Source organism: Oryx dammah, unplaced genomic scaffold (genome assembly GCF_014754425.2).
Source record: "Oryx dammah isolate SB20612 unplaced genomic scaffold, SCBI_Odam_1.1 HiC_scaffold_12, whole genome shotgun sequence".
In the NCBI taxonomy this organism is placed as follows: Eukaryota; Metazoa; Chordata; class Mammalia; order Artiodactyla; family Bovidae; genus Oryx; species Oryx dammah.
Window position 1 is genome coordinate 37,370,872 of NW_024070196.1, and position 144,179 is coordinate 37,515,050.

Consider the following 144,179-nt stretch of genomic DNA (forward strand, 5'->3'; position numbering starts at 1 on the left):
AGCATGATTTCCAAGTGTCCTAAGGTAATGGAAGCCCACTAATCCCCATCTTTTCATGCATCATACAAAAATTAAAAACATATATGTATATAAATACACAGATATTTTAAATTAAAGTACTCTTTTCAACAGGTTTAGATTTATAGAAAAAAATGAGCAAATACAGAGCTCCTATATGCCCTTTCCCACCCACCCCATTCCCGTTTTTAACATCCTTCACCAATAGTTCACAGTATGATTCACTCTTTGTATTGAACAGTCTACAGTTTTTGACATATGTACAATGACATGTAGCTACCATTACAGTGTCATATGGCTAGTTTTATTGCCCTAAAAATCTATATTTCATCTGTTCATCACTCCTTTTCCCTGAAGTCCTAGCAATTCTGATTGTTTTACTTTTTCCAAGTTTTCCCTTTTCCAGAATGTCATATGGGAATTATCTGGTACATAGCTTTTTCAGATTGGCTTCTTTGATTTAACAATAGGCATTTAAGGTCCCCTCATGTACTTTCAAATGATAGCTTGTTTTTTATCACTGAGTAATACTTTATTATATGAATATACTACAATGTTTTTATTCATTCACCTATTGAAGAACATCTGGGTTGTCTCTATGTTTTGACAACTATGATCAAAGCTATTCTAAAAATTTGCATGGAGATTTGATGTGAACACAAATTTTCAATTCATGTGGAAAAATTCCAAAAATTATGACTGCTAGAATATCTGATAAAAGTGTATTTTCTATTTCTCACCAGTGAAAAGGTGTAGAAAAATGAATAACCCTGCAACACTGGATAACTCTAGTGCCGCAATTAAACTTTCTAAGTAACTATCACAAAAAGGAACCAGAAGAAATGATCCATTCTTGGTTTGGTGTAAAATTAACTTGAAATATTTTATCCAAGAAAATGAAATAAATGTATCATTGACTACTGGTGTCATACCTAAAGGACTCAAAAGTCATGGTATTTGATTATCAGCAAGAATAACTAATAGGATTCCCTGGTGGCTCAGATGGTAAAGAATCCACCTGCAATGCATGATTCCTGGATTAGGAAGATCCCTTGAAGGAGGACATGGAAACCCACTCCAGGATTCTTACCTGGAGAATCCCCATGGACAGAGGAGCCTGGTGGGCTACAACCCATTGGGTAAAAAACAGTTGGACACAAATGATCAAGTAAGTCCAAGAATAACTAATGGATCAGCATACTTAAAATAGACAAATTGTTAATAATAATAATAGAAGCAATAATAATAAAAATAATGTAAAATAAATAATAACAATGTAAAATACCTTGAATCACCTTTGAAGGATATTAAGGAATTTATTTTTGTTGAATATTTGTAAAAAAAAAAAAAGAAAACATTTAAGAATTTTCTTGCTTTCTCTTTTCAAAATGTAATATTTTTAACCAAATAATAATCAAAAGAGTTTCTATCTAGATGTATCCAAACTAATGAATAACAAAAATGATAGAATATAAGTATTTCCAAATGAATAAAGAAAAAAGAATCCATGGGATAATCATAAATAATGGCTAATACCACACCAACGAATAGACATTATTCAATAATATCAATAATTGTATAGATAAAAGAAATCTAATCTTATCCATCAAGTCTCCAGATAAAACTAGCAATCTTTTATAAATGATAGGAGACCAAGATAAAGCCTGTTGTTCAGTCACTCAGTCATGTCCGACTCTCTTTGACGCCATGGACTGCAGCACCCCAGGCTTCCATGTCCTTCACCATCTTCCAGAACTTGTCCAAACTCATATCTATTTAGTCGGTGATGCCATTCGACCATTGCAACCTTTCTTATCTCCTACTGCTAGTTCCTTTAGTCTTTCCCAGCATCAGGGACTTTTCAAATGAGTTAGGTGGCCAAATATTGAAGCTTCAGTTTCAGCATCGGCCCTTCCAATGAATATTTAGGACTGATTTCCCTTAGGACTGACTGGTTTGATCTCTTTGTTGAACTCTCAAGAGTCTTCTCCAACACCATAGTGCAAATGCATCAATTCTTTGACTCTCATCCTTCTTTAAGGTCCAGCTCTCACCTCTGTACATGACTGTCGGAAAAACCATAGCTTTGATTAGATGGACTTCTATTGGCAAAGTTATGTCTCTGCTTTTTAATATGCTGCCTAGGTTGGCCATAGCTTTTCTTCCAAGGAGCAAGCATCTTTTAATTTCAAGGCTGAAGTCACCAATTGCAGTGATTTTGGAACGCAAGATAATAAAGTCTCTTACTGTTTCCATTGTTTTCCCATCTATTTGCCATGAAGTAATGAGACTGGATGTCATGATCTTTGCTTTTTCAATGTTGAGTTTAAGCCACCTTTTTCAGTCTCCTTTTTCACTTTCATCATGAGGCTCTTCAGCTCCTCTTCACTTTCTGCCATAAGGGTGGTGTCATCTGCATATCTGAGGTTATTGATATTTCCCCCAGCAATCTTGATTCCAGCTTGTACTTCATCCAGCCTGGTATTTTGCATGATGCTCTCTGCATATAAGTTAAATAAGCAGGGTGACAATATGCAGCCTTGATGTATTCCTTTCCCAATTAGGAACCATTGTGTTGCTCCATGTCCAGTTCTGACTGTTGCTTCTTGACCTCCATACCGATTTCTCAGGAGCCAGGTAAGGTAGTCTGGTATTCCCATCTCTTTAAGAATTTTCCACAGTTTGGTGTCATCCACACAGTCAAAGGCTTTGGCATAGTCAATAAAGCAGAAGTAGATGTTTTTCTGGAATTCTTTTGCTTTTTTGGTGATCCAACAGGTGTTGACAATTTGAGCTCTGTTTCCTCTGCCTTTTCTAAACCCACCTTGAACATCTGCAAATTCTCGCTTCATGTACTAGTGAAGTCTCACTTGGAGAATATTGATCATTACGTTGCTAGCAAGTGAGATTAGTGAATTTATGAGGTAGTTTGAATGTTCTTTGGCATTGCCTTTCTTTGGGATTGGAATGAAAACTGACCTTTTCCAGTCCTCTGGCCACTGATGAGTTTTCAAAATTTTCTGGCATATTGAGTGCAGCCCTTTTACAGCATCACCTTTTAGGATTTGAAATAGCTCAACTGGGATCCCATCATCTCCACTAGCTTTGTTCATAGTGATGCTTCCTAAAGCCCACTTGACTTCACATTCCAGGATGTCTGGCTCTAGGTGAGTGATCATACCATCATGGTTACCTGAGTCATTAAGAACTTTTTTGTATAGTTCTTCCATGCATTCTTGCCACTTAATATCTTCTGTGTCTGTTAAGTCCATACACTTTCTGTCCTTTATTGTGTCCATCTTTGCATGAAATGTTCCTTTGGTATATCTAACTTTCTTGAAGAGATTTCTACTCTTTCCTATTCTATTATTTTCCTCTATTTCTTTGCACTGGTCACTTATGGAAGCTTTTTTATATCTTCTTGCTGTTCTTTGGAACTCCACATTCAGATGGGTATGTCTTTCCTTTTCTCCTTTACTTTTCATTTCTCTTCTTATCTCAGCTATTTGTAAGGCCTCCTCAGACAACCATTCTGCCTTTTTTCATTTCCTTTTCTTTCTTTTTTTTTTTTTTTCTGTTATGGTGGTGGTTTATTTGCTAAGTCATGTCCAGCTCTTGCAACCCCATGGACTGTGGCCTGCCAGTCCCCTCTGTCCATGGCATTCTCCCAGCAAGAATACTGGAGTGGGTTGCCATTTCCTTCTCTATTGTTGTAGGGATACACAATTTCTTTTTTATTTTTATCTGTACTGTGTCTTTGTTGTTGTGTGGAGTTTTCTATAGTTATGACAAGCAAGGGTTACTCTTCAATGCCGAGCTGGGCTTCTCATTGTGGTGACTTCTCTTGTTACAGAGCATGGGCTCTAGGGCCTGTGAGCTCAGTAGTTGTAGCACGTGGGCTCAGTAGTTGTGGCTCCTGGGCTCTAGAATGCAGGCTCAGTAGCTGTGTCACACGGGCTTTGTTGCTCTGTGACATGTAGAATCTTCCTGGCTCAGGGATCAAGCCTGTGTCTGCTGAAATGACAGGTGGATTCTTTTGAGCCACCAGGAAAGCCTTAGGGATGTACAGCTTCTTACAAGAGTTATCACTTTAGCAATTCATCTTATCTTTTTAGGGTATTATTTTAAAAGTTGTGTGAAAATTAAGTTAGTTTTGAAATTTTTGTTTTTTCAAGTGAAACAGTTGAAGATTACGTCACTTGCACAAATTGTACTTGTGATGTCTAATTTGTGGACACTGTCATTTTACTGATAATATGGGAACCAAAAGATGGAAACCTTCTGAAGAAACATCATCATGGCTTTTGTTATAGATCAAATGACTGCAGCAGTAAGTCCTAAATTTAAAAAAGTGAGTGAACAGCTACCCCTTCCAGTATTCTGGCCTGGAGAATTCAATGGACTGTAATAATTCATAGTGTCACAAAGAGTCAGACATGACTAAGTAACTTTCACTTATTTTTATTTTAATGATAACAATAACACAAATTTTAGTGGAGCACAGCATCATGGCATACATAATATTCTAACCAAATTAAAAATATATTGGTTCTTAGAACTGTTTGTGGTACACAGATATTTGAAATATATTAAAACTATGTATGACAATCAATTACAAAAATTTATGGTCAAAGATTATCAAACATTTTACATATATACACTATAAGATACCAGGATCAAAACATTTTTGCAATGAAGCCAACATTGAATAAAGATCCATTTGTATATGTATTTTGGGGCTTCTCGACAGTCAGGAATCCTCTGAGATGCCTGGGTTTGATGCCTGGGTCAGGAAGATCTCCTTGAGTAGGAAAAGGCAACAAGTTCCAGTATTCTTGCCTTGAAAATTCCATGAAGAAAGGATCCTAGTGGATTACAGTCCATGGCGTTTTAAAGAATCTGCTACGACTGAGCATGCACGCTTCTGATATATGTATCTTAAGCAGAATTTTATACATACTGTATCTTGGCTGGTATCAAATAAATTAAGAAATGTTAGAATTGTTGTTTCTTAAAATCCTCAATTTTTTAAACAAACTTATGCATCCTACAAAGTTTTTTTAAAAGCTACCATTTTTTAAAGCTACTATTTGTTGCATTACAAAAATCAATTGAAAAATATTAGAGTATTCAACAAATGGGGTGTCGAAGATGAACATTTTAGCATGTTTATTTAACAATTATTTGAAAGAAGTTATAAAACTATGAAAATTGAATTATGTTTCTTTAAATGCATGTCCTTTAAGAGGAAGAAAGTACAGAAAATAAAATAAAAATGGGGGATTTCACAGTGGTTAAAATCCTGTGCTTCCCTTGATGGATTTGATCCTGTTTGGGGAATTAACATCCTGTATGCTGCACAGCGGAGAAGGAAATGGTAACCCACTAACCCACTCCAGTGTTCTTGCCTGGAGAATCCCAGAGACGGGGAAGCCTGGTGGGCTGCTGTCTCTGGGGTCGCACAGAGTCGGACACGACTGAAGCGACTTAGCAGTAGCAACATGCTGCACAGCATACCCCCTACCCCCTGAAAGTGAAGTCGCTCAGTCGTGTCAGACTTTTTGTGACCCCGTGGACTGTAGTCCACCAGGTTCCTCCATCCATGGGATTCTCCAGGCAAGAATACTGGAGTGGGTTGCCATTTCCTTCTCCAGGGAAATCTTCCCAACCCAAGGATCGAAACCAGGTCTCCCGCATTGCAGGCAGACGCTTTAACCTCTGAGCCACCAGGGAAGATTATCTTCAAGATACATTTTTTCAATTCCATAATTGTTCCTTAAAATATCTTAAGTTGTAGAAAGAATCTACTGGTGGAACTTGTACTTTTAATTGTATTTAAATTTGTATATTACAATGGAATGGAATGAAATTCAGAAACAAGATGCCTCATCATTCCAATTCAAAGATCAACCTATTTTACATTCAGTTCAGTCGCTCAGTCCTGTCTGACTCTTTGCTATCGCATGAACCGCAGCACACCAGGCCTCCCTGTCCATCAGCAACTCCCGGAGTTTACCCAAACTCATGTCCATTGAGTTGGTGATGCTATCCAATCATCTTATCCTCTGTTGTCCCCTTCTCCTCTTGCCTTCAATCTTTCCCAGAATCAAGGTCTTTTCTAATAAGTCAGTTCTTCGCATCAGGTGGCCAAAGTATTGGAGTTTCAGCATCAGCATCAGTCCTTCCAATGAATATTCAGGATCAATGTCCTTTAGGATTGACAGGTTTGGTCTCCTAGCTGTCCAAGGGACTCTCAGGAGTCTTTTCCAAGACCACAATTCAAAAGCATCAATTCTTCAGCCCTTAGCTTTCTTTATGGTCTATCTCTTGCATCCATACATGACTACTGGGAAGACCACAGCTTTGAGTATATGGATCTTTGTTGAAAAAGTAATGTCTCTGCTTTTTAATATGTTGTTTGTCTTAGCTTTTCTTTCAAGGAGCAAGTGTCTATTAATGTCATGGACCAGATGCCATGATCTTAGTGTTTGAATGCTGAGTTTTAAGCCAGCATTTTTACTCTCCTCTTTCACCTTCATCAAGAGGCTCTTTAGTTCCATAGGCATTTTTGTGCCATAAGGGTGGTGTTACCTGCACACTACTTTCAGTAATATAGGCATATGCTATTTTACTTCAAGAAAAATTGTCTTTAAAGTATATATTCTAAATGAAGTCAATGAGTTTAATAAAACCATTTTTTTCCAATAAGTATTTTTAATTTTTTAAAAGTAAGATCACCTTGATTATAACAAAACTCTGAATTTAAAAGCTTCTCAGTTAAGTAATGCTGACTAATTTGTTTCTTCATTTTTCTTTCTGACATTAACTTCATTGTTACCAAATTCCCTAAGACTTATGAATTATATTTGTGTTTCAGTTTCAGGCTAGAAAATGAAGATTCTATGATAAGTTAGTGCTGTAAGATTATAGTTGACCCTTTGCTTGCTTTGTCATCCGGTCTAAATAATTTTTTATAAATGTGAAATATCAAGTTAGAAGTTGAAATTTGCAGTTATGCTATTACCCATTGACTTAATCTCTCAAATATTAAAATGTGCAATATTGAACATTTCACATGTACAAATAAATCCAAATTTAAAATGCAACATTTTGAAATTTAAACAAGCAAAGCAATAACAAAAATTCCTCAGACCTTATGAGATACCAAATGAGATGTTTTTACTCATGATTTTATTCTTAGGCCTAAAAAAAAAGATCTTAATCTTCTAAAGGGTAGTTTACTGGTACTTATATTATTCTAGCTCCACTGGAAACCTTTTGTCTTTAACTCTAATGGTTCTTCATTTTATTTTATGGAGATCTATTCCAGGTTCCTAAAAGTTTCTATGGTTATGTTTGTTCATTAATGCTTTTAATGTTCCTTTTTATACTGCTGCTTCAATTTTTAGTATCTTCTTCTCATCAGGTTCTCACAGCTTGGAGTTTACCTTGAGTCATAAAAATCTGAGATTGTGACCTAAACTTTAATGATGTAGAACACTGTGTGATTCTAGAGGGCTCAGTGGGACTAATGGGGGTCTGTGTACTTTTAATCAAGTGCTATAATGAACATATACTGAATTTTGTAGAATGGCTATAAGATAAATAGGCCTATTAGGAGGGAAAAAGATGATGTGCCAAATCACATAAATAACATGATCAGGGGAGAGAAAGTGCTGCAGAACTCTACTTAAGTATGAGAATCCCACTGAGTATTTGCAATATGCTCTTAGCTAATGGCCATAAATAAGCCTATATTCTATGCAGAATAATTAACTTTTATATCTTTAAGGCAGAATGTGACAGCAAAGACCTGAAAAAATTTGTGAATTAAAAAGCATGAGATAGGAGTATCTCTTCCAAGGTTAAATATAACATTGTTTTATTAAAATTTAATTTAAAATAATAGATTTTATTTTATTTAGGTAATAAAAGTATGTAATAAGTTTTCATAAATAATTTATGCAATAATAAAATATAATTTATTTATTTATATTGGCCACATGTTCAACATGTCGGATCTCGGTTCTCTGACAAGGGATCAAACCTACACCCTCTGCATTGGAAGCATGGAGTCTTAACCACCGGACTGCCAGGAAAGCCACCTTCAAATACTACATTTTGGGTGTGAAATTAAGTTCTTCCTCAATTTATCTTTTGATACTCATCATGTCAGCTTGCTTCAGAGAACTGAGGCCACTGAGGCAGAATTGCTTTAATTCAAAGAGCTGAGAGGGATAAATATGTCGATTATTATTAATTATCTGAAGCACTACATAAAGAAAGATTCTAGGATATTTCTGCATTCAGCAAGCAAGAGCATTATAGTAAAAGAGAAATAAAATAGGCTGTGGAGGGGTGATTTTGGTTGCATGATGAGCATATAGTTTCCATCTAAAACCTTGATTTCTGTAAAAGTTAAGCAGATTTCAGTGTGTATATTTATATATTCATTAAAGCCAAGCTTTTTTAAAAGTCTCTTGCCAATAGTTAGATTGCAATTTTCTTTTGCATAAAGATACATAAATATTTGATTTAATATAAATGCAATTGTATTTTTACTTTTAAACTGTTATTTTTATCTTTTAACGCCTTACTTCTTTATTGTCTCATTTGCACTTTCCTTATCTTTCACTCAACACAACATCTGTCCTCATTATTAACAACTTGATGTTTTAGAATTATATTTTTATGATCAGATACCCTGGAGAGACTTGTAAATAGGTATATAGTCTAAAGCATATAGAAGAGAAATTCTTGTTATGGCTTTCAAACATATTATTGCATACTTTTGGCCATCCTATATTTTTTCATGTTTATACAATAGAATAAGATGGAAATAAATACACACTCCTCAATCCACTAGTTATACTTTTTGCTGCTGCTGCTAAGTCACTTCAGTCATGTCCAACTCTGTGCGATCCCATAGATGGCAGCCCACCAGGCTCCGCCGTCCCTGGGATTCTCCAGGCAAGAACACTGGAGTGGGTTGCCATTTCTTTTTAATATCTACTGAATTCTACCTTCTTTGTAAATACCATAATTTTTAGTCATTTTTCTGTTGGAGTGTATATGTCTTCTTTCTATAAAGAAAGATCTTTATGAGAAATCTTTACTCAGAAATCTTTACTTTAGAAACACGTTTTAATAAATTCTGCCAAATAATATTATATTAATTTATACATATACAATATTTTTATATAGAAATTCAGATACCCATTCATACATAAATGTGCATTGTTTTAGAGTCCCTGATTTTAAAATCTTGATAGGTATGTATCTTTTCTGGAATATATATGTATTTTTATTCATATTTTAAAGGTATGCATATTGATGTTTTTAACTCTACTTGTATCTTAATTTCATTTTTAAAGTACCATAAGATGAGTTGGAGAAGGCAATGGCACCCCACTCCAGTACTCTTGCCTGGAAAATCCCATGGACGGAGGAGCCTGGTGGGCTTCAGTCCATGGGATCGCTAAGAGTCGGAGACGACTGAGTGACTTCACTTTGACTTTTCACTTTCATGCATTGGCGCAGGAAGTGGAAACACACTCCGGTATTCTTGCTTGGAGAATCCCAGGGATGGTGGAGCCTGGTGGGCTGCCATCTATGGGGTCGCACAGAGTTGGACACGACTGAAGTGACTTAGTAGTAGTAGTAAGATGAGTACCTATCTTTAGAAAGACTCAGATGGATATCAAGATATTAATAAATAATAATTAATTAATAATATATTTCACATCAATTTATCACATATTAATTATGCTCCTCTATAAGGTGTCTGTTGGTTTCTTTTTGAGTATATACTGATTTAATTGCAGTGAATCTATGTTGTTTTCCTAAAGAAATATTCTCCCATCACTGTTATACTTTAGTATCTTTGTTTTGCTACTTTACAACATTTGTTCTTTCAGATGAAATGTAAGATTAGTTAACACAGTTCAGAAAAATAACAGTAACAATTCTTAGGGAATTCTCATTTTAATTTAATGGATAGGTAGTTTTTGAGAGTTATGTTTTTATAATGTTGTCTTTCCAACTAAGGGAAAAGCATTTAAGAGGGTAATCAAATAGACATGTCTAGAACATTACCATATTTGACACCATGTCCAGTATACATTTAGTACATAGGCAAGCAAATTTTTTCACATAAAAATAAAGTTAGTCATAAAAATAAGTTACATCCCTGAATAAGAATGCAAATAATCTAAAGTTTTAGCCAGTAGAAACCAACCAAGATATCTGAATCCAGTATATAGTTAATATCAAAACCAGAAAACTTTCTGTGTGAAAACATTCCTCATTTTGATACTAAATTTATACTGTATTGAAATATTGCCAAGTTCTCTGTGTCTATTTGATCACTTTCTTAAATGTACTATACAGTTATTTTTCATTCTAATTTACTGGTGACACTTTTGGTAAAGAACCTACCTGCAATGCAGAGATGTAAAAGATGCAGGTTTGATCCCTGGGTTGGGAAGATCACCTGGAGGCAAGCACAAAAACCACTCCCAATATTGTTATGGAGAATGTCATGGACAGCAGAGCCTGGCAGGCTACAGTCCATAGGGTCACAAATAGTTGGACATGATTGAAGTGAGTTAGCACATTATTTATTATTTGATTTCAAGTCATTCTTCACAGATATAGTAAAATTTCTTATTCTACATAAAAATATATTTTATCAAGTTATCCTTAAATATCTAATTATATTTGATTTAGGTGTTTTTTTCACAGTTTATTTTCATTATATTTTCATCATTCCATCTTGTCATCATTATACATATATATTCTTCCTGTTTTCATTATTGCTTTTGACTTAAACTTCCAATTGCCTGACATTATTATTAATATTCCATTTTTACTATTTTTGCCCTATCTCCCCAATAAAATTAACACAAAAAATTAGTATTTTAGTCTTTGCTGTTACTCAGTTACTCAGTCATGTCCAACTCTTTGCAGCCCCATGGATTGCAGCATGTCAGGCTTCCCTATCTTTCACTATCTCCTGGAGTTTGCTCAAACTTATGTCCGTTGAGTCAGTGATGCCATCCAATCATCCTTTGTCTCCCCTTCTCCTCCTGCCCTAAAACTTTCCCAGCATCAGGGTCTTTAACAATGAGTTGATTATTCCCATCAGCTGACCAAAGTATTGACGCTTCAGATTCAACAACAGTCATTCCAATGAATATTCAGGATTGCTTTCCTTTAGGATGGACTGGTTTAATCTCCTTCTTCAAAGGACTGTCAAGAGTCTTTGCTAACACAACAGTTGGAATACATCAATTATTTGGCCCTCTGCCTTCTTTATGGTCCAACTCTTACACCCATAAATGACTATATATTAGAACTTGGAACATTTTTGCCTTATAATCTTTATAGTAAGAATACACTAGTGATACAAAATCCACCAGATACTTGAATAATTTAAGCATTATTGATAAAGCTTTTGTAAGTAAAGTATGTTTGTTATCATAATTTAACATGAAGCCCTATAAGATGTAGCTGCCTGTAAAAATTAACTATTTTATCTGTATATTGGTCACACCTACATAGAAATAAGCTCAGGTTAAGGTAAATGTCAAAGTTCATGCAGATGCTACACAGATGATTATTTCATTTGGGATTATCATTAGTAAATAGTGTTTGTGAGAATGGTGAATTAGGTTACTATATATAATGAAAACACAGTGGCTCTTATATACATGGAGCTGTATATGCTGCTCATTAAGGAACATGAGATGGTATTTAGTGAACCAAGAGGTTGTACCTCTTACAGTGAAACTTCAAGATTCTACTCGGTTACCTCTTTTTTCTTTTTTACTAATGAATTGAAATTATTGATATTCTTTTATAATCCCAAGCAGAATTTTCATGTTCAAAGTGTTCACACACTGACTTCCACACAAAACTTTTTTCTTTCCAGGTTGCACTCTGAAATTCTGACTGCCTATGTTACTGGCTGAGGACTATGGCCCTGTGATGTTACAGCTTCTGGATCTCCTGAGCCATACTGTGCTGTATCTATTTTCTGTATGCTGAACAATGAGAAAATGTTAAAATCTCAGTTGGTGGGACGTCACCTCCTGCTTGTAGTCATATTTGAAAAAATGGTCTCCTATTGTGTAGCCTCATTACATTTACTCTAAGCAAACACAGTCCTGATGCATTGCCATTAAAGATATACATTCCATATGCAACCACCATTTATTGGAAACAATGTTCCTGTAAGATACTCATGTATGTGTGCTAACTTGCTCAGTCATGTCTGACTCTTTTCGATCCCACAGACTGTATCCTGACAGGATCCTCTGTCCATGGGATGCTCCAGGTAAGAATACTGAAATGGGTTGCCATGTTCTCTTCCAGGGGATCTTCCTGATCCAGGGACTGAACCCGCATATCTTATGTATCCTCCGTTGGCAGATGGATATACCACTAGCGCCACCTGGGAAACCCCCCATGTAAGATATAGTACAGAAATATTTCTCCTATTTCAATGTATACATTAAAGTGAATTTATAGTTTATTATTTTCTATTTATATTCATCAATTTAAACTGATATTTTGGTATTTACATTCTAAGAAATAGAAATAAATGACTACATACTCAATATTCAATATTGTTTTATCAATAATTCAAAAAACGACATGAGTAACTAAAGAAGACTCAAATATGTTTTCATGTAAGTGTTGCTACATTTTCTTGGTTGCAATTGTCTGAAGCAATAGTGTAGTCTTAAAAGCATTCTGTATAGATCCTGTCACACTGTATCATTTAAAGCAGAATTTTATAGATTATGAAACACCTTTTCATTAAGTTTTTAAAAGAATTTTTCTAATTTGCCATCAATATATAGCTGTCAAAAAATTACTTTGCAGTAATTTTTAATTGCAATTTAAAAATTACAATTACTTTGTAATTTCAGAATTACATCATTTCTCAAAAATAATATAATTTGAAGCCAGAAACTGAATTGTATCTTTTTAAAAAGTAATGGTATTAAGTATCTTGAGTTTCCATAACAATGGCAAACAAAAAGCTATAGTTAGAATTCTGGCTTTGTGAAACTATAATGAAACCACCATGTTTTCCAAAAGATTTTTTTTTTTTTTAAGTTTGAACAAATAATTCTTATGTTCAGGAATCAGGTACTCCATTTCCACTCTTCTGTTTTCTACATATTACTTTTAAACTAGGACCCTCACAATATTCTATTCATAGTCTCTTGCCATTTGACTTCTAGCTAGCTCTGCCATTTGGCTTCTAGTTAGGGAGGTAATCTCAGAGTACTGGAAATTAGGAGGAGAGGGAAAGTATATACTTTCAAGTTACTTTTTGGAAGTATTTGTCTAGCAGCAGCAGATAACAACTGAGTCCAAGTGATTCTGGTCAGCTCTAACATCCCCAGCTAGGAGCATTTCCCCAGAACCAGGCATTAGGGTGTCCTGCTAAACCCAGCCTCATTCTGGGGATGTTTCTTGTTATAGTGGTCAATCCTAGGAACCCCATTCTTTAAAGTTCCATCCTTTTTCAGCTGACCCTACAAAATTTTTATAGCATCCCACATAGTATTAGAAAGGCAAATTCTCACCTGGAAAATTCCACGGACAGAGGAGCCTGGCAGCCTTCAGTCCATGGGATTGCAAGTGTTGGACGTGATTTAGCAACTAAAGCACCACCATTGTGAGGACACAGACACTTTAAAATAAGGACAATAAAATTTTCTGAAATTAATTATGAAAAGTAAAATGTTTCTATTATCTCATAGGTTGCTTAATGAAATTTTAAAATATACCACTTTTTTACTTCTGCAGATTATAGAAAATAAATGTTATTGCATCATCAGCAATATCATATTCATGCACATATTAAAATTTTAAAGATTGAAATTACATATTCATCTGACTCAATAGATTAGAGATCAGTAAGGTCTTATTTATATAAGTATAATTTAAGAAAAAATCCAATCTGATTAAAAGAGTATTTAAATTTTAATGTTAATAATTTGCTATTAGAGGTATAATTTTTTTAAAGAATTTATTCTTATAAATTCTTTTCTGACTCATTTTTTTAATTAAAGGATAATTGCTTTACAACATTGTGTTGTTTTCTGCCATACATCAACATGAATCAGTCATACATCAACATGAATCAGTTATAGGTATACATATGTCGCCTCCCTCTTGAACTTCCGTCCCACCTCCCACCCAATTCCACCCCTCTAGGTTGTCACAGAGCACCAGTTTACACTCCCTTAGTCATACAGCGAACTCTCACTGGCTATATATTTTACATATGACCGTGTATATGTTTCCATGCTACTCTCTCCATTTGTCCACCCACTACTGCCTCGTGTCCATAAGTCTGTTCTCTATGTCTGCATCTCCACTGCTGCCCTGAAAATAGGTTCATCAATACCATCTTTTCTAAATTCCATATATATGCATTAATAGAAGACATTTGTTTTTCTCTTTCTGACTTACTTCATTCTGTATCGTTGTTGTTGTTCGGTTGCCAAGTCGTTTCAAACTCTTTGTGATCCCATGAACTGCAGCACACAAGGCTTCTCTGTCCTTCAGTATTTCTCTGAGTTGGCTCAGATTATTGTCCATTGTGTCAGTGATGCCATCCAACCATCTCATTCTCTGTTGCCCCCTTCTCCACTTGCCTTCAAATTTTCCCATTCAGCTCTCAGAATCCAAAGTATTGTAACTTCAGCTTCGGCACTCTGTATAATAGTCTCTAAGTTCATCCACCTTGTTAGAACTGACTCAAATGTGTTCCTTATTACGGCTAAGTAATACTCTACTGTATATATATACCACTTCTTTATCCATTCATTTGTTGATGGCCATCTAGGTTGCATCCATGTCCTAGCTATTGTAAATGGAGCTGCAATGAACATTAGGGTAATGTGTCTCTGTCAGTTATGGTTTTTGCAGGGTACGTGCCCAGCAGTGGGATTGTTGTGTCATATGGTAGTTTTATTACTAGTTTTTTTTTTTTTTTTTTTTTAAGGAACCTCTGTACTCTCCTCCATAGTGGCTGTACTAATTTACATTTCCACCAACAATGCAAGTGAGTTCCCTTTCCTCCATACCCTCACCAGCATTTATTTTCTCTAGGTTTTTTGATGGTGGCCATTCTGACCAGTGTGAGGTGATATCTCATTGTAGTTTTGATTTGCATTTCTCTAAACAACAAGAGATGCAGAACATCTTTTTGTGTGTTTATTAGCCATCAGTAAATTCTTTGGAAAAATGTCTGCTTAGGTCTTCTGCCCAATTTTTGATTGGGTTGTTTGTGTTTCTGTTATTGAGCTGCATGAACTACTTGTATATTTTGGAAATTAATCTTTTGTCAGTTGTTTCATTGGCTATATTTTGTCCCCTTTCTGAGGGTTGTCTTTTCACCTTATTTACAGTTTCCTTTTCTGTGCAAAAGCTTTTTAGTTTAGTTAGGTGGAGCCTGCTGGGCTGCCGTCTACAGGGTCGCACAGAGTCGGACATGACTGAAGCGATTTAGCAGCAGCAGCAGCAGGTACCACTTGCTTATTTTTGTTGTATTTCTATCACTCTAGGAAGATCTTGCTATAATACATGTCATAGTGTATCCTGCCTATGTTTTCCTCTAATAGTTTTATAGTTTCCAGTCTTACATTTAGGTCTTTAATCCATTTTGAGTTTAATCTGGGTGTGTGGTGCTAGGAAGTATTCTGCTTTCATTCTTTTACACGTAGCTGTCCAGTTTTCCCAGTACCACTTATTGAAGAGACTATCATTTTTCCATTGTATATTCTTGCCTCCTTTGTCAAAGATAAGGTACCCATAGGTCCATGGGTTTATCTCTGGGCTTTCTATCTTGTTACCTTGGTCTATATTTCTGATTTTGGGCCAGTGCCACACTGCCTATAGCTTTGTAGTATAGTATGAAGTCAGGAAGGTTGATTCCTACAACTCCATTCTTCTCTCTAAAGATTGCTTTCTCTATTCAGGGTCTTCTGTGTTATTATACAAATTGTGAATTTTTTTTCTAGTTAAATGAAAAACACTATCATAGGTAATTTGATAGGGATTGCATTGAATCTATAGATTGCTTTTGGTAATATAATCATTTTCATAATATTGATTTTTCCAACTCAGGAACATGGAATATCTCTCCACCTATTTATGTCATCTTTGACCAAGAAAAAGAAATGCAGAAAAGCAAAATGGCTGTCTGAAGAGGCCTTAAAATTGCTTCAAAAGAAGGGAAGTGAAAAGCAAAGGAGAAAAGGAAAGATATACCCATTTGAATGCAGAGTTCCAAAGAATAGCAAGGAGAAATAAGAAAACCTTCCTCAGCAATCAATGCAAAGAAATAGAGGAAAACAATAGAATGGGAAAGACTAGAGATCTCTTCAAGAAAATTAGACATATCAAGGGAATATTTCATGCAAAGATGGGCTCAATAAAGGACAGAAATGGTAGGGACCTAACAGAAGCAGAAGATATTAAGAAGAGGCAGCAAGAATACACAGAAAAACTGTAAAAAAAAAAAATCTTAATGACCCAGATAATCACGATGGTGTGATCAATCACCTAGAGCCAGATATCCTGGAATGTGAAGTCAAGTGGGCCTTAGGAAGCATCACTATGAACCAGGCTAGTGGGGGTGATAGAATTCCAGTGGAGCTATTTCAAATCCTGAAAGATGATGCTGTGAAAGTGCTGCACTCAATATGCCAGCAAATTTGGAAAACTCAGCAGTGGTCACAGGACTGGAAAAGGTCAGTTTTCATCAAATCCTAAAGAAAGGCAATACCAAAGAATGCTCCAACTACCTCACAATTGCACTCATCTCACACGCCAGTAAAGTAATGCTTAAACTTCTCCAAGCCAGGCTTCACCAATTCATGAACCAGAGATCAAATTGCCAACATCCGCTGGATCATGGAAAAAGCAAGAGAGTTCCGGAATAACATCTATTTCTGCTTTATTGACTATGCCAAAGCCTTTGACTGTGTGGATCACAATAAACTGTGGAAAATTATGAAAGAGATGGGAATACCAGGCCACCTGACCTGGCTCTTGAGACATCTGTATGCAGTTCAGGAAGCAACAGTTAGAACTGGACATGGAACAACAGACTGGTTCCAAATAAGAAAAGGAGTACATGAAGGCTGTATATTGTTACTCTGCTTATTTAACATATATGCAGAGTACATTATGAGAAACGCTGGACTGGAGGAAGCACAAGCCGGAATCAGGATTGCTGGGAGAAATCTCAATAACCTCAGATATGCAGATGACACCACCCTTATGGCAGAAAGTGAAGAAGAACTAAAGAACCTCTTGATGAAAGTGAAAGAGAAGAGTGAAAAAGTTGGCTTAAAACTCAACATTGAGAAAACGAAGATCATGGCATCCAGCCCCATCATTTCATGTGAAATAGATGGGGAAACAGTGTCAGACTTTATTTTTTTAGGCTGCAAAATCACTGCAGATGGTGATTGTAGCCATGAAATAAAAAGATGCTTCCTCCTTGGAATGAAAGTTATGACCAACCTAGAAAGCATATTAAAAAGCACAGACATTACTTTGCCAACAAAGGTCCATCTAAACAGTTCAGTTCAGTTCAGTTCAGTTCAGTTCAGTTCAGTTCAGTCACTCAGTCGTGTCTGACTCTTTGCGACCCCATGAGTTGCAGAACGCCAGGCCTCCCTGTCCATCACCGTCACCCGGAGTTCACTCAGACTCACGTCCATCAAGTCAGTGATGCCATCCAGCCATCTCACCCTCGGTCGTCCCCTTCTCCTCCTGCTCCCAATCTCTCCCAGCATCAGAGTCTTTTCCAATGAGTCAACTCTTCACATGAGGTGGCCAAAGTACTGGAGCTTCAGCTTTAGCATCATTTCTTCCAAAGAAATCCCAGGGTTGATCTCCTTCACAATGGACTGGTTGGATCTCCTTGCAGTCCAAGGGACCCTCCAGAGTCTTCTCCAACACCACAGTTCAAAAGCATCAATTCTTCAGCGCTCAGCTTTCTTCACAGTCCAACTCTCACATACATACATGACCACAGGAAAAACCATAGCCTTGACTAGACGGACCTTAGTCAACAAAGTAATGTCTCTGTTTTTGAATATACTATCTAGATTGGTCATAACTTTTCTTCCAAGGAGTAAGCGTCTTTTAATTTCATGGCTGCAGTCACCATCTGCAGTGATTTTGGAGCCCAAAAAAATAAAGTCTGACACTGTTTCCACTGTTTCCCCATCTATTTCCCATGAAGTGATGGGACTAGATGCCATGATCTTCATTTTCTGAATGCTGAGCTTTAAGCCAACTTTTTCACTCTCCTCTTTCACTTTCATCAAGAGGCTTTTTAGTTCCTCTTCACTTTCTGCCATAAGGGTGGTGTCATCTGCATATCTGAGGTTATTGATATTTCTCCTGGCAATCTTGATTCCGGCTTGTGTTTCTTCCAGTCCAGCATTTCTCATGATGTACTCTGCATATAAGTTAAATAAGCAGGGTGACAATATACAGACTTGACGTACTCCTTTTCCTATTTGGAACCAGTCTGTTGTTCCATGTCCAGTTCTAACTGTTGCTTCCTGACCTGCATACAGATTTCTCAAGAGGCAAAGTTAGGTGGTCTGGTATTCCCATCTCTTTCATAATTTTCCACAGTTTATTGTGATCCACACAGTCAAAGGCTTTGGCATAGTCAATAAAGCAGAAATAAATGTCTTTCTGGAACTCTAGTCAAAGCTATGGTTTTTCCAATGATCATGTATGGATGTGAGAGTTGGAATATAAAGAAAGCTGAGCGCCAAATTGATGCTTTTGAACTGTGGTTTTGGAGAAGACTCTTGAGAGTCTCTTGGATGGCAAGGAGATCCAAGCAGTCCATCCTAAAGGAAATCAGTCCTGGGTGTTCTTTGGAAAGACTGATGTTGAAGCTGAAACTCCAATACTTAGGCTACCTGATGCGAAGAGCTGCCTCCTTTGCAAAGACCCTGATGCTGGGAAAGATTGAGGGCAGGAGGAGAAGGGGATGACGGAGAATGAGATGGTTGGATAGCATCACCGACTTGTTGGACATGGGTTTGGGTGGACTTCGGGAGTTCGTGGTGGACAGGGAGGCCTGGCATGCTGTGGTTCATGGGGTTGCAAAGAGTCTGACATGACTGAGTGACTGAACTGATTTCTTTTATCAATGTCTTATAGCCTTCTGTATACATGTCTTTTGTCTCCTTAGGTTATTCCTAGATATTTTATTCTTTTGTTGCAATAGTAAATGGAATTTATTCCTTAATTTCTCTTTCTGATTTTTCACTGTTAGTTTATAAGCTTGCGGTTGATTTTTGTGTATTGATTTTGTATCCTGCAACTTTACTAAATTCACTGATTAGTTCTAGTAATTTTCTCATAACATCTTTAGGGTTTTCTATGTATAGTGTCACATCATCTGCAAACAGTGAAAGTTTTACTTCTTCTTTCCCAGCCTCCTCCACCAATCTATTACTGTAAGAGATCACTTTCCATGTGTCCTTATGTAACCATGTCTGCTAAGGGCTCTGCATAGATTTTTTTTTTGAGTGAATGATTATTGATTAGTCACCATTGCAAGGTAAAAAAAATAAAATAGTGTGTAGTATGTTAATCAATATTGATTAACATAAGCCAGAAGATAATATTTCCCAATGCAGGTGTAGATGTATAAATGCCTTCCATTCCAGTAGTCACTTTTTAGTAGATCTATGAAAAGTGTTATGACAGGCAAAGTTAAAATACTATATAATAAATTAGATCTAATAAAGGAATGCACATTGTGAATGATTCAGTGTAGAGTTCAGGATTTGAGAGAAGGTAAAACAGATCAGACTCTATGGGCAGAAAATGGATCCATGGCTGGAACTGAGTGGGGAGGTGACTATGACTACAAAAAATAGAAGCAGATATTTTGGAGTTATGAGCACTTTCTATATCTTGATTTTAGTGGTTATAACTACATGCATTTCTTAAGACCCATGGAACTGTACACTGTTCTACTGGGTTAAATATCTTAACAAAAGTGACTTAGAAAAAAAATAAAAAAACAAATATTTATTGTGTTCCTTCAAATTGCAATAAGGTTTGAAATGTGCTATTTATATTTATCAAATTAAATATTTTCACACATTTTATTAATAAGATATTTCTTCAATATCCAAAAATGTTTTAAAAGTTTTTGTTGTCATTGTTGTTTATATCTTACCTAAATTTATCATGGACAGCAAATGTGGTCTTTGTTCTATGCAAATTGCATGATCAATTATTGTTAATGTTCCATTTATTTTCTTAAATATATTGTTTACTATTGTTCATTTTCAAAAGTCTTATCTCTATAAAATCAAACTATTAATTTTGTTATTAAAATTTATATATATATATATTTTCTGATTTTTTAAAAGCTAGGTTAATCAGTTTCTGAGAAAATATATTAAAATAAAGGTCTAAGATGGGAACTAGTTCATCTTCTCTTTGTAATTCTATCAAATGCACTTATACATTTTGAAGCTACTTAATCAGTTGTAGTTCTTCCCAGGTGGTGCTAGTGGTAAAGAACCAGCCTGCCAATGCAGGAGATTCAGGAGACACAGGTTCAGTCTCTGGATTGGGAAAATGCCCTGGAGGAGGGTGTGGCGTCCCACTCCAGCATTCTTGTCTGGAGAATCCCATGGACAGAGGAGCCTGGCTGACTATAGTCCGTAGGGTCACAAAGAGTTGGACATGATTAAAAGAATTTAGCATGAATGCATGCAATCACTTGTAAACAATTCTGGATTGTTTATATTTTAAGTGCATTAGTTTTTCACAAAATAATGATGTGTTAATTTGAAGAATGCTTCCCAGTCCCCTAAAAACTAAATATCCAAATCCCAGAAAATTATTAGCTTTGCCTTTTATGGAAACAAACCATAATAAAACAAAATTTTGTAGGGAAATTAAGGATATCAAGATGGGGAAATTATCCTAGATTATCTGTTGATGTCACAAGTGCAATGATATGGACACTTACAGAAGAGAGGGAATTAGGATGTAAAAAGAGTGTAGAGAGAGATTTGAGATGCTGGCCTTAAGGGCTGGAGTGATGAGGCCACAGGCTAATGGATGCTGCCCGCCACCAGCAACTACAGGAGGCAAGTGAATGATGCGCCTTTAGAGCCTCAGCGGAGCAGGGCTCTGTGGTAACCTTGATTTCTGCTCAAAATTGATTAGATTTCTGGCTTCCATAGCTGTGAGAAAATACATTCCTGTTTTAAGTCACTAATTTATGACAATTTACAGAAAAATTCTTTTTTTTTTTGGGAGGAGGGGTGGTGGGTGATGATAATTCTAGAAGGTCTTGTAGGCCATCATAGAGCTGCTCAACTTCACCTTCTTCAGCATTAGTGGTTGGAGCCTAGACTTGGATTACTGTGATATTGAATGGTTTGCCTTGGAAACAAACAAAAATCATTTTGTTATTGATGAGACTGCAACCAAGTACTGCATTTGGAGGCTTTTGTTGACTATGAGGGCTATTCCATTTCTTCTAAGGGATTCTTTCCCACAATAGTAGATAAAATGATCATCTGATTAAATTCACCCATTCTGGTCCATTTTAGCTAACTGATTACTAAAATATCAATATTTACTTTTGCCATCTCCTGTTTGACCACTTCTAATTTACCTTTATTCATGTACCTAACATTCCAGGTTCCTATGCAATACTGTTCTTTACAGCTTCAGACTTTATTTCCATCACCAGTCACATCCACAACTAGGTGCTGATTTTGCTTTGGCTCTGTCTCTTCATTGTTACTGGAGTTATTTTTCCACTGTTCTCCAGTAGCATATTGGGCACCTACTGACCTGGGAAGTTCATCTTCCACTGTCCTATCTTTTTGCCTTTGCATACTGTCCATGGGGTTCTCAGGGCAAGAATACTGAAGTAGTTTGCCATTCCCTTCTCCAGTGCACCACATTTTGTCAAAACTCTCCACCATGACCCATCAGTTGCATTGCCCTACAAGGCATGGCTTAGTTTCATGGAGTTAGACAAGGCTGTGGTCCGTGTGATTAGATTGGTTAATTTCTGTGGTTGTGGGTTCAGTCTGCCTGCCCTCTGATGCCCTCTCTCAGCGCCTACCATCTTACTTGGACCTGGGGTATCCCTTCAGGGCTGCTCCAGCAAAGTGCAGCCACTGCTCCTTACCTTGGAAGTGGGGTATCAGCAGCCGCTACTGACCTTGGATGTAGAGTATCTCCTCTCAGCCGCTGGTGGCTCCAGCGCTGCGCTGCCACCGCTCGCCACTTACCTGAGGATTTTTAACTTCTGTTTGTCTAATTACCAATGAAAATATCTCTTCTTCTGTATCATATCAGCTTCTTAGGGCTGCTTGCAGAGTTTCCGGGGTCGGTAATCTGGGAGCGGTTTGTCTGGGTAATCTGTCTCAGGGTCCCTCATGAAGTTGCATTCAGATGTGCGCTGGAGCTGGGGCCAGGTGGCTGGTGGCCAAGAGCGAGAAGCGGCACAAGCTGCTTTTGTCCCTGGCAGCTCTGGGGATCAGGGGACGTGCGCCGGGGGAGGCCGTCCTTGGGGTTCATGACAGGGGCCGGGCGTTTGGAGTCTAACCGCTGCACAAAGAGGTTGCGGGGGAAGCATTTTCACTTTCCCCGGGTTTCAGTGTAGATTGAAGAAGGAACTCGATTCCCATCAAACTGGATTCCTTTTCAGACCTTTTCTAAGACTTTATTCCGCGGAGCAAGGGTAGACCTCAGGCTAGAGCGATTTTTTTTTTTTTTTTTCCTCCTCATGGTGTTGATAGGTCTTCCTGTGCACTCACTGATCTCCTGGCAAGGAGCCGGTCGCTGTAGGGCCAGGAACTCCCTGACCCGTGGCGGGGCTTCGCAGCCTTGGGCCCCATGGGTTCGGGACGTCCAGCCCCTGGGAAAAGTTAGGGTCGAGTTAGGAAAGGGAAGAGTCGTGGATGTGTACTAAGCCTGTCATCTTCACAGACTGTCTATCCATATCCATGTCCAGCAATTCAAGGGAGAATATTCTTTTTTTTTTTTTTTTTATGTTTTAGGTTTTGTGGAATTTTATATTATTCAAAAGATACATGTTGATATTTGGATAGTATTTAATTCTACTTGGTTAATATCTTCTTTTAATTCAGTGGTGCTCCTTTGTTTTTTAATGTGAGCATCACTCAGGACAACCATGTAGAATATCCTGAAAAGTATTCTTCAGCATGACTGATGCAAGGCAGATTCAAATCCCAATGCCTAGTGCATCACTGTGGATGCTCCTCTTCTTCATGTGTTAACAGGACTATTTACAGATGTTTTTATCTTGTCCATAAGAAAACATAAGTGGCAACAAAAGTGACAAATTAGTAATAATTAGAAACAAAAAAAATTCAAAATTTCAAGTTGTATAGTATCTTTTATTAGATATTAAATCAGGTGCAGAGATTACTTGTGGTGTTGACTTTTCCCTAGTTGTCTATGTAATCAAGTCAGCTGGTCAGCATGCAGAAAAATAGAACATCATTTTGCCACTCAGGTAAATTTCTAAAATAAATTTGGCTTAGCTTAGAAATGAGCTGAAAGGGCATTGATATAACTTTAGAAAGTATTTTTTAGGTGATAATTTTGTCAACATTATTTTCTTACTGTGAAATGAAAGGATATATCTTCATATATAAAATGATGCATGTGGCTTTAGGGAGGATTTTTCAATTTTTTAATAACAGAAAATTATGAGTACATAAAGATACAAATAAATTAGTGGCTGATGGCCTTTGAAATAGACCCTGATCCCTTCTGCATCCTGCCATTCACATTCTTGTATAATCTCCTCCCTTTGACTATGAGCTGGCACTTGTGTTTTCTCTTCTAAGGAATCGATTATGTCAAAAGTGATTCAATGTCTCCTTTGAAATTTGATTACAAAAAGACTGTGACTTTCATCTTTCTTGTTCTTTCCCTCAATCTCAGTCCTTGTTTTGAGTGAGTAAGAGATATGCTAAATTAGAGGCAACAAATTAAATTGTGCTGTTTTCTGGCCCACAAAATCTGTGAGATAATAATTGAATGTTCAGAGTAATTTGTTTTGAGGCAATAGATAATTTGTAATTATCTGATGAAATATGCATTAAAATTTAACTCTATTTTGTTATTAATGTTAATATTTAGTCATTTATATATTTGTTAAATTTATATTTGATGCCCTAACTCTTGAAATACTGTGGACCTTTAAACAACCTGGGTTTGAACTGCACTGGTCAACTTAAAAAATAGATTTTTTTTCATTAAATACATACTACAATGCTATATAAACTATGGTTGAATCCATGGATGTAGAAACGCAGATATGAAGGCGGACCAAAGGCAAAGTTGCATGTAGATTGTTAACAGTGTGAGCATTGTTACTCATCACTTCAGTATTGTTCAAGGGGCAACTGCAATGTTATCTGACTGGTTTACAACTAAAATATTTATAATAACATATTATGATGGAATATATCCCAGCTTAGATTTTTGTTCAGTTCAGTTCAGTCGCTCAGTCATGTCTGACTCTTTGTGACTCCTTGGACTGCAGCACGCCAGGCTTTCCAGTACATCAACTCCCGGAGCTTGCTCAAACTCATGGCCATTGAGTCGGTGATGACATCCAACCATCTTGTCCCCTTCTCCTCCTGCCGTCAATCTTTCACAGCATCAGGGTTTTTTCCAATGAGTCAGTTCTTCACATCAGGTGGCCAAATTATAAAAGCTTCGGCTTCAGCACCAGTCCTTCCAATGAATATTCAGGACTAATTTCCTTTAGGATTGACTGGTTTGATCTCCTTGCTGTCCAAGTGATTCTCAATAGTCTTCTCTGAAACCACAGTTCAAAAGCATCAATTCTTTGGTGCTCAGCTTTCTTTATGGTCCAACTCTCACATCCATACATTACTACTGGAAAAAATATATTTTTGTAAGCAATGTTAAAACAGTTTGCTTGCAGGGGAGAATGAAATATTCCTCCCACTTTAACTTATGTTAATTTGTCTCTTGTTTAAGAATTAAAGTAAGTGTATTTGTCTACAAATTTGCTTATTTTTGTTGTGAAAATGCTATGAGAATTTCTGGGATTATACAGTTCATTCATAAATCCAAATTGCTTCCTACATAATTGGTTAGTTTCTCCTCTTATAGGACATTGAACTTAATTTTGCATTTCAGCAAGTCTGTTTTAATATCACTAAGAGGCATTATAAATTTAATTATCATAAATATAAGCATCTAAAATCAGAAGATAATGTTTTTATGGCCTACACTTTGATATTCTGTTATTTGAAGACAAGTTTCCAACAAAAGCAATTTAGCTTGATAATTGATAAGTAAGTTAAAGTTGCTCAGTTGGGTCTGACTCCTTGTGACCCCATGGACTATACAGACCATGGAATTCTCCAGGACAGAATATTGGAGTGAGTAGCCTTTCCCTTCTCCAGGGGATCTTCCCAACCCAGGGATCAAATCCAGGTCTCCCGCATTGCAGGTAGATTCTTTACCAACTGAGGCACAAGGAGAGCCCAAGAATACTGGAGTGGGTAGCCTATCCCTTCTTCCGGGGAGCTTTCCCACCCAGGAATCAAACCAAGGTCTCCTGCATTGATAACTGATGTTTGCACAAAAATAATATTAATGCATCTGAAACTGTATTGCAATGCAGTCTTTTTGTGTCTAGCTAATTCAAATGAGAAACAAAGTGAAAACTCAATCTTGATACTATAAGCAAACATATAAGCAATCAAATTGTGTCATGTTTTAATTTACTCCAGGAGCTAGCTACGTCATGTTCAAAAAATTGAAGATTCAAAGAATGTAAGCTTTGATGGACAGAGTAAGCTTACACTCACATCAAAATGAGTTGGAATATATTAAGGAAATGAGCAGGTGCAAGCCTGAAGGCTTATTCTGAGTGACAGTTATATGGTACCAATCAGGATGTTATGTTCTGGTGTAGTGATCAGCTTTTGTGATTTAGGCTTAAAATTGGGGGATGTAGCACTGCCTACATCTTTGTCCATCTTTAGTCCAAAAGTTACTTTTATTAAAAATTTAGAATGATTGAGTCAGATATTAACAGTTTATCAACTGGAAAGGGAGAAGTTGTTGACTTTGGGAAAGGTGAGTAGTCTTGCATTTGGTGAGACTTTGCTAGCTCCAGCTGGGAAGAATGATAGGATTTCTGTGATTACTGCAATTGGTGTGAACCCAGAATCCCACTGCACAGCAGTGGAGAGAGAAGCTCAGAGGGTGTAAGCCACATGGAGGACTTAGGTCAGATACCATGTCAGTCAATTCTTTACATATGTATTGTATTTTGATATAAAAGTTAGGCACAAAATATTTAACACTGTTCAAATGAAGAACAGGTATATGATGATGATTTCAGAAAAAAAAAAAGTCCAAAATTACCTGCTAAAGCTATTAATTATTTATCTTGCATATATACATATAATGTAATGAAATTAAAATAAAAAGAGAAATATAAAAAGAATAAAACTCACTTTGGAGAAAAGAAAGTATCCATTTATTTGAAAAATTGAGAGAGTGTACATTTATTTCAAACTATACGTTATAGAGTTTATCCATAACTACTTGCTTTTAAGCCAGTCAGAACAAATTGCATTTCAGTTCTCCAAAAACACAAGAGAAGACTCTATACATGGACATCACCAGATGGTCAAAATCGAAATCAGATTGATTATATTTTTGCAGCCAAAGATGGAGAAGCTCTATACAGTCAACAAAAACAAGACCAGGAGCTGACTGTGGCTCAGATCATGAACTCTTTTTTGCCAAATTCAGACTTAAAGTGAAGAAAGTAGGGAAAACCGCTAGACCATTCAGGTATGACCTAAATCAAATCCCTTATGATTATACAGTGGAAGTGAGAAATAGATTTAAAGGCCTAGATCTGATAGATAGAGTGCCTGATAAACTATTGAATGAGGTTCGTGACATTGTACAGGAGACAGGGATCAAGACCATCCCCATGGAAAAGAAATTCAAAAAAGCAAAATGGCTGCCTGGGGAGGCCTTACAGAAATCTATGAAAAGAAGAGAAGTGAAAAGCAAAGGAGAAAATGAAAGATATAAGCATCTGAATGCAGAGTTCCAAAGAAGAGCAAGAAGAGATAAGAAAGCCTTCTTCAGCAATCAATGCAAAGAAATAGAGGAAAAGAATAGAATGGGAAAAACGAGATCTCTTCAAGAAAATTACAGGTACCAAGGGAACATTTCATGCAAAGATGGGCTCGATAAAGGACAGAAATGGTATGGACCTAACAGAAGCAGAAGGTAGTAAGAAGAGGTGGCAAGAATACACAGAAGAACTGTACAAAAACGATCTTCATGACCCAGATAATCATGATGGTGTGATCACTCATCTAGAGCCAGACATCCTGGAATGTAAAGTCAAGTGGGCCTTAGAAAGTATCACTATGAACAAAGCTAGTGGAGGTGATGGAATTCCAGTTGAGCTATTTAAAATCCTGAAGGATGATGCTGTGAAAGTGCTGCACTCAATATACCAGCAAATTGGGAAAACTCAGCAGTGGCCACAGGACTGGAAAAGGTCAGTTTTCATTCCAATTCCAAAGAAAGGCAATTCCAAAGAATGCTCAAACTACCGCACAGTTGCACTCATCTCACATGCTAGCAAAGTAATGCTCAAAATTCTCCAAGCCAGGCTTCAGCAATCCATGAACCATGAACTTCCAGATGTTCAAGCTGGTTTTAGAAAAGGCAGAGGAACCAGAGATCAAATTGCCAACATCTGCTGGATCATGGAAAAAGCAAGAGAATTCCAGAAAAACATCTATTTTTGCTTTATTGACTATGCCAAAGCCTTTGACTGTGTGGATCACAATAAACTGTGGAAAATTCTGAAAGAGATGGGAATACCAGACCACCTAACCTGCCTCTTGAGAAATCTGTATGCAGGTCAGGAAGCAACAGTTAGAACTGGACATGGAACAACAGACTGGTTCCAAATAGGAAAAGGAGTACGTCAAGGCTGTATATTGTCACCCTGCTTATTTAACTTCTATGCAGAATAATCATGAGAAACGCTGGACTGGAAGAAACACAAGCTGGAATCAAGATTGCTGGGAGAAATATCAATAACCTCAGATATGCAGATGACACCACCTTTATGGCAGAAAGTGAAGAGGAACTAAAACGCCTCTTGATGAAAGTGAAAGTGGACAGTGAAAAATTTGGCTTAAAGCTCAACATTCAGAAAATGAAGATCATGGCATCTAGTCCCATCACTTCATGGGAAATAGATGGGGAAACAGTGGAAACAGTGTCAGACTATTTTGGGGGCTCTAAAATCACTGTAGATGGTGATTGCAGCCATGAAATTAAAAGACGCTTCCTCCTTGGAAGAAACGTTATACCAACCTAGATAGCATATTCAAAAGCAGAGACATTACTTTGCTGACTAAGGTCCGTCTAGTCAAGGCTATGGTTTTTCCAGTGGTCATGTAGGGATGTGAGAGTTGGACTGTGAAGAAGGCTGAGCACTGAAGAATTGATGCTTTTGAACTGTGGTGTTGGAGAAGACTCTTGAGAGTCTCTTGGACTGCAAGGAGATCCAACCAGTCCATTCTGAAGGAGATCAGCCCTGGGATTTCTTTGGAAGGAATGATGCTAAAGCTGAAACTCCAGTACTTTGGCCACCTCATGCAAAGAGTTGACTCATTGGAAAAGACTCTGATGCTGGGAGAGATTGGTAGCAGGAGGAGAAGGGGACGACAGAGGATGAGATGGCTGGATGGCATCACTGACTCAATGGACGTGAGTCTGAGTGAACTCCAGGAGTTGGTGATGTACAGGGAGGCCTGGCGTGCTGCAGTTCATGGGGTCGCAAAGAGTTGGACATGACTGAGCGACTGAACTGAACTAAATGCAAAATGAGGGCTTCCCTGGTAGCTCAGTTGGTAAAGAATCTGCCTGCAATGCAGGAGACCCTAGTTCAATTCCTGGGTTGGGAAGATATCAGTACCACAGTAATACAAGTCTATGACCCAGCAGTAATGGTTAAGAAGCTAAAGTTGAACAGATCTTTGAAGACCTACAAGACCTTCCAGAAGTAACACCCAAAAAAGATATCCTCTTTGTTATAGGGGACTGGAAAGCAGAAGTAGGAAGTCAAGAGATATCTAGAATAACAGGCAAATTTGGCCTTGGAGTACAAAATGAAGCAGGGCAAAAGCTAACAGAGTTTTGCCAAGAGAATGCCCTGGTCATAGCAAACACCCTCTTCCAACAACACAAGATAAGTCTCTACACATGGACATCACAAAATGGTCAATACCAAAATCAAATTGAGTTCATTCTTCACAGCCAAAGATGGAAAAGTTGTATGTAGTCAGCAATAGTAAGACTGAAAGCTGACTGTGGCTCAGATCATAAACTCCTTATTGCCAAATTCAGACTTAAGTTGAAGAAAGTAAGGAAAACCACTAGACCATTCAGGTATAACCTAAATCAAATAATTTATGATTATACAGTGGAAGTGACAAATAGATTCTAGGAATTAGATCTGACAAAGTGCATGAAGAACTATGGATGGAGGTTTTTAACATTGTACATGAGGCAGTGATCAAGACCATTCTCAAGAAAGAGAAATGCAAAAAGGCAAAATGGTTTTCTGAGGAGGTCTTACAAATAGCTGAGAAAAGAAAACAAGCTAAAGGCAAAGGATAAAAGGAAAGATATTCCCATTTGAATGCAGAATTCCAAAGAATAGAAAGGAGAGGTAAGAAAGCCTTCCTCAGCGAACAATGCAGAGAAAAACAGGAAAACAATAGAATGGGAAAGACTAGAGATCTCTTCGAGAAAATTTGAGGTACCAACTGAATATTTCATGCAAAGATGGACACAATAAAGGAGAGAAAGTGTATGGGTCTAACAGAAGCAGGAGATATTAAGAAGAGGTGGCAGCAATACACAGAACTATACCAAAAAAAGATCTTCATGACCTAGATAACTATGATGCATGATCACTCATCTTGAGTCAGACATCCTGGAATGTGAAGTCAAGTGAGCCTTAGGAAATATCACTATGAACAAAGCTAGTGGAGGTGATGAAATTCCAGTAGAGCTATTTCAAACCCTAAAATATGCTGCTGCTAAGGTGCTGAGCTCAATATGCCAGCAAATTTGGAAAACTCAGGAGTGGCCACAGGACTGGAAAAGGTCAATTTTCATTCCCAGAGAAAGGCAATGCCAAAAAATGTTCAACTACTGTGAAATTGCACTTATCTCACACACTAGCAAGTATGCTCAAAATTCTCCAAGCCAGGCTTCAACAGTACGTGAACCGTGAACTTCCAGAGGTTCAAGCTGGATTTAGAAAAGGCAAAGGAACCAGAGATCAAATTGGCAGCATCCACTTGATCATCGAAAAAATGAGTTCCAGAAAAACATCTACTTCTGCATTACTGACTATGCCAAAGCCTTTGACTGTGTGGATCACAGAAACTGGAAAATTCTGAAAGAGATGGGAATACCAGACCACCTCACCTGCCTCCTGAGAAATCTGTATGCAGGTCAAGAAGCAACAGGTAGAATCAGACATGGAACAATGGACTTGTTCCATATTGGGAGTGGAGTACATTAAGGCTGTATATTGTCACCTGGGCTATTTAACTTATACACAGAGTACATAAATGTGAAATGCCAGTCTGGATGAAGCATAAGCTGGAATCAAGATTGCTGGGAGAAATATCAATAACCTCAGATGTGCAAATGACACCAACTTTATGGCAAAAAGCGAAGAACTAAAGAGCCTCTTGATAAAAATGAAAGAGGAGAGTGAAAAAAAAAAACTGGTTTAAAACTCAATATACAGAAAACTAAGATCATGGTATTCGTTCCCATCACTTCATGGCAAATAGATGGGAAAACAATGGAAACGGTGATAGACTATTTTCTTGGGCTCCAAAATCACTGCAGATGGTGACTACAGCCATGAAATTAAAAGACACTTGCTCCTTGGAAGAAAAGCTTTGACAAACCTAGACAGCATATTAAAAAGCAGGGGCATTACTTTCCCAACAAAGGTCTGTCTATTCAAAGCTATGGTTTTTCCAGTAGTCATGTATGGATATAATGGGCTGGACTATAAAGAAATTTGAACACCAAAGAATTGATGCTTTCAAACTGTGGTGTGGGAAGAGACTCTTGAAAGTCCCTTGGACTGCATGGAGATCAAACTAGTCAATCCTAAAGGATATCAGTCATGAATATTTATTGGAAGGACTAATGCTGAAGCTGAAACTCCAGTACCTTGGCCACCTGATGTGAAGAACTGTCTCATTGGTTAAGACCCTGATGGTGGGAAAGATTTAAGGCAGGAGGAGAAGGGGCGACAGAGGATGAGATTTTTGGATGGCATCACCAACTCGATGGACATGAGTTTGAGCAAGCTCTGGGAGATGAAGGACAGTGAAGCCTGGTGTCCTGCAGTCCATGGGGTCTCAAAGGTTCAGACATGACTGAGGGACTGAAGTGAACTGAGTGCAACATGCATTACAAATAAGACATTTCATTGAGTTTAGTTGACAGAAGTTTGATTTTATTTTAGAGGTGTTTATTTAGCTTATTTCCACATTCTTTTATTTGAAATTTGCACTTGGATAAGTCAGAGGAATTTGTTTTCTTGCTGGATTTCTTTACTAATTTCCATGAAGTCTCTGGAAAAGCATTAAGATGTGACTCTGAATGAAATGGAGAGTATATCCAGCATACTAAAAACTGAATGAATGATTGAAACCTTGAGCAAAAGATTAAACAATTCATACAAATTTAGGGCAAAAATGACAACAAACACAACTGAAAATATTACCAGGTCCAGTACTCCTAACTCCACCAAAATAAATGCATTCTTTTTTTAGGCTGACATTTTATAAAAAGTAAATCCTTTTAATTTTATACTTAATTATAAGGAGAAATATGATCATAGAAATGTACTTTTGATAATAAAGGAATATCATAGAGTATATTGAATATTAGAACATCTTAGTCTCTCAATTTTCTGTATTACATCCTGTACATCATCATAACTTTTCCATAACTTTTGTACATCACCAAATATTAGTTGATTTTACTCTTTTGAAGAGGATAGCACACTGGCTGCCTGGATGGTACAAGTTGGATTATCATATTTAAAACAAGAAATAAATTCAATCATATAATTCCCTTTCTCAAAATTCCACTGGTTTGCATAAGAAAGGGTGAATTTTTACCAAGGAAACCATTATTTTTCCCATTTAAGTGTTCATCTGTCATCAAGTTTATCCATATTTGTTCAATTTTGTTTAAATTTGAAGTAAGCACATTTCACAGTGTTTCAGTTCAATTCAGTCGCTAAGTCATGTCCAACTCCTTGCGATCTCATAGACTGCAACATGCCAGGCCTCCCTGTTCAGCACCATCTCCCGGAATTTACTCAAACTCTTGTCCACTGAGTTGGTGATGTCATACAACCATCTCATCTTGTGTCTTCCCCTTCTCCTCCTGCCTTCAATCTTTCCCAGCATCAGAGTCTTTTTTAATGAGTCAGTTCTTCACATCAGGTGGCCAAATCTTTGGTGCTCAGCCTTCTTTATAGTCCAACTATCACATCCATACATGACTACTGGAAAAACCATAGCTTTGACTAGATGGACTTTTGTTGGCAAAATAATATCTCTGCTTTTTAATATGCTGTCTAGATTGGTCATAACTTTTCTTCCAAGCGGCAAGAATCTTTTAATTTCATGGCTTCAGTCACCATCTGCAGTTATTTCAGAGCCCAGAAAATAAAGTCTGTCACTGTTTCTACTGTTTCCCCATCTATTTGTCTCACAGTTTTATCTACTTCTGTATTGCATTGCAATATGCCTCTATCTGTAGTGATTTTGCCCTCTGTCAAAATTTTGCCGTTTCAGAGAAAAACATTAAATACTTGAAAACTCATCTTAATTATCAAGTCCTATATGACTTGCTTTTCAGCGTTTATTATGAGCAAGTGATGAACTAAAATGAAGATCCATGAAGATCTATTGAATAATTTTTCTTTTGCTGCTCAATCCATAAGCCAATTCCTTTGGGGCATAAAAAAACTTGTGTCCCTTTGAACTTATTAAAGTAAATTTATAACTTCTACTTCTAAGAAATGATGGCATAGACTCACTTTTCCCTGTTTCTCTCTGTGCGTGCATGTTAAGTTGCTTCAGTTGTGTTCGACTCTTTGTGACTCTATGGACCATAGCCTACCATGCTCCTCTGTCCATGGAATTCTCCAGGCAAGAATACTGGGTAGCCATTTCCTTCTCCAGGGGATCTTCCTGACCCAAGGATCGAACCTGTATCTGCTAGGTCTCCTGCACTGACAGGCAGATTCTTAACCACTAATGCCACATAGGAAGCCCATTTCTCTCTGTGTATACAATGAAATATACTAGGGATAATACAACACAATCATAAAGGGGCTCTGAAAGTTAAGAAGAGGAAGGTAAACTAGCAGAGACATCATGGCTTAGAGAAAACAGAGGGATGACTTCCAGGTTGGGTGGCACAAAGCTCTGCAACCAAGAAACTCCTCAGGCATAGACACACAATCTCTCTCTTGTATCTCTCTCTCTCTCTCTCTCACACACACACACACACACACACACACACACACACACACATACACACATACACACACACTGAATAAAAGGACCAGAAAATGTGCACCCCAATGAAAGCTTAGGAAGGTGACTCATACTCAGTGACAACAGTAGATCCATCCCCCCTGCAGCAACATATCAGCAGAATTCAGGAAACAAAAACTTTTGGTTGCTATGATCCAATCTTCACATGAAAGCAATGAAAGTAGGATTCAGCCAGCCCAATCTACTCCAGGACACCTAAAAGGAAGCAACAAGTAAGTCTCTCTGCACAACAAGCACCAGTGAGTCTTGTGTCTCCTGGTCCTTCACTCAGTTGTAAAGGCAACACAAAGAGCTTTGCAGACATAGTGAGTGCTTTTCCTCCACCCAGCTGTAGAGCGCAGTCAAGCCTGGTCGTCTCCACTTGAGTGTGGATCTTTGTTCAACAGCAGAAACCAACCTAGAACAAGTGTCTCTGGGCTCCCCAGACAGTGGGAGAAGATAACTCAGGCTTCAGGTCTTCTGACTCTTTACCAAGTGGCAGTCAGCTACACAAATTCTGTGATATTAATACCAAATTGCTATATGAATTTAAAACAATCCTAATTGAAATGCCAGCAAGGGTTTTACAGACATAAAAAAGCTTATTCAAAAGTTTATATGAGAGATATAAGAATTATAATAGCTAATGTGACCTTTTAAAAGAAAAATGTTGTAGGAGAGATCCCTCCACTCAATAATTAGTCATATTTTATAGCTACAGTAATTAAGGTAGCATGGTGTGTGTATGAGGAATAGACATATAAAACAATAAGAAAGGAAAAATAACCCAGAAATAGACTCAAAAAGAATGCACAACTAAGTTTTGAACAAAGATGCAAAAGTAATTCCATGGAAAACCTATAGTCTTTTCAAGAAATACTGTTGGAGCAATTAGACATGAGTAGTCAAAAAACAACAGAAACAAATAAGACTTTGAGCAAAGTCTCACACCTCATTAAAAACATTAATTCAACATTGACTTGCAATTTATATTGAAGTGTTACACTTTAAAACATTTAGGAAAAAAAAGTCCATCATCTATATGAGGAAAATTACATAACCTCAATGAAAAGAATGAAAGAAAATCTAAATAAATGGAAAATGATCCCATATTCATGGATGGAAATAATCAATATCATCACAATATCAAATCTTCCTAATTTGATCTATAGATTAATGTAATTCTGGTTAAAGTCTCAGAAAACTAATCTGTGGATACTTAAAACTGAATCTAAAGTTTACATAAAGAGGTAAAAGACCTAGAATAGTCAATAAAACATTGTAGATGAAGAACAAAGCTAGAGGTCTGATATTACCCAACTTTAACTTAAAACTATAATAATCACAACAGTGTGGTACAGATGAAAAAGAGACAAATAGATCAATGTACTAGATTAGAGAACATAAAAAGTGACCCACACAAATATAGTCAACTGATTTTGACAAAAGAGCAGAGGCAAATGAATGGATAGAGGATAATCTTTTCATCAAGTGATACTAGAACAAAATCCCAAAATTGCATTAATATCTTGCAAACTACTAAACTAGACAAAACTTTAAACCTTTCACAAAAATTAACTCAAAGTGAATTATAGACCTAAATGTAAAATATAAAAACACTAAATTTCTAAAAGATGTCATAGGAGAAAGTCTAGATGACCTTAGGTTTGATAATGATGTTTTTCATAAATACAACACCAAAAGCAAAAGCACCATTTATGAAAGAAAAAAAATGTACTCAAAATCAAGAATTTTTGTTCTGCAAAAGTTACTTCTGATAGAATGAAAAGACAAGATACAGAATAGGAGAAAAATCTTTGCATAGTATCTGGATTGTAGGTATAGCCTTGTGAGAAACTGGAAGAAAAATCTTTGCAAAACATATACTAGATTAAAAACAAATAGTATCCAAAATACACAAAGAAAACTTAAAACTCAACAGTAAGAGAACAAAACTATCTAATTTAAAATTTGGCAAATTATCTGAGCAGACTCTTCATCGAAGGAGGTATATGTATGGTATAAATATGCATATGAAAGCATACTCAATATCATATGTCATTATGGAATTGCAAGTTAAAATAATAGTGAGGTACCAATACATACCTATGGAATGACTAAAATCCAAAACACTGACACCACAAAATGCTGATGAGGTTGGGGAGCAGCAGAATTTCTCATTTACTTTTTGTAGGAATGTAAAATAGTACAGCCACTTTAGAAGATATTTAGCAGTTTCTTCTGAAACTATATAATGTAGTATTGCACTCCTTGGTATTTAACCAAGTAAGTTGAAAATGTTAAGTCTGCACAAAAATATATATGTGCTATGGATATTGCTAAGTGAAAGAAATCAATCTGAAAATGCTGTATACTGTATGAGTCCATCTATATGTCATCTGAAAAGGTAAAACTATAGAGACAGTAAAAAGATAAATGGTGGCCAGGGGATCAGGAGAAGGGATGCAGGGGTGGAAATGTGGAGCACAGGAGAGTTATAGGACAATAAAATTATTTCATATGAAAATGTAATTGGTGACACTAGTTATTATCTATTTATCAAAATCCAGAATGTACAACACAGAGTGAACCCTAATGCAACCTATGGACTTTAGTAAATAATGGTGTGGTGGTTTAGTCGCTAAATTGTGTTGGATTTTTGTGACCCTATGGACTGTAGCTTGCCAGGCTCCTCTGTCCATGGGGTTCTCCAGGAAAGAATACTGGAGTGGGCTGCCATTTCTTTCTCCAGGGGATCTTCCCAACCCAGGACTCAAACCAAGATCTCTTGTATTGCAGGCAGATTCTTTACCAATTAAGCTACGAGGGAAGTTCTTTTCAACATTGGTTGTGCTTGGTCGCTCAGTTGTGTCAGGAGTCTTCCCAGCCCAGCGACTGAATTGGGGTCTCCTGCATTGCAGGTGTATTCTTTAAAATCTGAACCACTAGGGAAGCCCATGAATACTGGAGTCGGTAGCCTGTCCCTTCTCTAGGGGATTTTTCTGGCCAGGGAATCAAGCCGGGGTCTCCTGCATTGCAGGAGGATTCTTTACCAACTGAGCTACCTGGGAGGCCCTCAATATTGGTTAAGCAATTGCAATAAGTGTACTACATTAATTTAAGATGTTAATAACAGGGAACATAGTGAAAGGAGGGTGAGGGAGTATATGGGAATTTTCTGTAATTTCAGCTCAGCTTTTCTGTAAATTTAAAATGGTGCAAATATGTAAAGTCTATTAATTTAAAACAAGCAAAATAGCATGAAATAATTGAGGTCTACAGTGAGACTAAGACTCCAACAATAAGAACACGGTCCATAAAAGCAAAACCTGATAAGTTGGACCTCACAAAATAATACAAATGCTCTACAAGGGAGCTTTACTTGGAAAGAGGTTGAAAAGAAAAAGTGAATACTGGGAGAAATTATTTACACTTCATAGAAGATAAAAATTAGTATTTCAAATATAGAAAGAACTCAGAACTCGAGTAAAGATTAAGAAAGTGAATTAGAAAATTGATTAAATATATAAAAAGGTATTTCACCAAATATATGCTAATTTTAAGAAAAAAGTTTACAAGTTTACAAGTTTATTAACCAATAGAAAAAATTCAAATTAAAAGCAAAATCAAATATCACTAAAAATTTATCAAAATGGCTAAAAAAAAAAAAAACAATGACGGCACAATATGTGGAAGAGGATGCAGAGAAAGCCTCTCAGTCATACAATGCTGCTGGGAATGTGAAAAGGCACACTCGCTCTGAAAAACAATTTGTCATTTGAAAAAATTAAACATACAATTTTTGTGCATCTCAGAAATTTTGCTATTGGGTAATATCCTCAAGAAATAAAGTTTATATTCACATAAAAACTGGTAAACAAATTTTAATACTACTTTTCTTTTTTATAAACAAGAATGGCACCAGCCCAGATGCCCTGTAGTAGGTGAATGACTAAAAAGCCACTCCAAATATATACCTTGGAATACTATTTAGCACTGAAAATCAATGGATTATTGATACATGCAACTTGGATGTATCTCCACAGAGGTATGCTGAGTGAAAAAATAAAAAATCTATTATGAAAAGTTGACATTCTATATGACTTCACTTAAATAATATGTTTTAAATTGTGGTTAATTATACATACCATAATATTTGCCATGTAACATTTATTTATCAGTGTACATGTCTGTGGCTTTAAGAACATTTACACTATTATGCACCCAAGGATGATCATCTATCTCCAGAATGCTTTTATCCTCCGTAATTGAAATGGTGCAACATACCATTGAACCCTAACTCCCCACTTCAAAGTACCGCACAATTGCTCTCATCTCACATGCTAATAAAGTAATGCTCAAAATTCTCCAAGCCAGGCTTCAGCAATAAGTGAACCGTGAACTTCCAGATGTTCAAGCTGGATTTAGAAAGGGCAGAGGAACCAGAGATCAAATTGCAACATCTGCTGGATCATCAAAAAAGCAAGAGAGTTCCAGAAAAACATCTATTTCTGCTTTATTGACTATGCCAAAGCCTTGACGGTATGGATCACAACAAACTGTGGAAAATTCTGAAAGAGATGGGAATACAAGACCACCTGACCTGCCTCTTGAGAAATCTGTATGCAGGTCAGGAAGCAACAGTTAGAACTGGACATGGAACAATAGACTGGTTCCAAATAGGAAAAGGAATACATCAAGGCTGTATATTGTCACCCTACTTATTTAACTTATATGCAGAGTACATCCATTTTTGGATGAATAAGTAACATTTTTGAAACATTAACATTTCAAAGTAGATAACATTTTTAAATGAAGAAAAATAGAAATGGAGACCCAATTAGTTGCTATCAGTTATTAGAGATGGAGCTAGAAGTGGGAGAAGAGTAAGCAATTAGGAAAAGGCAACATGAGGAATCTTTGCAGTGATGAAATTGTTCTATGTATTTTCTGTGGCAGTGGATACACAAATAAATAGATGTAATAAGTTGCCTTGAGCTAAATACAAACACACACACATACTCACACACACACACCTGTGTATATATCCACACTAAAAAAGTACATGTTTAACTGCAGAACTCTGAATGAAGTCAGAATCAACATTTTAGTTGTTATTATTATAGTTTTCTAAGAATTTGCCTTGAAGAAAATTGAGTATTTCTTCTTTTCTAATTTGAATTAATTGAATTTGTTTTTCTTCTCTGATTGCCATGACTAGGACTTATATTCAGTTCAGTTCAATTCAGTTCAGTCGCTCAGTCATATCTGACTCTTTGTGACCCCATTGACTGAAGTATGCCAGGCTTCCCTGTCCATCACCAAGTCCCGTAGCTTGCTCAAACTCATGTCTATTGAATCAGTGATGCCATCCAAGTATCTCATCTTCTGTCTTCCCCTTCTCCTCCTGCCTTCAATCTTTCCCAGGATCAGGGTCTTTTCCAATGAGTCAGTTCTTCACATCAGGTGGCCAAAGTATTGGAGCTTCAGCTTCAGCACCAGTTCTTTCAGTGAATATTCAGGATTGATTTCCTTTAGGATTGACTGGTTTGATCTCCTTGCAGGCCAATGGACTCTCAAGAGTCTTCTCCAACACCACATTTCAAAGGCATCAATTTTTGACACTCAGACTTTTCTAGTGTCCAGATTTCACTTCCATACATAACTACTGGAAAAATGATAGCTTTGGCTATACAGACATTTGTAGGCATAGTAATATCTCTGCTTTTTAATACACTGTCTAGGTTTGTCATTGCTTTTCTTCCAAGGAGGAAGTGTCTTTTAATTTCATGGCTGCAGTCACCATCTGCAGTGATTTTGGAGCCCAGGAAAATAGTCTGTCACTGTTTTCATTGTCTACCCAACTATTTGCCATGAAGTGATGAGACCAGATGCCATGATCTTTGCTTTTTGAATGTTGAGTTTTAAGCCAGCTTTTCACTCTCCTCTTTCACCTTCATCAAGAGTCTCTTTAATTTCTCTTTGGTTTCTGCCATAAGGGTGATTTCATCTGCATATCTGAGGTTGTTGATATTTCTCCTGGCAATCTTGATTCTAGCTTAGGTTAATCCAGCCCAACATTTCACATGATGTATTCTACATATAAGTTAAATTAGCAGTGTGATAATATACAGCCTTGATATACTCCTTTCCCAATTTTAAACCAGTCCATTGTTCCACATCTGGTTGTAGCTGTTGATTTTTGATCTGCATACAGGTTACATATAAGGCAGGTAATGTGGTCTGGTATTCCCATTTCTTTAGAATTTTCAACAGTTCCTTGTGATCCACACATTCAATGGTGTTAGTGTATTCAATGAAGCAGAAGTAGATGTATTTTTCTGAAATTCTCTTCCTTTTTCTATGATCCAACTGATGTTATCAGTTTCATCTCTGGTTTATCTGCCGTTTCTAAATCCAGCTTATACATCTGGAAGTTCTTGGTTTCCATACTGATGATTATGTTGAGGTAGGTTCACTCTATGTCCACCTTGTAGAGAGTTTTATTATAAATGGGTATTTAATTTTGTCTAAAGCATTTTCCCACATCTATTGAGATGATCATATGATTTTTATCCTTTAACTTGCTAATATGGTGTATCACACTGATTGATCTACATACACTTAAGAATACTTGCATCCCCGAGATAAACCCCATTTGATCATGTTGTATAATCCTTTCAATATGTTGTTGGATTCTTGTTGCTAGTATTTTGTTGATAATATTTGCATGTATATTCATTGGTGATATTGCTTTGTAATTTTCTTTTTCTGTAATGGTCTTTTTGTGATATGTTTTTTTGACTTTGGTATCAAGGTGATAGTGTTCTCATGAGATGAGCTTGAAATTATTCTGCCCTCTGTAATATTTTGGAAAATCTGAGAAGGATAAGCATTAGCTCTTGTCTAAATGTTTGGTAGAATTCACCTATGAACCCATCTGACCCTGGACTTTTGTTTGTTGGAAGATTTTTAATCACAGTATCAGTTTCATTACATATGATTGGTTTTTTCATATTTTCTATTTCTTCCTGGTTCAGTCTTAAAAGGTTGTGGCTTTCTAAGAACCTGTCCAGTTCTTCCTGGTTGTCCATTTTATTGTCATACACTTTCTTGTAGTAGTCTCTTATGATTCTTTTTATTTCTTGATGTCAGTTATAATTTCACCTTTTTCATTTCTAATTTAATTGATTTGAATCCTCTCCCTTTTTCTTAATGAGTCTGGCTAAAGGATTATCAGTTTTGTCTATCTTCCTGAAGAACCAGATTATAGTTTCATTGACCTGTTCTGTTGGTTTTTTCATTTCTACTTAATTTATTTCTGCTCCTACTAGTCTGTCAAACAGAGTGTAATAATTCAGAAAGAAAAAAAAATAACACATATATGTGAACCTAGAAAAAATGGTACAGATGGACCTATTTGAAGGGCAGGAATAAAGATGAAGATATAGAGAAAAGACATGGACCCAGAGTTGGGCAAAGGAGAGAGTGGGGGTAATTGAGAGAGTAGCATTGACATATACACATTACTATGTGAGAAATAGAGAGCTAGTGGCAACCTGCAGCAAAGCTCAGAGAGCTCAGCTTGGTGCTCTGTGAGGACCTAGAGTGGTGGGATGTGGAGGTGAGAAACAGATCTAAAAGGGAGGGGATATATGTTTACACATAGCTGATTTTTTTTTTTTTTTGTACAGCACAAACTAACAAAAGATTGTAAAGCAATGCCACCGCAAGTAGAAGAGAAAGTATTCAAGTGAAGTCATAAAAGTATTGTGACTGAGGTCCTTCCGAGCAAAAAGAATAACATAAGGAAAACCACACAGACATAAAACTTCATTCACTGAAGATAATATTAGTAGCTAGTATTGTCCCTAGTTGATTGAGCAAAACAGGGAGAGATAAATAAAGAGGTTAAATAGGAATATATCATATTGAATATTTGAAATTAAACAAAAAACTTTGGCCTATATGCTGGAAGCAAGCTCTGAAGAGTTAGTGAACATTTTAATAAGACAATTATGTGACTGGATTGCGTTTTTGAAAAAGGTTGTGGAAGATGTTACTGAAGTTGCTTAGAATGGAACCTAGAAGATCAGAAAAGAAGCTACTGAAATAAAACACCGTAACATTTTGCTTAGACTAAAGTAAGGTCAGTGGAGACAGGAAGTCAGGAATGGGAACTAGAGAACATGATACCTTGGACACTGAGGGAGAGCGATTCTTACTTGCCATAGAATGAATAGACAGAGTGCACCCTGGAGGTTACAAGAAGTGATCTAAAGGCAGAAGGTGTACTGTGGTGGCATTTTGTGCCCTGCAGCACAGAGTGACAGAGTTTTAAAAAGGAAAAGTGCAGAGGAGAAAAAATGCAAATGATGAACAGCAAGAGACAGTGGCTAGTTATACTTTCCAGAGGTGACCACTGTGTGTATGTACCATTAATTTACTCCACTTTATTAGAGTGTAAATACCTTTTATCAAATATTTAGTTCTGTTTCATTCTCTAAGAACCATAATCAGGCTTCACCAACAATGCTGCTGCTGCTGCTGCTAAGTCCCTTCAGTCGTGTCTGACAACAATGGGACTAACTCTGGGTGGAAACCCTTAACTTCCTGGTCTTTGACTTAATACAAAGGTATAAACACCTTGGAATTATTTGGCCTTCCTGGACTAAATGACTCTTCCCTGGGCTTTACTGTGGTTTTGGGGTTTTGTTTTTACTATGTAACTCTCATAAACCCAAAACATTTTATTGAAAATATGTTTCCTTAAGAGAACTGCTGTTTCCCCTCAACTTTGTGTAATGAGCAGGATCCTATGGGGCCTTCCCAGCATTGAATATTCCCCCATATCCTCTGCTTGCCTTTTATTTACAGATAACCTGAAGTCTCTCAGGCCTCTCCTGAGTTGCAAAATCCTGGCTCAAGAATTAATGGTTGAAAAGGATATGAACATGTAGTGAGAAAAACAGCAGTTCAGCCGGGAGAACTGGTAACAAACAGTAAATCAGTCATATTAGCAGCCACTGAATCTTTAATTCATCCCCAAATTATCTAGATAATACTATCTGATCCACATTTTCAGTGGTTTTACAAATATTAAGACAACCTGCCTCATGAAAGAAGTTAACTATATGATGGTCAGGAGCAGGTAGCCCTCAGACTTATTGAAGCATGAGGATTGATAATGTTAACACCTTTGACACTGCCTTGTCACCTCCCATCAACCAGTTAGAGAACTGTGTAGATGCTGGTCACATACCTGGCAGGCCCCTGCATCACACTGTCTTTAAAAACGCTTTGCTGAAACCCACTGGGGAGTTCGGGTCTTTTGAGCATGAGCTGCCTATTCTTTTTTTGGTTCCCTGTGATGAATGCTACACTTTCCTTCACCACAATCTGCTGTCAATGGATTGGTTTTACAGTGCACAGGTAAGCAGACTCGTTTGGTTCAGTAATGCTGTTGTTTAGTTGCCAAGTCATGTCTGACTCTATGGACTGTAGCCCACCAGGCTCCTCTGTCTATATAATTTCCCAGGCAAAAATAATGCAGTAGGTTGGCATTTCCTTCTCCAGGGAATCTTCTTGACTAAGGGATGAAACTCACGTCTCCTGAATGGCAGGCAATTCTCTACTGCTGTGCCACGATGGAAGACTTTTCAGTAACATTAGCAGTGAGTGAGCGATAGTCGTTCAGTCACGTTCAACTCTTTGTGACCCCATGGACTTATAATCTGCCAGATCCTCTGTCCATGGGATTCTCCAAGCAAGAATACTGGAGTGGGTTGCCTATTCAAATTTATTGTGATATTCCTGGAGCTTCATTAGCCATATCAGTGACAGTCCTTGGAACCAACCAAAATTACTTGGTTAGTAAAGGACTAATTTCTACATCATAATTAGAAAATGCTTGTAACATGAAAACATTTACATTTTCTGTATCTTGTCTACAACTTAGCACATAGTAGCATTGATAAACTGAGTGTAGCATTGATATGTAAGTTAACACTTTGATTTCTTCTACAATGAAATTGATGTACTGGCATTTCTTTTACTTTTTGATAATGCTTAAAAAACAGTCATGCTTTACTGTAGACCACTGAAGAAAATATATTGCAGAACTAACTGCATAGAGTATGTATAACATTATTCATCTCCAATATACACCTTAACTCCAAGGATTTTTCAATCCCTGTGAGTGAGGACATATATAAACAAATACTATGATGATTTGGTATATCTAAAAAAATCATATTAGGATAACTTTCTTTGCTGCCCTGCTCAAATTACAATGTATATTAAAACTAATACAGATATATTTTCTTAAAACTTTTTTGATTAACCCAATAATTGTTTCCCACCTATCTTTGAATTATGGAAATTTCAGCCTATTATTTCCAGAATTATTCTTAGAAACATTTGTTTGTTTACAAGGTAAGAGACAAATATGACTGTTTATGGTAAGACTGCTACAGTGTGTATTTTGGTGGTAAATTTTCATAGAGAATCACTATGAGATAACTGAATTCTCTCAAAAGTTTAATTTCCCCCCCAAAATCAGGTACTGAAGTTAAAATGTAGGATTTAATTTCAGACAAATCACTTTAGAAAGTCATGCTTTATTCTTTCCAAGGCAATTCTCATGTAGAGGAAACCACGGTAACAGTATAAAGTGGCAGTGAGCCAGGAGGCTCAGGAACTTGGCCTTGGAACCAGATATAATTTCAGGTGTTTATTTTGCCAGCAACTAGGTCTGTGACCTTGAGCAAGTAAAAGGTTTCTTTTGACTATATAATGGACATCATCAAAATGACTACTTCTGTGTGTGTTTTAAAATTGAATAAAATGATACATGTCAAGATCAAAAAATGATATCATGATAATAAGATCAGCACATCTAGTGCATTTATTGTCACTACCAGCACCAGAATACTTACAAAAATTACCTGAAATTGAGACTTCCCTGGTGGCTCAGATGGTAAAGCATCTGTCTACAACGGAGGAGACCTGAGTTCGATCCCTGGGTTGGGATGATTCCCTGGAGAAGGAAATGGTAACCCACTCCATTAGTCTTGCCTAGAAAATCCCATGGATGGAGGAGCAGGCTACTGTCCATGGGGTCACAAAGAGTCGGACATGACTGAGTGACATCACTTTTATTTTCACCTGAAATTGTATATGTGTTCAGCCAAGAAAGATTTGAAGCTTCCTAAACTCTTAGGAGTTTACAAGACCGGGAGCTGACTATGGCTCAGATCATGAACTCCTTATTGTCAAATTCAGATATAAAATGAGGAAAGTACGGAAAACCACTAGACCATTCAGGTATGACCTAAATGAAATCCCATATGATTACACAGTGAAAGTGAGAAACAGATTTAAGGGACTAGATCTGATAGACAGAGTGCCTGATGAACTATGGATGGAGGTTCATGACATTGTACAGGAAACAGGGATCAAGATCATCCCCATGGAAAAGAAATGCAAAAAAGCAAAATAGCAGTCTGAGGAGGTCTTACAAATAGCTGTGGAAAGAAGAAAAGCAAAAAGCAAATGAGAAAAGGAAAGATATAAGCATCTGAATGCAGAGTTCCAAAGAATAGCAAGAAGAGATAAAGCTTTCCTCAGTGATCAATGCAAAGAAATAGAGGAAAACAACAGAATGGAAAAGACTAGAGATCTCTTCAAGAAAATTAAAGCTACCAAGGGGACGTTTCATGCAAAGATGGGCTCGATAAAGGACAGAAATTGTATGGTCCTAACAGAAGCAGAAGATATTAAAAAGAGGTGGCAAGAATACACAGGAGAACTGTACAAAAAGGATCTTCATGACCCAGATAATCATGATGATATGATCACTCACCTAGAGCCAGACATCCTGGAATGTGAAGTCAAGTGAGCCTTAAAAAGCATCACTATGAACAAAGCTAGTGGAGGTGATGGAATTCCAGTTGAACTATTTCAAATCCTGAAAGATGATGCTTTGAAAGTGCTGCACTCAATATGCTAACAAATTTGGAAAACTCAGCAATGGCAATAGGACTGGAAAAGGTCAGTTTTCATACCAATCCCAAAGAAAGGCAATGCCAAAGAAGGCTCAAACTACAGCACAATTGCACTCATTTCACACACTAGTAAAGTAATGCTCAAAATTCTCCAAGCCAGGCTTCAGCAATATGTGAACTGTGAACTTCCAGATGTTCAAGCTGGTTTTAGAAAAGGCAGAGGAACCAGAGATCAAATTGCCAACATCCGCTGGATCATGGAAAAAGCAAGAGAGTTCCAGTAAAACATTTGTTTCTGCTTTATTGACTATGCCAAAGCCTTTGACTGTGTGGATCACAGTAAACTGTAGAAAATTCTGAAAGAGATGGGAATACCACACCACCTGACCTGCCTCTTGAGAAACCTGTATGGAGGTCAGGAAGCAACAGTTAGAACTGGACATGGAACAACAGACTGGTTCTAAATAGGAAAAGAAGTGTGTCAAGGCTGTATATTGTCAGCCTGCTTATTTAACTTCTATGCAGAGTACATCATGAGAAACGCTGGCTGGAAGAAGCACAAGCTGGAATCAAGATTGCTGGGAGAAATATCAATAATTTCAGATATGCAGATGACACCACCCTTACGGCAGAAAGTGAAGAGGAACTAAAAAGCCTCTTGATGAAAGTGAAAGAGGAGAGTGAAAAAGTTGGCTTAAAGCTCAACATTCAGAAAACGAAGATCACGACATCTTGTCCCATCACTTCATGGGAAATAGATGGGGAAACAGTGGAAACAGTGTCAGACTTTCTTTTGGGGGGCTCCAAAATCACTGCAGATGGTGATTGCAGCCATGAAATTAAAAGACGCTTACTCCTTGGAAGAAAAGTTATGACCAACCTAGATAGCATATTGAAAAGCAGAGACATTGCTTTGTCAACAAAGGTCCATCTAGTCAAGGCTACGGTTTTTCCCGTGGTCACGTATGGATGTGAGAGTTGGATTGTGAAAAAAGCTGAGTGCTGAAGAATTGATGCTTTTGAACTGTGGTGTTGGAGAAGACTTGAGAATCCCTTGGACTGTAAGGAGATCCAACCAGTCCATTCTAAAGGAGATCAGTCCTGGGTGTTTATTGGAAGGACTGATACTAAAGCTGAAACTCCAATACTTTGGCCACCTCATGCAAAGAGTTAATTCATTGGAAAAGACCCTGATGTTGGAAGGGATTGGGGGCAGGAGAAGAAAGAGGATGAGATGGCTGGATGGCATCATCAACTCAATGGACATGAGTTTGGGTAATCTCTGGGAGTTGATGATGGACAGGGAGGCCTGGCATGCTGTGATTCATGGGGTCACAAAGAGTTGGACACGACTGAGCGACTGAACTGAACTGATTATGGTAATTTATCCAATATATTCTTAATATAAAGTAATCCTCACCTTTGAATGGTATCATAGTAATGAATCCTATGCATATTGAAACCTTACCCTCATTTTCACATGGTTCCACCATAACTAATCCACTGTAGATGACCTGTCATAGCTAATTATTAAGTTCTCATTGAACTGAACTGAATTACCAAGTTTAAAGCTAGAAGAAACTTTTGAATTTATCTGGTGCATCTCTTTATTTTTCAGAATTTTAATATATAGTAATAATAAGAATTATGAACTCTGAATTATAGACACCCAAAGTTTGAAAACCTAAAGTTATAATTTTTTCATATGTTTCTTCCTGGTTTCCCTACATCCAAATTCTTCAGACTTGAAAAATTAAGTTAATTATCTTATATTGAACAGCTACATAAAAACAAGAGTCAGAAATATAATTTCTGTGGTCTTCAACTTTCGAACATGTAACATTTAATTAATATATATTTTGTATTTCTTTCTTTTGAAGCATAATTTTTAAAAGACAAGAGCATCATAAAAATAGAAATTTATATAAAAATAGATCAGGCAGCTTAAAGTTGAACCTTTAAAAAGTTGCTACTAAAGGCTGAATTTAAATTCTCTTAAAACATGTCTTTGTTCCTCCTCTGCATCCTCACCATTGTCACCACTATCATCCCCTTCATATTTTGAGATCTAGTTTTCCTGCTGCTGCTGCTGCTAAGTCACTTCGGGAGAATGACACAGTGAAAAGTGCCATTAAGGCAGAAAGTTATTAGTGCTAAGTGTAGTTCAGTCACTTACCAATTAAACCACATGGAATTGCCAAAGTTAAAAGCAAAATTCAAAAATGGCATTCTTGTTTTATTCAATGCGTGCATAACTTCTTGAATTCAGTTTCTTAATTTTTAATTTGGGGTAAATATTTCCTTTGTGGTAGAGAGTAAAGCTAAAGCAATATTTGCATAATGTTTGGAATACCTAAAGGACTAAATAAATAATAGCTACTGTACTAATTTAGGTATAACTCTATACTTATTTCATTGTGTTTTACAAACTGCCATTTAATCCCTTTAGGATTAATTTAAATGCAAATGTTGCATTCAGATTCTAGCTGTTGTACATTGTGGAAAAAAAGTGGTTACCACTTTGAAATAATGATAAATACTCTATTAACTTTAATTGTTATTTTCTAGGAAGCATGCAAGAGAGGGTGACAAGAACATCACCATAGACAAAGGTCTATTAGCCAGCTAGACCAATAAAAATTATACTTCTTGTCAAAAATTGGAAGGGGCAGTAATCATTATCAAGCCTAATAAAGAATTACAGTAATAATTTAAAAGTTTATTTTCATTCACTTGTGAACCTTGGGCTAATTCCAAAAGTCACACGAAGGAAATAGAAACACTGCCTGTCTAATTTCCCTGCCTGCCTAATGCATAACGAGAACAGGGTTGACTCTCTAGTCAAGAAATCAATTATAAAGCAGTGCAAACATTATTTTAATTTAGAAGAAACTTGTTTCTAAAAGTTTGTCTTGTTGTTGCTAAATTGATTCTTTCCTTTTCAACAATTTCCATCATCACAAATCCACCCTCTCTTTTTCTACCTATAGCAAGAATTCTGGTTACCTAGAAAGGATTTTAAAGTACATGATGGAATGACTAGCATTTGTATCCATGCCTTTTTAATTACATTCGACTATATTTGTTTTATCATGAACACATCTTAATTGTAAGATGTGTTCATCTTAGAAATAATTATCTATTTCAGATAATTAATCTTGGAAAAAATAAAAACTATAAACAAAATAGATATAAAACATTAAAAGTAATTGTTTGGAGTATAAAAATAACTAATTTAATGGATTATGACTATTAATCCATGTATAATACTAAAAGAAAAGGTAAAAACTGAGAAATGTTTGCAAATCTCTTATATTTAAAATATTTTATGAAAGGTAAACTTATGGAGGAACTATAAAAATTAACTTTTGTGTAATCTACCCATACTGTCCCAACACTATGTAATAAAGATAAATTTACCACTGTTGGCCTCAGTTTTAAGAAGGACCATCTTCCTTAAGAAAAGTCTATTGACTTGAGCCAGAAAGCTGAACATCAACTTTTAAAGACTGAATTTTCTTTTCATAACATCCCTTTCTCTGTTTCAAGTTCTCCTGAAAGCAGCTTTTTGCCCTTTCCCTGTTTGCCCATTTCAGTCTCGTAAGTAAAGCATCTTTGATTTCAACAGACACATGCCTCTCAAATTATTGGCTAATAGGTGTAAAGCAGCTGATCCTGGGTTTTGTTCTGCTCTGGGGAAGGCACCACAATTAATGGGCCAAATAATTATGTTTTCCTATATCTGTCCTTACTACAATGTTTCTCCTTCCTATTTCAGCTTTGCCTTACCATTATTTTGGCATTAATATATAGTTGAAGGGTTGAAAATACACCAGAAAGTGCAAGGTACTATTTCCATGTCACCTGAATTTCTATTATGTATGTGACCCACTGTCTATTAGTTCAGTTCAGTTCAGTCACTCAGTCATGTCTGGCTCTTTGTGACCACATGGACTGTAGCACTCCAGGCTTTCCTTTTCATCACCAACTCCCGGAACTTTCCCAAACTCATGTCCATCAAGCCAGTGATGCCATCCAATCATCTCATCTGAAGTCCTCTACTCCTGCCTTCAATCTTTCCCAGCACCAGGGTCTTTTCAAATGAATCAGTTCTTTGTATCAGGTGGCCAAAGTATTAGAGCTTCAGCATCAGTCCTGATGAATATTCAGGACCGATTTTCTTTAGGATTGACTGGTTTGATCTCTTTGCTGTCCAAGGGACTCTCAAGAGTCTTCTCCAACACCATAGCTCAAAAGCATCAATTGTTCAGTGCTCAGCTCTCTTTATGGTCCATTTCTCACATCCATACATGACTACTGGAAAAACCATACATTTGAGTAGACAGACCTTTGTCTGCAAAGTAATGTCTCTGCTTTTTAACATGCTGTGTAAGTTGGTCATAGTTTTTCTCCCAAGAAGCAAGCGTCTTTTTATTTCATGGCTGCAGTCACCATGTACAGTGATTTTGGAACCCAAGAAAATAAAATCTGTCACTGTTTCCATTGTTTCCCCATTTATTTGCTATTAAGTGATGGGACCAGAGGCCATGATCTCTGTTTTTTGAATGTTGAGTTTCAAGCCAGCTTTTTCACTCTCATCAAGAGACTCTTTAGTTCCTCTTCAATTTCTGCCATAAGGGTGGTATCATCTGTATATGTGAGGTTATTGATATTTCTCCCAGCAATCTTGATTCCAGCTTGTGCTTCATCCAACCCTCTGTACTCTGTTCTCTGCATAAAAGTTAATTAAGTATGGTGACAATATACAGCCTTGATGTACTCCTTTCCTAATTTGGAACCATTCCATTTTTTCCATGTCTGTTTCTCACTGCTGCTTCTTGACCTGCATACAGATTTCACAGGAGGCAAGTAAGGTGGCCTGGTATTCCCATCTCTTAATAAGAATTTTCCACAGTTTGTTGTGATCCATACCATCAAAGGCTTTATCATAGTCAATGAAGCAGAAGAAGATGTTTTCCTGGAATTCTCTTGAATTTTCTGTGATCCAGCATATGTTGTCAGTTTGATCTCTGGTTCCTCTACCTTTTCAAAATTCAGTGTGAACATCTGGAAGTCCTACTGTGTATATAAATCTCTATACACCATTGCACATAATCACAGAATATCCTCAGCAACATATCACTGGAATAAGACTACTTGATGCCAAGAAATATATGCCATGTTAATAATCTAAATATTTAAAACTTATTGAGCAGTCACTATGCAAGACATTATACATTAATATATAGTTATAAAGGGGCACTTTGAAGCCCCATTTACTGTTGAAAAAAACAAGAAATGGAAAGAATGTAATTGCCTACTATCATATAATCAAGAAGTGTTAAGATTTAATTCCAAGTAGTCAGTTTCCAAAGCAGTGCTCTGAACCCTAACTCATTATTCTTTGTTTTATCATGCAGTACACATATCATCTGTGTGCTTCTCTCTACTATATCGAGAACAGATAAAATATCGACATAGTCCATAAAGTCAGTCTTTTGTTCAAAAAGAAATTATCTCTGTAATGGTTTTCTAGATTTGCAATTTATATATCTATGCATGCACACAATCATATGAAACAACTTAAGGACTACATTATAATATTGTTACATATTCCATAAGAAAATATTTGTCTAACTTTTTTCAGTTATAACATAGTATGAAAAAAATATTTTAGAGTAGAGTCAAATATGGCAACATCCCTTTGGTTTTGCAGAAAATAACTTGTAGAATATTTTTCTTCAAAAACCTTGCTTTAATAATCTTTTAAAAATCGATAAAATTAAAATTTTAAAAAGTTTCCAAAACTCTGAGATTGAGATAAATTTTATTACACTTTTCAATTGTTCTTTTGACTGGGACAGCTAGATGTCAATTGTAAGATAGAGGAGCATTAATGTCTATACCAGTTCTGAAAACTCTTCATCTGCCTACACAGAATATAAATACCCTACAAATTCATTCTATATAAGTACAAATTGTTTGCCTTTTGATACTGTTCACGGGGTTCTCATGGAGAGCTGAGTCACTGAAAAAGACCTTGATCTTGGGAAAGATTGAGGGCAGGCAGGAGGAGAAAGGGGCTACAGAGAATGGGATGGTTGGATGGCATCTCCAAATCAATGGACATGAGCTCTGGGAGGTAGTGAAGGACAGGGAAGCCAGGAATGCTGCAGTCCATGGGGTTGCAAAAAGTTAGGCATGACATAGTGACTGAACAGCAACAATGACAATTATTACTGTTTTCAACAATGTTTTTGCAAAGCAACAAATCACTTCAACACCCATGTGTTCTCTTTATATCACTGTCTCTTGTGTAATAGACATGACTATGAGTTTACACATCATTGATTTCTTTTGGGGTTAGAAGGAATTCACAAAGTTTCTTGTAATGAAAAGATCTGGGCTTCCCTGGTAGCTCAGCTGGTAAAGAATCTACCTACAAGGCAGGAGACCATGGTTTGATTCCTGCATCAGGAATACCCCTGAAGATTTAATTTTGGCACATATCCAAAGCAAAGTAAACACACTCTGCTTGCTATTTTCAGTAATACCACAGAATAAAACCAGTCTTCATAATATAATACTAAATAAAAATTATATATGATAGAAAATATATATGAATTATTATTAAAAATATTTATTATACTTTGTATCTATAAATCATTTTTAAAGGACTAGTTTAATATAGAAATTAAAATATAAAACATGAGAAAATATTCTTTCCTTCTTCATTTGTATTGGCCAGAAAGTTCATTTGGGTTTTTTCCATAAGATGTTATTTTTTTTTTTTTAGCTTACTTATAATTTATGACATTTAGACTCTTAGGAAAGAAAGAAGTCATTCAGTCCCCTACCCTTGTGTTAGCATTGTTGACCAAAGAAATGAAAATGAACACATTATCTTTCTTCACTTAGAGAAAAAAGTAAGAAAATGGTGTTTGGAGCAAAAGTAATGGAAAAAAAAAAAAAAAAAAAAACAAACCTGCTTTTCTATTCTGGCCTAACAATGGAAGTATCTTTTTTTTTTTTTTTTCTCCTTTGATGTTTGCTAAATGAAATGTAGCTTGCACACAAAACATTAAGAACAGTGACACCTATGAGTGAGAGTATCAGAGATGAGTTTGACGACTACCATCTGTTCTCCAGTCCTGTGGGCCTTTTTCTTCTGTCTGGGGGCTGCACTCATGCTTAGAGCCCAGATAGAGTATTCAACCAAATTATTCTGCAAGTAAATCAAGTTGTTTCGCAACTTAGTATATTCTTAAATATACTTGGAATATATGTGGTTGTGAATGTGACTCATTTCCCATAGAATGCTTCATGCTGACACTCTGATAAATTCCCACATGTATTTTTATAATTTGGTTGTGGGAAGAGTTCTTAGGCTTATTTATTTGTTTTGCTGTTTTGAGTGAGAAGTATTGCTTAGATGTTTTTTTCTAACCTCAAAATGACTCCAAGAATTTGTAAATATAGGAAAACGATATATTGTAAATGATGTAAACAAAAGTAAAATTATTCTGAACTCAAAATAGTTTGCAGTTTAGAATCTCTTAGTTTACTTTGAGATATAAATTCTTCCTTAAATATTAATGTTTTTAAAATTTTAATTCAGATAAGAAAGAAAATCTATCATCAGCAAACACCTCTTCTGCTACATGTTTAAATAATATATTTTCAAAATATGTATAATAGCGTAAACAATAGAGACTATCTCTAATTTGATTTGATTTTCAATTGAGGGTTAGTCATCAACAAGATAATGAACAAAGTTGAGTATTATTTCATTTTATATTTACAGAATTAATTACAAGTTCTTAACTTTTCAATTGTCTTGGCTATGCTTTGTATTAAAAGAGAAGACCAAACCATAGCAAAGCCAATTTGTTCCAGGCATTTTAGCTAAATCAAAAGTGAAATAACCTGTATTAGATGTTGAGTTGAAAACGATTAATTGATCTGCTCTGTTATATCTTATTACTCTCCCATATGCTATTAACTTAAATAGATGATCTTATGCTCACTTTCCCTGGAGCAATTTGAATCTTTACTGAGTTATAGTCAAAATAAAAAGACACCATTTGTCAAAGAGAGAGAACCAGAACTGGAGTATCTGAATCTCAGTAAATGTTTCTTTAAAGTTACTGGTAATTTGCCAGAATTTAATCTCCCCAATTCAGTCATATATTTCACTTTGATACTTCTAACCTGGTTTTCACTATTCTCCACAGAGATATTTGTATTTTTCTTGAGGGCAATAAGACAAAGCAAATAAAGGCTCCTTAGCTCCTGCCATATCATCCCAATAGGAAGGAAGAGGGATAATCTTTACCCATATTGATGAGTGAATCTCTTTTCTGGTCAAGATTTGTGTTTGTTTGTGGAATGTGTAATAGCATAAGTAGCTTTGAGCCTCTGAGCTAGACTAAACTGCAACACTTTGACATAGACATATAGAAAAATCAGACCGTAGCTCCTCTAATGCTCTTTTCAGTGTTCAGAAAGGACAGAAAAGTTTACCTTATCCTTCTCATTATCATTTTTATGTCTGTCTGAGTGTAAGGTCAACTTAGTCATAGGATGCTTTGTGTCACCTGCATCTGTCTCAAGATATCACTTACAGTCACGTGCAACTACTTCAATATAAGAAAGTCTCGATTTAAAAGAACAGATTTCACCAGTTCAAAATTTTCACATCAGCTGGTAATGATGTAGCCATTCTTTGTAACTTTGGCACAAGATGAAATTCTGTGAAGTCTCGGGGATATCATACTCAATTTGAATTTTTCTTAAATTTACTAAGAGAATTTTTTTCTCAGCTAAGAAAAAATTAAATTTATAAAGACATCTAGAGATGCCAATGTTACACATCTATGTAGATCTCCAAAAGCCAAAAGTGACTGGGATTAATCTAAGGCCATTTTAATTATAGTGTTACTGAAAGTGGGGTTTGGCTCCCTTCTGCTCAAAAGCCAATAAACAGGCAAGGTTGATGAAAAGGAAAGTTTGCTTTATCTCAGATACCAGTCACTGGAAGGGGGAAGGCAGCTGTATGTCCAAAGGCCAACTCCTATCACTGACAATCACTGGGCAAGAACTTTTATAGAGAGGGAGGAAGCGATATGTAGAAATAGTGCAGTCAGCTCTGACAGTCATCTTGAAATTAATCATGTGGTGCTCTGACTAGTCTCATCTTGTTTTAGGTAGAGTTAATCTTCAGTTCCAGTTTCCATTTCTTTGAGGCCAATTCTCAAAATCGTGCTAGCTTATGTCATGGCTACAGTCTGGTCACCAGATAATTAACTTCTTCTGCTTGGTGGAGATTTCAGTATTTATAAAAGAGCTCATAGGACATGGGCATATTACCTATGGCCCTGGAGAAGGAAATAAAGGTCCTTGACTATGTTCAATGAGTACATTATTATTATTTGGTGTCCTTTGACTGTTTTCTTTTGTTTCTGAATTTCTCACTTCTCTGATTGAACTTATTCTTGGACTAAAGTTTTCCCACAGACAAAAGTCACAAGAAGACAAGGAGGGAAGAGACAAGGACCATAGGGCCCCATTCAATTTCAATAGCAATATATATTAACAATAGTGCTACTATAGAATAATAATGACAATTTTTTATTGTTTTAAATAAGATCTTTATACATTGTTTTTCAACCTAAGAATATAGTACTCTTTTCACATAGAAAAAAGAAAAAAGAAACTAAAATTCAATGAGGTTAAACTATGTACCATGGTAGCTAGTAACTGGCAGCAGCAGGGTTCAAGTAGACTTGTGCCTGATAACATTAAACTACCACTTAAGTGACATAACCAATGTTAACTGAAAATACATATTCCTCACAGTTAGTTAATATACATTGTAAACCGGTGACAATCCTATGTACATCAATTTTGAAATGCCCACCACATTATAATATGAACTAAATACTTTTGTACATGTATAATGCAGACCTTTGGCAAGCCATATTTAAACATATTCAATGAAGCATTTTCGATAAAGAAAACAATACACTACCACAGAGTTCTTTAAAAAATGATAATGATACATCTGTGCTGATGTGAAAAGACTTTCAAGACATGCTATTAAATTTTGAAAACCAAACTTTGAGTAAAGGGGCGTGGGAAACAAAGAAGGTGAGCCCTACATTTGCCTGAGATGACTGATTCAAGAGTTTCCAAGCCTTGGTACAAAAATGTGGACCCTGAGTTGAGGAGAGGGAAATGGGTGTTTGAGGAGTCCAAGGTTGTCAGAGGTCACAAGACTGAGCACCAGAGCAGAGAAAGCAGCACTGAGACAACACAGGAAACCTGCAGAGGGGGTCAGTCAGCACATGCCACGGAAACCAGCGCAAGCACAGGCTGCGAGAAGCTGTATAAGGAAACTAGAGAAGACTGGTGAGAACTCCATCTAAATAGACAGAAACGATACCCAAAGCTCAAAACACAGTTGAGTGGCACACCTCACCACCAAGCGATGTTGACAGAATGTACACGATTTTATTACAGTAGTAAAGGAAAGTAGACCAAAACATTGATCTTACATCAAACATGAAAACTCTAAAGGATCAAGCTCTAAATAATTTAAGAAAATAATAGACTAAAGCTGAGACATATTTATAGGAACACAAATAAAATCATGCATTAGAATTCTAAATGGCTAGAATTATCATACTTGGTGAAGTAACCAGAGAAAATAATACCATATAAATCATCTATATGTGGAATCTAAAAAGAAATACAAATGAAATTATTTACAAAATGGAAACACTAATAGACATAGAGAACAAACTTATAGTTACCAAGGGGAGAAGGATAGGGGTAAGGATAGATTGAGAGTTTTAGATTAACATGTACATATTGCTATATTTAAAATAGACAAGCAACAAAGATCTGACCACCAGGGAAGATCCAAAAAGAAATAAAAATGAAATTATTTACAAAATGGAAACAGACTCATAGACATAGAGAACAAACTTATAGTCACCAAAGGGAGAGGTATAGGGGTAAGCATAGATTGAGAGTTTTGGATTAACATGTACATATTGCTATATATAAAATAGATAAGCAACAAGGGTCTATTGTATAGCATGGGGACTCTGTAATAATTTAAATGGGAAAATAATTTGAAAAAAAATATTAAATAAAGACATATCAGGCAAATGAAAACAAAGTGAAAGCAAGGAACAATTATGGTTTTGAACAAGTTTGAATTGAGGGAAAAAAAAGTGGCTAGCTTTCATTCTAAATTATTAGGCACTTAAAGAAATAAGAACATAAACCTATAACAAGGAGAAAAATCAATAAAAATAAATGTAGAAATGACAGGGATGATATAAGGATTAGACAAAGGGCAATAAAAGTTGTTAAGCTGTATTCCCTATGTTCGGGAATACCCAATGTTTGTGATATTACTCTGGAAGTAATATCAGTTCAGTTCAGTTGCTCAGTCCTGTCGTACTTTTTGCGACCCTATGAATCGTAGCACACCAGGCCTCCCTGTCCATCACCAACTCCGGAGTTCACTCAGACTCACATCCATCGAGTCAGTGATGCCATCCAGCCATCTCATCCTCAGTCGTCCCCTTCTCCTCCTGCCCCCAATCCCTCCCAGCATCAGAGTCTTTTCCAATGAGTCAACTCTTCCCATGAGGTGGCCAAAGTACTGGAGTTTCAGCTTTAGCATCAATCCTTCCAAAGAAACCCCAGGGCTAATCTCCTTCAGAATGGACTGGTTGGATCTCCTTGCAGTCCAACGGACTCTCGAGAGTCTTTTCCAACACCAACACCACAGCTCAAAAGCATCAATTCTTCGGGACTCAGCCTTCTTCACAGTCCAACTCTCACATCCATACATGACCACAGGGAAAACCATAGCCTTGACTAGACGGACCTTAGTCGGCAAAGTAATGTCTCTGCTTTTGAATATGCTATCTAGGTTGGTCATAACTTTTCTTCCAAGGAGTAAGCGTCCTTTAATTTTACGGCTGCAGTCACCATCTGCAGTGATTTTGGAGCCCAGGAAAATAAAGTCTGACACTGTTTCCCCATATTTCCCATGAAGTGATGGGACCCAATGCCATGATCTTCGTTTTCTGAATGTTAAGCTTTAAAACAACTTTTTCACTCTCCACTTTCACTTTCATCAAGAGGCTTTTTAGCTCCTCTTCACTTTCTGCCATAAGGGTGGTGTCATCTGCATATCTGAGGTTATTGATATTTCTCCCAGCAATCTTGATTCCAGCTTGTGCTTCTTCCAGGGTACTCTGTATAGAAGTTAAATAACCAGGGTGACAATATACAGCCTTGATGTACTCCTTTTCTTATTTGGAACCAGTCTGTTGTACCATGTCCAGTTCTAACTGTTGCTTCCTGACCAGCATACAGGTTTCTCAAGAGGAAGGTCAGGTGGTGTGGTAATCCCATCTCTTTCAGAATTTTCTACAGTTTACTGTGATCCACACAGTCAAAGGCTTTGGCATAGTCAATAAAGCAGAAACAAATGTTTTACTGGAACTCTCTTGCTTTTTCCATGATCCAGCGGATGTTGGCAATTTGATCTCTGGTTCCTCTGCCTTTTCTAAAACCAGCTTGAACATCTGGAAGTTCACGGTTCACATATTGCTGAAGCCTGGCTTGGAGAATTTTGAGCATTACTTTACTAGCATGTGAGATGAGTACAATTGTGCGGTAGTTTGAGCCTTCTTTGGCATTGCCTTTCTTTGGGATTGGAATGAAAACTGACCTTTTCCAGTCCTGTGGCCACTGCTGAGTTTTCCAAATTTGCTGGCATATTGAGTGCAGCACTTTCACAGCATCATCTTTCAGGATTTGAAATAGCTCCACTGGAATTCCATCACCTCCACTAGCTTTGTTCATAGTGATGCTTTCTAAGGCTCACTTGACTTCACATTCCAGGATGTCTGGCTCTAGGTGAGTGATCACACCATCGTGATTATCTGGGTCATGAAGATCTTTTTTTGTACAGTTCTCCTGTGTATTCTTGCCACCTCTTCTTAATATCTTCTGCTTCTGTTAGGTCCATACCATTTCTCTCCTTTATCGAGCCCATCTTTGCATGAAATGTTCTCTTGGTAGCTCTAATTTCTTGAAGAGATCACTAGTTTTTTCCATTCTGTTGTTTTCCTCTATTTCTTTGCATTGATCACTGAGGAAGGCTTTCTTATCTCTTCTTACTCTTCTTTGGAACTCTGCATTTAGATGCTGACATTTTCCCTTTTCTCCTTTGCTTTTTGCTTCTCTTCTTTCCACAGCTATTTGTAAGACCTCCTCAGACTGCTATTTTGCTTTTTTGCATTTTTTTTCCATGGGGATGGTCTTGATCCCTGGCTCCTGTACAATGTCACAAACCTCATTCAATAGTTCATCAGGCACTCTATCTATCAGTTCTAGGCCCTTAAATCTATTTCTCACTTCCACTGTATAATTGTAAGGGATTTGATGTAGGTCATACCTGAATGGTCTAGAGGTTTTCCCTACTTTCTTCAATTTAAGTGTGAATTTGGTAATAAGGAGTTCATGATGTGAGCCACAGTCAGCTCCTGGTCTTGTTTTTGTTGACTGTATAGAGCTTCTCCATCTTTGGCTGCAAAGAATATAACTAATCTGATTTTGGTGCTGACCATCTGGTGATGTCCATGTGTAGAGTCTTCTCTTGTGTTGTTAGAAGAGGGTGTTTGCTATGACCAGTGCATTTTCTTCACAAAACTCTATTAGCCTTTGCCCTGGTTCATCCGCATTCCAAGGCCAAATTTGCCTGTTACTCCAGGTGTTTCTTGACTTCTTACTCTTGCATTCCTGTCCCCTATAATGAAAAGGACATCTTTTTTGGGTGTTAGTTCTAGAAGGTCTTGTAGGTCTTCATAGAACCGTTCAACTTCAGCTTCAGTGTTACTGGTTGGGGCATAGACTTGGATAACTGTGATATTGAATGGTTTGCCTTGGAAACGAACAGAGATCATTCTGTCATTTTTGAGGTTGCAACCAAGTACTGCATTTCGGACTCTTTTGTTGACCATGATGGCTTCTCCATTTCTTCTGAGGGATTCCTGCCCGCAGTAGTAGATATAATGGTCATCTGAGTTAAATTTATCCATTCCAGTCCATTTTAGTTCGCTGATTCCTAGAATGTTGACGTTCACTCTTGCCATCTCTTGTTTGACCACTTCCAATTTGCCTTGATTCATGGACCTGACATTCCAGGTTCCTATGCAATATTTCTTTTTACAGCATCTGACCTTGCTTCTATCACCAGTGACATCCACAGCTGGGTATTGTTTTGCTTTGGCTCCATCCCTATTTGTAGCTGTAGCACTAACACAATTCTAATATTTATTTCATGTTTACATTTTGTTGCAAAGCAACAGCTTGAATATCTAGAGTAAAAGTGTTAAAAATCTCCATTTAAGTCTTAGAATTTAATTTTAATCTCCACCTGAAATTGAACATACCAATGCCCTACTCTATCATATAGTCTTTACTACGTTTGCAATGAATTCATGAGAATTAAGTGAACTCTTTAAAAATAAACATATTAATGCATTTTATCTATATAGATTATTTCCCATTATTATGAGAAATATTGAAGCCATATTACACACTCCACTCTGATTAAGAAATCTTATAATCGTGATTGTGCTTCTATTGTATGGTGCTACATTTTGATGAAAAAGATAAATAATAAGAAAAAATTGTAAGTCACATAATATTAAAGAAAAAATAATCTTACTTGCTGCACCAAACAATATTATTGTGGTGTTAGAAAGAAATCAAAATGAAATAATGCATTCCATTCCATTGGACAATGAAATGGTTCCACAAGGAATCAATGGAAAAACAAAAATGTTGAAAATCAACTGTGTAATGAACTGCAGTGGAACAAATTTTCATTTTAAGCAGATGAAATCACTCTACATAATAATGAAGACTGACTACTTGCATCCATAAGCTTTCTAAAAAAGGAAAGTTGTAGAGAAAAAAGGTAATTTTAACATTTATGAAAGTGACAAAATAGGGATTTTAAACTAGTGAAATCTTTACATGTTATATTTGAAATATATTTTTCTAGTTACTGATTGTGCATTAAAAGCAATACGCGGTATAGTGCTCAGTAGCATGGATGCTAGTCCTCATAAAAATATGCTAGGTGTTTTGACAGTTTATTGTGTTACTTATGAACAATACTTAGATATTAAGATAAAAAAGAAAAAAATAATTTAAAAACACAAGTCTCAATGCCACTAATATGCTGAAAGTAATTTCTCAAATAAATTTACTCTTAGAATAAGAAACAAAATTCACAGAAGTATTAACATTTTATATTTTTGAGATTAGTTGTTTGTCAGTTGCTTCATTTGCTATTATTTTCTCCCATTCAGAAGGCTGTCTTTTCACTTTCTTATATTTTCCTTTGTTGTGCAGAAGCTTTTCATTTTAATTAGGTCCCATTTGTTTATTTTTGCTTTTATTTCCAGAATTCTGGGAGGTGGATCATAGAGGATCCTGCTGTGGTTTATGTCAGAGAGTGTTTTGCCTATGTTCTCCTCTAGGAGTTTTATAGTTTCTGGTCTTATATTTAGATCTTTAATCCATTTTGAGTTTATCTTTGTGTGCAGTGTTAGAAAGTGATCTAGTTTCATTCATTTACAAGTGGTTGACCAGTTTTCCCAGCACCACTTGTTAAAGAGATTGTCTTTACTCCATTGTATATTCTTGCCTCCTTTGTCAAAGATAAGGTGTCCATATGTGTGTGGATTTATCTCTGGGCTTTCTATTTTGTTCCATTGATCTATATTTCTGTCTTTGTGCCAATACCATACTGTCTTGATGACTGTGGCTTTGTAGTAGAGCCTGAAGTCAGGCAAGTTGATTCCTCCAGTTCCATTCTTTTTTCTCAAGATTGCTTTGGCTATTCGAGATTTTTTTGTAACTCCATAGAAATCTTGAAATTATTTGTTCTAGTTCTGTGAAAAATATCGCTGGTAGCTTGATAGGGATTGCATAGAAAATAATAGCAAATGAAGCAACTGACAAACAACTAATCTCAAAAATATACAAGCAACTCCTGCAGCTCAATTCCAGAAAAATAAACGACCCAATCAAAAAATGGCCAAAGAACTAAATAGACATTTCTCCAAAGAAGACATATGGATGGCTAACAAACACATGAAAAGATGCTCAACATCACTCATCATTAGAGAAATGCAAATCAAAACCACAATGAGGTACCACTTCACACCAGTCAGAATGTCTGCGATCCAAAAATCTGCAAGCAATAAATGCTGGAGAGGATGTGGAGAGAAGGGAACCCTCCGAAACTGTTGGTGGGAATGCAAACTAGTACAGCCACTATGGAGAACAGTGTGGAGATTCCTTAAAAAATTGCAAATAGAACTGCCTTATGACCCAGCAATCCCACTGCTGGGCATACACACCGAGGAAACCAGAATTGAAAGAGACACATGTACCCTGATGTTCATCGCAGCACTGTTTATAATAGCCAGGACATGGAAACAACCTAGATGTTCATCAGCAGATGAATGGATAAGAAAGCTATGGTACATATACACAATGGAGTATTACTCAGCCATTAAAAAGAATAGATTTGAATCAGTTCTGATGAGATGGATGAAACTGGAGCCGATTATACAGAGTGAAGTAAGCCAGAAAGAAAAACACCAATACAGTATACTAACACATATATATGGAATTTAGAAAGATGGCAATGATGACCCTGTATGCAGGACAGCAAAAAAGACACAGATGTGTATAGCGGACTTTTGGACTCAGAGGGAGAGGGAGAGGGTGAGATGGTTTGGGAGAATGGTATTGAAACATGTATAATATCATGTAAGAATTGAATCGCCAAAAAAATAAAAAATAAAAAAAATAATAAATAAATAAATAAATAGCCACCTGAAAAAAAAAATTTTAGCCTACAATGAAAGCAATATTGATTTCAAAGAATTGTTTAAAAACATCTAACCATTCTGAGAATTACTTTAGAATTCTGTGATCCATTCACTGAAAAAGTCAACATTGGAAAGAAAATATTGCTAAAGTTTATATCATATTTTAGATATACATGAAAAGTTATGATTAATCTTATTAAGTGAAGATATTTATTATAAAATTTATCAATTATTTTAACTTTAAAATTTTCCTTTTTCTCCAAATGTTTTTAGTCTTCATCATCTGAGTTTTTAGAATAAAGTTACTGGTTTAAAAATGTATTGCTCTTCTTAATACTATTAAATTATAAGGCTAGTAGTTTAAAAGTTTTATCTGAATAAATTTTATCTGAATTTACATGATCATGGATGATGATGCACTAGAAGCAGATATAGCAGTTAAGAGAGGTGAAACTCAGGAAGAGTTAGTTGAGATATAGCATGCTCTTATCAGTGTACTAATACAATGTCAAATACATTTAAAACCTCTATACACATTTCTTTGAGATGACATTTATTTTCATTCTCAAATATAATATTTTAAGCTAGTTTTTGGGAAGTGTGAAATTACAACAAAAATGTGAAAATAAGCATCAAGAATGGAAAAGAGAAGTGAGTCTCATTTTAGAAGATAGACTTAGAACTTCTGTGTGAAGGAGAATTTCCAGGATGGATGTATCTTTGGTTCTTTTTGACCTCTGACTATCTTTTGAGTGTCTACTCTTTTCTGTATCAGCCAGCATCTTGCTGGATGGATGCTATCTTGACTTAAGTACTTGAGTCCTTTCTCCATTTAGAGTAAGACTCCCCCTGACTTTTTTCTGTTGAGCAGGAATCTTCCCAGTTCTTCTGTGAAGCCTTTTTTTTTCCCCTTTCTTTCTTTCTCTGGTCTAATCCTATGTGTAATTCTCATTCCAGAGTAAAGCAAACCCCTGTCCATTCTATGCTGGCAACATGATCTACCACTGTGCCACTAGTCTGGGCCAGTATCTCCAAAATGGAATAATTTGACAAAGAGTATTTTTCAAGTCCATGGCCCTCTTGGGAATCTTAAAACCTCCCCAAACCAGCTCAATTAAGACGTTTCCCATCCCCAGTTCCTTATTACTCTTTTTGACCACCCCGTCTTTCCTTGAGCTCCCTTGAATCCTTCTGTCTTACAAACTTCAAAACTTAAATCTCCTTGACTCTGTGTTAATCCTGTCCTAAGACGTTTCCTTCCTACCTCTGTCTCTCAACTCCTTTCAACAACTTGATATCAACCATAGGGGTGCTTGAAAAGGCTCAGGGATCCCAAGAGTCATCACTTGAGATGTTTTTCTTTTCAGATGGCCCCCTGGCAAATCTGAACCAGAATTTCAGCTATAAGAGACAGCTCAAATCATTTACCTATAATTTATTTATTCAGCTTTTATAAAAGGCAGCATCAGTGGAATTTCAGATTTGATTTGATCATGTGATAAAATAACATCATGAGTGACTGACTCATATTTTTTGCCTATTTAATCAAAGCCACAATATATAATTTTGAAGAAAAAATAGAAGGAAACAATGCAAAATATTGTCAGTCTCAATTTTTCACAGCAAGACGATTTTTTCTGTTTGGTTACTTTATTTTTTTGCTGATTTGGTTTTATAATCATTGACATTATATAAATAACACAAATCACAATACTTATAAAAATCTCAGATACCTGGTAAGCTCACATCAAGAGTAAAAATTATGTTTATAATATCTATTTTTAACAGGATTCAGAATGCTTCGAAATCACTTATACTATAGAGAAAGCAGAATTCTAAGTTTACATTAGTATAACATATTACAGAACTGGATTTAGGAATTCCTCTTGTCATTAAGCATGGTAATGAGTGGATTTTATTAAAATGTTCTCATCTGATTGCTTCTTAAAGACTTAGGTATTATAAACAAACAAATGAATTTTGAAACATGTTATAATACAACAAACAGCTTTAACAAGCTCTTTCATATATAAGGATAAAATGACATCTGACTTTAAAACAAAGCTAAACCCCTTTCTAAATAAAAAATGAAGTTATATCTATTACCTTACATGCATACTTATATTCCTCTGTCACTATTATTCCTTGTATTGTCACAAATACCCATATTAACTCTACCTTGTAGCTAAATTAAGAAAGCTGTATTTTACTGTGAGTTAGATAATTGGTCATTATGTGTCACAAGAAATTTTCCAGTCTATAAAAACTCAACCCCTGCAGGTACCATCCAAAACTTTCCTGATATGAGAACATATTCTCTAACAAGAGTCAAAATTAGAGACATGTTGTAACATAATAATGTAAATTTTTATTTTGTACATCTATTTACTATTCATGTTTATGTATTCTACATGTTTACTATATTTAATATTTATGAAATATTTAATAAGTACTTAAATATATACTTATATGTTTCAATTATATAGTTTAATCTAATATTTTAGCTTATACTATATATTTAAATATTATATGATTTAAATGTAGATATATGTATGTATGTGTGGGTATATATATATAAAATGGGCTTCCCAGATGGCACTAGTGGTAAAGAACTCATCTGCCAGTGCAGGAGGTATGAGACATGGGTTTGATCCCTGAATTGGGAAAATCCCCTGGAAGAGGGAATGACAATCCACTCCAGTGTTCTTGCCTGGAGAATCTCATAGACAGAGGAGCCTGGAGGGCTATAGTCCATAAGGTCACAAAGAGTCAGACATGACTGAAGCAACCCAGCATGCACACACATAGATAAAATAAATATATTTAACATACTTGCTTACTATAGCTTCAACTCTTCATTTTCATAAATGTAGTTAATTTAATATGAATTCCTGATTTTAAAGTTTGCAGTATCTTTTATGCTATAATAATTCTGAGTATTACCAAGGGTGATTAAGACATCAATGTGATCAGGTTCCATGTTCAGCAGAATATCTTAATTATATACTTTCTAGATTATTGTTGCTCTGCTTATAAACTTTGAGTCACACTGTGCCTTATTTGGTTTTAATACTTTAAGTGTATCAATTAATTTGACTTCATGAGAAGACAATTACTATAGTTTCTAGAATCAGTCCAACTCAGTGTTCAATGACCTCTGTTAGGAAATTTTTGTTAGGCATCAGTTCAGTTCAGTTGCTCAGTCGTGTCCAACTCTTTGCGACTCCATGAATCGGAGCATGCCAGGCCTCCCTGTCCATCACCATCTCCCGGAGTTCACTCAGACTCACGTCCATCGAGTCCGTGATGTCATCCAACCATCTCATCCTGGGTCGTCCACTTCTCCTCCTGCCCCCAATCCCTCCCAGCATCAGAGTCTTTTCCAATGAGTCAACTCTTTGCATGAGGTGGCCAAAGTACTGGAGTTTCAGCTTTAGCATCATTCCTTCCAAAGAAATCCCAGGGCTGATCTCCTTCAGAATGGACTGGTTGGATCTCCTTGCAGTCCAAGGGACCCTCAAGAGTCTTCTCCAACACCACAGTTCAAAAACATCAATTCTTCGGTGCTCAGCCTTCTTCACAGTCCAACTCTCACATCCATACATGACCACAGGAAAAACCATAGCCTTGACTAGATAGACCTTAGTCAGCAAAGTAATGTCTCTGCTTTTGAATATGCTATCTAGGTTGGTCATAACTTTTCTTCCAAGGAGTAAGCATCTTTTAATTTCATGGCTGCAGTCACCATCTGCAGTGATTTTGGAGCCCAAAAAAATAAAGTCTGACACTGTTTCTACTGTTTCCCCATCTATTTCCCATGAAGTGATGGGACCAGATGCCATGATCTTCGTTTTCTAAATGTTGAGCTTTAAGCCAACTTTTTCACTCTCTTCTTTCACTTTCATCAAGAGGCTTTTTAGCTCCTCTTCACTTTCTGCCATAAGGGTGGTGTCATCTGCATATCTGAGGTTATTGATATTTCTCCCGGTAATCTTGATTCCAGCTTGTGTTTCTTCCAGTCCAGCATTTCTCATGATGTACTTTGCATAGAAGTTAAATAAGCAGGGTGACAATATACAGCCTTGACATACTCCTTTTCCTATTTGGAACCAGTCTGTTGTTCCATGTCCAGTTCTAAGTGTTCCTTCCTGACCTGCATATAGATTTCTCAAGAAGCAAAGTTAGGTGGTCTGGTATTCCCATGTCTTTCGGAATTTTCCACAGTTTCTTGTGATCCACAGAGTCAAAGGCTTTGGCATAGTCAATAAAGCAGAAATAGATGTTTTACTGGAACTCTCTTGCTTTTTCCATGATCCAGCGGATGTTGGCAATTTGATCTCTGGTTCCTCTGCCTTTTCTAAAACCAGCTTGAATATCAGGGAGTTCACGGTTCACGTATTGCTGAAGTCTGGCTTGGAGAATTTTGGGCATTACTTTACTAGCATGTGAGATGAGTGCAATTGTGCAGTAGTTTGAGCATTCTTTGGAATTGCCTTTCTTTGGGATTGGAATGAAAACTGACCTTTTCCAGTCCTGTGGCCACTGCTGAGTTTTCCAAATTTGCTGGCATATTGAGTGCAGCACTTTCACAGCATCATCTTTCAGGATTTGAAACAGCTCCACTGGAATTCCATCACCTCCACTAGCTTTGTTCATACTGATGCTTTCTAAGGCCCACTTGACTTCACATTCCAAGATGTCTGGCTCTAGATTAGTGATGACATCATCATGATTATCTGGGTCGTGAAGATCTTTTTTGTACAGTTCTTCTGTGTGTTCTTGCCACCTCTTCTTAATATCTTCTGCTTTTGTTAGGTCCATACCATTTCTGTCCTTTATCGAGTCCATCTTTGCATGAAATGTTCCCTTGATATCTGAAATTTTCTTGAACAAATCTCTAGTCTTTCCCATTCTGTTGTTTTCCTCTATTTCCTTTGCCTATATCAATAGCAAAGATGCTCCATGTTTTTTGTTTGTTTTACCAAGATGATTTATTGTGTTTCACACAGATATGATAATAAAAGATGTTTATAATAGGAAGGGCAAAATACTAGATTTCAGCCTCTGTGATCTATTGTGTGGTGTTAGAAATGTAGACAGCCAAGTCTTAAGTCAGAAACTAGAGTTAACTGGATATTGGAATGAATGGCTGTTGTCATGCATGTGGCATGCATTTTGCTTAGGGCAGTGCAGGAGACCATGGTTCAATCCCTGGGTTAGGAAGATCCCCTGGAGAAGTAAATGGGAAACCACTCCAGTATCCTTGCTTGGAAAAGCCCATGGACCAAGGAGTCTGAGGGGCTGCAGGCCATGGAGTCACAGAGTCAAGCATGACTGAGAAACTAATACACACACTAGAAAGCATAATAATCATTGACACAAAACAACTTGTCAGAAAAATAATTCCATTTAGATGAATAGAGAATTTCACCTGTTTCATAACCCTGAGTTATATAGAATGTTGGATTATTAGAACAGTAAAACTGTTCACGTATTTTAATAAGTCTAATCAATCTCATATCAATAACCTCAGATATGCAGATGACACCACCATTATGGCAGAAAGTGAAGAGGAGCTAAAAAGCCTCTTGATGAAAGTGAAAGAAGAGAGTGAAAAAGTTGGCTTAAAGCTCAACATTCAGAAAACGGAGATCATGGCATCTGCTCCCTTCACTTCATGGGAAATAGATGGGGAAACAGTGGAAACAGCGTCATGCTTAATTTTAAGGGGCTCCAAAATCACTGCAGATGGTGACTGCAGCCATGAAATTAAAAGACGCTTACTCCTTGGAAGAAAAGTTATGACCAACCTAGATAGCATATTCAAAAGCGGAGACATTACTTTGCCGACTAAGGTCCATCTAATCAAGGCTATGGTTTTTCCAGTAATCTAGTATGGATGTGAGAGTTGGACTGTGAAGAGGGCTGAGCGCCAAAGAATTGATGCTTTTGAACTGTGGTGCTGGAGAAGACTCTTGAGGGTCCCTTGGACTGCAAGGAGATCCAACCAGTCCGTTCTGAAGGAGATCAGCCCTGGGATTTCTTTGGAAGGAGTGATGCTGAGGCTGAAACTCCAGTACTTTGGCCACCTCATGCGAAGAGTTGACTCATTGGAAAAGACTCTGATGCTGGGAGGGATTGGGGGCAGGAGGAGAAGGGGACGACAGAGGATGAGATGGCTGGATGGCATCACGGACTCGATGGACGTGAGTCTGAGTGAACTCCGGGAGATGGTGATGGACAGGGAGGCCTGGCATGCTGTGATTCGTGGGGTTGAAAGGAGTCGGTCACGACTGAGCGACTGAACTGAACTGAACTGAACTGGCTCAACCTCATCTTAAGAAAACAAACATAAGTTTTATTAAAAATAAAATGCACACTTTAATTATATTTTGTACTAATAAAAGCAGAGTTAATGCAAATAGCAGCTTCCTTTTTCTTAAATAAAAATTTTAAACCATTCTAATCTGTTCAGTATTCAAGTTTGTATTTGGTTTCTCATGTAGAAGTACTTATGAGCAAGATGCTTATGTAAGAAAGATAATTAATTTTAAATAAAAGTTATCACATCTTAGACACTGGGATAATTTTAGATTTATGTCTGTTAATTTAACAAATCAATTAAAATGTAAATTATTTATTTTAATATATTTTATAATTTGTTAACTTCCTCCAAAAGTGAAATTGTTCACATTCACACAATGAAAGGTAACATTTTTCTCAATTACACCCCAAGTGGGCAGCTTTAATGTCCTCAGTTATACCTCACGAAAAAAACACTATAAGTCATTAGTCTAAGTTTAAAAAATTAATTTTTATTTCAATTAGTGTGAACAATTTTGTTTGATGTCAGTTCACAAATATTCTAACAGAAAAACAAGCAAAAGTTGAACAAATAGGATTCTTCTCTGTCAGTTATTTTTTATCTGATAGAGAATGGAACCTCATTATCCACCTAATGCTGCTGCTGCTGCTGCTAAGTCGCTTCAGTCGTGTCTGACTCTGTGCGACCCCATAGACAGCAGCCCACCAGGCTCCCCCGTCCCTGGGATTCTCCAGACAAGAACACTGGAGTAGGTTGCCATTTCCTTCTCCAATGCATGAAAGTGAAAAGTGAAAGTGAAGTAGCTCAGTCGTGTCTGACTCTTTGCGACCCCATGGACTGCACCAAGCTCCTCTGTCCATGGATTTTCCAGGCAAGAGTACTGGAGTGGGGTGCCGTTGCCTTCTCTGCATCCACCTAATAGACATTACCAAAGAAGCAAAGAAAAAAATGTTCCATAAATAGCCATGAAGAATACCAATGGATTAACTCATTCTATTGTTTTCCTCTATTTCCTTGCATTGATTGCTGAGGAAGGCTTTCTTAGCTCTCCTTGCTACTTTTTGGAACTCTGCATTCTAATGGGTATATCTTTCCTTTTCTATTTTTCCTTTAGCTTCTCCTTTTCACAGCTATTCATACGGTTTCCTCAGGCAACCGTTTTGCTTTTTGCATTTCTCTTGGGAATGGTCTTGATCATTGCCTCTTTTTTGCAGAATGTCTTGAACATTTGCCCATGGTTCTTCAGGCACTCTATCAGATCTAATCCCTTGAATCTATTTCTCACTTCTTCCACGGTATAGTCATTAATGTTTAAAAATTGGAATGTTAATGTTAATCATTCCAATGTATAATGTTAATATAATTTTATTACAGGTTAACATACATTTCTTCCTATTGTGATTTCTTATTTGACTTAAGCTTCCCTGGTGGCTCGGAGGTTAAAGCGTCTGCCTGCAATGCGGGAGACCTGAGTTAGATCCCTGGGTCAGGAAGATCCCCTGGAGAAGGAAATGGCAACCAATTCCAGTTTTCTTGCCTGGAGAATCCCATGGACGGAGGAGCCTGGTGGGCTACAGTCCATGGGGTTGCAAAGAGTCAGACACGACTGAGCGACTTCACTTTCTTTCACTTTCTTGTTAAGGAATAATCCATTTTATCTCCAAATATTTGAGTCTTTGTAATCTTTATTCCATATTGATTTTTGTTAATCTCTCCTTTCATCAGAGTATATAGTTACATAAGTTCATTTTATTTGAATTCTGAATTAATTGGTTTATTCCTCAACATCTTGTTTCCTTTAACTTTAAAAATGTTTGTACTGCTTGTATACTTGTAGCAAATTTTCTAAATATCTTACTGTAAAACATAATTTCATTTTAATTTTAAAACATTATTTTCCCTTAATACAGAATATTAAGTGCAGTATCATGCCCTCTAAGGCACACATCCCAGACTTTAGAAATATTCCATCATTTTCTGGTTTTTACAGTTTCTATTAAAATGTCACTTGTTATTCTTATTGCTATACTTCCAAGGTATTTTTTTTTTCTACTATTTTTAAGATTTATTCTAAGATTTTTTTTTCTTTTGCTTAAGTATGTAGTTTTTAAGTGTGATTATTTTTTATTTATACTACTTGGGAGCTCATTGAACTTCTTGAACATATTAGTCACTCAGTTGTATCCAACTCTTTGTGACCCTATGGACTGTAGCCTGCCAGGCTCCTCTCTCCATGGAAATCTCCAGGCAAGAATACTGGAGTGCATTTCCATTCCCTTCTCCATGGCACCTTTCAGACTGAAAGATCGAACCCAAGTCTCCTGCATTGCAGGCAGATTCTTTACCATCTGAGCCACCAGGGAAGCCAATGAGCTTGTTAGATCTCTGGTTTAAAACATGCAATAAGTTTCAGAAAATAATGAATTATTTGTCTTTGTCTCTTTTAGTATTCCTTTATACCATTTTCTTACCCCATTAATTGGTTTTATTTTTGAATTTAAGTAATGACTATCTCAGAGCCTTTCATTATATGTCTTGCCTCTTTCTTCTTTATCTTTCTAGTTTCTTTCTTTCTTTTCCTTCCTTCCTTTCTTCCTTTTTCCTTCCCTTCCTTCCTGTCTTTTTATTCTTAATACTCTTCAATATTTTTCATTTCATGTTTTCCCAAGTCATTAATTTTGTCTTAAGTTGTGATAAATTTGCTATTAAACCATTCTCTTCCAAAATTTAGTTTTAGACATTCAGGTTTATATTATTCAAATTATTTATATATTAATTCAAATTCTTTATTTTTAAAACATTTTTCTGTTTCCCATTTTCTTATCACTCTAATAATGTAATCATATGCCACTATGAATATATATTTCCCTTATCCATTGATTTTTCGGTAGGCTTTGTAATTTAATGTAGGTGTTCTATGTTGTCACTGAAAAAAATAAAAACTCTGAAATGTAATCTTCCTACAAATTAGTTGGTATATTTTATGACATGTAGATTGATTACCCTCATCCTACCTAGCCTTGATTTTAATGGGTACAGGTTTTCACGCTAAAACTGGAGAATGAGCTTTGTGGTATCTCAAAGAAAATGCAAAGTATATTAGTATTTATCACGTCTAGCTTTGTTGCTATGACTTGATCTCCTTTTTTTTTTTTTTTTTTTCCTGCTACATAGCATTGGAGGCAGACGCTTTAACCTCTGAGCCACCAGGGAAAATACACATAAAGGGTAATATCTCTAATTAGATTTCTAAAAATTCTGATATTTTTTCCATTGTTTTTTAGAGTCTCACTATTTGTGTGTTTTGACTTTCATATTCTCCTGTATTTAAATAAAACTTCTGCTTTCTTGTTGGGTTCCATTCCCTCCTTCTGTGTTAATAATAAAGTTAGGTGCTTATGACACACAATTAGTTCATTTCCCTCTTCTTTCAATAATTTCAGATATTGTTTACTTTGGGATAGCCCCTCTAATGTATTCAAAAAAGATACTTTATGTATTTTCCAAGTTTTATTGTTGTTTTGGTTAAACATTTAGTCATGTACAATCTAGAACAAGAAATCCTGTGAGATTTAAGTTTCAATAGAATGATTCTAATTGTGCATGGGTTAATAAACAAATTTTCCAAATTTAAATTTGGGAAGAAGGTTTTAGATGATATGAAATATTTGAGCTTATAATCAATGTCATAAAAATAATATTTTTATTGACAGTAGTAGATTTTAAAAATAAACTAGTAATGCAAATTTCTTGAAATTTATGATAAATATGGAAAGACATTACTAGTTTATATAATGTCATCTTTGCTTACCTTCATCGAGTTTTCTAACTTTGCATCTTTTATTATCAATTATGAGTAGTAATGCTTTGCTTTTATAGTTTTTGCTAGCTATTCTGTTTGTTAAATATATGATAATTGAAACTGATGCCTGGAAGGATAATGGTACTGAAATTTTTTATCCTTTTATGAACAAATGTTGATTTGTATGCTAGGACATATATTATGACATGTTAAGTCCCACAAATATGGGTAGGAATTTTTTTATAAACTCTATAAACTAAATTTTAAAAACAAATCATACCTTCCTAAGAATACCTGTCATGATTAGTATTAGTAAGTGGATATAAAGACAGTTTGGCTAATAGCTTTCTTAGGGAATAGAATGTGTTCAGTGACTAGCAAGACCTCAGTTCCTTTGAACTACTGATGAAAATTTACCCTTATTTAAAAAAAAGAGAGTACATCTCACATAAAATTGCTAATTTCAGTATCTCAATTTTAATTCTAAACCAAGAAAATACTTTCCACACATTATATAATTAATGATTCCCCAAGGCATAGCAAGAAGCCTAATATACCAAATATATACCTAATATACCAGTTTTTACATGTACTATCACACAAATGATATTTGTATTAATCCTATTAAAATTAAAGTATATTTCAGAAGTAATAATATATTAACTTTCAAGTTGAAAGAACATATTTTTCCCCAAAGATTATTTGACTTAAAATAGAAGAGGAAATCTCTGTATTATTTTGCAATGGTTATTTTTATTTTCTAACTTAGAGAGTATAAAAAATATTTTATTTCTTTAAATCTTCTAGTAAATCTGAGAATAGATACTCTTTAGAGCATGCAAAACCTCCAGATGTTAGGATTTCCCCTTTATGCAGCTTGATTTATTTTAATGAATATATCTACCAAAGTTGAACTACATCATATATAATATACACTATATATAGTAATAAAATAATATATAATAGAAAACAAAGAAAAATGATAGTTCCTACTGTGATCACTAGACTGTACATGTGATTTTAAAGGTTTCAGTTCAGTTCAGACCCTCAGTCGTGTCCGACTCTTTGCGACCCCATGAATCGCAGCACGCCAGGCCTCCCGGTTCATCACCATCTCCTGGAGTTCACTCAGACTCACATCCATCGAGTCCGTGATGCCATCCAGCCATCTCATCCTCGGTCGTCCCCTTCTCCTACTTGCCCCAATCCCTCCCAACATCAGAGTTTTTTCCAATGAGTCAAATCTTCACATGAGGTGGCCAAAGTACTGGAGTTTCAGCTTTAGCATCATTCCTTCCAAAGAAATCCCAGGGTTGATCTCCTTCAGAATGGACTGGTTGGATCTCCTTGCAGTCCAAGGGACTCTCAAGAGTCTTCTCCAGCACCACAGTTCAAAAGCATCAATTCCTCGGTGCTCAGCTTTCTTCACAGTGTAACTCTCACATTCATACATGACCACAGGAAAAACCATAGCCTTGACTAGATGGACCTTAGTCGGCAAAGTAATGTCTCTGCTTTTGAATATACTATCTAGGTTGGTCATAACTTTTCTTCCAAGGAGTAAGCGTCTTTTAATTTCATGGCTGCAGTCACCATCTGCAGTGATTCTGGAGCCCCCCAAAATAAAGTCTGCACTGTTTCTACTGTTTTCCCATCTATTTCCCATGAAGTGATGGGACTGGATGCCATGATCTTCGTTTTCTGAATGTTGAGCTTTAGGCCAACTTTTTCGCTCTCCTGTTTCACTTTCATCAAGAGGCTTTTTAGCTCCTCTTCACTTTCTGCCATAAGGGTGGTGTCATCTGCATATCTGAGGTTACTGATATTTCTCCTGGCAATCTTGATTCCAGCTTGTGTTTCTTCCAGTCCAGCGTTTCTCATGATGTACTCTGCATATAAGTTAAATAAGCAGGGTGACAATATACAGCCTTGACATACTCCTTTTCCTCTTTGGAACCAGTCTGTTGTTCCAAGTCCAGTTCTGACTGTTGCTTCCTGACCTGCATACAGATTTCTCAAGAGGCAGGTCAGGTAAAGTAATTAAAAATGCATGTGCATATGATAAGTCACTTCAGTTGTGTCAACTCTTTACAACGGAATGGAGTATAGTCCACTAGGCTCCACTGCCCATGGGATTCTCTAGGCAATAATACTGGAATGGATTGTCATGTCCACCTCCAAGGGATCTTTCCTACCCAGGGACTGAACCCACATCTTTTATGCCTCCTGCATTGGCAAGTGGGTTCTTTACCAATAGTGCCACCTGGAAAATTCTAATTAAAAATAACAGCACCCAGAAATTTGAGCAAAGGACAAGTAGGGTAAAATGGATCTTCTGAAAAAAAAAAAATTACTCTAATCAGCACCAAGGTTCTCACAGAAGGACTCAGTACAGTGTTAAGACACACTAACATTGAATGTTCCACATTAAGTCAAGTTTTCTCAAAATGATGCAAAGTCCAACAAAGTAATGCAACTATTGCCTGTCACTTTCAATTCTAGCAGAAGCAAGAATAATTATGGTAAAGAAAACTTTCCCATTTGACTCAGGAAATACTCATTAAATTTAATAAAATATGAAATGAACTTCAATAAAAATGATAAACCCATAAAAAATTAATGCCAGGAAAGAGTCCATGTTATTTTCTTGTCATTAATTGGAGACACACACATAGAAAGAGATCACATAACACACCAATAATAGCACTTTTAGAACTTTGTATCAACAAATCCCTTGAACATGAATATTTTTTCTCCCTGATCAATTCAAATGTTGATATTAATATTGAAGTTTAATCTGAACAAAAAGCTATATTAGAAGAAGAAAAAGAAATTTTTTAAGTTGAGGTATATTTGTGTGAAAGAATTGAGAACAAATGAGATGTATACCAACCTCACATGACTTTGAATGCAAATCAAATTATGCTAATTCTTCTTAACTTAAAAATAATTATTTGAAGAACCAATTTTTATTTTTCAGTTCAGTTCAGTTCAGTTCAGTCGCTCAGTCATGTCTGACTCTTTGCAATCCCATGAATCACAGGACGCCAGGCCTCCCTGTCCATCACCAACTCCCGGAGTTCACTCAGACTCACGTCCATCGAGTCCGTGATGCCATCCAGCCATCTCATCCTCTGTCATCTCCTTCTCCTCCTGCCCCCAATCCCTCCCAGTGTCAGGGTCCTTTCCAATGAGTCAACTTTTCTCATGAGGTAGCCAAAGTATTGGAGTTTCAGCTGCAGCCTCAGTCTTTCCAATGAACACCCAGGGCTGATCTTCTTTAGGATGGACTGGTTGGATCTCCTTGCAGTCCAAGGGACTCTCAAGAGTCTTCTCCAACACCATAGTTCAAAAGCATCAATTCTTCAGCACTCAGCTTTCTTCACAGTCCAGCTCTCACATCCATACGTGACCACAGGAAAAACCATAGCCTTGACTAGACGGACCTTTGTTGGCAAAGTAATGTCTCTGATTTTCAATATGCTATCTGGGTTGGTCATACCTTTCTTTCCAAAGAGTAAGCATCTTTTAATTTCATGGCCGAAATCACCATCTGCAGTGATTTTGGAGCCCCAAAAAATAAAGTCTGACACTGTTTCCACTGTTTCCCCATCTATTTCCCATGAAGTGATGGGACCAGATGCCATGATCTTCCTTTTCTGAATGTTGAGCTTTAAGCCAATATTTTCTCTCTCCACTTTCACTTTCATCAAGAGGCTTTTTAGTTCCTCTTCACTTTCTGCCATAAAGGTGTTGTCATCTGCATATGTGAGGTTATTGATATTTCTCTTGTATAAATATAAAATTGGGGAAAATAAGAGACAATGTTTATATTCATTTATTTTTAGTTAGCAATATATAATTCTCATGAACAACAATATCATTGCTGCTGCTGCTGCTGCTGCTAAGTCATTTCAGTCTTGTCCGACTCTGTGCGACCCCAGAGACAGCAGCCAACCAGGCTCCCTCGTCCCTGGAATTCTCCAGGCAAGAACCCTGGAGTGGGTTGCCATTTCCTTCTCCAATGCATGAAAGTGAAAAGTGAAAGTGAAGTCGCTCAGTCATGTCTGACTCTTCGTGACCCCATGGACCACAGCCCACCAGGCTCCTCCATCCATGAGATTTTCTAGGCAAGAATACTGGAGTGGGGTGCCTTGCCTTCTCCAACAATATCATTAAGTATGCTATATAAATTATTGTAGGATGTCTGGCAACACTTTCCTAGGAGTATCAGCTTATTCAATTAGTTACTTATTTATTATTCTACATCTGTCTTGCTACAAGTTTCCCAGTACTTTAATCCATGAACAAACAATCTTGCAGTTAAGTATTACACTTAACATGTGGTAACTTTTTTGTCATAATCTACCAATGTGAAAGTCTCATCTAAGGAACACGAACAACTGTGGAATTTGTTGTATTTATTGAAAAACAGTTTAATGTTATGTATGGAAGAAAAAGGTTTTCTTCAATTATCTTAGGACCCCTTGCTGGGCTCAAAAATTAAGCTAAGACATATTTGAAAGTTTGCAGCCACAAGCCATGAACTACACTGGGAATCGTGACCCCTAGAGGAGATGATTTCATACTGCGATCAGAGACAAGGCTTGATCACTTGAAGCTTTTGCGTGTCAACTAAAAAAGATGTACAACTTGAGAGTTGGGAGTTAAGTTTTATTTGGGGCAAAATAAGGAGTACAGCCCGGGAGGCTGCATCGTAGCTCTGAGAGACTACTCCAAAGTGGCAGTAGGGGAAAGTTAATATTATAAGGTTTGGGTGAAGGGGGAGTTCAATGCCATGAAGTACTCATTTAACACATGGTTTTTGTTAGTCAGGAGGATATGATTCACCATGAAGGGATTTAGTGCTTTTACAGATACAAGGAGATGCAAAGATTAAGGTCATAAAATCTATTCCTAAAAATATCCAACTATCTAAAGACCTGTCCCACCAGATTCCCTGAGTGCCTCACTCCACCCTGAACTCCCTCAGGGGTTGTTGAAGGTCAATAGCTATAGCAGCTTGGGATTGAATCTCCATCCAGGCAGATGGCAAATGCCTTTGCTATTTGGCAATGCTCTTGGTAAGTGCCAATTTATAGTTGACATGGCCCTCTGTGGTCATAAATCCGACCATTCTTTGGTGAGCATTTCATAACCATTTTGCCCCGTGTTGCTGGGAAAGCTTTTTCCCAGTTCTGAAGAAGGTTGTTGATAGGTCACTTAATGTGTTATTACTGGACTAGGTCTTAATAGTCAAAGATCTCTGGACACCAGTCTTCTAGTCATGGTCCGGGAAAGTATTCCTCTTTTGTTACATCTTCCCATATCCAGAGTTACACTATTACAATCATTGATCATATACGGAGCTATACATTTGGTCAACTGTTTTAAGTCTAGTCATCTTCATTTTTGTTGGAGGCTCAGTCATACACTTGGTAATACAAAAAATAATAATCTTGTGAAACAAGTAAAATACATATGGTATAGTTAATAACATTAGTGGAATTAAAAGTAAATACTTTAACCATGAGCCTCCCACACCAAACCAGTTTTGTTTTTTTTCTAAAGATCATCAAGACAAGGAAATGAGTTACTTAAAGGAGAAATCTGATTTTTCATGCAGTTCATCAAATGTGTTACTTAAAGGATTTATCAGGTAGGAAAATACAGCATTCACTTTGAATTATAACAAATATATCTCCCTGAGATGCTGTAACATGTCAAGGGTCTTGCAGTTATATAGCACTGCCTTTTTCATCATAGAGGTTTCAGAATTCAATAGACTAATAGCTCGGTTACTATCATTTAAAGCTTATGAAAGTTATTAGGGCTTCAATATGGCCAATTCCATCCTCCAACCCCAGTGAAGACACACACACACACACACACACTCACACACACAACTGCTAAATGATCATGCCAGTAGAATACAGATCTTTGACTGGGATCATACCAATAGTAGATTGGTTAGGGTTACCTCTAATCTCTTAATGTGTATGACCTTAAATTCATGGGAATCCCAAGATACACTTTTGTATCCATCCCTGTAAATGTCAAGGCCAGAAATCAGTGCCGCAAATCCACTGAATTCCATCTGAATCACTCTCTCTAAGGGTAATAATAGGCATAGTTCATAAAGCACCCAGCCTTGTCTCATAATTACCAGGTTGATCATTTTTAGTATGATTTAACTGTTTCCAACATAGAGGAGCTTTTAAACTTAAATGATCATAGTCTGATGTTAACCATGTAGATCCTCCCCAAAATTGTAGGAGTTTTCCTTTTAATAGATGAGAGGCTAATTTTCTACTGAAACTTAGCTTACCACTCTGAATGAGTTTGAATGACCCTAAGAGAAAGCTTAAATCTATAGTCAGAATCAGAGCAGGTATAATTAGTTGACCAGGTGAGAGGATCCCTTCTAGTAATATGGTGAATAGATAGAACAGGACTGAACAGTCATCTGAAATAAGTTTCCTAGGGGGTATAAGCCAGTAAATTTGGAAAACTCAGCAGTGGCCACAGGACTGGAAAAGGTCAGTTTTCATTTCAATTCCAAAGAAAGGAAATGCAAAAGAATCCTCAAACTACCGCACAATTGCACTCATCTCACATGCTAGTAAAGTAATGCTCAAAATTCTCCAAGCCAGGCTTCAGCAATACATGAACCATGAACTCCTTGATGTTCAAGCTAGTATTAGAAAAGGGAGAGGAACCAGACATCAAATTGCCAACATCCACTGGATCATGGAAAAAGCAAGAGAGTTCCAGAAAAACATCTATTTCTGCTTTATTGACTATGCCAAAGCCTTTGACTCTGTGGATCACAAGAAACAGTGGAAAATTCCAAAAGAGATGGGAATACCAGACCACCTAACCTGCCTCTTGAGAAATCTGTATGCAGGTCAGGAAGCAACAGTTAGAACTGGACATGGAACAACAGACTGGTTCCAAATAGGAAAAGGAGTATGTCAAGGCTGTATATTGTCACCCTGCTTATTTAACTTATATGCAGAGTACATCATGAGAAACGCTGGGCTGGAAGAAACACAAGCTGGAATCAAGATTGCCGGGAGAAATATCAATAACCTCAGATATGCAGATGACACCACCCTTATGGCAGAAAGTGAAGAGGAGCTAAAAAGCCTCTTGATGAAAGTGAAAGAGGAGAGTGAAAAAGTTGGCCTAAAGCTCAACATTCAGAAAACGAAGATCATGGCATCCAGTCCCATCACTTCATGGGAAATAGATGGGGAAACAGTGGAAACAGTGTCAGACTTTATTTTTTTGGGCTCCAAAATCACTGCAGATGGTGACTGCAGCCATGAAATTAAAAGACGCTTACTCCTTGGAAGAAAAGTTATGACCAACCTAGATAGTATATTCAAAAGCAGAGACATTACTTTGCCGACTAGTCTAGCCAAGGCTATGGTTTTTCCTGTGGTCATGTATGGATGTGAGAGTTAGACTGTGAAGAAGGCAGAACACTGAAGAATTGATGTTTTTGAACTGTGGTGCTGGAGAAGACTCTTGAGAGTCCCTTGGACTTCAAGGAGATCCAACCAATCCATTCTGAAGGAGATCAGCCCTGGGATTTCTTTGGAAGGAATGATGCTAAAGCTGAAACTCCAGTACTTTGGCCACCTCATGCGAAGAGTTGACTCATTGGAAAAGACTCTGATGCTGGGAGGGATTGGGGGCAGGAGGAGAAGGGAACGACCGAGGATGATGGCTAGATGGCATCATGGACTCAATGGATGTGAGTCTGAGTGAACTCCGGGAGATGGTGATGGACAGGGAGGCCTGTGCGATTCATGGGGTTGCAAAGAGTCGGACACGACTGAGCGACTGAACTGAACTTAACTGAACTGAGGGGGTATCCAATCAAAGCCTTAGAGAACAGAAATCCACAAAGGTAACTGCTGTGAGGCAGGCCGGGAGATCCCACCCATGACAAGGTCGTACGGAGAGACCTGACGGGGCAAGGCCAGTCAGGTCTCAAGGGGTCCTCTGCCTGAGCATGTACCTCGAAGCCAAAATCTGTCTGTTTACTGTCTGCTATTCTATACTCTTCTGACATTACAGGGGGCTATCCCCGACCACCTTTCTCTGGAAAAAGTTAACTCAGAGCTCCAACTGGTCTTCTGCATATGAAAGGAGTGTTTCAGCTCAAATCCCTCTGATAGCTCTCTAACTTGCTTGACAGTTAGAGACTTCTACAACTTGTGATTGTTTACAGCCCACCAACAGCAAGAGGCATGAAGCTTAAAACATCTTAAAGATATAGAGCCTTTTAGAGCTAATAATTAGTTTGGTGAAGGGTTTCACTGTTGAGTTAATGTTTGCTGCCAGGCCTCCATATCCTGTATCTTTTAGGCACCTGGGAGTATATTAATCAATGTAATCGGGATGCAGAAATAGGAACATAGTAGTTTTGATGTTAGCAATACTAGACTTTTGAGTTAATGAATTTTCTCCTTGTTATAAATCACTGTACTCCTCTTTGATATAAATTGTTGTGTCCTTGCTATGTAAGAATGTAACCTTAATTAGTGCTTGCTGAGAGTGGCACCAGACTTTAGTAAGAACAACACTTTTAAGGCAAATAAGTTTTCTGGTTGAAGGACCCTTATCAGAAAAGGGCCATAAAATGCTAATAGGCCTCCTGGCCAGAAGATGATGTAAATCACCTAAGTCCTGTGTATACAGCTAAGTATGCAGAGAGAAAGCCTGGTCTTGATAAGGGTCAGGGCTGCTGACCCTGCATGACTTTGTACTATCCATTGATATCTATGTATAACTAAAAGTATAAAAGCTTTTCCTGGAAAATAAAGGGCAGACCAGTTTCTCAGACCAGTTCCTGAAAAGACTGGCTTCCCCCATGTCTTCTTTTCTTTATTAGTCTATTTTCTGGCTGATTCCCATCTGGGGCATAGAGGCTAGCCATGTCTACTTGTTTGCCTGGGCTTCTAAGGCCCACACGAGAGGGAGCCCAAGGCGGGGCACCCTCCGCTATTCGAGTAGGGCACTTGTGGCCCTACATAGACGGTTCAAGTCCCTTGTCTCGGGGCTTTATTGGCTTTCTATGTAAACCAAGGAATACAGCCTCTTTCTCTCCTCTATTCTCTTAACTGAAAACTCTTTCCTTATCTCTCTCTAAATCTATATATCTCTCTCACCACGCCATCCCTGCTTCGAATTATCCTGGATCCAACCGTGGCTGGACCCTGATAGGCAACCCAGAAATACTAGACACAGGTAACTAGTCATAACCCAACAATTGGATTGAGTTTTAAACTAGCATAGAATCATGTCCATGATAAAAAAAAAAAAAATACATTTGATTGATAGGCATAGGTCCAAGGAATCAAGAAAACATTATAAATGATCATACGAGTCAGAGCAGAATCTTGGGCAAGCTGTCTACTTCTGATGTCATCTTCTTCTCATCCTGGTAAAGTGTAGTTCCCTCTGTTTGAGCATTGTTTTTAGGTGAGTCTGATGTCTGTAGTCCTCTTTATAGACCAGTCCAGCTTAGGGGCCTTCAATTTCCCCTTCAATTTCATTGGGCATCAGCTAGTTAAGAGTACCTGATAGAAAAGTCCTTCCATCCAGGCCAGGTTGGAGACAGTTCTTTAAATTATGTCTTCTTCCAGGCTTAGTTGCAGGTCATGTGTAAGGCATCTGATCTTCTTCCAAAGATAGATTACTGAGACAAACCAGAAACAACCCTAAAGTGTCCTTTAATAATTTAATTAAATTTTACATTAATGTATCCTAACAGCAAAGAACTATCCAGGAAATGAGTCTTAGTAGATACAGACGTCCATTAACAAACTGGAATTTAACATTCATTGATACATCTTTTTCTCCCTAATATCACCATCATTTTTACCAAATATATCCAAATTAAGACTTGTTTGTGATATAGGTCTGCTCTCAATAGACTTGGCCTGATGATTTATATAACCATAATTGATCATAAATCTTTTTGCTTTGCTGAAACTTTTATAAAGTCTCAGACTGAACTTTTAAAATTAAAACTTTAGAGCTAGGAAAGTCATGCTAAAAGCTTATCATAGATTTTGCCTAACAGATCTAAGTAAATTCCTCTCCTCTCAAGTGAATTGCAGTGAAAGTTGCTCAGTTCTGTCCAACTCTTTGTGACTCCATGGACTATGCAGTCCATGAAATTCTCCAGGCCAGAATACTGGAGTGAGGTACCTTTCCCTTCTCCAGGGGATCTTTCCAACCCAGGGATTGAATCCAGGTCTCCTGCGTTCCCTTCTCCAGGGGATCTTTCCAACCCAGGGATTGAATCCAGGTCAGGAAGCAACAGTTAGAACTGGACATGGAACAACAGACTGGTTCCAAATAGGAAAAGGAGTATGTCAAGCAGATTCTTTATCAGCTGAGCCACATGGAAGCCCCAAAGATTTCTCTGGCCTATAATAAGAAAGTTTTACTTTTTGGTATCCAGACTAGAGCCTTCTCAAAGTCTCCAAATTTTCATGAGATTTCTATACCTCTTAGTGAGATAACCTTCTTAACTTATCTAATAAAGTAACTGGAAACTAAAATCTTCCAATCTCTTAAGGGTTCAGATAGAGAGAAAGATAAATGTTTTAATTTGTTTATAAAATATAGTTTTACCAAATTACTGTCATAGTTAGAGGGGAAGTTTTTTTTTCCTTTCAGTTGGAAAACAGATTTAAATCAGTAATTTTTCATACAGAAACCATAAAAGGTATAAGCATATTCAACAGTTCATTCAGTCCTTTTATTAACCTTTGTGAAGTATCTGGTTTTCCATTAGAATCTTTACCCAGTTCAGAAACTTGTATTTATCCCAAAGTTTTTTCTATAAATCTTCTTGAAGAGGAAGCATTTTTGTGAAACTTGGTTTATGTTAGGACAATATTTTGAGATAGTAACTAGAATTATGCCTGATAGCATTTTATCTAAACATATCAGAATTTTAGGAACTCCATAAGCTATCCCACGTTGAAGGTTGGGAACAGCAGCGGTAAGGAGATACCCCTCGTCCAAGGTAAGGAACAGCGGCTGTGCTTTGCTGGAACAGCCGTGAAGAGTTATCCCATGCCCAAGGTAAGAGAAACCCAAGTAAGATGGTAGGTGTTGCAAGAGGGCATCAGAGGGCAGACACACTGAAACCATACTCACAGAAAACTAGTCAATCTAATCACACTAGGACCACAGCCTCATCTAACTCAATGAAACCAAGCCATGCCTGCGGGGCAACCCAAGATGGGCGGGTCATGGTGGAGAGGAGTGACAGAATGTGGTCCACTGGAGAAGGGAATGGCAAGCCACTTCAGTATTCTTGCCTTGAGAACCCCATGAACAGTAGGAAAAGGCAAAATGATAGGATACTGAAAGAGGAACTCACCAGGTCATTAGGTGCCCAATATGTTACTGGAGATCATTGGAGAAATAACTCCAGAAAGAAAGAAGGGATGGAGCCAAAGCAAAAACAATACCCGGTTGTGGATGTGACTGGTGATAGAAGCAAGATCCAATGCTGTAAAGAGCAATATTGCATAGGAACCTGGAATGTCAGGTCCATGAATCAAGGCAAATTGGAAGTGGTCAAACAAGAGATGGCAAGGGTGAACATTGACATTCTAGGAATCAGCGAACTAAAATGGACTGGAATGGGGGAATTTAACTCAGATGACCATTATATCTACTACTGCGGGTAGGAATCCTTCAGAAGAAATGGAGTAGCCATCATGGTCAACAAAAGAGTACGAAATGTAGTACTTGGATGCAATCTCAAAAATGACAGAATGATCTCTGTTTGTCTCCAAAGCAAACCATTCAATATCACAGTTATCCAAGTCTATGCCCCAACCAGTAATGCTGAAGAAACTGAAGCTGAACAGTTTTATGAAGACCTATAAGACCTTTTAGAACTAACACCCAAAAAAGATGTCCTTTTCATTATAGGAGACTGGAATGCAAAGTAGGAAGTCAAGAAACACCTGGAGTAACAGGCAAATTTGGCCTTGGAATGCAGAATGAAACAGGGCAAAGACTAATAGAGTTTTGTCAAGAAAATGCACTGGTCATAGCAAACACCCTCTTCCAACAACACAAGAGAAGACTCTACACATGGACATCACCAGATGGTCAACACCGAAATCAGATTATATTCTTTGCAGCCAAAGATCTATGCAGAGAGAAGATCTATACAGTCAACAAAAACAAGACCAGGAGCTGACTGTGACTCAGATCATGAACTCCTTATTGCCAAATTCAGACTTAAATTGAAGCAAGCAGGGAAAACCGCTAGACCATTCAGGTATGACCTAAATCAAATCCCTTATGATTATACAATGGAAGTGAGAAATAGATTTAAGGGCCTAGATCTGATAGATAGAGTGTCTGATGAACTATGGAATGAGGTTCGTGACATTGTACAGGAGCCAGGGATTAAGACCATCCCCATGGAAAAGAAATACAAAAAAGCAAAATGGCTGTCTGGGGAGGCCTTAAAAATAGCTGTGAAAAGAAGAGAGGTGAAAAGCAAAGGAGAAAAGGAAACATACAAGCATCGGAATGCAGAGTTCCAAAGAATAGCAAGAAGAGATAAGAAAACCTTCTTCAGCGATCTATGCAAAGAAATAGAGGAAAACAACAGAATGGAAAAGACTAGAGATCTCTTCAAGAAAATTAGAGATACCAAGGGAACATTTCATGCAAAAATGGGCTCGATAAAGGACAGAAATGTTATAACAGAAGCAGAAGATATTAAGAACAGGTGACAAGAATACTCGGAAGAACTGTACAAAAAAGATCTTCATGACCCGGATAATCATGCTGATGTGATCACCAATCTAGAGCCAGACATCTTGGAATGTGAAGTCAACTGGGCCTTAGAAAGCATCAGTACGAACAAAGCTAGTGGAGGTGATGGAATTCCAGCTAAGCTGTTTCAAATCCTGAAAGATGATGTTGTAAAAATGCTGCACTCAATATGCCAGCAACTTTGGAAAACTCAGCAGTGGCCACAGGACTGGAAAAGGTCAGTTTTCATTCCAATCCCAAAGAAAGGCAATTCCAAAGAATGCTCAAACTACCACACAATTGCACTCATCTCACATGCTAGTAAAGTAATGCTCAAAATTCTCCAAGCCAGACCTCAGCAACACATGAACCATGAACTCCTTGATGTTCAAGCTGGTTTTAGAAAAGGCAGAGGAACCAGAGATCAAATTGCCAACATCCGCTGTATCATGGAAAAAGCAAGAGAGTTCCAGTAAAACATCTATTTCTGCTTTATTGACTATGCCAAAGCCTTTGACTCTGTGGATCACAAGAAACTGTGGAAAATTCCAAAAGAGATGAGAATACCAGACCACCTAACCTGCCTCTTGAGAAATCTGTATGCAGGTCAGGAAGCAACAGTTAGAACTGGACATGGAACAACAGACTGGTTCCAAATAGGAAAAGGAGTATGTCAAGGCTGTATATTGTCACCCTGCTTATTTAACTTCTATGCAGAGTACATCATGAGAAACGCTGGGCTGGAAGAAACACAAGCTGGTATCAAGATTGCCGGGAGAAATATCAATAACCTCAGATATGCAGATGACACCACCCTTATGGCAGAAAGTGAAGAGGAGCTAAAAAGCCTCTTGATGAAAGTGAAAGAGGAGAGTGAAAAAGTTGGCCTAAAGCTCAACATTCAGAAAACGAAGATCATGGCATTCGGTCCCATCACTTCATGGGAAATAGATGGGGAAACAGTGGAAACAGTGTCAGACTTTATTTTTTTGGGCTCCAAAATCACTGCAGATGGTGACTGCAGCCATGAAATTAAAAGATGCTTACTCCTTGGAAGAAAAGTTATGACCAACCTAGATAGTATATTCAAAAGCAGAGACATTACTTTGCCAACTAAGGTCCATCTAGTCAAGGTTATCGTTTTTCCAGTGGTCATGTATGGATGTGAGAGTTGGACTGTGAAGAAGGCTGAGTGCTGAAGAATTGATGGTTTTGAACTGTGGTGTTGGAGAAGACTCTTGAGAGTCCCTTGGACTTCAAGGAGATCCAACCAGTCCATTCTGAAGGAGATCAACCCTGGGATTTCTTTGGAACTCCAGTACTTTGGCCACCTCATGCGAAGAGCTGACTCATTGGAAAAGACTCTGATACTGGGAAGAATTGGGGGCAGGAGGAGAAGGGGACGACTGAGGATGAGATGGCTGGATGGCATCACAGACTTGATGGACGTGAGTCTGAGTGACCTCCGGGAGTTGGTGATGGACAGGGAGGCCTGGCTTGCTGTGATTCATGGGGTCACAAAGAGTTGGGCACGACTGAGCAACTGAAGTGAACTGAACTGAACTGAACATACAGTTTCTAGGATATCTATATTAGTAACATTTACCATCTGATATAACCTGAGACTTATTACTCACTTGACAATACTCCCCAGGTAATTTTGTATACAAAATTAACCTAATTAGTGTAATATCTCTCTTTGGATGTTTTAGGGGCCCTCTGAAGATTCCCAAAGTTAATCAGAAATCAAGGTTTTCACTACAATGATTTAGGAAGTTTTTTCAATAAATATCAAAAAGGTTTAGAACCCTCAGTCAGATAGCATTATAGGTCATTGTGAAAAAATAGCTATTAACTTAGCCAAAGGAACAATAAAGGATTTCAGAACAGATCAATTGGAGATAAAGACATATAAGTCTATTTTCAAAGGCAGTTCAATCTGAAGAAAAGTTGACCTCTTAACAGAGAGAAAAGCTAAATTCAAGTTTTTCCACCAGCTTATTTTACTTAAAATATAAACCTAATTAAGTTTATTTTAAACTTAGTCCTAGCCACATACAAAACTCTTTCCTCATGGTTCACTTTCTACAAACCTTCTTATCACTTTCTGTACCCATTATTTTGTTCTTCCATCCTAAAATGTCACCTGTAAGTCAGGCTTACTTCCTTTTCCCTTCACAAAATGCAGTTCCATGCCTCACAACTTCTTTACTGAAAACACACTTCCTACTTTCCTTAAGTAACCAAGAACTGACTTTTATATTAGCATTTTATAGATTGGTAAACATAAATACCAGTGATAATTTCTAAAACCTTTGCTTTCTTAGAACATTTTAAGATGGCACCAAACATCATTCATTTTTAGTCCCAAATCTCTTCAGTTTCTCTGTAAGAGGTGATTAGTGTTTAGTAGTAAATGTTTCAAAATCTTATTTTATTTGGAAATGACCTAGCTATTCAATAGACTTCCAATACTTAATTTAGCACAACCCTTAGAAATTCAAGTTAGCCCAATTTGGAGAGACTATTTTAGACAGACATTCATAAAGCATAATTATTCTTAATAGAGTTTATCTAAAGACTCATATCTCATTTACATTTTTTAGAAGTTTCTTCTAAAATAATAATTTCCTTGCTGACAAACTTGTAATGGATATAATAATATTTAACTGGTATTAAACCTAGGTACAATGAAAATACTCTGTTTAATGTTAGTTACTCTTAGACATGTCTATATTAGTTAGATCAAAGGTTAATATCAGGCATTTAATACTGAATATTTCCCAGTTCATATGAACCTGAAATTCATTTAGGTTAATTTCTCTTGTATTTAGAATTATTTGACTTGTAAGCACTAACTTTTTTTTAAAGGCCAATTAGATTAGAGTTTATTTACAAACTGATCTCAGCATCAGCAATATTATTCAAAAAAAAAAAAAAAAGACACACATTGAGACATACATATATCCAAATATACACAAGAGATTATATAGTTTGGTTTTCCAAATTTAGTTATGAATACTAGTTATGGGAAATGGTTGGAATAAGATTTTAAAAGGCTCTGTCCCCCTCAATCTCCCTCCCTTTTTTTTTCTTTTGGTTCCAGGAATTAGAAATGGTCTAAAGAAGTGACCCAGAGAGTTCTGGTCTAAAGGTATAGGAGGAGTTATTTCCTCAGGGCAAGAATTCTTACATATATATATATATATTTTTTTCAAGATTTCTCTGGAGTCTAAAGAATATTGTGACCACATTGTGAAAAATCACATTTTTCTGTGATCATAGTTTTATGGCCAAAATTTAGACCAGACAATACTCAACTTGGCCCTGATAACAAGGGCAGATTGGTCCCAGCAAGGTATTGTCCCTCTGGGGAAGTAGGCATCTTAGTTTGATCAGCCCCAGTCTGTTGATTACAGGAGGAAGTCCTGGACTTAAGGGAACTTCAGTCCACTTTTCTAACCTATGTCGATAAAGATCTAATATTTTTAAGCCATTTTTCTTTTCATTGGATCATAGCTATAGATTGAGCAGCAAAAAATTTTTTCCCACCCCAAGGGATTCCCAGGTGGTAAATGTAACCTTAGAGTGAGTGAGTCTCATATTAACTTGAGCAGTTTATACCAAATATCTGTGCTCTCAAACCAAAGCACCAAGCCCAAACTAAAACAGAACTTCACCAGCAACACTCCAAATGAAACAAAAGGCAAAGTGATGCCCAGAAATCAAAAACCAAATGGTATACATGCCAAATGTGACTTCCCAGTTCCATTAGACCTGCCACGTGGCAGTCAGGGCTAGCAGCATTTTTTAGTTTTAATATAGTTCCAAGCAATTTCATGCTGGTTTCCTGCAAAGAAGTGACTCTATCATTTCCTGTTTTACAAGTTTCTAGATAATAGTCAAAGTAAGCACCACAAGTCTTTTCTAATTATGTGCACAAAATTATCAATTTTGGAATATTGAAAGAACCCCAATTTGACCATTTTAGGTTGAGATCTCTTTTAGTATATCTCCAATTAGCGAGGTACTTACAAGTATGAGCTCTGTACATATTGTACATGAATCTGGCCAGAGTGTTAATCAGAGGCTGGCTTTCTGACACCCCTTTGTTTCTGTTTTTGAGAGATTCTGTTTCCCATTTTAAGCTGAATTTGGCAGGGATAAAAAGGCCTAGCGAACTTGTGTAGTGATCCATGTGCTGCTTATGAGCTTAACTCCTCCAGGAATCACCCCAGAGTTGTTTCAGCGCGTCTTATGCATCTTGGATTCTGGCTCTGGCAATCTAAGACCACCATGGCTGTTCAGGTCACTGAATGGCCTCGTATATGCAACCCCTGGATGAGCAAGTATCTTAATTAATGAGTGGGTTTCCCTGTGTGACCACTGCACAGTATGATGACTAGGCCTCCACCACGCCCATAAACTTCTCAGTCACCTGAGAAAACTGGAACTGGCCAGGAGGAGTCTTGTCCCTTTTCTTCAGAGGAAAGCTCTCATTTATTTTCCTCACTTTTATCCTGACAAATTCCATAATGACAGTTAAATTGAGGAAAAGTGTCAGATCAACTTCTTACTTAACCACTCAGCCAAGACTATTCAGTACCCTACAACAGAGCAACCTAGGCATCTTTCAGCTGAGCCCTGGGTATCCCTTGGTTTTTTGCCAGTTGAGCCCCCCTCGCCACTACCCAGTACCTTTTCCCTGGGTGGGTAATTCCCCTGGCATCTTTCAGCCAGCCCCCTACCCAATATCTTTTGCCTGGGTGGGAATTTCTCAGTATCTTTCACCTGAGCCACACTCAGTGTCTAGACCATGAGTGGATACGCTGTGGATGTTTCACCTGCCACCCTCCCTCCCTCCCCAGTATCTTTCTTACTGGGAGGTGGCAGGTAACCTGCTCCACCGCTAGATAAAACTCAGAATCTCAACCAATATGGTAGATTTGAGAACCAGTAGAGGCTTACCCAAATTTGTCTGCACTCCCCAGGGAGGTGGGTGGGTGCAACGGGTCACTGCTGGTACCAAAGCTCTGGTTCCTTGTGGAATCCAGCCCAAAGAAGGAAGTCCACTCTGGGTCACTTCATCAGTTACCATAACTGTCAACTAAAAAAAGATATACAACTTGAGAGTTGTGAGGTGAGTTTTATTTGGGGCAAAATGAGGACTGCAGCTCAGGGAGCAATTTAACTTAAATTTAAGCAAATAAAACTTAACTCACAACTCTCAAGTTGTACTTTTTTTTTTTTAGTTGACATGTGTAACAAAGTTTTATTAAAGTATCAAGGTATAGAGGAAGCTTCTGGCATAGCATCAGAAAGGGACAGAAAGAGTGCCTCCCTTGCTAACTTCTAGTCCGACTCTTTGCTACCCTATGGACTGTAGCCCACCAGGCTCTTCCATCCATGGGATTCTCCAGGCAAGGATACCGGAGTGGGTTGCCATTTCTTTCTCCAGGGGAACTTCCCGACCCAGGGATTGAACCCAGGTCTCCCGCATTGCATGCAGGCGCTTTACCCTCTGAGCCACTGGGGAAGCCCCCAGCAAGGAGTTACTTATCTGTTAAAGAATTACCTCAAAACTGACAGAGTAGCATCAGGCCCCTCTCTCACAACATGCATTTTGAGATAGCTTTGACACAAGGTGAGTCACCCCTGTCCATAAAACAATTGACATGAATCTTAAAGAAAGGCAAATTTTCAAGCAAATACATAGTTTCATTAACATAGCTGAATATTTGGATGATTAACACATACTGGTTTGCTGAGACATTATTGGTTCAAGATTTGAGTCTTAGGCTAACAGACTTGAAGAAAAGCAGATTCTTAGGCAAATACATAGTTAATTAACATGGCTTAAAAAATTTCCATAAGAAAAATGCATTGGTGAGCTCAAGGTTTGAGAAAAGCTAAGTTCAGGTAGAACCAGGTGTCATCATGACAACACAGAATTTAAAAGAAACCTACTTTCAATTTTGTATAGAGAAGAAAAAGTACAAAAATGTCTGCCACTTGCAGTCTATTACCTCTGCTTGGGGACCCCTGGCCTTCCTACCTGTTACCCTCTCATATGAACAGGAGAAACTTTTACAAATTTATCTAATATGAGTTTCACATGATGTGAGAAGTCTCATGAGGAAGTAAAAATTTGAGGAAAAGCTTAAATCTGATCATCGTTTTGCTAATTGTGATGTGGACTGAACGCTTGTGGGACAATATGATAGATGTAGGGTATGAGGTAACGATAGTAAATGAGGGGAAAATTGAAAGTCATATTCATTCATATTTGTCTTTCTAAATGGCTCAGAAGTAAAGAATTTGCCTGCCAATGCAGGATACACAAGTTCGATCCCTGGGTTGAGAAGATCCCCTGGAGTAGGAAATGGCAATTCATTCCTGTATTTGTGTCAGGAAAATTCCAGGGACAGAAGAACCTGGTGGGCTATAGTCTATGAGACTGCAAAGTATCACACACGACTGAACACATACCACATCGTACCTTCATCTTAAAGATAAGAATATTCCTTCCCACTGTGTATAGGAAAAGCACTTCTCACATAAGGGTCTTGTAATTTATCTATCATCTTGTTGCAGGGAGGAAGCCAATTCTGTCTCCATGTTGGAATTGTTTCTTTGACTTGCTTTTCATTGCTTTTGTTATTATAATCATATAGAATGGTTTGCCTCAGAGAATCCTGCCCCTCTGCCTGACTGTTAAACTAAAGTACCTCTGTTCAGAACCTGTGGATGGCAGGAAGAAAGAAACTAACATATACCCTGCCTGAGGTTTGCCATACTAGCAGATGTTTGCAAGAGGAATGGCCTTTTTACTTCACTTCTTCATCTCCCCTCATCTCTAATCTATAAAGAACCTGGCATCCAGCCCACAATAAGATGGTTACTTTGAGGTATTAGCCTGCCATCTTCTCTGTCTGCTGGCACTCTGATTAAAGTCTCTTCCTTTCTCAACACCTTGTCTCTCGGATTCACCGGCCTATCCTGCAGTGAGCAGAGTGAGCTTGGACTCGGTATATACACACACAAATGAATACTTGTTCAAACTACTGCACTTATTTCACAAGCTAGCAAGGTCATGTTCAAAATTCTTCAAGCTAGGCTTCAACAGTACAAGAACCAAGAAATTCCAGATGTATAAGCTGGATTTAGAAAAGGCAGAGGAACCAGAGATCAAATTGCCAACATGCGTTGGCTCATAGAAAAAGCAAGAGAGTTTCAGAAAAACATCTATTTCTACTTTATTGACTATGCCAAAGCCTTTGACTGTGTGGATCACAACAAACTGTGGAAAATTCTTAAAGAGATGGGAATACCCAGTCACTTGACCTGCCTCCTAAGAAACTTCTATGCAGATCAAGAAGCAACAGTTAAAACTGTACATACAACAACAAACTGGTTCAAAACTGGAAAAGGAGTATATCAAGGCTGTATATTGTCACACCACTTATTTAACTTTCATGCAGAGTATATCATACAAAATGCAAGGTTGGATGAAGCACAAGCTGGAATCAAGGTTGCCAGGAGAAATATCAATGACCTCAGATATGCCGATGACAACCATTCTTATGGAAGAAAGTGAAGAGAAACTAAAGAACCTCTTGATGAAGGTAAAAGAGAGGAGTGAAAAAGTCAGCTTAAAACTCAACAATCAGACAACTAAGATCACAGCATCTGGTTCCATCTGTTCATGGCAAATAGGTGGGGAAATAATGGAAGCAGTGAGAGACTTTATTATGTTGGGCTCCAAGATCACTGAGAACAATGACTGTAGCCATGAAACTAAAAGACGCTTACCCCTTGGTGTAAAGCTATGACAAACCTAGACAATGTCTTGAAAAGCAGAGACAGCTCTTTGCTGTCAAAAGCCCATATAGTCATAGCTATGGTTTTTCCAATAGTCATGCACAGATGTGAGAGGTGGACCATAAAGAAGGCTGAGTGCTGAAGAATTGGTGCTTTCAGACTGCAGTGTTGGAGAATACTCTTCAGAGTCCCTTGCACTGCAAGGCAATCAAATCAGTCAATCCTAAAGGAAATCAACCCTGAATATTCACTGGAAGAACTCATGCTGAAGCTGAAGCTCCAGTACTTTGGCCACCTGATGTAAACAGCTGATTCACTGGGACAGACTCTGATTCTAGGAAAGATTAAAGGCAGGAGAATAAGTGGACAACAGAGGATGAGATGGTTGGATGGCATCACTGACTCAATGCACATGAATTTGACCAAACTCTGGGAGATAGTGAAGGACAGGGAAGCCTGGCCTGCCACAGTCCATGGGGTTGCAAAGAGTCAAATGCGAGTGAGGAACTGAACAGTAATAGCATATATGAATGTATGTTATATATATGAATATATGTTTAGATAGATCTTTATTTCATTTTTAATACATGTTATCTAGCAATTATATAAAACAGGAAAATAACTGCTATGATTTCACAGGAATATAGTTAGTTTCATATGTAGAAGTGGATTTGACAGTGAGAGAAATGGAGATGCAAACAGAAGAGGAATGAAGTGTTTTGCTTATAGAATTATAGAAATAATGGAGAACATTCAATAGAATTTCAATAGATGTCAAATATACTTTAAAAATTAATAGTTCAGAATAGTAGTAAGAATACTTTCCAGGGTTCAAGGAAGCATGATGGGGACTAAGCAAGATTTTTAAAGGTACTCAGATTATAAACTACCTTAAATTTAAAGCTAACCACTTTTGTACTTGATTCATGTGCTTAGAGGCCAGACCTGGGGTGTTAAATTAAGCATATGTAGATAAGGACATTCTGAACAAGGAGTCAGAAGCCATCCACACCTTGTCAGCAGGTAATTTCCTCAGAATCTGAGCTCCCACTTTAGGGAAATGGAAACCACCCATTGTTTTGATTGGAGGCACAGCTTCAGTAACTTCACCGAGTCAAGATTAATTACTTAGATATCCCAGAAAGAGGGGAAGGAGTTTGGGGCAGAGGCACTGAGCCAGAGGAAGGACAGTTCTAGTCCCAGGTCACCAGTGCACAAGAAATGGACCGAAGGGTAGCCAGCACCTACTATAAAGTGATTGGTGTGGAGGTGGCTAATTTTTGCAGACTTAGCTCTAAGAAGTTATATTAAAACCTCCCCAGGAAAAGCAAAACAGGAACTTATGGCAGGAATTGTAAGTTTATCTAAATGTCCAGATTCTGAATGTGAGCAGTTTTATATTCTAAAATACCTAACCAGCAACTCAAAGTAGTATTTTTTTTCTCATTACAATTCTGAAATGAGATCCAAGAAAAATAGTTACTCATCGCATATTTTATATATAATATCAGTATATTATATAATATTATAAGTTAATATATAAAATAATTATAAATACTAAAACATTGATACCTATCTCTCCATAAGAAATAACAACAAATTAAAGAAGCTATTTCTTTTAGGAAGTTTAGATTACTCTTAGCTAATCAGTGTTTTCATCAAGAATAGTCATGTTTTTAAAGTAATAATGAAAAAATGATGGAAGACAGATTAGACTGTTTGTTTTTTTTATATATCAAAGGATTATAAAAAACACATATTATAAAATTTATCTCAGAAATTTTAATTCCAAAATTTACTAATTTCTTTAAAACACTACAAAGAATAAAACTCATATTTCTATGCTCAAAGTCCTTGTGCATTTAGTGCTGATGATATATCTAAGTTATAATAAATATAACATCCTTCAATAATTCTTTATAATTTTCTACTATACAGTCTAGTTAATTACAATATTATCATCTTATAGAAATTTATAAAACACAATGTAATAGTGTAATACTTTAGTAATAGGTACTAAATTTTAGTAATAATCTAAATATTTTTTAGAATTAATATTAAATAAATTTCTAAATATTTTATTTCTAAAATAAATTTAGAAATAATATCTAAATATTAATTTAGAGTTAATATTGTTTGTGATCTTTGATATTTTTATCATTTGTGAGACCATTTTTTATGGTCCCTACAAAATTAATCCCTGCTTAAATTAAAATCATTAAATGTTAACTCCAGAGAACAAATTCTTACCAATAAAATAATTGTAGCTTCATGATGTATTATTAAGATATATTGCTATATTTCATATATACTGTATTCAAACTTAGAAAATCAAAGATACTATCAACTTTTGTAGTTAGCTTTGTGCGTGAGTGTACTCATTCAATTGTGTCCGACTCTGTGACTTCATGAATGGTAGTATACCAGGCTACTCTGTCCATGGAATCCACTCCAGTATTCTTGCCTGAAATTTTCCATGGACAGAGCAGACTGGTGGGCTACCGTCCATGAGGTCACAGTGTCGGACACAATGGAGCAATTGAGCTCACACATGCACAATGTTAATTGTACAAAATATAATAATGTCTTTGAATTTTTAAGCTTCAATGCAGTATATATGAAGCACGGCGATGTATGTGAGCAATATATCATGAAGCTACAATAATTTTGTTGGTAAAAATTCATTCTCTGAAATAGATGGTTTCACTGTCCTCAGGTGACCTGCCGACAGTTCCATAGTCCATTGTACATGGTGACTACCTCTGAAACTAGAAAGATTTGTTGAGAGTAATCCTGGACCTGTGCACTCACTCATTAAAGTTCCAAAAGATATCTTCATGTAGGTTAGATTTTCTTGATAAGATTTCTTCTTTTATCTTGGTCAACTGAAATAATGGAAATGGAAAACAAAAGTAACCTCAGTTTTACCATTTACTAAATATGACTGGTGTTAGCATGTGATTTTCTTGTTTAGAAAATATTAGAACATTAGCTCTGATAACAGTATTACTAAACATTTTATTCATTGTGATATCTATAGATGTTAAAACTCTGGTTCACAATGGTAATCAGATATTTCTAACTGAACAATGTGTTTATCAGATATTTATTGAAAGTCTTAATGAATTAAAATGGGAAAGCAGCCCCAGAATACTTGGTAAATATTTACATGAACTGAGTCAGATTCCAGTATACCTATCTCAGGGGCTTCCCTGGTGGCTCAGTGGTAAAGACTGCCTGAAATGCAGGAGACTGCCTGCATATAGAAGACACACATTCTATCCCTGGGATGGGAAGATTCCCTGGAGAAGGAAATGGCAGCTCACTCCAGTATTCTTCCATGGAGAATTCCATGGGAAGAGGAGCCTGGCAGCTGCTGTCCATGGGATCACAAGAATCAGATATGACTTAGCAACTAAACCACCACCACCACATACCTCTCTCACATTCTACAGTTTGAAAGAGAAATAATAGTAAAGATGTTTCTCTGTGCAACTGGAAACAGTGATATAATAATTGTCTTAGGCTGATCAAACAATGCTATTTTCTTACTTGGGAGGTATTACACTCATTTTCAGTCAACTATATTGCATACCTTTGCATAACAATGGATAGTTGTTTACTTATGTCTGCTAGAAACTTTAATTCCCCAAGATAAATCTGTTAAACTATTTTCTCATTTATACATTCGTATGCTTATTTGTCAGAGAAGGCAATGGCACCCCACTCCAGTATTTTTCCCTGGAAAATCCTATGGACGGAGGAGCCTGGAAGGCTGCAGTCCATGGGGTCGCTGAGGGTCGGCGATTTCACTTTCACTTTTCACTTTCATGCATTGGAGAAGGAAATGGCAACCCACTCCAGTGTTCTTGCCTGGAGAATCCCAGGGACGGGGGAGCCTGGTGGGCTGCCGTCTATGGGGTCGCACAGAGTCAGACACGACTGAAGCGACTTAGCAGCAGCAGCAGCAGCAGCAGTATGCTTGTTTATAGATAATGAGAGGCAATTGAATTGAAAATTGAATGAAGATTACAAATTAAGTAATAATGGAATTAGAAGAAACGTTCTTCTTCACCATCCTCACTGATTCACTTACTCTTGCTTGGTAAAGATCTAACAGTTTGCTAACTGAAAAACGGAAAAACAGAATCAAAGACTATAATGCTAAGACTACTAGTTTTAGAACTTGGTAAAATGGCTTAGGTAGTTTTCTACTCTGTACTTTACAGTAGTCGTGTGGGCAGGTGTCTTCTTGTATCCAGCACAATCACCCTTCCATTCCCTTTTATTCCTACTTGGTGAATTCCGTGTTTGGCATGTGGATGACGACATTGATGGAGTTAGAGGTTAGCATACTAAGTGAAGTAAGTCTGACAGAGAAAGACATGATATTACTTATATGTGGACTCTAAAAAACAACACAAAACTCACAGAAAACAGACTCATAGATACAGAGATTGAGTCAGAGTTGCCAACATGGAGGAAGAAGGGAATGAATAAGTGAATGAGGTTAAAAAGCACAACCTTGAGTTGTAAAATAAATAAGCCATGAGGATGTAATATGCAGCATAAGAAATATGGTTGCTGACATAGAAATAACTTTATATGGGGACAGATGGTTATTTGATTTGTCATGGTGATCATTTAAAAGTGCCCCAAAATATCAAATCACTATGTAATACACCTGAAACAATATAATGTCATAAATCATCTATATTTTAATTAAAACAACATCAGAAAATGGCAAGATTTGCTGAATATATGGAGAAGTCAGAACTCTTGAGCATCATTTATGGGAATGTAAAGTGGTGTAGCTTCTGTAGACATAAGAGTTGGGGTTCCTCCAAAAATGACATATAGAATTACCACATGATCCACTAACTCTATCTCTAAATATAATAAATATATTACTTCAATGTTTTCCTTTTAATCTTTTTTTTTGACTTAACCTTTTTTTCTTATTTTTTACATTTTAATCTTTCATGTATGTAATTGTTTGATTTTAATCCATCTTTTTCTGTCTATTGCAATTTTGTTTAATTAGTAGCTATTCTGAATACATGAAAATTTAAAACAATTCAAGTGTACTTGTACTACAGTTGGCTTTCTTTCTCTTTGGAAGAAAAGTTATGACCAACCTAGATGGCATATTGAAAAGCAGAGACATAACTTTGCCAACAAAGATCCGTCTAGTCAAGGGTATGGTTTTCCCAGTAGTCATGTATGGATGTGAGAGTTGGACTGTGAAGAAAGCTGAGCACTGAACTGTGGTGTTGGAGAAGACTCTTGAGAGTCCCATGGAGACTTGCAGGTTGCAAGGAGATCCAACCAGTCCATTCTAAAGGAGATCAGCCCTGGGATTTCTTTGGAAGGAGGGAAGTTAAAGCTGATACTCCAGTACTTTGGCCACCTCATGAGAAGAGTTGACTCACTGGAAAAGACTCTGATGCTGGGAGGGATTGGGGGCAGGAGGAGAAGGGAACGACAGAGGATGAGATGGCTGGAGGGCATCACAGACTCGATGGACGTGAGTCTGAGTGAACTCCAGGAGTTGGTGATGGACAGGAAGGCCTGGCGTGCTGCAATTCATGGGGTCACAAAGAATCGGACACAATTGAGCGACTGAACTGAACTGAACTGAAGCGAATAGCTATTGTTTCACAATGAACTATATGATCCTATCTGTTACAAACCCTTTTGATAATTTTGGCAAAACTTCCTAAAATTAAATTCTACTGAAGTTCTCTTGACCTCTATCTCACTTTGGGGTACTTCAGAGGGCCCCTGAGACATTCCAAAGAGACATATTAAACTGCATGTGTTCATTTGACATTAAATTTCATGGTAAATATTGTTGGAGGGCTGATAGATTTTCTTAGTTTATACTTTACGGTTGATGTTACTAATATAGATATCCTAAAAATTATGTGGAATTCATGAAGATCACATATGTCCTGATAAAATGTTGTCAATTATAATTCTAGTTATCATATTTAAGTGTTATATGTCACAGCAATGATCAGGTCTCTTTGTCAATTGGAATGTAATCTGATTTTAAAAATGCCCTCTATGGTTTTACTTTGATGCCTTTGACCAGATTAGAATGTGGTTTTCTCTCTTTGTTAAGAAAACAAAGTTTTCTTAGAGTGCAGCTTTTGACAACAAATTGTGAATTTCTTTGTCTTTAAGTGATTTATATCTGATTTATATTTATATTTATCTGATTTATATTCATATCTTGCTACTTTGGTGAATAATATTATTTCATAGTGATCTATGAAGATTATGGTACACGTAGATAAAACTCATTCTGCTTCTGTAAAATTAACCCCTCACTGTCAGAGTATTGCTATACTGATGTCTTTAAAATATGGCAATAATCTATTCCTAAGTTGGGGAATTTAAATTGGGTAGACAATAGCTGTCAATCAAACAGTCAGAGCTATGGGAAATCCAAGATGGCCGTTTTTTCGAGCTGCTTTTCTCAGCTCCTTGACAAACCTCATTTTTATTTGATGGGATAAAGCCTTCCATGGCTGTAGAGTTAATGCTCTCACAATGAAAAATGTTTATGTTTCACTGAATATTAAATCCTAGTTTTGTTACTCACTTCTGAGATAGTTCCTTGCTGTTAGTTACATTGTTAAAAAATTTAATTGGGCTGTTAAAAGGACAGTCTAACTGTTTTCCTAAAGCTTATATCAGTAGTCAATCTTTGGATAAAAATCAGATGCTCCATGATTTACAACCAGGAGATTAACACTTGGCTATAATCATTTAATTAAGTCAGATAACTTGAGATATATTGGGCTATACCTAATGAGAGTTATTAAATTCTTGTTTGTGACCTTACTAATAACTGCTAGCTTTAGTATTTTCTATGTTTCCTGTTTAAGAAATTCGTTGTCTCTTACATTACCAAGTATGTGACTGAGCCACTGAAAAAATGATGATATATAAAGCTCCATATGAGATCAATGATTGTAATACTGTAACTCTAGATATGGCAACCCACTCCAGTACTCTTGCCCAGAAAATCTCATAGACAGAAGGGCCTGGTAGGCTACGGTCTGTGGGGTCGCAAAGAGTCAACCACGACTGAGCGACTTCACACACAGATATGGGAAGAAGCAACAAGGGGAAATATTTACTGGACTAAGAGGTTAGTAAAAAAGGAATGGTCCAGAGACTGCTATTCACAGGGCCTAGTCCAATAACAGCACACAGAGTGGCCTATCAATGAAATCTTTGCTAGACCTGGAAAGTGAAAGTGAAGTCGCTCAACATGTCCAACTCTTTGCAACCCCATGGACTATAGCTTACCAGGTCCCACCGTCCATGGGATTTTCCAGGCAAGAATACTGGAATTTGTTGCCATTTCCTTCTTCAGGAGATCTCTCTGACCCAGGGATTGAACTTGGGTCTTGCGCATTGTAGGCAGATGCTTTACCGTCTGAGCCACCAGGGAAGAGAGCTGGAAATGACCCTTTTCATCACCATGGAACGCAATGGCCATGAAATGTTCCCAAAGCAGGGGCCCTGCTGACTGGAAACTTGCACCTGAAGACTGCCTCTGCAAGGATTAAATTGTGCCCACTACAACTGCAGACCCAAAGACGCGAAGAGAAGAGAGTTGGGGAGCGCAAGAGCATGCGGGAGAGAGAGAGAGAGCACGCACTTTGGCTTCTCTTTTTATATGTTTTTTATTCTTCCTGGGCTTGCCCTATGTAAATTGGGCTAGGAAGGAGTGCTGTTTGTTCTACCTGAGGTCCTCATTCAGGTCCTCGGACCTTCCTTTGACCTTCCTTTGTTCTATTTTCATGAGCTTTTCCCTCCCTTGTCTTTTAGCCACTGCCATTTTGGACTCCTGTTTCCTATTCTAACTACCTAACAAAATGATAATACAAGAATATCACCTGGCCAACACCCAAGACAACTTCACCTACCTTACTGTTGGTAAGCAGAAGCATAATATCATAGACTCTTACAAATGTTATTTTAATGTTACTCTTCCTGCTTATACCAGATGTATGGACATTATGTATAAAATATTTTACCTGTTGTTTTTAGAGAAATATATTGGTTGCCTCATTTTTACTAAAAATTATCTAGACTTTGATAATAACTGCACCCATTTACTGACAGACTGTGACAAGACTATGGAAGAATTGCCATATGAATGAACTTTTCATGTTGGAGAACCCTGCTTATTGGGACACTCCATCAATTACTGTAAATGAATTGTTTTCACTAAAACCTACAATATTTCTACATTGTTACTTATAGAAGTAATAAGACTGCTTGTGCTATTTTGCCTTGTTCCTATGCTCTTCAGCCTAAACAATTCGAGGATCACTGTTAGGGAAATAAAACAGAGGTAGTCTTGCTCAGGCTTTAGAGGCAAAAGTGTAGAGCAGACCTCTGACCTTGCTTCTGACCTACCTGGACACTACCCTGACTACTGCTGTGGGAGTTAGCCACACCTGCTGTGAAGAGAAACACAATAGATAGATGAGAAGCAGATCTTGGAGTTTATTAAGTCCCTGGAGGAGGTCTGGCCAACCACTCCCCAGACTTATCAGCATTCCAAGATTTACAGAACAAAGTAAACAGCATTAATCTGAAACCAGAGGTGCAATTTGCTCACAGATTGATGATGATATCAGTTTGCGTCCTGGGGTTATAAGGGGGAACCCTGAACTGCAATCTTTGAAGTCTCACCCAGGGAGCAGACAGGCTGCCTGGGACCTTTTTCCCAACTATGACTCCAGATCTGCTGTGACATTGGACTTCCCAGTGCTGTTTAAGTTTAAATGTTTGTCAAAACCCAATTTGGTAAGCAAAACCCGATTTTTGCTCTTTCTATTTCTCTTTTCTTTTAATGTTAGTATTTTGAATGTAAGCTAGATAATTCTTTAATAAATATTTGTATTATTCATTTGTACATACTGAGTGTCTTATTTTGTTAACAAATCCTTTGAACCTGAGATGAAAATGAAAATTTTGGCAAAACAACTTACTGTAATTTTTCTTTAGATGTTATCTTTTTCACACAGTTTGTTCATGAGATTGCTGAAGGAAAAACGGGGGAAGAGATCTGGTCATCTGTTAATTGCTTATTCTTCTTTTCAACTACTTTGATCTAAAGAAAGAACCAACAGTTTAGGGCAGGTATGCATAACTGAGATATTTGAAAGGTGTGCCAGGACCTAAGGCACATAGAATATAAGGATGCCTGGTGCTAGAACATAAGGATGCCTGGTTTTCAAACAAGAGAAAGGGGCAGGAACAACCTTTAAAAGAATGACATAGCCTGAGGACACAGCATAAACTGATTGGAACCAAATAGGTTCAGAAGACAGCTTTGACTTCCAGTGTACCTTGTGCCATATTATATGCTCATTGTAATACATTATTATCTAAATGACACACTCATCAGGGCCATGACAGTTTGGAGGCCAATCATAAAAGGCCACGAAATGGACTGATGGCCCAATTTCTAGAAATCTCTGTCTCGTGTCCAAACTAATTGGAATAATCCTCCCACTCATTAGCCTATTAGATTACTCAGTCCATAAAAACTAACCACACCATATTTCCAAGCATTCTCACCCTCTGAGATGGTCTAGGCTCTGTCCATGGAGTATGTTTTCTCTCTAAATAAATCCATTTCTTACCTATCACTTCATGTGTGAATTTTTAGCAATAAATAAATAACCTTAAAATTCACCAGCAACAGTTTAGGGCTACTTACAATGTATTAATATCTCTGTTAAAGTGACAAGAAAAATAAGTTTCCTGCTGAGTGTTCTTTCCTGCAAGAGCTGCTTACTTATGGGCAGAGTTAGCAAGGCTGGACAGGGGACAATTAACTATACAGTGCAAGGGCTAGAGCTTAAAACAAATAGATTCAATATGGAAACAGCTTACTTCTTTCCTTTTACAGAATGAAGATGGAGATTAGAGATAAAATAGAAATAGAGTTGTAAGTAGAAATAGTTTGAGACAGAGAGGAAAAAGAGGAAAATAGAAGGAATTAGTATCCATATCTGGAACAGGTGAAGCATGGAGACATAATTTATTAAAAGAATCCAAGAGATAAATTGGCCAATAAAAATTTGTAGAGTCATGCGCCAACTTGGGAAATACAGTGAAATCATGGTGAACACATGAGGCTTTCAGTCACAGAACCAAGAGGATATAATCAGACTACATGGAGACACACTTGAGAAATAAAGCAATCTTTGAAGCCCTACATGTTTGTTATATAAAAGATGCATTTCAACCTCAAATTGTTTCATCTTTTCAACACCACGGTATCTTTTCAATGATATACTTACTATTGCTGGTGAATAGATGTTCCTACTGTAGACTATACCCACAAATGTGTATTGGATAAAGCTGCCTGTTTCCTACCGATATTTTGAGGGCAAAACAAATAACCTTGAGCTGTTGGCATCTGGTGTTCAAATACCTTTCTAGTTATTTTAATATAAGAAAGATTTTTAAAAGGTTGAAATAGAATGAAGAGACAAGATTATATTTAAATAGAAATAATAGCAATAAATTAATTTACTTTTCTGACTCCTATCTCCTACTACTGCCATTGAAGTTTTCCTATAAACTTATATTATTTGAGCATAGTGTTTGCAGGTGAAGAGAAAAATGATAAAAAATGGCACCAAATAACATATCTCCTTCAAATCCTATTATTTTTTTTTCTTCCTCTGAAATCTCTTTGAAATGTGTGAATATATCTTCCAGCTACTTATATAATATCATATTGTATGCAAATTAAATTCAAAATAAGATTGCCTAAAGGAACACTTGCATTTCCTTTGACCATGTAATCTGATTTGCTAAGACATTCTTTCCAAATGACAAGTGATTGTAAAACTAATGGCTAACAGAAAAATAAATATCATTTGAAGAAGTAACTAAATATTTGAAATGAAAAGATAAAAATATAGCTGTTCAAAAATGCCGAGCAGGTAAAGACAAGGTAGGTCCCAAATAAAATATGCTTGCTGAGATTTGAATGCTGTCAGAAACTTTGACCTAAGGCAGAATTATAAAATGGAGTCTTACTATTTTAATGCTCTATTTCCTATGTCACCTTTGCTATTCACTATTTTCAGAAGTATATGGCTGTGAAAAGACATTCAAAGCTGTGATAAATTATTAACAGTATTTTTTACATTTTTATATTTAATTTATTGTGTTACTACTGAAGGAGGAAACAGAACAGACTCCATTTTGAAAGCAGGACTCCATCTTGGGCTGGACTGCGGATTTTGAGCTATATGCCCAGTATCTATGTAAATGACATACCAACTGGAAAACCAGGCCCCCAGAAGGAAGAATCCCAGGGCTCATACCTAGACTCTCCATCACCTAAAAAAATATGGTAATTATCTATGTAACTGAATAGAATCATGCATTCTATTATGCTTATTGGGGGATGACCACATGCCTATTGATAAAGGGGACAACAGAGGGTGAGATGGCTGGATGGCATCACTGACTTGATGGACGTGAGTCTGAGTGAACTCCGGAAGTTGGTGATGGACAGGGAGGCCTGGCGTGCTGCGATTCATGGGGTCACAAAGAGTCAGACATGACTGAGTGACTGAACTGAACTGAACTACCTAGGCTTAAGGCATATGAGTCACGGGTTAACTTTGATTGTATCTTTCTTTTCCTTTGTTCAGACTGGTTTCAGGGAATTTGCGGAGGTGGGTTTGGGCACGTACACTTAGGGTATATAGTTCAGCTGAGTTCAGTCGCTCAGTCGTGTCCGACTATTTGTGACCCCATGAATCGCAGCACGCCAGGCCTCCCTGTCCATCATCAACTCCCAGAGTTCACCCAGACTCATGTCCATCAAGTCACTGATGCCATCCAGCCATCTCATCCTCTGTCGTCCCTTTCTCCTCATGCCCCCAATCCCTCCCAGCATCAGAGTCTTTTCCAGTGAGTCAACTCTTCGCATGAGGTGCCCAAAGTACTGGAGCTTCAGCTTTAACATCATTCCTTCCAAAGAAATCCCAGGGCTGATCTCCTTCAGAATGGACTGGTTGGATCTCCTTGCAGTCCAAGGGACTCTCAAGAGTCTTCTCCAACACCACAGTTCAAAGGCATCAATTCTTTGGCACTCAGCCTTCTTCACGGTCCAACTCTCACATCCATACATGACCACAGGAAAAACCATAGCCTTGACTAGACGGACCTTAGTCGGCAAAGTAATGTCTCTGCTTTTGAATATGTTATCTAGGTTGCTTATAACTTTTCTTCCAAGGAGTGAGCGTCTTTTAATTTCATGGCTGCAGTCACCATCTGCAGTGATTTTGGAGCCCCAAGTCTGACACTGTTTCCATTGTTTCCCCATATATTTCCCATGAAGTGATGGGACCGGATGCCATGATCTTCATTTTCTGAATGTTGAGCTTTAAGCCAACTTTTTCACTCTCCTGTTTTACTTTCATCAAGAGGCTTTTTAGTTCCTCTTCACTTTCTGCCATAAGGGTGGTGTCATCTGCATATCTGAGGTTATTGATATTTCTCCTGGCAATCTTGATTCCAGCTTGTGTTTCTTCCAGTCCAGCGTTTCCCATGATGTACGCTGCATATAAGTTAAATAAGCAGGGTGACAATATACAGCCTTGACGTACTCCTTTTCCTATTTGGAACCAGTCTGTTGTTCCAAGTCCATTTATAACTGTTGCTTCCTGACCTGCATACAGATTTTTCAAGAGGCAGGTTAGGTGGTCTGGTATTCCCATCTCTTTCAGGATTTTCCACAGTTTGTGATCCACACAGTTAAAGGCTTTGGCATAGTCAATAAACCAGAAATAGATGTTTTTCTGGAATTCTCTTGCTTTTTCCATGATCCAGCAGATGTTGGCAATTTGATCTCTGGTTCCTCTGCCTTTTTAAAACCAGCTTGAACATCAGGGAGTTCATGGTTCATGTATTGCTGAAGCCTGGCTTGGAGAATTTTCAGCATTACTTTACTAGCGTGTGAGACGAGTGCAATTGTGTGGTAGTTTGAGCATTCTTTGGTATTGCCTTTCTTTGGAATTGGAATGAAAACTGACCTTTTCCAGTCCTGTGGCCACTGCTGAGTTTTCCAAATTTGCTGGCATATTGAGTGCAGCACTTTCACAGCATCATTTTTCAGGATTTGAAATAGCTCTACTGGAATTCCATCACCTCCACTAGCTTTGTTCTTAGTGATGCTTTCTAAGGCCCACTTGACTTCACATTCCTGTATGTCTGGCTCTAGATATGTGATCACACCATCGTGATTATCCGGGTCATGAAGATCTTTTTTATATAGTTCTTCCGTGTATTCTTGCCACCTCTTCTTAATATCTTCTGCTTCTGTTAGGTCCAGAACATTTCTGTCCTTTATCGAGCCCGTCTTTGCATGAAATGTTCCCTTGGTATCTCTAATTTTCTTGAAGAGATCTCTAGTCTGTCCCATTCTGTTCTTTTCCTCTATTTCTTTACATTGATCACTGAAGAAGACTTTCTTATCTCTTCTTATATAAGGTTTTCACAAAAACTGATCAGGGTCTTTGGCTAAAGAGGAGACTCTGCCTTGGGCCCACAGGTGTAATGAACTGCACTCCACTATCTGCATTGTCCTTCTGAGTGAATTTGTTTACTGAAACATGTGGTTACTACACTACGAATATGTGATATCATAGTAAAATTAATAGACAAATTATTTAATCCTGGATAAAATATAGATGTATATAAGTAGGGTGTTTTGTTCTGGGTTACTGGTTCTGGGGGTAATAGGAAGAGAAGAGGCAAGATTATGTTTTCAGTAAGTTCTTTTTTAATTGTCCTTTATGGGAGAAATTACATTTTTGACTAAAGTACTCCCAAGCCTGATTAGACTTAAAATAACTTCACTGACACAGCAAACACTCTCAGAATTTATAATAATATACCAAAGCAGCTATATTAAACTATCATGACCTTTGTACCTGTTATCTTGTAAGCTCTCCAATTACTTGAGCATATTTATTTGTCTCTTCTACATAGTTCAGAGACATTAGAAAACAAAGAAACACACTTGTTTCTAGCTGAGGACCATTCTATGCTAATTGGATTAAGCACATCTATTAGGTTATTTTTGGTGTATATTGGTAACCACCATATGCTAAAATTTTGTCATGTCTGGAGACATTTATTAGCAAGCATGCTGACAAAGGTCTATCTAGTTAAAGCTATGGTTTTCCAGTAGTCATGTATGGATGTGAGAGTTGGACTGTAAAGAGCACTGAAGAATTGATGCTTTTGAACTGTGGTGTTGAAGACTCTTGAGAGTCCCTTAGACTGCAAGGGGATCCAACCAGTCCATCCTAAAGGAAATCAGTTCTGAATATTCATTGGAAGGACTGATGGTGAAGCTGAAGCTCCAATACTTTGGCCACCTGATGAGACGAACTGACTCCTTGGAAAAGACGCTGATGCTGGGAAAGATTGAAGGCAGGAGGAGAAGAGAATGAGTTGGTTGGATGGCATCACTGACTCGATGGATGTAAGTTTGAGCAGGCTCCAGGAGTTGGTGACAGGGAAGACTGGCACGCTGCAGTCCATGGGGTCATAAAGAGTCAGACACAACTGAGTGACTGAACTGAACTGAATAATGATAAAGAGTCATACATTCCAGCCCTCTTTGTTCTAAGACATCCTGCCTGAAAAGTTTATGTGGGAAACATGTGATGGAATTTCAGAGGCATGTTTAGTCAAACCTCTGTTATATCCAGTCCAAGAAGAATCTACTGAAGCATCAATGGGAACTTTAAAGAATCAAGGACACCATTCTAAAGGACTCTTGTTACATAGGTTCCTAGACTCTTACAAATTCCTTCTTTAGAAGAAACACATTATTTGTTCTTTTTTAAAATAGATAGTCAATGGGAATTTGCTGTATGACTCAAGGAACTCAAACTGGGGCTCTATAACAACTCAACTGGGGTTGGGATGGGGAGGGACATGGGAGGAAGGTTCAAAAGGGAGGGGGTATATGTATACCTATGGCTGATTCATGTTGATGTTTGGCAGAAACCAACACAATTCTGTAAAGCATTTATTCTTCAATTAAAAAATATCTTTTAAAAATTAAAAAAATAACAAAACAAACAAAAGTAACATGTTATTTTTAAATACTTGAGCTGATTCATGCATCTTGACTTACTCAGTCAAAGATGTTGTCCAACATCTGATTTCCTAATTTGCAAGTTATTAACTTTAACAGCAACAACAAAAATTTCCTACTGTGTTTTAAACAATCAAAAAGCATTTCATAGCATATATATATATATAATCAAAAAAATCTGGGACAACAAGATCAATTTGTTTAAATGATAGAAAAGTATAGAAGCTCAATTTTCATAATATAAAAAACTTTCATAAAAGAATAGGCATGGACATACTCATATAGTTACTTATTGTGATACACTTATCACATTTCTATAAAATAAATAATTTTTAAAGCACCTTAAACAAAATTTGGGCTTCCCAGCTAGCTCAGTGGTGAAGAATTTGCCTGCCAATGCAGGAGATGCTGGTTTGATCTCTGGGTCAGGAAGATTCCCCTGAAGAAGGAAATGACAACCCACTCTAATATTATTGTGTGGGGAAATTTCATGGACAGAAGAGCCTGGAGGGTTATAGTCCATGGGGTCACAAAAGAGTAGGACACAATTTAGCAACTCAAGAAACACAAATTTTAAGTCATACAGATTAAAATGTATTTTGATATAAGCACATATATTCTAGAATTTCAAGTGAAAGACTGTAAATTTCTCAGAAGAATAAACTGTCTCAACAATTAGAACTAAAAGTAAAAGTAAAATCATCTTGGCTTTATGCAGTGCAACCCTAGCAGTGGATAGTATGTAAATCCTAAATAAAATCGAATGAAGGGATATACTACATTCTCTCTTTCACCCTGAACCTGTGGCCTCATGGAGAATTCACTGTGACCGTCACATGAGAGATAAAAAATGGGCCTGGTTTACAGTAGGCTGTCACCACCTGAAAGTTTTTAGTTCAGAGTCACTGCCATATTTAGGGATGATGCTGAGGAACAGTGGTGAAAATGTCATTTGCTAATGGGCAGAACTTTAAGCAGTATGTTATGTTGTTATTGTAATTGTTTTATTTTTGTTTTTCAGAGAAGATAGCAGGAGGGAGAGATCTAAAGTGGTTCATGGGCACTGAATTAGTGATAATTCCAGGGTTTATGGTAATGGACTTGGAAACACAAAAATTGGAAATCTACAGATAAGGATATCTATTGTTCCTCTTCAGTCCCTCTGTTGTTTCTGACTTTTTGCCACCCTATGGACTGCCACACTAGAGGCTTCCCTGTCTTTTACCATTTCCTGGAGCTTGCTTAAACTCACATCCATTGAGTCAGTGATGGCATCCAACTATCTTATCCTCTGTCACACCCTAATCCTCCTGTCTTGGCTTTTTGCCAACATTAGGGTCTTTTCCAATGAGTCAGCTCTTTGCATCAAGTAGCCAAAGCATTGAAACTTCAGCTTCAGCATGAGTCCCTCCAATGAATATTCAGTGTTGATTTCCTTTAGGATTGAATGGCTTGATCTCCCTGCAGTCAAAGTGACTCTTAAGAGTCCTCCAACACAACAGTTCAAAAGCAAATAAAGGTAAATGTCATCAAGTAAGCAGAAAGTGTGAAGATCTTATACCTATATAAATATTAATGAGAAGGCAACTTCAGCAGAGAAAGATCCTAATAAAAGGTAGCAGTATATACCAAATATGTTTCTTTGGTATAATGATTATTTTGAACTGTAGACATTTGAGAAACAGCAAATGCAGATTGTTACCAAATTCAAGTTGAGATGCTTGCCACTCAACATCTATTGAAGAGCAAAATTCAATTGAAAGGAACTGTGCTTTAGTCAGAAAAGCCTGAAATCTGGGGAGAAGGTAGTCTTATGTCCAGAGACCAACTCTGAAGATTCTGCTCAGCCATGAAAGTTTTTAAAGGCAAAGGGGGAAACAATCTCAGTTAATCATTAAGATAGAAGGTTAGATTCTTCATTATTTTTCCATTGCGTGCAAACCTGCTAACTTCTCCTGATCTTCCTTTGTCTGCTTTCTTGTGCAGGTTTGCTTGTAAATTTACTAAAGGGAAGCTGAGGGTAGAGAGTCAGTCACTCTTTCACTACTTAATTTTTCATTCTTACTCCTTTTAACTCAGGAAAGGAATCAACAGCTTAGGCAAGGGATTGTGTACCTTCAGTAGAGCAATAGTCAGGAGCTGGGTTGAATGTTACCTAGTAATCTCTAAGGTTTACGGGGAACAGAAATAGGAAAAGGACAAAAGAGCTGCTTACAGGGTTTTCTCTAAACTCCCCTTATCTGCCTAAAGACAGATACTCCAAAAGGAACCATTTGTCATACATTTCTTTCCCAGCAGTTTTATGAACCAGGGAAAATTAGCTACTATCACAGGAGATAAGACTAAAATTTCATATCACATTCAGCCTTTGTCACAAATGATCATACCTCTAACTTATTTTTCTAAGGGTTTATTCATCTCTCCAAAAAATTTATTTCCCCCAAAGACTTGCATCCCTCCTTCCTTTTCCTTTATAAGATGATGTTTAATCCTGAATTCTAAAGGCACAACTTTGTGCTTCTCATTTTTCCTGAATGTATCCTGACATGAAATATACATGTTAATGTGTCTATTGGTTTTTCTCTTGTTAATATCTCTTATTACAGCAATTTCAGCCAAAAACTCAGAAGGGTAAAGAAAAAATTGTTTTTCTTCCTCTACATCTATTGACCAGGTGAACAAGAAAATGACATATTTGTGATATGACCATAATCCTGGTCCTTATAGACCAAATGACCGTGATGGCAGAGATGAACTTTAAGCCTGAGCTCAGCAACATATGCTTACCTCACCAAGGCAGTTTGGCTGTAGACACTGCTGAATGACAAACATATCAGTGTAGTAGAGAAGAACATATTAGACTCCATACTGAATCTGTTTATTTCACTGTAAACTTTATGTTCAAGGGATGTTGCCTACAGCTTAAAGTTTACATAATGGCACATCCCTGGGAACCCTGCCTCCCTTGCCTGAGTATTAAGCTAAAATACTTTTGTTTAATGGAGAAGGAAATGGCAACCCATTCCAGTACTCTTGCCTGGAAAATCCCATGGATGGAGGAGCCTGTAGGCTACAGTCAATGGGGTCACAAAGAGTGGACACGACTGAACGACTTCACTTCACTTCACTTTTGTTTAAACTCACAGGAAATATCCTGACCAGGCCTACCTGTGAATGGCTACAAGAATGAAGAAATTAATGCATCCCCTCCAGAGTCTGGCCAGAATCAGGAAATATTTGCAAACAATTATCACCTTTTTGACTTTTCCTCCTCACCTTTCCCTCTTTTCTCTATAAAAGAAACTAGCATCCAAATCCATGAAATACATTTTTTTTTTTTTTTGAGACAATAGTCTATCATCTTTTTGGTCTGTTGACTTTCTGAGTAGTTGCTATTCCTTGTCCCAAGAACCCATCTTTCATTTTATTGGCCTGTCCCTCAGATGAGTGGAACAAGTCTGGATTTGGCAACATTAGCAGCAGAGACCAAGCTACATGCATTGTAATACCATTCACCCAAGGGACTAGTCATTCAGGCATCATTGAAGGGAAATCCATTTGTTAGCACTGGAATAAGACACCAGGATATGGACTGTCTTCCTGGCCCATCATAATTCTGCCATAACCACTATCAGTCAGCTCACAGGATATTTTATTCATTATGTTTTTCCACAGACAAGCCTACTGAAAGAAGATTGACTTAACAGCAAGCAAATTGGTGTAATTGGCTTGTGTTTGTTGAACTCACTCACCCTAAAGTGGTTGGCCTGATTTAGAATTGCTTTATTTGGAAGTTAAATATGATTACAAGAGGTATATAAGGAGACCAAGTTGACAAGGGGCAGGTTGTGGTGATGTGTACTATAAATTCCTACTTTTGGGTGAAACTGACACTCAAAGTAAGCAAAGGCTCCTTCCTCAACTATTGCCTGGTAGGGCTTGGCCAAGATAAAAATTTGTGAGATATTTGAAAGGTGGAAGCAAAGCAAGGAAGCAAAGTAACTTTCTGAATGTTGACATGATTACAAATGAAAGACAGTAGCAGAAATGTGTGTGTTGGATCTTGTGCTCACATTCTTCTATCTTATTTCTAATTTTATTCCTAACTATGAACCTACTAAAGGACAGATCCTGGAGCCTGACATTAAATAACCTACTACAGACTCAGAGAGAAAACAATGCCCAGTAAATGTCACCAACTCACTCTTCCTTTTCCATTTGGGAAGCTGAATATTTGGGGGTTCTCAGATTGGTTGATTTAGTGACTCCTTTCTTCTTATAGTCTGTTTCTGATCTTCACTCCACCAGTTTGACTTATTCGTTGCTTCACAGAGGCCCTGTGATTGAAGACCAAAACAAATCTCTATTGTCATGATTGAATCAGGCAAGAATTATAAAAGGATGCTAAATTATTAGGTTATGGGAACATTCCCTCCCTCTCTCCTCCTAATAGTGCTTAATTGTCAAATCATAAAATTTTTTTCTAGCTATTATTGGTCATCAAGGGAGCACATGTTTTGCCTCATGAAATTGATGCAAGTTAACTTATTATCATTAATATTAGAATTTTGCCTTTTGGAATTGAAGCAATTTAGTTTAGTACATTAATCTTAGAAAACAACATGTCATAGAATATAATATGAAGAATCATATATATATATATGTAAATATACGTCACAGTTTAGAAGAGTAATAAATACACTTTGAAGAAAGAAATACGTATTTGTGAAGACTATGCTTACTCCTAGTTAAGAATCAAGCATCCTACTTAACTGATGCATGTACATGTGTGCAAGTGCTTTTTTTTTTTTTTTTTTTTTTTGGCTTCTTGTTCTTAGTCTCATGTAATTGTTCAAATGTTCATAGCATAGTGCTTGTAGGCAGGTGAACTCCTGAAGTGTGGATAAGGTTCAGGCCTGGAAGAAGCTAAATTTTCAGGCTTCTCCATAAGACTCTTCTCAGAAGCCCTTGGTGGCCTCTGCTCAAGTCTATCATCAGCTTATCTTGGAAATTTTTGATATGATGGTCTAGAAAATTAGAGGTAAATTTCCAGATCCATTTGTGAAAAAAATAACTGGATGTTAAACTGGATATTTTTTTTCTTTTGAAAAATAAAAGTTATGATTTTATAAGTTGTTAGACAAAAGAGAAAATAGCAGCAGGTCATTTATCTTCACAAGAGCGATAGTGTTTCACTAACAGATGCTTATTAGAAAGATACCCCAATCAAGTATTACAAACTTTCCTGAGATTTTGTAATGCAATAAAATACTGTTTCAACAAAGTCATAATGATAATAATCTATATTTTATGGCCTAATTTAATCCATAACTTATATACGTATTATTTCACCATTTTATGAATCATCATCTCACATGAAAGCAAGCTGTTGGTGATTTTCTTTCCTCATGAGGGAGACATTTGGGCAAACAATCAAGAAAATGTTTCTTCTTCACTATTTTGCATATTTTTAACCACAGGACTTTTGGTAGGTCCCAGAAACATTGTGTTAAAGCTTTCTGTAAATCAGTTGATTGGCTTATATGAAACAATCAAAGGAGCGATTTTGTTAAGATTTTAGTAAACAATGATGCTTAATATGCTCTCAAGATACAAATTTTGTTCATAGAAGGATGATGGTGCCATGAGAAAACAAATGTGAATGTTAAAGCTTGTGTTTTTACTATCAGAACATATGTAACTAAAATCTCCAGAGTCTGTACTATTGTACAGGGACTTTTGTACTTTCCCTGTGTTAGTGTTGGAGTGTATTTTAAGAAATGGTAACTATAAAGATATATCTATCTGTCTCTCTACCTATCTACCTAGTGTTCCTTTTCTGCCCATTCTTTCTGCTAGGGAGCTGAGTGAGATAGTTTCCAAAGTTTACATTTTTATGATGACTAATAGGATACAGAGGGTGGTGAGATAAAAGCCAACGATTGACAGAAAACTTTCAAAGAAAATATAAGTTGATCAGCACAATAAAGACTCAGAAAATAGTGAGAATAGGTAGCAAAGGGAAGAAAATATAACAACAGCAAAAGCCTAAAGACAAGGTAGATGGAAGACTTAGAGAAGGAGGAATTTGGTAGATGCAATAAGGCAAGAGAACTCTAAATATTAAGACTGAAAAGTATTACTAAATTTTAAGAATCAGATTGCTCTGAATACTCATAAAAAGGGCAATACAATTTTAAAATAATTAATGATACTTATTAATGATTTTATTTTTGTCATTAGGCTTGGCTGCATTACATGCAAATTTGCACAGAAACCAAGCCATGGGAATCTACATAATCTATCAGAAATATATGAGCAAAACTCAGTAAGAAAATAGTCTGCAATTTATAGAGGTTTTACAACTGAATTTTAATTTTGAAACTAGAGAAAACCAAAACCAATAAAATTGACAAAGTCTATTTAACTATCAATGACACAGATTATTGATGAAAATGCTTGTTAAAATTGTTTATGTTTGTAAAGATTTTGAAAGAAGTCACTGTCATTATGAAATGTGAAAATTATGACAACATACTTCCACTTTGAATACTGTGATGGTTTTTGAAGGGACAAGCTCCCAGGCAGTTTCCATACATGTCTATTTGCTCCTTTAAGAAATCTACATCCACTTACGGGATAACCTTTAAGCAGTTTTTTGTTTAACTACCACTTATAAATCAGAATTTCCTGCAAACAAAAATCAGGAAGGTTATAACTATCTTTATGTATAATTTTTCTTGAGTAAACTTAGTACATGCAGGACAAGTTCTGCCATAGTAACATTTTCCTTTCAAATGACTGCAAAATGTATCAACTATTTTTATTGAACTGTACCAGGAAAGTAAACTGCTTGCCAAAAATTACATTATCTAAAAATTTATTTATCAAAACATTTCTTGGAGGTAATATTGCTATTAGAATTTTTCTCATCTCAAAATCATATTAAGATATTTAATTTATAATGAAGTCATGTATTTGGTAAATAAATATGTTTATTTCATTTCTTTTTGTTGATATTAAAGTATCAGTTCAGCTCAGTTCAGTTCATTTGCTCAGTCGTGTCCGACTCTTTGCGACCCCATGAATCGCAGCAAGCCAGGCCTCCCTGTTCATCACCATCTCCCGGAGTTCACTCAGACTCATGTCCCTCGAGTCCGTGATGCCATCCAGCCATCTCATCATCGGTTGTCCCCTTCTCCTCCTGCCCCCAATCCCTCCCAGCATCAGAGGTTTTTCCAATGAGTCAACACTTCTCATGAGGTGGCCAAAGTACTGGAGTTTCAGCTTTAGCATCATTCCTTCCAAAGAAATCCCAGGGCTGATCTCCTTCAGAATGGACTGGTTGGATCTCCTTGCAGTCCAAGGGACTCTCAAGAGTCTTCTACTTACCTACAAAGTAGTATGATATTTGAAGATACAAAATTTCATATCAGAACTTTCTTGACATATGTCATATATTATGTAATAAACTATATCAACATATTATGAAATAAACAAGCTATATGATTGAGGTATGGCCATTAGATCCAATGCAAAGGGGAAAATAAAATAGAAAAACAATATGTTGTAAAAAAAATACAAAGAACACTTTATAAATACATTATAAAATAAGTGAACACAGTTATATTTAAGAGTTTGCTTAAAATTTAACTCTGGAAAATTTTATAATCTCTTATGTTCTTCAAATACCTGTCAGTAAAATAGGAATGGACAATTTCTCATAGTATAGAAGCAACATGCATTAGAAAGAGTACTTGGTTTGGAAAAGGAAATATTAGTATTCAGTGCTCAACATATTTTAAAACTAGTTACATTTTTAAAAATATGAAAAGTAAGCAATTCTCCAATCTAACACTTAACACTTCTCTAAAGATAAAATATTAGTGTGAATATGTTTTTATAGAGCTGTATACAAAATTATTGTCTATAGAATCAAATTATCTTCACCTGTGGGTGAGTAGAATGTCTCAAAGGGAGCAATGAGGTCAGCTTTTTGGCTATGAGCTAGTAAAGATTTTGAAGAATCCATTCCAATAAAAGCAGGAAGAAAGGGACGGGGGAATAAAGAGAGATAATATGAGTTAAATCCACAAAGAAAGAGTGAGATACAGAAAATAAATTACAGACACTTTATAGCAGGAAACATAGTATGTTGAATAAAATATTATCTCTTTTCAAAAGTCTCCTTCTATTCAATAATTATAAAAGCTAACAGTTTTCTGAAAAGGTGAAGTTGAAAGACAAAGAATAAAAAATATCTAGTTGGATGACTGTAGTCAAAGAAAAAGAAGGTGGAAAATAGAAAAAGGAAAGTGTACATATATATAAATATATATACACTCCATAGAGTCAAAGCTGTGGTTTTTCCAGTAGTCATGATGTATGAATGTAGCAGAGTACTGAAGAATTGATGTTTTTAATTTGGGGTGTTGGGGAAGATTCTTGAGAGTCCCTCTGAGATGATTAGAAAGCATCACTGACTCAATGGACATGAGTTTGAGCAAACTCTGGGAGACAGTGAAGGAGAGGGAAGCCTGGTGTGTTGCAGTCACAAAGAGTTGGACACAGCTTAGCAGGTAAATAATAGCAACAAAAATATGTATATGCATTAGTTGAATTACATATGTTATTGTCTCAGGATGTATTTTTAAAGTGATCAAAATATTTTAGCACTCTTAAAAATTTATTGAGAGGTCTGTGATATGAATTGAACAGTGTATGAACTAAAACTTTGGAGTGTAGAGGACAGAGTTAACTAACAACCAAGTTTTTTTTTTGTTTGTTTGTTTTGTTTTGTTTTGATTTTGGAGAGAGACAGAGCATAAAAGTTCATGGAAAGCACAGCTCTAGTTCTGACTGTTACTGAAGAAAATTTTTGAACACTAAGTTTAGTCAAGCAGGTATATTTTAAAAGTGAGGACAAACAGGTACTATCATGATTACCTAGTGAGTTTCTTTCACAATAAAGGTAAGACTTAAGCATGATTTATCTTTTGTCCATATTGAATGTACAAATTGAAAAATTTTGAAATTGAGAAAGGAGTACAAATTTCAAAATTGGGAAAGGAGTAAGTCAAGGATGCATATTGTCACTCTGCTTTTTTAACTTATTTGCTGAGTATGTCATGTGAAATGCCAGGCTGGATAATCACAAGCTGGAATCAAGATTGCTGGGAGAAATATCAACCTCAGATATGCAGATGACACCACTGCATATCTGAAAGCAAAGAGAAACTAAACAGCATCTTGATAAATGTAAAAGAAGAGAGTGAAAAAGCTGACTTAAAACTCAGCATTGAAAAATACTAAGATCGTGGCATCGATTCCCATTCCTTCATGGCAAATAGATGGGAAAAAAAATGGAAACTGACAGACTTTATTTTCTTGAGCTGCAAAATGACTGTGGATGGTGACTGCAGCCATGAATTCAAAGACACTTGCTCCTTGGAAGGAAAGATATGACAAACCTAGACAGTCTATTAAAAAGCACAGATATCACTTTGCTGACAAAGGTCCATACTTCCAAAGCTATAGTTTTTCCAGTAGTCATGTACAGATGTGAGAGTTGGACTATAAAGAAGGTTGAGTGCTGAAGAATTAACCCTTTTGAACTGTGATGTTGGAAAAGACTCTTGAGAGTCCCTTGGATGCCAAGGAGTTCAAACCAGTCACTACTAGAGGAAATCAACCCTGAACATTCCTTGGAAGAACTGATGCTGAGGCTGAAATGCCAATAATTTGGCCTCCTGATGTGAAAAGCCAACTCACTGGAAAGGATCCTGATGCTGAGAAAGATTGAGGGCAGGAGAAAAGAGAGTGACAGAGGATGAGATGGTTAGATGGCATAGTTGACTCAATGAACATGAATTTGAATATATTCCAACAGATAGTGAAGGACAGGAAAGCCTGGTTTCTGCAGTCCACGGAGTCACAAAGAGTCAGACATGACTGAACAACTGAATAACAACAGGAACAACATCGTGCATGTATATTTGTGTGTGTGTGTGTGTGTGTGTGTGTGTATCCCTGAGTATCTACTTTAAAAAGAAATCTCCTCTGACACTTCCTAATCTCATATATTTTATTATTTAATAATCACTACACTGTAGTGTGAAAAATACCTTTAGATTTTAATTATTTTAGAAGAGAAATGTTTTAAATGTAATATGATATTGAAAAATAATAAATAAAAAGTTAATGATGAGAATTTTATACATGAAGAACATAATACAAAAAAGTCAAAGACAATGCAATAAAATCAGAAGTTAGTTTATATGAGTGAACTGAAGCTAATTTACATTTATTTATCTATAAGAATTGTATAATCTGTTAATATATAAGAAATAGGCTAAGGAATTTAAAATTGCTTATAGAACAAAGCATACTGTAAAAGATCTTTGTCTACAGTAATAATTAAATACATACAATTTTAAACTAAATTTAATCAGATGCAATTATCATGAAGATCTGTAACTTACTTTCAGTCGCAAGTTTTTCTGAGAGAAAAATCTTTTCTCCTTTTAAAGAAAAAAAGACAACTATTTGTTACTTAAAGGGAATGTAAACAGATAAAGCCTCAATTCAGTTCAGTCACTTAGTCGTGTCCAACTCTGCAATGCCATGAACCTCAGCACATCAGGCCTCCCTGACCATCACCAACTCCTGGAGTTTACTCAAACTCATGTCCACTGAGTCGGTGATGCCATCCAACCATCTCATCCTGTCATCCCCTTCTCCTTCTGCCCTCAATCTTTCCCACCATCAGGGTCTTTTCAAATGAGTCAGCTCTTCACATCAGGTGGCCAAAGTATTGGAGTTTCAGCTTCAACATCAGTCTTTCCAATGAACACCCAGGACTGATCTCCTTTAGGATGGATTGGTTGGATCTCCTTGCAGTCCAAGGGACTCTCAAGAGTCTTCTCCAACATCACAGTTCAAAAGCATCATTTCTTCAGTGCTCAGCTTTCTTTATAGTCCAACTCTCACATCCATACATGACTAGAAAGTTAATTGGAAATATCTATCAAAACTATTTAAAAAATATCTAGAACCACCACTTTATCTTTAAATACTTGTAAAATGTTATGTATAGCATTTTGCTAGTTGTATTTGTCATTGCAAAATATTTGAAAATGCTAGGTGCCAATTTACAAGGTTAACTAATTTACAGCATGCTGATGTACTTTGGGTTTACCTAAGTTGTGTAAAATTTGGATAATTCCACAGAATACATCATGTGAAATGCTGGGATGGGTGAGTCACAAGCTGGAATCAAGATTCCCAAGAGAAAAATCAATACCCTCAGATATGCAGATGACGTCACCCTTATACCAGAAAGCTGGAAGTGAAAGTGAAAGTTGCTCAGTTGTGTCTGACTCTTTGTGACCTCATGGACTATATAGCCCATGGAATTCTCCAGGCCAGAATACTGGAGTGAATAGCCTTTTCCTTCTCCAGGGGATCTTCTCAACCCAGATATCAAACCCATGTCTTCCATAATGGAGGAGGATTCTTTACCAGTTGAGCCACCAGGGAAGCCCAAGAATACTGGAGTGGGTAGTCTATCCCTTCTCCAGCAGATCTTCCTGACCCAGAAATCTGATAGGGGTCTAAAGGGATGTTTCACTTCAAACCCCCTCTGATAACTCTCTAGCTTGCTTAACAGGTTCCCCCAGACTTTTTACAGCTTGTGAATTGTTTACAGTCTCCCAACCGCGAGAGGCACAGGAAGCTTAAAACATCCTAGAAATGCAGGGGCTTCCAAGGTGTCAAGATCATTAGAATAAAACTGATTAAGCATTTCATTGTTGAGCCAATACTTGCTGCCAAATTTTCATATATTTTATTTGTTAATATAGTTGGTATATAGAAAACAAACAAGTAGCAACATTAGATCTTTAAGTACCTTCTTTGTGATAACCCACTGCGCCTTTGTTCTATAGAGATGTAACTTTAGTGCTTTAAGGAAATGCAGATTAAAAAAAAAACGCTTCAGGGGAAACAAGATTAACATTCATTAAGGAAGAGAGCCAAAAAGTGTTAGCAAGCCTCTTGGCCAGAAGACAATGTAAATCACATTAGACCTTTTGTATACAAAAAGATATACAGAAAGGGTCGGGACTGCTGCCCCTGCATGACTCTGTATCTTCCATTATGTAAAATTTAGGGTATATTAACACTTTTTAAATAATAAAGTTGGAGGGGTTTTTGCACTTGCCTGGCCTCCCCCATGTTGATTCTTTCTCTTGCTCCCTCTCACTCCCTCTCCTTTTCAGGCTGATCCCTTGGAACGCGGAGGCTCACCAAGTCTACTTACTTGCCCGGGCTTCTGAGACCCACGCAAGAGGGAGCCCAAGGCAGGGCACCCTCCGCTATTCAAGAGGGCGCCTGTGGCCCAACGTAGACGGTGCAAGTTCCTTGTCTGGAACTTTATTGGTTTTCCATGTAAACCAAGTAAATCAGCCTCTTTCCTCCACTCATCTTCCTACTGCACCATTTTTTCCTAATCTAATCTTATATTAATAAATAAGTCTTTCCTCGCCAACTCCGTCCACCCTTCAGATTACCCTGGATCCACCGGGGCTGGACCCTGGCAAGCTACCAGGGAAAGAGGAACTAAAGGCCCTCTTGATAAAGGTGAAAGAGAAAAAGCTGGCTTAAAACTTAACATTCTAAAAGCTAAAATCATGGCATCCAGTCTCATCACTTCATGGCAGATAAATGGGGAAAAAAATGGAAACAATGACAGACTTTATTTTCTTGGACTCCAAAATCACTGCAGATGGTGAATGCAGCCAGAAAATTAAAAGACACTTACTCCTTGGAAGAAAAGCTATGACAAACCTAGACAGCATATTAAAAAGCCGAGACATTACTTGCTGACAAAGGTCCATATATTCAACTACGATTATTCCAGTAGTCGTGTATGGATGTGAGAGTTGGACCATAAAGAAGGCTGAGTGCCAAAGAATTGATGCTTTTGAACTGCATTGTTAGAGAAGACTCAACTCATTTGGACTACAATGAGATCAAACCAGTTAATCAACTCTGAAAGTTTATTTGAAAGACTGATGATGAAGTTGAAGCTCCAATACTTTGGCCACCTGATGCAAAGAAGTGACTCATTGGAAAAGACACTGATGTTGGGAAAGATAGCAGACAGGAGGAGAAGGGGATGACAGAAGACGAAATGGTTGAATGGCAACACTGGCTCCTTGTAGATGCATTTTAGCAAGCTCTGGGAGATGGAGGCACCCCACTCCAGTACTCTTGCCTGGAAAATCCCATGGATGGAGGAGCCTGGAAGGCTGCAGTCCATGGGGTCGCTGAGGGTCGCACATGACTGAGCGACTTCACTTTCACTTTTCACTTTCATGCATTGGAAAAGGCAATGGCAACCAACTCCAGTTTCTTGCCTGGAGAATCTCAACGATGGCAGAGCCTGGTGGGCTTCCATCTATGGGGTCACACAGAGTCAGACGTGACTGAAGCGACTTAGCAGCATAATAAAGATAGGTTCCATCTGTTAGTGTGTGGATATCTTCTGGGAATCAATATTCTATCTACTATACTAATCTAGCATGTTACTATCTTTTTCAAAAAAACAAATGTTACAACATATTTGGTTATATAAAGACTATCTCTAGAGGTTGCTTTAAAAACTAAGAAAATTCTGAAGAGGGAATCTGATTGCCCCATATTTGGAAATATGGCAGTGGAAAATGCCTAGTGAGAAAAATTTGGTGTAAATATGAAAAAAAAATCTGCAATGAAAAATGATTATATGAAAAAAGCTTTTAAAAACCTTTTCAGCTACTCAACACATGTTAATAATTGTTATAAAGAAGGCTCTAGAGCAAAAGGCTTTATAGAGAAAATAGGCCATTAGGTAGTACAATATATTAATGAGCATAAACCATTTTAAAAATAGAAACAAAGAAAGAATTAAAAACAAAATTCATAACAGAAGAACAATAGGATGAGAGAAGAAAGAGGTCTTTTTTTTTAAAAAAATAATGGATAAGTGTGTGTGTGTTCATAAATGTTTTTCTCTAGAATATGAATAAAGATACAAAAAGTGGTGTTTGCAGAACACTCACATTATGGAGATGTTCTTAATGGGGACGATTTGATATAAGAGAATGTTGACTATGGGAAACCTCATCTTAGGAAACTCAAAATATTTCACTGTTATTGAACAATTAAAAAGTGGTGGAATGCTTTTGAATATAATGATTGACATTTAATTATATTAGACTTTTATATGTGTCTGAATAAACCTACATAGTATTTTTCATTTGAGAGAAGGAATAAGTAACCAGCATAATCAATAAATAATAGTACATGCTCTTTCTTTAAAGGAGAGATGAAGACTATTGGATTAGGAAGCTTCTGACATGATTTCATATTCATGAATAGGAGACATTTTTTTGGATTCGATTTTTTCAGATTTGCCTTTCCACCAAAGCAGGAAGAATAAGAAAAGGTGTATGAGAGAAGGTCCAGGAGTGTATCATACTAGTAACAAAAACAGAAAGCCAATGAATGACAAAGCACAGACTATCCCAAGATGGTGGGGTGAAATCATCTTTTAATCAAAAATATGTTTAAATAGGAATTCAACTGTGTTTAATTATTTAGTAAAGAGATACAATGTCAGCTAAACTGCCTAGTTGTCTGACAGAAAAGATCAGTAAAGTAGACCTCACTATCTATGAGGAAATGCATAAATCAATTACAATTAACTAAGGAAATGAATGAAGACTTATTTCCCTTTCTATGTACATGTAGTTTATAAAAACTGCAAAGAGAAAACATTTACAATATTTAAGCTGTCAAAAGTAAAGGATACAAATACTGCAAGTCTAGAAATTGGATAGAGTAAATTATTCAATAATTGAAAACAATGGAGCTTAGAGAAACATATTGGATTACATTAGAGTAAGACACAACAATCATTAAAACAAATGGGTTATACTGAAAAATTATATTTTGTTGAATTAGTTTCCATAGCAAGAGAATGAGTGAAGTGAGTGAAGTCACTCAGTTGTGTCCGACTCTGCAGCCCCATGGACTGTAGCAGCCTACCATGCTCCTCTGTCCATGGGATTTTCCAAGCAAGAGTACTGGAGTGGGTTGCCATTGCCTTCTTCATAGAAAGAGAATGGAGCTGTGTAAAAAGCAACATATGCTTTGAAGGAGAATCCTGCTCCCTTAAAATTTTTTATGTGTTTATTACAGAAGATTTGTTGTGTGATGGACAGAAATATGTCAAAGGAAAGGAAAGGAAAGTGAAGTCACTCAGTTGTGTCCAACTCTTTGCGACCCCATGGACTGTAGCCTACCAGGCTCCTGTGTCCATGGGATTTTCCAGGCAATAGTGCTTGGAGTGGATTGCCATTTCCTTCTCCAGGGGATCTTCCCGACCCAGGGATCAAACCCAGGTCTCCCGCATTGTAGACAGACACTTTACCGTCTGAGCCACCAGGGAAGTCACAGAAAGATGTCAAAGGCATAACAATAAAAATATATTGGCAAAGTTATGAAACTCTGTGAGAATGTTTACATAAGTAGCAATTAATACAGTTGGCTCACAAACAGATGTGTAGTTTCCCTTGTTTCCAAAGATTCTATATATTCAGTAAGAGAGGAAGATTTAGTAAATGGGGTTTGCCATTTTTGTGGGAGTTTCTGATGCTGGGAAAGATTGAAGGCAGGAGGAGAAGGGGACGACAGAGGATGAGATGGTTGGATGACATTACCAACTCAATGGACATGAGTTTGAGTAAACTCTGGGTGTTGGTGATGGACAGGAAGGCCTGGGACTCCAGTCCATGGAGTCCCAAAGAGTCAGACAAGACTGAGTGAACTGAACTGCTCTTCTAAGGGGCTTCCCAGTTGGTGCTAGCAGTAAATAACCTGCCTGCCAATGCAGAAGATGTAAGAGATGCAGGTTCACTCCCTGGGTCAGGAATATCATTTGGGGGAGGAAATGGCAAGCCACTTCAGTCTTGTTGCCTGGAGAATCCCATAGACAGAGAAGCCTGGTGGGTTAGACATGACTGAAGCGACTTAGCATGCACAAGTGCTCTTACACACTTTCAAGACTGGCTGAGGACTCTGTATGCCAAAGGCCCAATGGTCCTGAAAGTCAACCCTTAGACAAGGGAAACCAAAGTCAATTTTCCTCATTTGTTATTTTTCAACCAATTCTGATTTCAAACCCTTCTAAAAGGATTAACCTTAGAACTAAAGGACAGAAGTGTGTTAATAATTGGGAAGTTATCATTAGAACATAAGATCTAGATTATACAGGTTCTGAGCTCAGTTTTATATTGTGTTAGTCATATGTGACTGTCTCTGAAGTATATAATCTCATCAAGGAGATCTTTTAGGCACATGGAGGAAATAATGCTGGGATGAGGAAAGCAGCCTTACAGTAGCAGCCTTACAGTAACATTTAGTGCTTATATAGTCATGATTTAAAAAGCAGACAATGCCTATAATTTTTGTGGGTTATACTTATATATATATATATATTTTTTTTAAACTTTCTTTAAATCTCCTGTGAGAAAGGAGTGCTCAACTAAAATGTAGTAGAATCTTTTTAAATGACATAATATCAGTTGTACTGCATGAAGATAATGCCTCATAATAGAGTAAAAGACAATAAAAGTTTCAGAAATTTAATACATTAAAACAAGGTAAAGAAGGATAATCATACTAGGATTATTTTACTATGCAGAATAAAGAACAATGAGAGATAAAGGAAGGGAAGAAAAAAAGGAAGGTAGGAAGGAAAGAAGAAAAAGATGGGGAAAAAAGTCACATATGTAGACAGGCTTAAAGGCTTTTCACATTTTAAAGTTTCTATCTCTTGAAATATTTCCTCACCTTTTCTCTGCTCTTTTCTCTGTGCAAGGAAGCTGACCCCCAGATTTTTCCTGATACCCATGTCTGTAAACTTCTGGATAAATGTGATCAACAAAGAGTGCTGGCAAAATTTTGATAAAAGTTGAAGCTTCCTGTGGTTGCTAATGCCTGGTTTCCTCACCATTCACTTTCATTCTATGCACCTCCAATTTCCTGCATTCACTTTCTTTTCTAGATAATGAAGCATTATGGATTCTGGATCTTGCTTCACAGCTCTAGGAGTCTTTCAGTGAACAAGGAGAAAGTCTGGATTTGATGTTTTCATTTGGACAATAGAAAATACATTAGAAATCTGAGGTTGAAGATAAAATCTATCTGGAAATAAAACAGTGCAGAACTATTAATGGGATATGATTTCACCATAGATACTTGTATTGTAATGTTTCCGGTGACAAATATATTATGTTTCCCCTGGATAGCAAAGAACAAAATCAAAAAATATAAAAATGTTGTTTTCATATCTTATGAAAGGCAAATTATATGATGGTCCATTCAATGTTCCAATAAAAAGAAAATAGAAGAAAAAAATACCAAAAACAACGAAAAGATAGATAGGCAACTCTCTATTGCAAAAAAGTAGAAATCACAGCTTTTATTCTTAAGAATTGTGGTCTTCCTTAAATATTTCAAGAACTTTTAATATTTTTACATTAATTATCAAAGATACTACAGGAGTAGTTTATTAAAAATGAATGAAGTTGCTTTATAAAAAGTGTTTTAATGTGCTTTTCTAAACATGTCTTATTGTTTTTTACAAAAAATAAAAATAAAGCCACATTCTACCTGCAGCGATTTCATTATACTACTTCCATGTTTTTACCTAACACCTTCAAAGTCTTAGTAATTGTGTTGCAGGAAGGGGGACCCCTTCCAGGGTCCAACACTGGACTCTTGTCTGACACTTGGAAATGAATTGTCTGAGGAGACACATGTGCTGACAAAGCAAGAGATTTTATTGGGAAAGGGCACCCAGGTGAAGAGCAGTAGGGTAAGTGAACACAGGAGAGCAGCTCTGCCACACACTGAATCAGAGTCCTTCCTGGTGGGGCATGCCTTGTTCCACCAAGATGGATGCCAGTGAGAAGGATTCTGGGAGATGGTCAGACATGTGGTATCTCCTTTAGACCTTTCCTGAACTCTTCCAGTTGGTGGTGGCTTATTAGTTCTGTGTTCTTTACCAGGACCTCCAGTCATAAAACAACTCATGCAAATGGTTACTATGGTGCCTGGCCAGGGTGGGCAGTTTCAGTCACTGTGCTTGCCCTGACAGTTGGCTGCTCACTCCTCAAAAGCAAATACTTGAGGGTGAGTGTTGGAAGGAACAGAAAGTTTGATTTACTCAGGAGGCTGGCACCACAAGGACAAGGTAGACTCATGTCTCAGAACCTAGATTCTGCTTGGCCATGTCAATTTTTAAAGGGCAAAGGGGAAAGTAATCTCAGGTACTCACTGAGGTGGTGTGTCAGATTGGCCATCATCTCCCACTGCTCAGGTTTATTAACTCCTTGTTATTTTTCATTAGATGCTATCTCATTCATGAAGTTTGTTTGGGAGATTATTGAAGGGGAAAAAGGGGGAAAGATCTGTTCATCTGTTAATTACTTATTCTTCATTTCTATTTCTTTGATCTAAGGTGGAAAAAAGAACAAATTAGCAATGTTTTGTGTGATCAAAAGATTTGAAATATGTGCTTGGGCTGGAGATGAGTACAGCATGGGGATCTCTGGTTTAAAAGTTAGTTACAATATACCTTTGCTAAAGTGACAGGAAAAAAGGGACCTCCTGCAGAGAGCTGCTTCCTACAAAGAGTTCTTACCTGCAAAGAGCTGCTTACAAAGCAGGTAAATTGCAGATAGAGCTGCTAGCATTAGGAAGATAAAAGTTTATTGAATCATGTGTGGCTTTGGAATTTAACTCAGTGAACCTATCTTATATAAAAGTTATACAAATAGTATTGTACATATTTTCAGTTGATTGTATTTTTAATTACTAAGCAGTTAAAGAAACTATACATTGTATACAATAAAGAAAATGTGACGTGATATTCATAAATATATGGATAGATACATCCTATGTAATAGTTTTATTTTAAATTGAAAAGTATTGAATACATATGATTAAGTATATACAAAAATTAACCAAACTTAGAGAATAACTAGCAAATGTTAGACCACTTACCCATGCTCCAGGCCAAAGTAGATTTTCTTGACACAGAAGTCCCACTCATGACCTGATATCACCCTCCCTCAGTTCCTTCCTAAATAATTAAACAATATGCTGTACTCAACAACTCATAAATTCTTGCCACAGAGTCTTCCAGAAACCAAGGAAATGCTCTACAATCAGTCATCCTCTGAAGTCTTGGCATCTTCCAGTGAATTATCCTTTACTTGGCTGGTAGATAAGGGATGTGAGATAGCTCCACCACTCCTCGGGTTACTCCTCCCTGATGCCGGCCATGAAATTAAAAGACGCTTACTCCTTGGAAGAAAAGTTATGACCAACCTAGATAGCATATTCAAAAGCAGAGACTACTTTGCCGACTAAGGTCCGTCTAGTCAAGGCTATGGTTTTTCCTGTGGTCATGTATGGATGTGAGAGTTGGACTGTGAAGAAGGCTGAGCACCGAAGAATTGATGCTTTTGAACTGTGGTGTTGGAGAAGACTCTTGAGGGTCCCTTGGACTGCAAGGAGATCCAACCAGTCCATTCTGAAGGAGATCAACCTTGGGATTTCTTTGGAAGGAATGATGGTAAAGCTGAAGCTCCAGTACTTTGGGCACCTCATGCAAAGAGTTGACTCACCGGAAAAGACTGTGATGCTGGGAGGGATTGGGGGCAGGAGGAGAAGGGGACGACAGAACATGAGATGGCTGGATGGCATCACTGACTCTATGGACGTGAGTCTGAGTGAACTCCAGGAGATGGTGATGGACAGGGAGGCCTGGCGTGCTGCGATTCATGGGGTCGCAAAGATTCGGACACGACTGAGCGCCTGAACTGAACTAAGGGATGTGAGAGCCAAACATATTCCATTGGACAGAAGTATAAAAGGGTATCAAGGGATTATCTTGGAAAATTAGAATTACAGTTAACCTCATGTAGAAGAAAAAGAAAGAATATCTGCTGAAAAAACCCCAGACAGTCCTTGTCACTGTTTTCTTGTTCCTCGCTTCCACTAGGCTGAATCAAGGGCTAATCATCTCCTTGCATTTCTTTATAGTTTTTACTATCCACAGATATGTCTGTAAATATCAAAAGATGTTGAAATTTGTCTTTAGAAATATTTATATTTGGCTGTGCTGGGTCTTCCTTTCTGGATGTGGATTTTCTCAAGTTTCAGCAACCAAAGGCTACTCTCTAATTGCAATGAAAGGCTTCTCATCGGGGTGGCTTCTCTTGTTGTGAAGCATGGGCTCTAGGGTGTGCAGGTTTCAATAGTATCACATGGGACTCAGTTGCCTCATGTTGAAGGAGGAAACAGACAGAACAGGCTCCGTCTTGAAAACAGGACTCCATCTTGTGCCAGACTGTGGACTTTGAGCTTTATGCCCAGTATCTATGGAAAAGACATACCAACTGGAAAACCAGATCCCCCAAATGGAAGAGCCCCAGGGCTTATACCTAGAGTCTCCATCACCTAAAAGGACACCTTAATTATCTGTGTAGCTGAATAGAATCATAAATTCTACTGTGCTTATTAGGCTATGACCATAGGCCTATTGATAATTGTCCACTGTTAACAACCTAGGCTTAAGGCATATAAATCATGGGTTAACTTTGATTGTATCTTTCTTTTCCTTTGTTCAGACTAGTTTCAGGGAATTTGGGGAGGTGGATTTGGTCACATACACTTAGGATATATAAGGTTTTCACAAAAACTGATCAAGGTCCTTGGCTAAGAGGAAACTCTGCCTTGGGCCCACCAGTGTAATAAACTGCACTCCTCTATCTGCATTGTCCTTCTGAGTGAGTTTGTTTCCTGGAATGCATGGCTACAACAATGGCCTGGGGGTCTTCCCAGAGCAGGGATAAACTGGTGGCTCCTGTATTGCAAGTCAGATTCCCAATCATGACAGTACTAGGGAAACCCTGAACTTTGTCTTTTAATGTTAGATATTTTTCTTCACATTGTACTTTGAGATTAATTCATGATGCTAAGTGACACATTTGTTTCAATGTAACATAATATCCTATTATATGATTATTGTTGTTTAACTTCTAAGTCCTATCCAACTCTTTTGTGACCCCCTGGATTGTTGGCTACCAGGCTCCTCTGTCCAAGGGATCTCACAGGCAAGAATACTGGTATAGGTTGACATTTCTTTCTCCAGGGAATATTTACCGACCCAGGGATCAAACCTGAATCTCCTGCATTGCAGGTGGATTCTTTATCACTAAGCCAGCAGAGAAACCTCTGTACGAATATTACAAAACTTATTCATATATTCTACTTTAATGAACATTTTGCTCCGTTCATTTTTGTTATTATCATCAAAGCTTGAGTAAATATTATTTTATATCTCTCCTGCTGAATATGTTGTTTTCTTTCATATCTTTTCTTAGTTTTTGATTGTCATTCTTTAGCTTCTGAAGATGTAAGTGTTGGTCATTGATTCTTAGCATTTCTCCCTTTCTAATACATGGCATCACCGACTCAGTGGACATGAGTTTGAGTAAACTTCGGGAGTTGGTGATGGACAGGGAGGCCTGGCATGCTACAGTCCATGGGGTTACAAAGAGTCGGACACGACTGAGCGACTGAAGTGAACTGAACTGAATTGAATACATGCATTCAGATCAAATACATTTTTATTACTGTTCAATGCAAAAAGTGTTAAATTTTGTAATAGCAATTATTTTTGGCCCCTTTGATTTTTAACGGTCTTGTTTAATTTACAACTATTGAGAATTTCCTACTTATCTCTGTGGTACTTATTCCTATGTTAACTCCACTATGATAAGGGGACATAATTCTTTATATTTGTTATTTTCAAATGTGTTGTGACTTGTTTTATGCCTCAACATCTGGTCTCTTTGATGAAACATTTGCTATGTACTTGAAAAGAATGTCTTTTGCAGCTGTTGGGAATAATGTTCTATATATGTCAATTAGGTCAAGTTGATTAAATGTCTTGCTCATATTTTTTATATTGTTACTAAGTTTTTTTTTTTTTTTTGTCTGCCTCTTTTACCAGATACTAAGAAAGGTGTGTTAAAATGCCAAATTATTATTGCAGATTATTTTTCCTTTTAGTCCTATTAACTTTGTTTTATTTCTTAAAGTAATAAATTTAAAAATCTTTAATTTTTTTAAAAAAATTAAAAATCTTGTTATATAATACTTGCAAATTTTTAAAATGAAATTTTTAGAAACTTCCTTGGTAGTTTAGTGGCTAATGATCTGCATTTCAATGCAGGGGAGGGAATGCAGGTTTAATCCCTGGTTGAGGAATTAAGATCCCACATGTTGCAGAACAACTAAGCCCATGTGTCCCAAACTGAGTCTGCATGCTACAACATAAAACTCTGCATGATGCCAGGAGGATCCTACATATATCATTTAAGACTCAACACAGCCAAATAAAAAATATTTAAATAAATCAAATGAACTTTATAATGTGTGGAGGAGAACATCAGAAGTGTGCATGTACTTTTAGCAGAAAAGTTGGTAATCATGGAAGGGTATGTAGGTCATAGGAGGATATGTGAAGTTCAGCAGGAGTGAAATGGGCCACTCTCTGCAGCATTTTGACATGAAGTAACTGAGCAATCTGACCTATGTGGAAAATAAACTGCAATAGACCAAGGGGAGAATCAGGAAAATTATTTATATATTATATTCTCTTAATCCAACTGAGAGGTAAGGGTAACTCATTAAACTGACAGAAACAATTGAATTCTGTATGTGTGTATACACACACACACACACACACACACACACACACACACACACACACACACATATATATATATACACACACATATATATATATACACACATATAATTTATTTTTAATTGAAGAATAATTGCTTTATACCCTTTCATGGATCACAACTTTGTTGTGGTAAAGGGGCTTGAGTAACTCAATGAAGCTATGAGTCATGATGTGCAGGGCCACATAAGATGGACAGGTCATAGTGAAAAGTTCTGATAAAACATGGCTCACTGGAGGAAGAAATGACAGACCTTTGACAGTGTGGATCACAACAAATTGTGGAAAATTGTTAAAGAGATGGGAATACCAGACCATTTTACCTGTGTTCTGAAAACCTCTATGCAGGCCAAAAAGTAGCATTTAGAACCAGACATGGAACAATTGACAGGTTAAAAACTGGAAAAGGTATATGACAATATTGTATATTGTCACCCTGCTTATTTAATTTCTATACAGAGTAAACCTTGCCAATCTTGGGCTGGATGAATCACAAACTGGACTCAAGATTGCCAAGAGAAACGTTAATAACATTAGATACACAGATGATGCTACTTTAACAGGAGAAACTGAAGAGAAACTAAAGAGCCTCTTGATGAGGGTGAAAGGAGACTGAAACAGCTGGCTTAAAACTCAACATTAAAAACTAATATCATGACATTAGTCCCATCACTTCATGACACATAGAAGGGGGAAAAGCAGAAGTAGAGGCAGATTTTATTTTCTTGGGCTCCAAAATCACTGTAGATGATGATTGTAGCCATGAAATTTAAAGACACTTGCTACTTGGAAGGAAAGCTATGACAAAGATAGACAGTGTATTAAAAAGCAGAGACATGATTTTGCCAGCAAAGGTCTGTCTAGTAAGGCTATGTTTTTCCAGTATTCATGTATGGATGTGAGAGTTGGACTATAAAGAAAGCTGAGCATTGAAGAATTGATGCTTTTGAACTGTGGTGTTGGAGAAGACTCTTGAGAGTCCCATGGACTTCAAGGAGAGCAAACTAGTCAATCTTAAAGGAAATCAACCCTGAGTAGTCACTGCAAATTCTGAGGCTGAAGCTGAAAATTCAGTATTTTGGCCACTTGATGCAAAGAGCTGACTCATTGGCAAAGACCCTGATGCTGGGAAAGATTGAAGGCAAAAGGAGGAGGGAGCGGCAGAGGATGAGATGGTTAGATAGCTTCACCAAGTCAATGGACATGAGCCTGATCACACTCTGGGAGATAATGAAGGACAGAGCTGCAGTCCATGGAGTTGCAAAGAGTCAGACACAACTTAGTGACTGAACAACAACAATAAAATTGGTAAACAAGGTTGTGCCATACAACAAATTGAATTAGTCATTCAGTTCAGTTCAGTCACTCAATCATGTCCGACTCTTTGCGACCCCATGAATCGCAGCACGCCAGGCCTCCCTGTCCATCACCAACTTCCTGAGTTCACTCAGACTCATGTCCATCGAGTCAGTGATGTCATCGAGCCATTTCATCCTCTGTCATCCCCTGCTCCTCCTGCCCCCAATCCCTCCCAGCATCAGAGTCTTTTCCAGTGAGTCAACTCTTCTCATGAGGTGGCCAAAATACTGGAGTTTCAGCTTTAGCATCATTCCTTCTAAAGAAATCCCAGGGCTGATTGCCTTCAGAATGGACTGGTTGGATCTCCTTGCAGTCCAAGGGACTCTCAAGAGTCTTCTCCAGCACCACAGTTCAAAAGCATCAATTCTTTGGCACTCAGCTTTCTTCACAGTCCAACTCTCACATCCATACATGACTACTGGAAAAACCATAGCTTTGACTAGACGGACATTTGTTGGCAAAGTAATGTCTCTGCTTTTGAATATGTTATCTAGGTTGGTCATAACTTTTCTTCCAAGGAGTAAGCACCTTTTAATTTCATGGCTGCAGTCACCATCTGCAGTGATTTTGGAGCCCCCAAAAATAAAGTCTGACACTGTTTCCCTATCTATTTGCCATGAAGTGATGGGACCAGATGCCATGATCTTCGTTTTCTGAATGTTGAGCTTTAAGCCAACTTTTTCACGCTCTTCTTTCACTTTCATCAAGAGGCTTTTTAGCTCCTCTTCACTTTCTGCCATAAGGGTGGTGTTATCTGCATATCTGAGGTTATTGATATTTCTCCCAGCAATCTTGATTCCAGCTTGTGCTTCTTCCAGCCCAGCGTTTCACATGATGTACTCTGCATATAGTCATTGCTGCTGCTGCTAAGTTGCTTCAGTCGTGTCCAACTCTGTGCGACCCCATAGACGGCAGCCCACCAGGCTCTGCTGTCCCTGGGATTCTCCAGGCAAGAACACTGGAGTGGGTTGCCATCTCCTTCTCCAATCCATGAAAGTGAACAGTGAAAGTGAAGTCGCTCAGTCGTGTCCGACTCTTATACATAAATCCTTTCCCTCGTGAACTTTCCCTCCAACCATCATATGACTCAGAGAAGGCAATGGCACCCCACTCTAGTACTCTTGCCTGGCAAATCCCATGGACAGAGGAGCTTGATAGGCTGCAGTCCATGGGGTCGCTAGGAGTTGGACAGGACTGAGCGACTTCACTTTCACTTTTCACTTTCATGCATTGGAGAAGGAGATGGCAACCCACTCCAGGATTCTTGCCTGGAGAATCCCAGGGACGGGAGAGCCTGGTGGGCTGCCATCAATGGGGTCGCATAGAGTCAGACACGACTGAAACGACTTAGCGACAGCAGCAGCAGCAGCAACATCATATGACCCAGCAATTCCACTATTGAGAATAAACCTGAGAAAACCATAATTTAAAAAGATACATAAAAAAAAAGATACATGTACCCCAATGTTCACTGAAGCATTATTTACGATAGCCAGGACATTGAAGCAACTTAGATGGGCACCAACAGAATCTGTATATATCTTTAAAGTAGAAAGAAAACAATGTTCTAATGAATATAGGGAGCAGGAGTGGGGATAGGGAAGAGAGAGTGAGAGAAAAAAGAAGTCAAGATGACTTCCAATAGCTCTGGCCTCAGAAATCTGAAGAATAGCACTGTCATGAGCTATGCTGAGGAAGGAGTATACATGTGTTTTTGGTGAAGCATGCAATTAGATGTATTGCCACAACTGTGCCACAAATATGACTGTGTAACTTCAGAAGTTATTATCTTTAAAAAAAAAAAAAAAGAACAGAAAAGAAAAAAGATATTTCACACATTTTGTGTTTTCAGTGACAGAAAAAAAAAATAATAAGAAAGAAGAGGAATGTACCCATAGTATGGTTTTAGCACACTAAAGTATGTAAACTAAACAATGTAGTTTTGATTCAAGAATTGGGAAGGTGAAGGAATTAGCTTGCAATTATGGCCTTTCACAGGCCTTTGCTCAGTAAGTCATTTATGTAAGTATAAATGATAGAATACAAGAGATGCTTCTACTTAGTTCTATTGTGTCCTTTATAAACTTTACTATGTCCTTTATTAATTCAGGTAATCAAGAATTTTATTTCTCTGAAGTCATCACACTCAGTTAGTTTAAATTTAACCATATATATTTAGCATAATGCCATATGACTACAAATGACACCTTTCTCTAATTTGGAAAAGACACATTTTATTTCCTGCTGTGGTTTAACAGTATCTCTCCTTTTTAAAAGTCCCTAGAATGTTATATAATGGATTCCAATTTTGATACACTTCCTTGGGCTAAATTGCTCCATTTCCATCAAGACAAAAAAGCTTCCTCTGGGTCACCAACTAATTATTCATTCTGCTGTGTACAGTCCCAAATGAAGCTTTAGATCTTCAACAAGTTATTAATATAATTTTCAAAGTCATATACATAATGAAAGGTGTTTTAGCATTGATAATAGTTAGAGAACTTCTATAATGAGAAAACCCTTCTATGTAATGATAGTATCATAATTTTACTCCCTGCTGTTTTTTCATTGTCTACTAAAAGTGTTCTCTCAAGAAGAGAAAAAAAAATAAATTAGAAAAAAGAAATAAAAGAAATCTTTACAAATGAGTGACTTGCATTATCATTTAAATTCTACTGTTTCTACCCTCCTGCTTACCTCTAAGATTGTTCTTACTGAGAAATAGAAAATGTTTATCACCTAAACATATACATTAGAATGAATTATATCTTTCTTCTGCTCTAACAATCTGACCTAAACTCTTTATTGGTAAAATAAAGCTTAAAATATAAATATTCCTCTTACATTTATATAGGAATTTATATAGAGCTGTATGTCAATTACATCTCAATAAAACTGGAAAAGAGTACATTTCTTAAGTTGAAATTTTTTCTTATTTATGTTTCAAATGTTCCCTTTTGTAACAAAAATCTGTGATAAAGGCAAAATGAAAAACTTAAAAAAAAAATTATATGGTGTTTTAAAGCTTTCACTTCCAACCAAAACATAAATGCTTGACTCAGGATGTCAAAATAAATTATGTGCTGTAAATTTTTATTTTAATGTAAAGTGTCAGGAAGACAATGAGGCAACATGAATCAAAACTATTGTACAATTTTCTAATTTTCTCACTAGAGAAACATTCAGCACTACAATACAACTACATATGCTTTTAAATGAGATTTTCACTAATCATTTATGAACATCAATGTGTTTACTTTTTTATTTGTTTGGAAATATTTGGAAAAGTCATTGTACATTGCATTAAAAAAGACTAAGATGATATCCAAGTCTACAATAGCCTTCCTTAATGAAGGAAGACTTAAACATCAATTGCAGTCTCAGCTAGCAAAGTTCTCCCTACTTTGTATATATGTGAATAAGATAAAAAATAATTCATAACAATAAGAAAATGTCGTGTACTTTTCTACTCTCCTTTAAAAATATAGTTTTTTACAATTATGACAAAATATGATGAGCCAAAATTTTACCATGACATTTAATGTTGCAGAGGGTTTTTAGCCAAATGTCCTACCACATCTCACCAGCACCTTCTAAACAGACTTGGGTGTATTTCTCTTTTACTCATACTACATTCTCTCTTCTGCATGGATGTGTTTTGTGGAAAGTTTTATTTTCATAGTTTCCTTTTTTTTTTAATTCAAAGGATTCATTAACAAAAGAAACCACTCGTTCCACACAAATAGACAATTTCAATTTTTTATGGAAGATTATTTGACTTAATTTCAATATTCAGTCATTAAAAGAAACAAAAATAGAAACAGTGGAGAGAAGAAATAGCACATATGTCACCACATTGGGCTGACCATTATCCAGGCTTAAATAGTACTGGGAAGTACCTCGTTAACAGCAATCTGGAGTTCCAGATGGGAAAGTGTCCTAGGCAGTGTGTTCACTTCAGGGGTGATACTTCAAATTGCAGTTCAGAAGCTTCTGCTTATAATTCCAGGCCACAAACTGAAAAATGCAGCTCTGGTTTTACTTTAAATTTTTTTAAATGTTTGCTTCATCTTGTGAGACATAGGATTTTGTTAGACCTGTAGTCATTGGCCAGGCTCTCAGAGGCTCAAAAATTCTAAAACCTATGCCCTGTCTTATCTAAAGTGCCCCTCACCCCCGACTTGCTGTGTTTGCAAGCAGGGATGGAATTTGGGCAATGTCCAGGTAGATTACAAGCAATGTCAAGGGCATGTTCTCCTACTTTAGAAGCCTGAACAATCCTCATTTTAATTTCCCTAACAAAATGCAGGTTTAATTTAGGCCTAGTTTGAACACTGTCTTATCCTTGAAATTTGTTTTCACTGTCCCCTTATTCCACACATGAATAACTGCTCTTTCTAAAAGTCTTCGAATATACTGAATGTTAAGCCAGCTTTTTCACTCTCCTTTTAGAAAGAAAATGAAGTCACTCTTTGCAACCCCATGGACCATAGCCCATCAGGCTCCTCCATCCATGGAATTTTCCAAGCAAGAGTACTGGAGTGGGTTGCCATTTCCTCCTCCAGGGTATCTTCCTGACCCAGAAATTGAACCCAGGTCTCCTGCATTGCAGGCAGATGCTTTACCATCTGAGACACCAGGGTAGTGCCACCATATTTAGGCATAGCCTGCGATTTGGACAAGTTTCTGATTGATGGTGGCCATTGCCTGGGTTCCAGAAAACACAACACAGATGTAGCCACAGACCAAAAGACTCAGCATTCCCATTAGTTTATGGCCAATGTTAGCGATGTATTGATACATGCCACAGGAGAAAGAAGTAGTATTCAATGAAAAAGATGTTCCATAGATATCTGGTTAGTAACTGTTATTTCCAAATTGTGAGAAATGCTGTCATCAGTGTTTTTTGGCATAGCAAAGAACAGGGGTCTATATGTACTCACATTGACATCTGAAAGGAATGGCAGCCAATAATTGGTACCAGATTTCATTAACCCAGAAGATATTTATTTCACTTTTACTCTGTGACAGGCTTTGTTAGGGGGAAAAGGATATGGAAGTGAGGGAGGTACACATGAATAACAAGATTTCTGTAATTCTTAGACCAAAAACAAACATATTCTGACTATTATACTCTGCTCTGAAGCCTCAAGCTAGAGTAATTTTAGTTACTTTGCCCAAAAATCGTGATCCATATTCAGTTATTATAGCTGAATAAAAAAGCTATATGATAGCTTTCTCACAGTGGTGGACATGACAAGCATCTATTATATTTATACCCTTCAAAGATCTCACATAGCATGCCCTATAGATTAGAAAAATTCTTAGTAATATTTCAAAATATAGAAGCAAAGTTTGGGATGATTTAGGCTTCCTAAGCAGCTCTCATGGTCAAGAACCCTCCTGCCAATGCAGAAGACTTAAGAACCATAAGTTTGATCCAATATTAGATCTACTCCAATATTCTTGCCTGGAGAATCCCATGGACAGAGGAGTCTGGAGAGCTACAATCCATAGGGTCACAAAGAGTCAGACACGACTGAAGAAACAGCACACACACACAGTCTTTCCAGGATTATGTTGAGTCTATATAAATACTCTCTTTCTGTTCTCCAAAATGGAACCTGAAAATATTTTCAATGGTGTAATACTCTGTTCATCTCCAATGAGCCACAGAAGTCTGCTATGAAACATTTGATTGCTTAAGTTCCCTGAAATTTTTACCATCTGTAGTGTGACTACTCCATCTGGTTTCTTACAGTTGACAGGTGGAAATCAATCATTAAATTTTTCTCTTTTTGGCCCAGACCTATATTAGTCTACCAATATTTTCTATGTATCTTTATTTCCTCACCAAGGATTCTGTATATACCATGCAAATGCCATGAACAAATAAGTCCAAACAGTATCACCTGTGTAAAGCCCACCTGTTGATGTCAAATTTTCATCATCTTGTTCATGCTGGAAATGAACATGTGACTTCTTGGAGAAGCCACAGACCTCCCCATAATCTGGTTATCTCCAGACTATGACACCAGAAATAATATAAATACATTTGTATATGTATAAATATATATATATATGTGTGTGTGTGTATATTTATGTATATAATATATATATACATGTGTTAAAATGAAGTCATTATAATTATAATTTTTTAAAATTATGTTACAATTGAACAAAAGTATAAGAAGTTTTTCAGTGTATCGAGGCTTTCAGTGTATCAATTATGTCAAGAATTTGAAATTCACATTATTTTCTTTCTTTTCTCTGGTGGGTGGAAACTCTGGATATCAGAAAGAGCTCAAGAAAACACAACAGTTAAAATGGAAATTTCAAAGATAACTATATAAAATTAAGTTAATCTTTAGATACATGGATAAGCTACTTTGCTGCTTAGTCACTCAGTGGTTTTCAACTCTTAGTAATCTCATGGACTGTAGCCCACTAGGCTCCTCTGTCCATGGGATTCTCCAGGGAAGAATACTGGAGTGGGTTGCCATTCTCTTCTCAAGAGGATCCTCTCAACCCAAGGATCAAACATGAATCTCCCACATTGCAGAAATAGTCTTTATCATTTATTTTATATCCCCACCCCCCACCATTTACTGTGATAACCTAGACAGCATATGAGAAAGGAATGACATCACTTTGCTGACAAAGGTCCATATAGTCAAACCTTTGGCGTTTCTAGTAGCCATGTATGTATGTGAGAGTTGGACCATAAAGAAGGCTGAGAACCAAAGAATTAGTGCTTTTGAACTGTAGTGTTGGAGAAGACCCTTGAGAGTCCCTTGGAGTACAAGATCAAACCAGTCTATCCTAAAGGAAATCAATTCTGAATATTCATTAGAAGGACTGATGATGAAACTGAGACTCCAATATTTTGGCCACCTGAATTGAAGTGCTAATTCATTGGAAAAGACCTTGTGCTGGGAAAGATTGAGGACAGGAAGAGAAGGGGGTGACAGAGGATGAGATAGTTGGATGACATCACCAAGTCAATGGATATGAGTATGAGAAAACTCCAGGAGACAGTGCAGAACAGAAAAGCATAGTATACTACAGTCCACGGGGTTACAAAGACTTGGATACAGATTAGTGACTGAACAACAGCATTTACCATGATGTCTGTTTTTTCACTTAATCATGTGTCCTGCAAACAAAAGTCTAACTGTTCAATATGATGATGTGTAATGTTACTAAGAATTTTAAATAAGATGGAAGAGAAGATCATATTTCATACTAACATGAAAACACTTCTGGTGAAATACTTTCAAATAGCTCTTTGTTTTTCTCAGTTTTTCCTTAACATCATTAGGCTATCCTCTACTCTTACATAGTACTAAAGAATGCACTAAGGTGCGTATCTTACTCAAGAATAAAAAACAGTTACACAGTGAAATTTATCACCATGTCAACTTTTGGAAACCCAAGCCATTGCCATACTGAGTATCAAGGCTAGTGATATAAAATTTTGATCTAAAGTATTCTAAACAATAAATAATCCTAAGAAATATTGAACAGGTGATGATATATTAACTACTGTTATAGTGGTAATTATTTTATAATTACCACTATATATATCTTGTATATCAAACTGACACATTTTTATGTCAAATAAATATCAATAAAACTGGACATACAGAGATTAGATGAATATCTATTGATGAAGATTTAAAGCAAGCTTACTATATTTCTACTAACAAAAACATTATGAATGAACCTGATTACTTGAGTCAATTCATACCCAACCATCCTTCTCTTTGATTGTTGTCTTTGGTGTACCTTTGAAGTAGTGTTACATGTCAAATCCAAAAAGAGACAGTGATATTTATAACTGTGACTTTTTCTAAAGTGAATGCTTTGTCCTCACAGTTGGTTTTGTTTTCCATGTATTATGACACCTAATAGTTATTTTTTTCCAATGGAAAGGACATGTCTTATAGAAACAAACAAACAAAAACAAGAAGCAGAAGAGGAATTCCTGAGTTATCCAGTGGTTAAGAATCCACCTGGCAATGTAGGAAACATGGGTTCTATCCCCGTTCAAGAGGATCCCACATGCCATGGAGCAGATAAGTCTGTGCACCACAACTATTGAGCCTAGGTTCTAGAGCCCGTGTTCTGCAACAAGAGAAATCACTGCAATGAGAAGCCTAGGAATCGCAACTAGAGAGTATTCCCCACTCTCCACAGCTAGAGAAAGCCCACACACAGCAAAGAAGACCCAACACAGCAAAAATTAAATAAATTATTAATTAATTAAAAAAAAGAGCAGAAGAGAACTTGTATTTCCTCTGTGCAGCTTTCAGGTGAAAGAAGATTCTCTTTCTGGAGCCTAAAATGCACACCAAGGTTTGCTTCCCAAATGCATTAATTTGATCAATTGTTCCATTTTCTCAGGTACAGACTAAGTGAGGCAACAGAGAGCTTCCAAGAGTGTAAAATTATTAGATGTCACTTCACATGCAAGGCACAATGAGGAATTAAAGAATGTTTGTCTCCTGGTAGTCTCCTATTACTATTTGTTTAACCCCAATGACCTTAACTTTTAAGAATACAACAAACTAAAGATGTGGTTGTCCAGTTCAAGGGACTAGATCAGTGACCTACACAGTTTAGTTTTTACCCTCATATGACCTATATCTCCATAAGTGCTACTGCCCCTCTTGGACCTATAAGAAAGTAAGTTATGACAGAAGAGTGAATTTATTAAATCTATCTCAAAGGCATCCTGTATCAAGTATATATATTAATCTATAGTTTATTCCTATTTCCATATTTGACCCAAAGTTTCCCAAGTGGCGCTTGTGGTAAAGAACCCAATGCAGGAGACATAAGAAACGTAGGTTCAATCTCTGAGTCCAAAAGATCCCCTGGTAAGGAGCATGGCAATCCACTCTAGTGGACAAAGGAGGCTGACAGACTACAGTCCATAGTATTGCAGAATCAAACATGACTGAAGCAATTTAGCAAACATACTGAGTCCAGCTTTGAAATTCACCATCATCTATAAGAAGTTTTATATTATATTTAAATGGCATAAGAATACTCATAAGACATGTAAAGATTTTCCAATAGCAATGCTAAAAATATATCATAATGTCCCTAGTTAATAATAATCCCTCCCATTACAAAATCAGATAAAACTCAAAAGTTAAAAAACCAGACATTTCTCCAAAGAAGATAAACAAATGTCCAATAAACACATGAAAACATGTTCGACCTTGTTTATTATTCTGTTCTGCTCTGTTCAGTCGCTCAGTCATGTCTGACTCTTTGCGACCCCATGAATTGCAGCACACCAGGCCTCCCTGTCCATCACCAACTCCCGGAGTTTACTCAGACTCACGTCCATTGAGTCCGTGATGCCATCCAGCCAGCTCATCCTCTGTTGTCCCCTTCTCTTCCTGCCCCCAATCCCTCCCAGCATCAGAATTTATTCCAATGAGTCAACTCTTCGCATGAGGTGCCCAAAGTACTGGAGTTTCAGCTTTAGCATCATTCCTTCCAAAGAAATTCCAAGGTTGATCTCCTTCAGGATGGACTAGTTGGATCTCCTTGCAGTCCAAGGGACTCTCAAGAGTCTTCTCCAACACCACAGTTCAAAAGCATCATTTCTTTGGCACTCAGCCTTCTTCACAGTCCAACTCTCACATCCATACATGACCACAGGAAAAAACATAGCCTTGACTAGACAAACCTTAGTCGGCAAAGTAATGTCTCTGCTTTTGAATATGCTATCTAGGTTGGTCATAACTTTTCTTCCAAGGAGTAAGCATCTTTTAATTTCATGGCTGAAGTCACCATCTGCAGTGATTTTGGAGCCCCAAAAAATAAAGACTGAGAGAAATGCAAATCAAAACTACAGTGAAGTATCACCTCACTCTCGTCAAAATGACAGCTATCTAAAACTCTATAAACAATAAATGCTGGAGAGAAAGTGGAGAAAAGGGAACCCTTTTGCAAAATTGATGGGAATGTAAATTGATACAGCCACTTTGGAGAACAGTATGGAGATTTCGTGTAAAAAAAAAAAAAAGAATAAAACTAATGTATGACTTAGCAACCCCACTACTAGGCCTATATTCTGTAAGTGAAAGTGTTAGTCTCTCAGTGTTTTTTTAATTATTTGCAACCCATCAGGGAAGTCCAATAATTCAAAAACACACATGTATGTCGATTTTCATTGCAACCCTATACAATAGCTAGGGACATAGATAGGTACAAAGCTAGGGACAAATAGCTGTGAAAAGAAGAGAAGCGAAAAGCAAAGGAGAAAAGGAAAGATATAAGCATCTGAAAGAAGAGGTCCAAAGAATAGCAAGGAGAGATAAGAAAGCATTCCTCAGTGATCAATGCAAAGAAATAGAGGAAAAGAACAGAATTGTAAAGACTAGAGATCTCTTTAAGAAAATTAGAGATACCAAGGGAATATTTCATGCAAAGATGGGCTTGATAAAGGACAGAAATGGTCTGGACCTAACAGAAGCGGAGATATTAAGAAGAGGTGGCAAGAATACACAGAAAAACTGTACAAAAAGACCACAACCCAGATAATAATGATCACTAACCTAGAGCCAGACATCCTGGAATGTGAAGTCAAGTGGGCCTTAGAAAGCATCACTACGAACAAAGCTAGTAGAGGTGATGGAATTCCAGTTGAGCTGTTTCAAATCCTGAAAGATGATGCTGTGAAAGTGCTGAACTCAATATGCCACCAAATTTGGAAAACTCAGCAGTGGCCACAGGACTGGGAAAGGTCAGTTTTCATTCCAATCCCAAAGAAAGGCAATACCAAAGAATGCTCAAACTACCGCACAATTACACTCATCTCACATGCTAGTAAAGTAATACCCCAAATTCTCCAAGCCAGGCTTCAGCAATATGTGAACTATAAACTTCCAGATGTTCAAGCTGGTTTTAGAAAAGGCAGAGGAACCAGAGATCAAATTGCCAACATCTGCTGGGTCATCAAAAAGCAAGAGAGTTCCAGAAAAACATGTATTTCTGCTTTATTAACTATGCCAAAGCCTTTGACTGTGTGGATCACAAGAAACTGTGGAAAATTCTGAAAGAGATGGGAATACCAGACCACCTGACCTGCCTCTTGAGAAATCTGTATGCAGGTCAGGAAGCAACAGTTAGAACTGGACATGGAACAACAGACTGGTTCCAAATAGGAAAAGGAGTATGTCAAGGCTGTATATTGTCACCCTGCTTATTTAACTTCTATGCAGAGTACATCATGAGAAACACTGGGCTGGAAGAAGCACAA